The sequence below is a fragment of the Artemia franciscana genome, chromosome 18, assembly GCF_032884065.1.
Source record: "Artemia franciscana chromosome 18, ASM3288406v1, whole genome shotgun sequence".
NCBI classification, from domain to species: domain Eukaryota; kingdom Metazoa; phylum Arthropoda; class Branchiopoda; order Anostraca; family Artemiidae; genus Artemia; species Artemia franciscana.
The window spans coordinates 476,003-597,898 of NC_088880.1; the positions used below are offsets into that span (position 1 = coordinate 476,003).

The 121,896-nt window shown below is 34.7% G+C and overlaps 1 long non-coding RNA gene across 2 annotated transcripts; it reads right to left on the reverse strand.

Moving 5' to 3' along the window:
- Positions 1 to 50,437: 50,437 nt before the first annotated feature.
- Positions 50,438 to 116,414, reverse strand: LOC136038472 (uncharacterized). Of its 2 annotated transcripts, none has more exons than XR_010620221.1 (3): positions 116,285 to 116,414; positions 107,686 to 107,768; positions 50,438 to 50,586 (listed from the first exon to the last, which is right to left on the reverse strand). It is a non-coding gene; the product is annotated as an uncharacterized LOC136038472 (long non-coding RNA). The 2 variants fall into 2 exon arrangements; XR_010620220.1 differs by lacking the exon at positions 50,438 to 50,586 and adding an exon at positions 57,032 to 57,461.
- Positions 116,415 to 121,896: the final 5,482 nt, after the last annotated feature.

Sequence of the window (121,896 nt, forward strand, 5' to 3'; positions counted from 1 at the left end):
TGAGAATCCAAGAGAAACTTTCCAGGAACGTTTGACTCCTAAACTAGAGAGTTTAATCTAACAATGTGGAAGATGGATGGAATAATTTTGGGGAAAATAGTTTGTGAAGTCAGTGATAGTGTCTTGGGGATGAAAGTTAGAAACTTAGCTAGGAATACTAGTGAAAGTATTTTATGTCTAATAGGTAAAAGGATGAGCTTTTTGAAAAATTATTCGGAGGAGCGTGAAGAGAGTGGCGAAAGCATTAAAATATGAATTAAAGAGATTAAATGGACGCCAAGGATAAAATTGCTGAGAATCTAGAAGATGGGGCTAGAAGGCATAATAGTAAAATATTGAACTGGTATGTTAATAAATTGAGAGGAAATTATTAATCTGGACTTGTCCTAGTTAAAGATAAAAATGAGGCTACATTTAGTAATAAGGGAAGATTTAAAGAGAGATGGGTAGAACATTTTCTAAGAAAAGATAGAGAAAAGAATTAAATAGCTTGTGACATTTTGGATGTTAAGGAAAATTTATTGTGCGAGAAAGAATTAGTGACGGTACTAAAAAGATTAAAACATATTCAGTCCCAGGTGCTTATTGTCTGGTAATTGAATTTTTTTAAATATGGTGGTTATGAAGTTAGAGATTAGTTACTGAAGACTATGAATATGAATTTTGGAAATGGAGGAAAATGCGGAGGGGGGGGGGTCCTTAGTGAATTTAGAAAAGCTGTAATTCATCCTTTCTCTAAGAAATGTGACAAGAACTAGTGTGGTAATTATAGATGTATCAACTTGGCTTCTAGAGGAAGCAAATTACTTGGTATGATGATACTTTTTAGACTTGGAGATGCTGTAAAAAATATTTTAAGAGAAAAAAACAGTAAGGTTTTAGGAAGGGTAGAGGATGTATCGACCAAATTTTCACTCTTAGTTTAATAATTGAGAAGTGTCTGAGTCATCAAACACCTTTAGTCCTTAGTTTTATGATTATGATTAACGTTCGATACAGCTGATAAAAGAGCTTTAGCGAAGGTTTTATCCTTGTATGGTATACCAGACGTTTTTACAGATCGGACAAACATTTCGTGGGGTTCAGACCCCCTAACCCCCTGGATACGGCCTCTTTAGTGGCTACTAAATACAGCAGTCTTAGTATAATCATCCGTTGTATTAGCTGGCTAAACCGCTGTAATTACTGAATCTGATCTAGAGGTTGGTAGATATCCTTCTATGGTTATCATTGGTTTTTCAAGAACCCTGCCGTTTTATTTATCAAATTCGTCTTTTTGCTGGAACAGATTTCTTATCAGCATTTTCATTTTCTTCAATTAAAAAAATTATTGAATTAATTTTATTCTTCTTACAAAATTTACAACTTCACGTAAATTGATAATTTACAACTTCATTTGATATCAGCTTCATTTGTAAATGATATGAATGATATTGATATGAAAGAATTACTAAAAATTATAGTGAAATGAATTAGTGAGAATGAAAATGATACGAATGATATGATTCATTTATAAATTATATGAAATGAAAATTCATTTCACTTCATATTATTTACAATTTCACAACTTCATTTCATACCAGAACAGATTTCATATCAGTATTTTCATTTTCTTCAATTAAACAAATTATTTAACTCATTTTATTCTTCGTATTTATAAAATTTACAACTTCACGTAAATTGATAATTAACAACTTCATTTGACATCAGCTTCATTTGTAAAGGATATGAATGATATTGATATGAATAAATTGGCGAAAACGATAGTGAAATGAATTAGTAAAAATGAAAATGATATGAATGATATGATTCATTTACAAGTGATATGAAATGAAACTTCATTTCATTTCATACCATTTATAATCTTACAACATCATATCATATCAGAACAGATTTCATATCAGCATTTTCATTTTTTTCAATTAAACAAGTTATTGAATTTATTTTATTCTTCTTATTTATATAATTTACAACTTCATGTAAGTTTATAAAGTTTACAGCTGCCCACATCTTAGTTTCACCATTTTGTCAAAAATGTTGCGCAGGGTGGGTATCCCCCTCGTACATAATTCATATTTACCTGTGGTTCAGATTAAGATCGATTAGATTATGGTTTAATTGAATATGGCTTGATCAGAAATCGGAAATTTAAATCTCGATCAGAAATAAAATATGTTACTCCGTCTATTCTTCTTGACCTGGTTAAGCTATCAAGTCATGTAAATCACTAAAAGAGATGGTGTAAGCAATAGTTTTGCTCAGGGAGGGGGCTATATTAAAAAATTACAAAACGCAATAGAAATTTGTTTATGTATATATTTTTGTTACTCTTTTACGAGTCGGAAAAATTTAATTTACTTTTTTGGGCAGGGTGGGGTTAATATCGGGCAAGCATCCCCTAGATACGATATTGGGTAGACTAGCAAGAAAATAGGCATGGTAAACATTGAAGGAAAAGGTCAAGTGAACGGAAAGAAGAATATTAGGCCTACACATTTTTACGACAATATCGACGCTCCTGCTTTTAAACAGTTTCTGCTTTTAGACATAATGCCAACACCAATTGTATTCTCAATCAAGAATTTGTGTGCTTTTTCCCCTTTGCCTTATTGTTGTACTTCTTAAAAAAATTAATTATAAAAACAAAAAATTATTTAATTTTTTTTTAAATCACTAGCCAAAATAATATCACAAGACAAGAAAAATAAATAACTAGAAACGTTGATAAATCACTAGGGTAGCAAAAGCAATCCACAACAGAAGAAGAAAGACGAACACAATGCACTTATAACGTAATATAAATATGTTATACATACATATAGTATATGCTATATTATGTTATTTTAATATGTTATATCTTATAATACGTTATATATACATAAAAAATAAATTACACATATAAGTATGAACGAAAATACGGCAGTGATTGTTGATGGAGATGTATGCTGTTTTATATCTTGACTATTTAAATCTTTACAACTGAGGGAAAAACGAAAAAAAAAGCAACAAGAAATTATTGCCAACAGCATTGGGTAATATATAGATTATCTGGCTTTTTTATGGTTAGAAAACTGCACCTGACGCGTCAACATGCCAAGGTCACAAATTGTCAACAACTTTGTCAAATAAAAGCCTACTGAAAAGATCAAAAGTTCATATTTAAAAAGTTGTTCTAAACAAAGGCTTCTTCACACCAGGGGTTAGTGACCTTTGGCATTAACGTACTTTTCAGTCTTGTGTTGATTTTGTTACCCGCTTTATAATAAAATTATACATCCTTATTTACATATTCATTAGCAACATGGTTAATGAAGAACCTGAAAATTGCATTGTCCAGTCATGCTATTACACAATAAATAAGAAATCTAATTACCTGGCAAGCGAGATTTTGAATACCTAAAATAGAAGTGGACAATCAAGGGTTAGACACCTACTCAAAATAACATACGGCCCAAGCAGCAACAAAGCTACAATTACAGCTACAGCTACAAAATTAGACACGAGCACACAGTGGGGTTTGACTCAGTCCTTAGTCCCACTAAATCATATTTTCTTCTGAATTTTTAGACATTTCTATTGAAATTTTCCAATTATATTTTATTTAGGTTTCCCTGAAAAAAAAAAATATCAGTGCATGTAGCTACCGGCGTATATATCCCAGAAAAAAGAATAAAATTCTTCAAAATCCAGAAATATCAAACGTTGTTCGACAAATAAGAGGGCCTGATTAATTCTTTACATTTCAGGACCGTGAGACCAAAACACTTCCCCTGCAGATTGGCCTAGATTAGTTGAGGCAAGGATTTTTTTTTATAATGATAATAAAAGTATGATAAAAGAATAATAATCGCAATAAGTGTCTTTTAATATTAGGAGAAAAGTCTAATAGATATTATGAATAAGGCTAATAGGGCAGGTTTAGTTGTTCCCCATGAATCTCGGCCTCATTAATTCTTTAAATTTAAGGACCGTGAGACCAAATCACTTCCCCTGCAGATTGGCCTAGATTAGTTGAGGCAAGGAATTTTTTTTTTATCAATAATGATAATAAAAGTATGATAAAAGAAAAATAATCGCAATAAGTGTCTTTTAATATTAGGATAAAAGTCTAATAAATATTATGGATACAGGTTGACACTAACTCGAAACTCTCGGGGCCATTGCTACTACCACTCCTGCTGTGGGTGCAAATGCCACTGGTTGCAACTGCGACAGTGACTAATTCCGACTGAAACAACTTACAACTGCGGCTGCGACTGTTTGTAACTGCAATTACATCTACTAGCGACTAATTTCAGGGAATAAATAAGGGGAATGTTGAACAAAAAATCAGAACATACTATATGCATGCTGATTGTCAAACGGCTTATAAGCACTATATTCGGAACTGCTGAGGGCATTAAGTTGAAACTTTCAGGGTGTTTTGAACAGTGCCAAAAGGACAAAGAGCCACTTTGTTCAAATTATTCAATATTTGTTTAAAACAATGCCTCTGAGAATGGTATGCCTCCCAGAGCCCCTGGAGAACAGGTCGTAAATTAGGGAGTGCAACCAGTGTTCACATAGAAGATCTATTATTAGGAAAGAGGGGGAATGTTTGATCCTGAGTATGTCAGAAACCGCCAAGAGCATTAAAGCAAAACTTCAGGGAATTCTGAGAGGGATACTACATTAAATAAAAAGACACTATAAGAATCCAAGTTATCAAAAGTTATCAAGTTATCAAGTTACTATTATATGCAATACATTAGAAGTGGCAAAGGGTAATAGTTTTTCACTTTCAGGTTCACAGTTGTCTGTACTACTGTGACTGCAACTGCGACTGCTTGCGACTGGGACTATTTTATTTTATTATTTGCCTCCTCATACAAAAAAAGAGAAAAGCGAAATAATACAAAAGAAGAAAAGGAAAAAACAAGAGTACTTAGCATCAAAGAACAAGATTAGGTAATAGATTCTTCAATCACACTCGTAGATTAGGTGTAGAGGCAAAAACTCGAACAATTTTTCCAACTCCTTTTTTTCTGCATTTGTTTCAGTAGACGGTACAATGATAATTGGTTCCACCATATTTTGAGATCTTAGAACAGAAGTGTTTCTCTCGTAGAGCAGGTATCGAAGCAAAAACTTGAGTTATTTGCAGTATACAGATCGTAGTTTTAGTCTGTCAGTTTGTGTGAACCAGTCCCAAGGAAAACGAGGAAGAGCAGCCGCTGCGTAAAGTTTTGCAATAATTTTCCTGTTTAAGCTAAATTTCAGTAAGACAAGCTTCCCATAACTTGAACGAATACTCTTGGTAATTTTCTCGATTATTGGTAAACAAGTACCTCTGACATCATGACCGTATGTTATTCCCAGGTATTTCATTTGTTCAACCGTCGCATATGTAGCACTGCTTTGAGTTGCTGCTTGCTGTTGTTTGCTGAGGGACAAAATTCAACAAATTTCGTCTTTAGTGCGTTGACACTTAGACCGATAATTTTGTAACCAGTGATCACGTGGTCAATATTTTCTTGTAGAGAAGTTAGGTTGCAGCTTAACATCAGTAGGTCGCCAGCATACGAAATCAGGCTGAGGTCGCATAGATTAATGCTGAATGCTCCAGCAATGTTTTTTTGTTATTCTGGATGTCAAGGTATTAAGCAGGATTGCAGGTGCGACTACTTATGGCTGTGGCTGTGACTATTTATATATGCTAATGCGACGACTTATAATTTTGACTATTTTTGACTGTAACTACTTGTGACTACAAATGATAGCACTTGTAACTTTATGTGATTACTTGTAACTTTGACTAAGGTTATTTGCGATTACAACTATGATTAAGGCTACTTGTGACTGTAACTATTTGCAATACCACAACTTACAACTATGATTACTTCCAACTATGACTACTCGCGACTGCGAGCACCATAGCCTACGAATACTTTCAAGTGACACTGTTTGCGATCGCACCAACTTATGGCTGCAACTTCGGCTGCTTATGGCTGCAAACGAGAATGCAGCTTGTGTAACTACTTCCACTGTAACTACTTGCAACTGCAATTGCTACAACTTGTGATTACGAGTGTAGCAACTGCAGCTGCTACTGCTTGCAGTTACGACCACTACTATTAGTGGTGTTACTGCTGCTGCGATTGTGACTGCACATACTACTTTAACTTTTACAGTTACAACTAAAACTATTTGACTAAATCAAAAGAATTTATCGGCATCCCGCGTGTCAAAATAGCAGACTGCATCTAGGTTGTAAAAAGTTCTTATTTCTAACATAAAACGAATGGCTATGGTTATTAGATTGTAATTTTTATTCAATATTGAGGGACGTTTCACTAAATCAAAAGACTCTAGGTCCATCCATGCTGTCAAAAGGGCGTATCAATATTTATATCAGGAACGCCTATGGCTTTAAAATTGAAACTTTTCCAGAATGGTAAAGGGGATTTCAAACAAAATCAAAAGGGATTTCAAACGACATCCATCCATATTGTCGAACCGGCACATATTCAATATTTCAAGACAGTGCTGCAACGAGTACTATAAATTTTTACTTAAGTATCAAGTACTTGTTACTGATATTAATATTTACTTAAGTACCAAGTACTTACCAAAATTGTACTTATGTAGTACTTCAAGTGCAACTTGAAGTATTATTACATGTATGTATATTCTATATATATATATATATATATATATATATATATATATATATATATATATATATATATATATATATATATCAAGCCCTTGCTACTTTTTGTTCAAGCCATTCTGAAGGTTTCTTAGCCCTTTCCCTTGCCTACGAAATGCCCCCTGTCATTCCTCTCTTGGAAATCTTAATCAAGAAGCAGAATCTCCGTTTTATCGTTTTTAACCATTTCCCTTGTTTGGCTGGTACACACCCAATGAAGTCCAAAAAAATAATCTTAACCAATTTTCAACACACCGACTTGAAAGGAAAAGACTATCAAAACAATTGAGTGCAGTCAAAAAACTCCCGATTGGATCAGACAGATCACGTGACAGGATTAACGCAGTGCACGTAGAGTTGAAATTCTGGTGCTTAGTGTACAATCAAATCGGGCAAGTTTGAAAAAATACAGGGTTATTCTGAAACATGTGGAGATGATGAAAAAATATTAAGAATATTGTTTTCCCTTGTTTGGCTGGTACACACCCAACGAAGTCCAAAAAATAATCTTAACCAGTTTTTAACACAACGACTTGAAAGGAAAAGACTATCAAAACAATAAAGTGCAGTCAAAAAGTCCTGATTGGATCAGACAGATCACATGACAGGATTAACATAGTGCACATAGAGTTGAACTTCCGGCGATTAGTGTTCAGTCAAATCTGGCACGTTTGAAAAAATACAGGGTTATTCTGAAACATGTCGGAATGGTGGAAAAAAAAATATTGAAAATAGAAAAATAAACTTTGGATTGGCTTTAAAACAGATAAAAGGTAATAAAGTAGTTCATTCTCTGATTCAATAAGTAAAAACCTTAGCAACAAAAAACTCAAATTTAAAAGTAAGGAGTCAAGTGAGTCAGTTGCAGACTGTTTTAATAAGAGAAATCAAAGCTCAATAAAAGGTCGCTGGTTGTCAGCGTGCTGAAAGAAAAGAAGAGCATGAAAATGAAGTCTTGATTCACACTTTGATGACATATATCGCCCTCGGCACCTTTACAAGGAAACTGCCTTAAGTTTTCAAGGTATATTTAATACGCGCTATGAAAATATATGGCATCTATATCCTTTGGCTGGTTTTCACTCAAGCAAGCCGCATGCTGTGTAATCAATTCAAATTGTCGGTAAAACTCCTTACAAACATATACTATAAAATCACGGGCGTGCAGCAAGCCCGCTGATTCAGACGCATTCCATACGGCTGGTCAAACTGCAGAATATTGCAGAAGTTGCAACCTACCTATTTCTAGCAGAAGTTCTCACACCATGAAGTGGCAAAAACCATGAGACTAAGTCAGAAATCTCCCGAGAAAAAAGGAATAAAACAAGAGCGAAGAGCTCATATGGGACTTGTGAAGAACACAAGTCACACAATATCATTCCAAACATCAAATTTCATTAAGATCCAATCACCCGCTCATAAGTAAAAAATACTTCATTTTTTCTAATTTTTCGAATTAACCGTCCCCCCTCACTCCCCCCAGATGGTCAAATCGGGGAAACAATTATTTCTAATTTAATCTGGTCTGGTCCCTGATACGCCTGCCAAATTTCATCGTCCTAGCTTATCTGGAAGTGCCTAAACTAGCAAAACCGGGACCGACAGACCGACAGAATTTGCCATCACTTTATGTCACTTGGTACATACTAAGTGCCATACAAAGTAATTTTTCTCTGTGGATGGAATATTTGGTTGAAGGTTGGCTTCAGTATGGCTTATTTTGGAAAAGGTTTATTTCCAGTCTTTGGGCAAGCCATGGGTGGAAGTAGTTATAGGCCCTACTAAATTGAAAGAAAACTCGACTTTTTTAAAACTTGAAACCCCCTCCCCCTCACCTTATTTGAGATAGCGTTTGTTATATCAGAGCTCATTATGAGCCCTGATCCTATTCATCTTTTGTCTAGCTTTCATTTGGATCCGTTGCTCCATCCGCAAGTTATACTAAATTAAACAAAAAGCTTGACTTTTTTCAGCATTTAAAACCCACTCCCCCTCGTTCTACTTGAGCTAGGGTTTTCATATAAAAACTTGATGCCTGACATGGGCTTAGGCATCATTGGGTCAATTTTCATTAAGATCCGTCACTCCACTCACAAGTTACACTGAATTAAATGCCCCCTCCCCTAATTAAGCTAGGGTCTTCATCTCCAAACATTATGTGTCTTATGGTTTTGGCATCTTTGGCTTGACTTTCATTGAGATCCATTACTTCATTCGCAACTTAAACTGAGTAAAACAAAAAAGTCAACTTTTTTAGCACTTAGAGCCCCCTCACCCTAATTAAGGTTGGGTCTCCATCCCAGAACTCAATGCATATTATACTCTTAGGCATCTTTATTCCATTTTCATCGAAATTCATCTCTCCATTTGCAAGTTATACTGAATTAAATGAAAAACTCAAATTTTTTTAACACTTAAAGCCCCCTCGCCCTAATTAAGCTCAATTTTAATCCAAATAGTTCAATATTTTAACACAAACCTGACTGGCGGTTCTCCCGCTATACTCGATTGCACAGACGGGCAGACAGACAGACAGATCTCAAAAACTTATCTTGATGGATATTTTCCACTATCCAAATAGGTGATGATGCCTGGATGATGATATGATATTGTTTTCCTTTTCTTGGATCCAATGAGCCAACATGGCTACCTAAGACGTTGCAAAATCTGTCTGTCCGTCTGTCTGTCTGTCCGTCCGTCTGTGTAATCAAGTATAGGAGGAGAACCACTGGTCGGATGTGAATGAAAATTTGGATGGCCGGATTTGGTGCCAAGGATCATGAGAAACATCAAGTTTAAAGATGAAGACCCTAGCTCAAATAGAACAGGGGGAGAGGGCTTTACCTGCTAAAAACAGTTTTTCGTTTAATTCAGAGTAACTTGCAAATGGAGTGATGGATCTGAATGAAAATTGAACCAAAGAGGCCTAAGGCCATGAAACTTATCAAGCTTTGAGATAAGGACCCTAGCTCAAATATAACAAGAGGGAATAGGTTTTAGTTCCTGAAAAAATTTAAGTTTTCTGTTCAATTTAGCATAACTTGCAAATGGAGTAACGGATTCGAATGAAAACTATACCAAAGACGCCTAAGATCAGGGCTCATATCAAGTTCTGGTATCACAAACCCTATCTCAACTAGGGCGAGGGAGATAGGGTTTCAAGTTTTAAGAAACTTGAGTTTTCCTTTAATTTAGTAGGGCCTATAACTTCTGAATGGAGTGACAAATCTAAAGTCAGATTCGTCTGAATACCTGAATTTACTGGAATGAATTTGACAAAGTACCGCTGCATTTGATCCAGCTAGAATTCCCTAGACTTGTTTATTGCAGACAACATTTAGATGGGCAAAGATTCATAGCTTCAGTAGTTTTACCAATAATATGGTCCTGAAGACGATGACATGGTAGAAATCTGGTTCAATTGGCAAGATGACGAAACTTAAACACTAATGTCAGAAATATAAGCCCAAATGGACTACAGTATGCAACATTTAGCACAAAACAAGGGATTTTAGCTCACTGTCGACCAGTGAACTGTGAAATAATTTCAATCTTTTATTATATAACTTTTAAGCAAAATTAAACCAAGTGTTAATCATACTATAATTTTTTTTCGACAAAAACAAATACGTTATTTCACATCCAAAAATTGGGCATGGAGCTACGTCTGAGTTTACTCTAAATCTAAAGGTGATGTTTTCTTGTACACTGCGAAAGCACACACACACACAAAATTTTCTTGTCAAAGGTAAAGTATTTGAAAAAGAAGTACATTAACAGCATCTTAAGTAATAATTATTTCGTAGTCTTACTTAAGTATCAAGTAATAAGTACACCCTAGAGTTTTTACTTAAGTACAAGCACAAGTAATGGAAAATTTTACTTAAGTAGTACTTCAAGAAAAAGTACTTGAAGTAAGTGACAGCACTGTTTCAAGAGTAGTTGGAGAAGGTCATGAAGTTGGAAAATTGAGAGATCTTTCAGGGGAAGGACGAACTTAAAGAAACTATGTGCATCCCAGTTGTTACTGGGTGTAGCTACAATGTACGTATTCTGGTTGTCAAAATGTCATGTTCGCAATATCTCAGGAATAGATATATATCTTTAATAGATATATATTATATTTATATTATCTTTAATAGATGTATATATATTTGGGCAAATGATGTTATGTGGGTGGGGGTTGATTGCTCTCGAATCACTTTTGACTCTTAAAAGGGGTACCATAGCTTCTAATTTCAAATCAATTGAGCCCCATCCAAAGTTTATGCGACCACCCATTCCATAAAAACCTCATATACCCCCAGGGTGTGACTTGAAACCTTTTCCCAAGGGCTCTAGGAAGTTGTGTCAACCCTAGAGACATTGTTATATGTTCTTTGGAATATTTTTTGCCAGTTTCGGAGTTTTTTTCTAAGTCCACGCTTTTGCAAGAGTGATACAACCGACAGTTTACTTTCAGAGTATCCTTTTGACCCAAATCCGTTTACTACTTTTATTAAGAATTCTCCAGTTTCATTCCATGTTAACCTATGAAATCGTAGCTTAGCCTGTCTATTCTTGTCAATACTCCATTTTTTACTCAAATATCCCTTTCTCTACTTCATATGATGTAATTTTTTCCCACATTTGTGCATTTTCTTTTTCTTTTGCCTGGTATCCGGTATACTGGAGGTTTTTTACATCCTATAAAGGAAGCGGCTTCGTTAAATATCCAAGTTTGATCCGAAGTTGGTCTATCGTATTCGGTTTTTACTTTCCTGATTCGGTTTTTGTCTCTCTTTGCTTGCGCTTTAATTATTTCTGACAACGTTACCAGTCTTTTACCAATCCATTATGGAATGGTAAAACCACTTACCAGTCATTTAAACTCTGTTATGGGTTAATTTATCAGGGGTACCAACAGCTATTCTCGCCCTGAGTGTTTTGTTTTTGTACTCATTGAAAATATCCTTTGGCTTTTTTTGAAAAAAACAAAACAAAACAAAAACAAGTCAAAACCGACTAAAATGCTCGAAAAACGAAAAAGAACTAAATTGCACCCTTTTGACGAAGACCACACTGCCTTTCCATAATACAACAACAAAAGAGAGAATAATGAGGACTTTTTTTCCAAGACAGTGAACCAACAAAACCTATTTGAATATTTTGGCCCTATATCTAAGGGCCGTCTTCAGCAAGGAAAATAATAAACAATAAAACACTTACAATAAAAGTTGTCGGTTAAAAATCCGTTTTTCTAAAATAGCCTTGGCATCAATACTTCTTAACGAAAAGTTCAGCCAAGACTGTGTGGTAAAAGCTAACATTTCACAAGCTAAAAAGGTTCATTCATTTCACTAACCGTATTTATTAAAAATTGGAATAATCTCTTATTGCGATATTTGCCTTCTCTGCAGATAATCTGATAGTTCTTTTGGGATTGGGCTCAATTTTTCTACAAGATCAACTGAATTTCTTATATAAGATTTTTGGGAGTAAAGAAATGGTTTAAATGCAGTGCATAACCATTTTCCGATTTTTGAGGCAGGTTATTTTTTTACTAGCTACAATGGGTTTTAGAGGAATGCCTTGTTTGTGCAATTTTGGTAATCCATAAAACTTTGAGCAAAAAACACCACGAGGGAGAAATTTATTGTACAACTGTGGAGTGATTCTGCCATTTTCTTTCTGAGTTTTTAATTCTTTTATAACTTTTTGAGCAAATTGATCAGTCTGGTCATGGGTTGATTTAATATAAGTGTTTGTATCATTTAAATGCGACTGAATTTTACCATCATAATCTGTTTTATTCCTAATTATTAAGAAGTTGCTTGTATCGGCTTTAGTGATTATTCTTGAGGAATCATACGGATTTTTTTGAAAACTTTTGTGTCAAATGATTTTTTCCATTGCGTTATTTGGAGAATTAGGAAGCTTTAATGAAGTGTTGTAAAGAGTGTTATTCGAACAAGATCTAACCGTATCCGGGTTTGAAACAAGAGCACTACATTTGTGGAGAGAGGATTCTAAAGATGCAACTGGAACTAGTTTCGGTAAAAACGAAAATTTTGGCCCCTGTTCTAGGACTTTTTCTTCAACATTTTATCGACATTTCAACATTTCTCTTTACTACAGTTTGTTACCACGAACTTTTTGATAAAGCGCAACTATTGGGACTGACTTTGAAAATATGCTGAACACAAGAAAAACTTGGGAGGAAAGAGTGAATAAAATAGTCAGGATATTGAGGCAACCGAGAAAAAGCATTTTCAAAACGATGTTCGAGAGAGTTCTGTATGTCAATACATATTGCTTCACGCTATTATTTTACACTGCTCAAGCGTTTGCGTTACATAAAAACCTTGCCTAACACATTGATAGAGCCATCTCGAGCTTTGTTTGAAACGGAAAACTTGAAAAGATGCAGATGGAAATGCTTTACCTTCCTTTGGAATCGGATGGAACGGGGGTGGCAGATTTCAGGGTAAAATGCAAGTCCCTCTTCTTCAGAAACATTTGTGATCTTTCGGTTAAGGAGGAGCCATCAGCTACAATTATGAGGCAGTAGTTTCTCCCTAATGTGAATGACAGTGCAGAAGAGCAGGTAAGAGAACTAAGCAAAATAGTTCCGGCTGATCTACGGTGGATTGTCAGCCCACTAAAGCAAACAAAGGCATTGGGAGCTCTGAGATGTGACTTGGGAGAAGAGGAACTAAAGAAAAAAATCATGGGAAATTCTTAGAAGTGAGGAAGAACCAACTTAAAGAGCTGAAGAAATGGATCCGTTCATTGATTTTCGGTTATTGTTTAAAGTCTAAGTGATTTACCGTTTAATTATGAACAGAAAAAGTTTGTGTACTGCAGGATTCATGGAATCTCACCCTTTAGCAACAGAGTTAGTCGCATATTGAAGACCCTAGACGCCTATTTGTTCAATATGTGGAGACAAGGTGCTATACGGACTGATGCACGAATTGATTAAATGCCCCTCGAACGGTGGATTGCCCCGAAGATTGGAAATATTAGAAAATGAAAGAATAAAGACAACGTATGTAGGAGAAAAGAAGAACGCTCTAAAGCAGATATTTTGTGTTGAAAATAAGCCAAGGAACCAAGCAATGTGTTTATTAGGGACAATTGTCAGGTTGCATGTGTGGAAAATCCGGAAACATCAAAAGCTTATGCTGCACTGATACCCCAACCCCCCTCTTCACCTTCTTTTGCATTCAAAAAGTGACTGAGAACAAATATCTGATCTCCCTCCATTACTTCTGTCACCTCTTCTCAGTTTTCGTTCACCGGAAGTGGTATAAGTGTGACGAAACAGAATATACTCAATTTTCGTTCGGTTTCAAATTTTAGCTTGCACTGATACTCCGATGATGCCCCAAGCAAGTTAAAACTCCCTTGGTGAATGCTTGGCTTGAAACTTATGCGGATGATTTAAGGAAGAGTCAAGTTTGGAGGGAGAGTGTAGATGTGGAATGGATGAGTAAAATTTAGTTTCACAAAGAGTTGTTTTTTTCATTTGCTGGTGATAAACTAAAATAGCTTTAAATTGTAAATATTACTTAATAGTGAGGAAAAAAAAAAAAATAGATAACATTATTGTCATTTTACTTCTCTAAGCAATATATAGCCTACATTAAATTTATATTAATTCAATTATTTTACTCTACCATTGCCAATATATCTTTTAAGGAAAATCCTATTCTGTACAGTAAGTTCAAAGAAAAACTTCCAGTTTCTAAGTAAACAAAATTTATTGGTAACACAGTAGGCTACACATACAATTTAAATTTAATAAGTTTAATTAATATTAAACTTATTAATTCAAACTTAATAAATTCCCACTAATTTTTGTGCAGAGCAGTAGACTTTGTACATCTACGAGCCATAAGTTGAACAACAGAAAAATCTCTCACATGTTGCTTTAAGGCCCTTGATAGGGTGTAATGCTGATTGTCCAATTCCCTTTGGCAGCCCACATTGTGAGAGACAACTCAAGTTTTGTTTCACTTCCTTTCTGAAGCTTTATAATGTAAACACTGTTTGATGTACTGGCAGAATCCTCGACCAATAACTGGTGCTTTAAAGCTTGAGCAGCTTTAAAATGTTTGTTTTCGGCTCAAACTCCTCTTTTGGAATGTCTCATCCATAGCGGTCTAGCTTCCTAGAAGGGTTTCGCAGCAATATTTGCAGCAGGCTTTGTTAGGGTCCGTTGGGTCTGTCATTATCCAGTCTTTGATTCTTGGATCTAAAAGCCTTTTTTTTTGAAATTATACACATAGTGGTTCTTGCTAGACATTTGATTCCCATCTTTCTCTGTTCTTAGATTTTCAGAACTCCATTTTTTGTCTCCTTCTTTCAGTTTAGACAAGAGAGCTAACAGTAGACAACAACCGGTGTTCACTGATGTCACTATCACTAGATTCAAAATCACTATTGCTAACTTGAAAATTAGAGTTATTAACATTTTTATCACTGGGTGTGTTTATCATATTAACATTATCAGCCCCACTTTCCCTCTCCTCTTTGTTCTCTAGGGTCTTTTTTTTTGTTTTTTTGAAAAAAAATTGATCAGGGTTGCTTTAGCTGGTGTTTTGGGCATTGCAAATAGTTGCAAACTTATTCTGGAAATAGGGACTCGGCTGTTCCCAGTATAGGCCACACAAAGAACAGGCAGAGTATAAAACAACAAGAAAAGGAAGCAACACATAACATCTTGTTGTGCCATAGTCTTGCAGATTCTTTATCATGAAGTTTGCACGTCACTCACTATTAACTGGACATACTGGTAATTAGCAGACTTGTAATCTGATTATGTATTGTTTCTTCTGGCCAGGAGTAAGATAAGATGTCCAAAAATACTTTAAAAGATGTAAGCCGTGTCAGATCACCGCTAGGCTGAAAGTGGAGGAGAGGATACTACTGATTTCTTACCCATATTGGAAGAACCCTTCTACCACGTGGCTATGGACATTGTTGGGCCGTTAAAAGCATCACAGAACGGTTACCGGTTTCTGCTGGTAATTTCAGACTATACCACCAGATATCCAGAAGCCTTACCTGTACGTACAACTAATGCAAGAACGATTGGGGAGGTCCTCGTACAATTCTTTTTCCAAGTTGGAGTCCCTTTTGAGATTTTGGCCAACCAAGGATCAAACATTCTGTCCAAAAGTTTGAGGGAAGTTTATAGAATGCTTGGTATAAGGGAAATGGAGACTTCTCCGTATCATCCTCAGACCCATGGGTTGGTGGAAAGACTCAATTGAAACTTAATCCGCTTGCTTAAGAAATATTTTATGGACAATCCAAAAGAATGGAACCGCTACGTTCCCTAAATTTTGTTCGCGCATCACGAAAGAGTTTAGTTTTCATTAGCTCCTGAATGTTTAGGCTTAGGTTTCCTTCTAGCTCCTGCATGGTAGGTGACCAAGAGGACCTGTGGATATCCTCAAAGAACAGTGGGAGGCAGCACCAACGGCTCTAAGACAGAACTGACAAAATGCTGAATTGTTGCAAGTACGCTCACGCATTGACAAACTGATGAAGGAAGCTCAATTAAACTGGACAGAAATTTTGATTCAACAAAAGAAGCTATATGACCAGTACAAAGTAGAGACAATAGGGAAATTTTTTTTTCAAGACAGCAGAATACAAGAATAAGAGAGAAACTATATATATATATATATATTTATATATATATATATATATATATATATATATATATATATATATATATATATATATATATATATATATATATATATATATATATATATATATATATAAATGAACTTACATCAAATTGTGAGGATTAAAACTGAATAATTAAAAATACTTTTTAAAACTTTTTTTAAAATAGCCCTAGCATCCTTACTTCAACGAAGTTCAACCAGGACTGGCGAAAAGAATGAAATTAGAATATAAACTCATTCAAACTAAAGAGAATAAAATGATTAAATACAATTTCTTAAAGCTAATCTTGCTTGTTTAGCAGCCTGTCTCAAAGGCCTTTTCGTAGTTGGTTCAGTACTATTATAAATCGGTTTAGTAAAATATTTTGTTATAAACCGATTTATAATAGTACTGAACCAACTACGAAAAGATTCGTAGTTTGAACCAAACCTGACTTAAACACCGAGGGCCCCTTGTAACCATTTCAATTGGGGGTCCTAGGGAGCCCTAGCAGTGAAATTCAACGGGCATCCTAGTATCCAATTTAACAGGCAAGACATTTTTTCAAGACGTTTCAAGACATCCAAAGACACTTTCTTACACATTTTTTCTTCAATATGTTTTAAGACATTTCAAGACATCCCATGACGTTTTTCAACACATTTTTTCATCAAGGCGTATTTCTTCATTATTTCTTTAGTTCTTAAGTAATAAGGAAGTGTTTATTTATTTTAAGGATGATATATTCTAACGTGACTTGTTTTTCAAGCCCCTGTGGGGGACCCTTGCTTGTAACTGAGGAGGGTCTACACGTTTGTGTTACGTAATGACAGTACATACATTGGTGTTACATAAAACTTTAAGTGACTTCATTTTCTTCAAATGTGTTTTTTCACGGAACGTTTATGTTCTACAAATCGTGTCCCCATTATTATTCCAAAGGGCCTGTCCGTCCAATGGAGCAAGGATCTGGACTATGAAAACCTTTCCAATACTATGATTTGAGACAAAGATTCTATGCAATAACCTATTGCAGGCAAGGAGAATCCCCTATTCACGCATACCAGTAAGATTAAATGTACTATGGGTTTTCTGTGATTGTAATAACTGACTATCGTTGCCAGAGATGAAATAAAAGCAAGAGTACCATTATGGTTAGAATATGCTTTGCCTTCATACATGATCAAAAGTTTGTCCTTTTCCTCTTTACTACGCAGAATTTTAGTTATATCAAGGGCATTTTGGATGGTTATACCTATGTGCATTGGCTGCATGATACTTAAATTGTATTAGTGAAATGTATTGAAGTTTTTCCTAAAAAATTAAATCTAAAAGATACAAACTATTGTAAATACAAATTTTATTAATGAAAAGCAAAATTGCTAAGCATTATTAAAAACACAGAAAAAGCAGCTAAAACTCAACAACGGAGAAAACAAAACCTAAAAAACCTGTTATAGGATAAAATGCAAGCAAAAACAAGTGTGTATTAGAAAAAAGACCTGGAAGTCCTAAGAGCTGATTCTAGAGGTAGAGGGGCAGCTACTAAAGGTAAATTTAAGCCCTATTAAGAGTTATTTCCAAGATCTTGTAATGAAAACACCACGTTAGATTGGAACAAGACTATGCATTTTCAAGCCAACGTGACAGTGTGTTGCTAGCCCATCCTAGCAAGCAATTTTAGATGGGGTGCCCTTTTATTAGAGGTATATTTAAGCATTATTAAGAGGCATTTCTGAAGGGTCTTGAGGGAGCCAGTCATGGGTGGGACATACACCGTTCAGTAGGCTAATTTAGAGCTTTAATTACAAAAAGAAACATTTTCCATGTGAATGACGTGATATTCTTATGCATTTGAAGACGTAAAAAGATATATGATAGTATTGCAATAACATGGTAAATTTAAAATGCGTCTACAAAACAACACTTTTATTCTTATTAATTATAATATTACAATAAGCCTTCTTCCGATGTTTTAGGCCTATTGGGTTGATATGATAACCCCTGGCAAAAATATAAAAATAAAAACAGGCATCTGTGATCTTTCTTTTGGCAAAATACAAAATTCCTCATTTTTGTAGATATGAGCTTGAAACCTCTATAGTACAATTTTCGACATGCTGAATCTGATGGTGTGATTTAAGATTCTATGACTTTTAGGAGGTGTGTCTCCCTTTTCTAGTAAATCAGGAAAACTGTTTCAGGATTGTAACACTTTTATTTATTGTTATCTCTTCTGCGTTTTCTTAACAGCGAAGCTTGAGACTTTTTTCTGGAGTATTTTTGGATGTTTTTTCTTGTGTCGCTTAAAATAGAAGAAAAAGCATCTGAAAATTCAACAAATTCTGTGTAAGTTTGGCTCATCGGTGAATTTTGGGCTATTTTTCAATAAGTTAGATTGGGAATTTTCTGATAAGAAGTTAAACCTGTTTCATTTGTCCACTAATTCCTTCTACTGAAGGGAAATCTGTAGAGACAAGTTTCAAGAAAAACAGAAAAAAGGTACTTAGAGATGTTCAATATTATCACTATAAAGAGATTCACTTTAAGTTTTTTATGTGATCAGTTTTTTCTATGTGATCAGTGTCCTGCTTCACCAAAAAACTAGAATTGTAAAATAGTAGACTCGAAACGAAATTGTGACTAAAGTTATGCACTTGCATTAATAAATATTTAGAACTACCAGAACTTTTGAAATAGGCCTCACGAATTTCACAAACTTTTTTGTACAAATTGTAAAGAGCAAACATTTATATATGATAATCTATAACAACAGGGAAAGTTGAATCTGAATATTTTCCAAAATCTCACCTTGAAGGTCGAATCGAACCAGGATATAAAATCAAACCCAATGTTTATTTTGCCCGATAACAAAGCAGGTGCCCTGCTTTGTTAAAATAACTGCAACTACAATTATACTAACCTTGAAACAGAAGTATAATTTAAGCTCAGTACGTGCCATGTTGTATAATTAGACGTGCACAACTTTATCCCTAAATTATTCAGAATATAGCCGATTGGATATTCAGTCCCAGCCGAGAGGATTGGTGCTCTGGATATAAAATGCTTCGTCCGAGAGGGTAATCCTAGCGCATCTAATTGTTCAGCTTAGGACGTGGATCAGTGGCGTGACTTTAAGCTCAGCAAGAGTTAACCCAGCTCTAAATAATCACCTGGAGATATCTGGGGAGGCTAAACACGAAGAGTCTGCTAAAGCATAACATGGTTGCAGTTTCAAGATTGCACTTCCTGACTGATGGACCAAGAAACGGAGTTCAGCACCGCCCATAGGGACTGTACAGTCCAATGTCATATTCTACCTTTTCGGCTTAGGTGGCTTTCCAAGGTGGCATTTTTTTTTCTTTTTTTTTACAAAAAAAAAAAATGAAGGAAAGAAGGAACTAAGAAGGAAATGCATTAAAAAGTAAAGAAGACAATCCCACCTAAGAAGCCAACTAGGCCCAGTTTACTGATGAAAAAGCTTGTAGAGGAGATGAATTACCGATGAATATACAAAATAAAAACAAAGCAAGACCAATGAGTTTACTTTGGAAGGTCTCTTCACTGTAAAACAAGGCTCAAGGTTCAATCGGGTTTAATTAAAAAAAAGGAAATAACTAAACTTAAAGTACACTGCTCTGTGACAAAACTCACGTTCAGACCCATCTTGGAGATCGAAGCTCTTGAAAATCTCTTGGTGCGATCGTCCAGAATTACGTCATCAAAGGATCTTCAAGAATCTACAGTGAACGAACTTTCGGTGCTATTTCCTCTGAAAGCAATAGATCGTCCGTATTCTTACAGTGAGCAGAATAGAGATGTGATATACATACTAGTATCACCGCCAATTGCATCACCTTGACGAGTTGCCTGAAGGTTAAAGAAACGGAACAACTCAGGATCACTTCATCGTAATGACTAAAGAGGTTTTTTGCAGCCACAGGTGAATTACTGATTCAAACAGACCAGAACAAGCTGCGCTGCCACAACCGTTCATACGCTCACATACGGTCAGATTGCTCTCAACGGCTGTCATCGAAATTTCTGGTAGTCTTCTCTCGAATTGCCACAGAAGGTTGATGTGAAGCACTCTGTATTACTTCCTTGCTTCTGGCATCTCAATTTCGTGATTGACTTTACGTAATCACAGGGGCTTTGCTGCCGTATTTCCAGCTTGTGGTTACCTGCTGGCAGATACACTAGAGCTCCATCTCCCACCCAAAGATCACAAGGCTTTGTACACTGGTCATATACGAAAATAGCGACGAAGACCACATGCCTTTCCATAACAAACAAATACAAAGTAGAGACAATAGGGAAACTTTTTTTTTAAAAAGGCCTTTGAGACAGGCTGCTAAATAAGCAAGATTAGCTTTAAGAAATTGCATCTAATCATTTTATTCTCTTTAGTTTGAATGAGCTTATGTTCTCATTTCATTCTTTTCGCCAGTCCTGGTTGAACTTCGTTGAAGTAAGGATGCTAGGGCTATTTTTAAAAAAAGTTTTAAAAAGTGTTTTTAATTATTCAGTTTTAATCCTCACAATTTGATGTAAGTTCATTTATATATATATATATATATATAAATATATATATATATATAGTTTCCCTCTTATTCTTGTATTGTGCTGAAGACGGCCCTTGGACATAGGGCCGAAATATCTACAAAAATAATTTCCACTGTCTTGAAAAAAAAATTTCCCTATTGTCTCTACTTTGTATTTGTTTGTTATGGAAAGGCAGTGTGGTCTTCGTCGCTATTTTCGTATATGACCAGTGTACAAAGCCTTGTGATCTTTGGGTGGGAGATGGAGCTCTAGTGTATCTGCCAGCAGGTAACCACAAGCTGGAAATACGGCAGCAAAGCCCCTGTGATTACGTAAAGTCAATCACGAAATTGAGATGCCAGAAGTAATACAGAGTGCTTCACATCAACCTTCTGTGGCAATTCGAGAGAAGACTACCAGAAATTTCGATGACAGCCGTTGAGAGCAATCTGACCGTATGTGAGCGTATGAACGGTTGTGGCAGCGCAGCTTGTTCTGGTCTGTTTGAATCAGTAATTCACCTGTGGCTGCAAAAAACCTCTTTAGTCGTTACGATGAAGTGATCCTGAGTTGTTCCGTTTCTTTAACCTTCAGGCAACTCGTCAAGGTGATGCAATTGGCGGTGATACTAGTATGTATATCACATCTCTATTCTGCTCACTGTAAGAATACGGACGATCTATTGCTTTCAGAGGAAATAGCACCGAAAGTTCGTTCACTGTAGATTCTTGAAGATCCTTTGATGACGTAATTCTGGACGATCGCACCAAGAGATTTTCAAGAGCTTCGATCTCCAAGATGGGTCTGAACGTGAGTTTTGTCACAGAGCAGTGTACTTTAAGTTTAGTTATTTCCTTTTTTTTAATTAAACCCGATTGAACCTTGAGCCTTGTTTTACAGTGAAGAGACCTTCCAAAGTAAACTCATTGGTCTTGCTTTGTTTTTATTTTGTATATTCATCGGTAATTCATCTCCTCTACAAGCTTTTTCATCAGTAAACTGGGCCTAGTTGGCTTCTTAGGTGGGATTGTCTTCTTTCCTTTTTAATATATTTCCTTCTTAGTTCCTTCTTTCCTTCATTTTTTTTTCTTTGTAAAAAAAAGAAGAAAAAAAATGCCGCCTTGGAAAGCCACCTAAGCCGAAAAGGTAGAATATGACATTGGACTGTACAGTCCCTATGGGCGGTGCTGAACTCCGTTTCTTGGTCCATCAGTCAGGAAGTGCAATCTTGAAACTGCAACCATGTTGTGCTTTCGCAGACTCTTCGTGTTTACCCTCCCCAGATATCTCCAGGTGATTATTTAGAGCTGGGTTAACTCTTGCTGAGCTTAAAGTCACGCCACTGATCCACGTCCTAAGCTGAACAATTAGATGCGCTAGGATTACCCTCTCGGACGAAGCATTTTATATCCAGAGCACCAATCCTCTCGGCTGGGACTGAATATCCAATCGGCTATATTCTGAATAATTTAGGGATAAAGTTGTGCACGTCTAATTATACAACATGGCACGTACTGAGCTTAAATTATACTTCTGTTTCAAGGTTAGTATAATTGTAGTTGCAGTTATTTTAACAAAGCAGGGCACCTGCTTTGTTATCGGGCAAAATAAACATTGGGTTTGATTTTATATCCTGGTTCGATTCGACCTTCAAGGTGAGATTTTGGAAAATATTCAGATTCAACTTTCCCTGTTGTTATAGATTATCATATATAAATGTTTGCTCTTTACAATTTGTACAAAAAAGTTTGTGAAATTCGTGAGGCCTATTGCAAAAGTTCTGGTAGTTCTAAATATTTATTAATGCAAGTGCATAACTTTAGTCACAATTTCGTTTCGAGTCTACTATTTTACAATTCTAGTTTTTTGGTGAAGCAGGACACTGATCACATAGAAAAAACTGATCACATAAAAAACTTAAAGTGAATCTCTTTATAGTGATAATATTGAACATCTTTAAGTACCTTTTTTCTGTTTTTCTTTAAACTTGTCTCTACAGATTTCCCTTCAGTAGAAGGAATTAGTGGACAAATGAAACAGGTCTAACTTCTTATCAGAAAATTCCCAATCTAACTTATTGAAAAATATCCCAAAATTCACCGATGAGCCAACTTACACAGAATTTGTTGAATTTTCAGATACTTTTTCTTCTATTTTAAGCGACACAAGAAAAAACATCCAAAAATACTCCAGAAAAAAGTCTCAAGCTTCCCTGTTAAGAAAACGCAGAAGAGATAACAATAAATAAAAGTGTTACAATCCTGAAACAGTTTTCCTGATTTACTAGAAAAGGGAGACACACCTTCTAAAAGTCATAGAATCTTAAATTACACCATCAGATTCAGCATGTCGAAAATTGTACTATAGTGGTTTCAAGCTCCTATCTACAGAAATGAGGAATTTTGTATTTTGCCAAAAGAAAGATCACAGATGCCTGTTTTTATTTTTATATTTTTGCCAGGGGTTATCATATCAACCCAATAGGCCTAAAACATCGAAAGAAGGCTTATTGTAATGGAAAATAAAAATTTTAGTGCCCTTTTTAAGCGTTTAAAGAAATTGCTGGATAACTAGGCCCCTCCCACGCCATTTTTTTCGAAATCCTCCGATTCCGAGAAAGTTATTTCGTTCCTTATAGTTGAATGGGAGATAAAATGACCCCCACAACCCCTGGGGAAAGGTCCTGAAATTATTCAATTTTTCCGTTGTTTATGTACAAAATTTTTTATTGGGAGGCATGCGTACATTTTTCACTTGAGGAGGGGAGGACAAGTTTTCTGCAGGGGGAGACCTTTCCATGGAAAGGGAAGTTTCCAGGGGGTAAACTTTTCAGGAAAAATTTTATACTGGGGGCCTTTGTCAAAATCTCTATACAAAATATCTTTATATGTCTTGCTTTTTCTTTGCCGACTCAATTTTACAAGTGGAGGTGTTTAGGGTAATTGTCTTGGGTAATTTCTCACCAGAATTGAATTGATCAGAGGCTATATCCGTGGGGAGGAGTATTTTTCCTTGAAGGTAGTGCCAGATATCCTGGCGTTATTTAAAAACCGATCAGAAATTATATAAGAAATCAACTATTTTTTAACTGAAAGTGAGGAGCTACAGTAATTCTTAAAAAGAACAGAAATTATTACATACTAGCTGTTGGGGTGGCGCTTCGCGCCACCCCAACACCTAGTTGGTGGGGCGCTTCGCGCCCCCCCAAGCCCCCCCGCGCGAGTAAGTCGTTACGCGCCATATTAGTTACGCGCCATAGTAGTTGTGTCCCTGTGTCCCACCTGTGAATAGAGATAGATATAAATATATGTTTTTAACTACGTAAAACATGCGAATATACAACATTCTTCGCTGTCCCATTGTCTGTGCATATAAATAGATTGTCAGGTTTACTGACTCTTGAACATGCAACATATAATTGTCCATGGGAAAAACAATCCGTATTCAGATCTATACCTCATTATTCTAATGATGTGTCCCTGTGTCCCGGTCGTCATTTATATTCCCTGTGTCCCGGTCGTCATTTGTGTCCCGGTGTCCCAGTTTGTTATTTCTCTTTGAGTGTCCCGGTCGTCATTTATATTCCCTGTGTCCCGGTGTCCCGGTCGTAATTTGTGTCCCGGTGTCCCGGTCTGTAATTTCTATTCGAACAATCCCTGTGTCCCGGTCGTCATTTATGTATCCCGCTTGTGCCCCGGTGTCCCCGTTGTAGTTGTGTCCCTGTGTCCCGGTCGTCATTTATATTCCCTGTGTCCCGGTCGTGATTTGTGTCCGGGTGTCCCAGTCTGTAATTTCTCTTTGAGGTTCCCGGTCGTCACTTATATTCCCTCTGTCTCGGTCGTCATTTGTGTCCCGGTCTGTAATTTCTCTTTGAGTGTTTTTTCTTTTTAGTTTTTTTTTAGTTTTTTACCTTTTTTCTTTTTTCAGTTTTCTTCTTTATTTTTCAGCGTCACTATGAAGTACATATCGACGAACCTTTGTTTTTTAACTTAAATCTGGTAGGCATTGATGACCTTATCCAAGTCAAAATCCCAAACCCAATCATCATCGCTATCATTTTCAGTTTTGATATGTTTTGACTCTCGCTGTCCAGGTGGATTTTCATCTAACTGCGCGGTTTTGCGTTCTTTAGCCGCAAGCCTGTTTTCTTGCTGTTCTTGTGATTCCTCGGAACGCTTTCTTTTCTTACTTTCTCTATCAGCAGCAAGTTTTTTGGCATAAACTCTTTGAGCAGCTTCCTCGGCTGTTGCCATTGTAGGTTCTTCAGTCATTTTACAATTAAACATTTTTCCGTGAACAAATGTCTTAAATACCGTTAATGACGTCACCGTCAAAGCAAAAATGACGACAACTAATTTCATGACGTCAGTCAACACAGAAACATGACGTCACCTGATCCACAGACAGACAGACAACTTATTTTTATATATATAGATAGATAGGAGAGAGATTTACCCCTCCTCAACACCTAGCTCTTTACATTAAACTTAAATAGTGTCCCAATTTTTTAAAAAGGAACCCTGAAATACAAGGGTTGTTTAATTAGAAAAATAAGTAACCTTTTTTTAAATGCTGAAAAACTTTGGTGTACAGACTGAGTGTTGAGGGAGGGGGGCAAACCACCTTATATACGTAATTATTTCTGTTTGTTTAAAGTTTTATTGTTACTCCTTACTTTCAGCAGAAAAAAATTGTTCTTCTATTTAGTTTACACTTGAATCAAAGTCCTGAGAGGGGCCCTCAGTTATTTTTGTGAAAAACATTACTCTGGGATATTATTTGTCCTTGTAATTCTCAAACAAGAGTAACAGAAACAGCATTTACACAAAGTAGATAGTGACTCTAAAATTCAAAGTTTATTCCCATGGAATTCTGACGTTTTAGTCTAACTAACAAACACATTCTTCCCTATCTTAACATTTAAATTTGTGCCTAGATTATACACAGAATAAAAGTGTTGTTTTGTGCACGCATTTTAAATTTACCATGTTATTGCTATACTATCATATATCTTTTTACGTCTTCAAATGCATAAGAATATCACGTCATTCACATTAAAAAGGTTTCTTTTTGTAATTAAAGCTCTAAATTAGCCTACTGAATGGTGTATGTCCCACCCACGACTGGCTCCCTCAAGACCCTTCAGAAATGCCTCTTAATAATGCTTAAATATACCTCTAATAAAAGGTCACCCCATCTAAATTTGCTTACTAGGGTGGGCTTGAAAATGCATAGTCTTGTTCCAATCTAACGTGGTGTTTTCATTAAAAGATCTTGGAAATAACTCTTAATAGGGCTTAAATTTACCTTTAGGAGCTGCCCCTCTACCTCTAGAATGAGCTCTTAGGACTTTCAGGTCTTTTTTCTAATACACACCTGTTTTTGCTTGCATTTTATCCTATAACAGGTTTTTAGGTTTTGTTTTCTCCGTTGTTGAGTTTTAGCTGCTTTTTCTGTGTTTTTAATAATGCTTAGCAATTTTGCTTTTCATTAATAAAATTTGTATTTACAATAGTTTGTATCTTTTAGATTTAATTTCTTAGGAAAAAACCAATAAATTTCACTAATACAATTTAAGTATCATGCAGCCAATGCACATAGGTATAACCATCCAAAAATACCCTTGATATAACTAAAATTCTGCATAGTAAAGAGGAAAAAGACAAACTTTTGATCATGTATGAAGGCAAAGCATATTCTAACCATAATGGTACTCTTGCTTTTATTTCATCTCTGACAACGATAGTCAGTTATTACAATCACAGAAAACCCATAATACATTTAATCTTACTGGTATGCGCGAATAGGGGATTCTCCTTGCCTGCAATAGGTTATTCCATAGAATCTTTGTCTCAAATCATAGTATTGGAAAGGTTTTCATAGTCCAGATCCCTGTTCCATTGGACGGACAGGCCCTTTGGAATAATAATGGGGACACAATTTGTAGAACATAAACGTTCCTTGAAAAAACACATTTGAAGAAAATGAAGTCACTTAAAGTTTTATGTAACACCAATGTATGTACTGTCATTACGTAACACAAACGTGTAGACCCTCCTCAGTTACAAGCAAGGGTCCCCCACAGGGGCTTGAAAAACAAGTCACGTTAGAATATATCATCCTTAAAATAAATAAACACTTCCTTATTACTTAAGAACTAGAGAAATAATGAAGAAATACGCCTTGATGAAAAAATGTGTTGAAAAACGTCATGGGATGTCTTGAAATGTCTTAAAACATATTGAAGAAAAAATGTGTAAGAAAGCGTCTTTGGATGTCTTGAAAAAATGTCTTGACTGTTAAATTGGATGCTAGGATGCCCGTTGGATTTCACTGCTAGGGCTCCCTAGGGCCCCCAATTGAAATGGTTACAAGGGGCCATCGGTGTTTAAGTCAGGGGCCCAATGAAATTGGATACTAGGGCCCCATTGGAATTTGATGTGAGGGCATTATTGGAATCGGATGTTAAGGACTCAGATGGTTGGGTTAGGGTTCCATTGGAAATGAATGCTAGGGCCCCGAGAGCCCCGGTTGAAATTGTTGCTATAGCCCTCCATTGGCTAGGTCAGGTTAGGGCCTCCGATGAAATTGGAAGCTAGGATCCCATTGGTTAGGTTAGGTTAGTGGCTACTTCGGAATTTGGATGACAGGGTCCCCTGATGGAATTGACTGCTAGGGTTCGGCGTCTTGAACTTCCCCCACTAGCAGGCCCTAATTTGATTTTAAAGGAAACTATGACATAGTAATTTTATAAATCCTGATTTGGCGGGAATCTCGTAGGCTTTTTAAAAGACTTTCTATTAGGTATAACCCAAAGAAATCCTGATTTAGACTAGGTTTTTTAAAAAGAAATTATTTGATAAAGCCAAGGAAATACTAAGGTAAAGAAGCCCTTAAAGGTTTCTCTTGTACCCTTAGGCTATTTAAGAAACAAATTCCTGCATCTCTTGGAAAATTCTCCCTATGACGTAACAAACACCTTCGTTCCTTAGAAAACACTAGGTATCGGTGTGGCCCTTCGCGCCAAACCAACACCTAGCTGGTTGGGGCGCTTCGCGACCCCCCCCCCCCAAGCCCCCCCACGCGCGTAAGTCGTTACGCGCCATATTAGTTACGCGCCATTGTAGTTGTGTCCCTGTGTCCCACCTGTGAATATAAATAGATATATCTATGTTTTTAACTACGTAAAACTTGCGAATATACAATATTCTTCGCTGTCCCATTGTCTGTGCATATAAATAGATTGTCAGGTTTACCAACTCTTGAACATGCAACATATAATTGTCCAAGGGAAAACAATCCGTATTTGGATCTATACCACATTTTTCTAATGATTGTCCTTGGGCTTTGTTGATGGTAATTGCTAATCGAATATTCCCTGTGTCCCCGTCGACATTTATATATCCCCCATGTGCCCTTCCGGCGTCCCCGTTGTAGTTGTGTCCCTTTTTCCCGGTCGTCATTTATATTCCCTGTGTCCCGGTCGTCATTTGTGTCCCGGTGTCTCGGTCTGTAATTTCTCTTTGAGTGTCCCGGTCGTCATTTATATTCCCTGTGTCTCGCTTGTCATTTGTGTCCCGGTCTGTAATTTCTCTTCGAGTGTCCTGGTCGTCATTTATATTCTTTGTGTCCCGGTGTCCCGGTCTGTAACATACGACAATAGATCAATTGTGTTGTAACTTTGTTCACGATCCCATTCTACACATGTAGAAATAGAAGCAGTACGATTAGGTGAAGGCATTCCCAAATACTTGAGAAGTTTGTTTGCAATAGATAAGCACAAATCTTCAATCATAACTAAAGTGCAGTTATAAATTTCTGTTGTAAAGTCCAAGGTCATATTTGACCTTTCTAGCCGAATTCGGTGGAGCATATTCTCGGCCATTTGCGATTTGTATTTCTCCCACAACACTGTAGGAGATGAAGGAGAGCAACTTTTGCCGGAAGACACGGGCCGTAATGTCATGTCTATGAACCGGCGATTGTCCAGGATGTAAAAGCTGTTGTATCTAATCCCAAGATGGAATATATATAAATGTAATAAATGACGAATCATTAATCTATAGGTATAATATTTCATTGCGCTGCATTTCTTATCCATTTCTTTGTTAGTGGCCGGATTTATCAATTTAATATTATATTTATAATATTTAATATTATAATGACGTCATATGCAAACGGTCTTTTTACAAACAAACAAACATGCATACACACAACTCGTTTTTATATAGATAGATAGATAGATAGATACAATACAAATTAACTGCGTAAAACTTGCGAATATACAACATTCTTCGCTGTCCAATTGTCGCTGCATATAAATAGATTGTCAGGTTTACCGACCCTCGAACATGCAACGTACAATTGTCCATGAGAAAAACAATCAGTATTAAGATCTATACCACATTTTTCTAATGATTGACCTTGAGCTTTGTTAATGGTAATTGCAAATGCTAATCGAATTGGGTATTGCAATCTTTTAAATTGAAAAGGCAGATCCGTTGGAATCATGGGAATGCAAGGAATAAGAACAGCCTCACCCTCAAAAGGCCCTGTCAAAATTGTGGCCTCTATTAGGTTTTCCATTGTTTTTTTTTTACGGCAAGTCGCGTGCCATTGCAAAGCTTTGGTGGGTTGATATTTCTTAAAAGTATTATTGGTACGCCTATTTTTAGTTGTAGCACGTGTGATGGAAACCCTGAAAGATCTATGGAATTTAAAAATTCAGATGGATAATTAACCGCTTCATTTGGTTCCAAAACTGTGTCGACTGACTTTTAAAGGACTGCCTGGTCTCGAATCTTGGTCAAAATAATATTGTTGATTTCGTGAACGTCTATATTTTTGGGTGCGAGAATCGCTCTTTCACTTAGCCATTTATTATTTTTATAATTTCTTAGAATATTCGGAAATACTTTTTCAATAATTCATTTTTGGACGTCACTAAATTAAAGAAATCAGCAGGTAGTTGTATACGTCCTGAAATTGAGTCTACTGGGAGCTTTCCGTTTCCAATTGCCAGCAATTGATCTGAAAATGTTTGACCAGAGTCATCGTTTTGCAATCGGACACGCATATTTTTAGTTAATTTTAATATTTTTACGTGTGCCCATAAATTAGAATTTTTCAGGCAAGCATTCATTTCGTCTGCAGGAGTTGATCTAGGTATTATAGGTAATGTTTGCCTGAAATCTCCCGCAAGCAATATTAATGTGCTGCCAAAGGGTTTCGACTTCCCTCGCAAATCTTTCAAGCATTGATCCAGAGCCTCGAGCGATTTTTTGTGTACCATTGTGCACTCATCCCAAATAATAAGTTTGCATTGCTGCAATACTTTACCCATCCCAGATGATTTGGAAATATTGCACGTGGGAGTTTCTGTAGAATGCAAATTCAGAGGCAATTTCAAAGCGGAATGAGCAGTTCTTCCACCAGGCAGCAATGTTGCGGCTATTCCGGACGACACAATTGCCAATGCTATATCGTTTTTTGATCGAATTGATGCCAGAATCAGTTTTATCACAAACGTTTTACCAGTACCTCCTGGCGCATCCAAAAAGAAAATTTCTCCAACGTTGTTATCGACACAATGCATTGTCGTATCATAAATGTCTTTTTGTTCCGACGTTAACTTGGAAATGTTATTTTGTAAATACGACAATAGATCACTCGTACTGTAACTTTGTTCACGATCCAATTCTACACATGTCGAAACAGCAGCAATACGGTTAGGTGAAGGCATTACCAAATCCTGAAGAGGTTTGTTTGCCATACGTACGCACAAATCTTCTATAATAACTAAAGTGTAGTTATAAATTTCTGATGTAAAATCAAAAGTCATATCTGACGTCTCTAACTGTTTTCGATGGAGTATATCTTCGGACATTTTTGACTTATATTTTTCCCATAACTCTGTAGGAGCTGATGGAGAGCAATTTGTTAAAATGATGCCAAACAATACACGAATTTGACTTGGGGTTTACGTTTCGCACGCGTCATTTATGCAGTTATCCCAGTGTTGGTCATTCTCCGATAAATTCAGAGCTTGGCATGCACTACGGTAAGTGTCATGTATAGTACCGTTTACAGTTCTCAAATACTCAAAGGATGTCGGACCGGGTACATTCACCAAAAGCAGGCGTAGAAAGAAGCATTCATGTTGATTGGGGTGAACGGTGTAGAGTCTTCCTATCGTGGTATCTTTGAAGATGGTAGGTTGGCCGTCGACTGACTTACCCTGTTTTCGACGTTCAAATACTTTATTTTTAGTATTCCACGTGTAATACGAAGGCACTTCAGTATACAGCAGTTTTTTTGCAAAAGAATCATTTTTGCAAAGTGAAAAAAAAGCTGTTAATGTTGTATCCGGTGGATTCAGGGCTCTTTGTTGCACGTTGGTTTCCGTGAAATAAACACGTTGACCATTCTGTAAATTTACCGCTAAGTGAACAACAGCTGGACTACGTTCATGTATCGGAAATGAAAGAATTCGCCAAACAGCTTCATTACTGCTTATGTATCTTCCAGCCTGATATTGTACGATTTCGTCGAAATCTTTGATTTCGGGCTGCAAGCCAAAAACTGCCATGTCACTGCCTTTGTTGACGTATTTACATATGTATTTGATTGCCTTTACGGAGTTACAGTATTCAACGTGTATGTGTGCATTAAATGTTTTTGATAATAATGGGGAATATGGAACAACCCACTGGTTATCTACTTCGATGGTGGTACCGTTACGCTTCTTTATTATTGCTGTTTTACCGCCATCTTCAGTAGATCTACTTCTATATTGTGGGTAACCATCATTGCCAGTAATTGTGTTTGATACTAAAAGTCGAGGATATTGCTTTGTGCACCTTCCTTTGGCCATGCATGGTGAATTTTCGTTCAGTGCACCGCAAGGTCCATGTATCATATTTTTTACAATAATATCATGTAACCCCTTATCGACATTTTTATACGGTATTTAAGCGGAAATCACATCATCAATTTCGTTCGAAGTAATTTTTTTATGTAGCCAGATTAGTATATGTGCGTGTGGCAAACCTCGTTTTTGCCATTCCACTGAGTACATCCAGCATCGCACTGACCCAAACACTTCAAGTTTTACTATGTAGTTTATCAGTGATTTCAACTTTTGCCGGAAGACAAGGGCCGTAATGTCATGCCTATTAACCGCCGATTGTCCTTGAAGTAAAAGCTGCAGTATCTCGTCCCAAGATTGATTACATGTAAATGTAATAAATAAATCTGGACGACCATAGAGACGAACATACGCAATAGCATCTTGAGCATATTCATGCATATGACGGGGACTGCCAGCATATGACGAAGGTAAAATTGTTAATCTTCCAACGTTAGTGGTATTACCGTCATTTACAATTGCATCTCGCAAATGAATGTATGGTTCAGAGCGGAGCTTGGTCTGATTCAGGCGGATATATAGCAAACGTTCTGATTCAATTTTAGTATACATATCAATGACAAATTGGTGAAACAATTCACGGCATTTTAAAATATAATTTTCTTCATCCTGCCGAATCATTAGTCTATAGGAATAATAATGCATTGCACTGCATTTCTTATACATTTCTTTGTTAGTGGCTGGATTCATCAATTTAATATTAAAGTGATAGCTGTCGGCTCCATCCCAAAAAATGATAGGATATTGTAGGGCATCGTAGCATCGATGAGTTTCAGCTATTCTTAACAACTGAGCGTTTCGCTTATGAAGAATAATATCTCGAGGTAAAACCTGATCACCGACCATAACGATTGCCACTTCGTCGATAGTTGGAGCATTGTATCTACGCACATGTTGGCCAGGAGGCGTTTTGTCAGCGGAAATAACAATTTTATGCGTATCAGTAGGCATCAAATCGATGGCTGTTTTGAACAGACGCACTAAATTATTATTTTCGTGGAAAAGATGTTGCAATTGGGAAACGATTGTCCTTTCAACGTTGGGAGAAATTTCGCAACGTGCATTCAATTCAGAATTTCTATCACTGATGAAGTACAATTGTAAAAATTTATGATTCTCGCCTGAGAATGGTAGAAGGGACCCTGCTCTATGATAAATTTGCCCTTTTACTTTGAAAGTAGACATAAATTGATCTGGATTTTCGATTTGGGCTCCAAACGACGTCATTTGGAAACATGAGTTGTATTTTCTGATTTTTGACAAAAAACGCTTAGATTCTGACGTAGTTCCAGTAAGGAAAGTCTTCAATGGCTCTGGTGGTGCAGCCAATAGAGGAAGTTTAACTTTTCCTGAGGCGCAACACCTTCCCATTGTTTCACCATTGAATTTCAAGGCCTTGCAATAGGGACAAATTTTAGACATTGTCCCGATTTGAACACATCTACTCAAGCTATAATCATCGACTGGTCTATACCTGAATGCCAGGCGATAACTTTCAGGTTGCTCTGATTCCTCGGCACGCTTTCTTTTCTTACTTTCTCTATCAGCAGCAAGCCTGATTTCTTGCTGTTCTTGTGATTCCTCGGCACGCTTTCTTTTCTTACTTTCTCTATCAGCAGCAAGCCTGATTTCTTGCTGTTCTTGTGATTCCTCGGCACGCCTTCTTTTTTCACTTTCTCTTTTAGCAGCAAGTCTGCTTTCGCGTTGCTCTGGTAGTTCCTCGGCACGCTTTCTGTTCTTTCTTTCTCTATCAGCCTCAAGCCTGTTTCCTTGCTGTTCTTTTGATTCCTCGGCACGCTTTCTGTTCTTTCTTTCTCTATCAGCCTCAAGCCTGTTTCCTTGCTGTTCTTTTGATTCCTCGGCACGCTTTCTTTTCTGACTTTCTCTATCAGCAGCAAGTTTTTTGGCATAGACTTTTTGAGCATCTTCATCGGCTTTTGCCATTGTAAGTTCATCAGTCATTTTAAACTTAAACATTAATAGATTCCTACGTGAACATATATGTCTTAAATATCTTTACTGACGTCACCGTCATAGCAAAAATGACGACAACTAACTTCATGATTAAATATCTTTAATGACGTCACTGTCATAGCAAAAATGACGACAACTAACTTCATGACGTCAGTCGACACAGAAACATGACTTCACCTGACAGACAGACACACAGACAGACAACTTATTTTTATATATATAGATATATATATATATATATATATATAGATTTCCTGTGCTGTAGCAGATAGGTGTATTATTCAAACGCGCTATAGATCGTCTCAATCGTTTCTACGAGCTAAGACTACTGAAATCATATCATTAGACATTAAATCTTTGTTTTTCTAAGTAAATCTTCAATAGCTTTTCACGTAGTTGCCTTTAATGATTATCTCAACTTTCCATCACTAGAGCTACGTCATCTGCAAAAAATCGTCATCTGCAAATCTTCTAAATCAATCCAGGTACCCAAGGAGCGCCAATATTGTTCATGAGAATATCAAAATCATTGAAGAACAGGGAGAGGAGCTTAGAAGATAAAGTATATCCATGTACACTCTCACACGAGACACAACCAGCCTTGGAAATTGTCCTATAACCTTCAAAACAATTTTATCCCTTGCACATCTACTATTATCGCTACAAAAAAATCCCAGGACGATTTCTAGCTGAAGTTCAATTAACAACTTCCTTTTCCGAACCGAAAGTATTCTTCAGGTAAGCTACGGATAGCCGACTGTTCTTCCCTATAGCATATTGGACGATTTCTAGCAGAAGTTGTTATCTGAATCTTGCTTGCACTAACTATATTAATTTTTTTTTTTAGCTAACCTTTTAACTCATATTTCAAAAACCTTAGAAGATAATTCACTCAACACATTCCCACTGAATAGATAACTAAAGCCTAAGCCACAGATTTGTCAATAAAACACAAGCGGCGCAATAGGCTTTTGACCCTTACGGTTTAGGAAGGGAAAAATATTTATTTGTAAAAATAGGGGACTTGTAAATTTGTAAATGTCCTCTATGGAGAAATTAGCCAAACCTCTCTATTTGTAAAAAATGTCGCTCATTATTTTTGAATTTATTTTTGAATCAATTCATCTTTTAGTTTTCTGGATGCAAAAAATTTTGTATGATTTTCAGTTTGGATTCCAAGCGAGTCACTCTACAGAGCAGGCTTGCGCAGGTTTCTCGATTTTCATTCATTCGGCAATAGATTCTGGTCATATCCCAGCAGCTTTATGTTGGGATTTTCGTAAAGCTTTTGATTCCTTGACTCATCGGATTCTTCTTTGTAAACTATCGTATATTGGTATAAGGTCAAACACCTTTTCTTGGTTTGATTCATATCTTTCTGGTAGGCTTATTTAAATTGATCCGCTTTTCCAGAGCCATTCTAAAGTATATTATGGAGTCCCTCAGGGATCTGTTCTTGGTTCCATTTTATTTCTGATTTATGTTTATGATCTGATTTTGGCGGTAAAAACACCAGGCTTCTGGCATGCTGCAAGCTGTGTCATCCTGATGCTCGGTCCTAATACTACTTACAACGAAGATTTTCTTGTTGCTTTTGCTAATGATACCACCCTTGGGACCCTTGATAAGACGGAATATGATATTAGGTCTAATCTTGTGGCATTGTTCGAAAGAGTTATTTCATGGTTTAATGCGAATTACTTGGTCTTGAATGTTGGTAAGTCACATTTTCTTATTTTTTCTTGAATTGGTATAGCTTTCCCTCAGCTTACACACCTTCAGGTGTCACAAGGCTCCTTGTGTAGACCAGAAAATCGGGTGGTCCGTTTTCTTGGTATCCTACTCGATGAGAATCATTCATTCAGAAGCCATATAGCCATGATTAGGGTTAAGGTCTCACGGAGTTTGGGTATCATTCGGAAACATAGACACACATTTCCTGGATCTATTCTTTGACTTCTTTTTTCTGTCTTGTCCAGTCATATTTTTCTTATTGGGCCATTGTATGGATGTCTACTTTTCTGTCTACTCCGTGGTCACGTTCTTTCATGTATAACAAAGCACGGCGTCTGGTTATGGGCACTAACAGTTCCTCACCAACATTGCTCTTAAGTCTACGGTCTATTTACAGTATTTCTTGTGCTCACAACAATCTTCCAAAATCTCGTCGGGAAACTCCCATGTTTATTTCTGATTTAGCTCTATAGAGCCTTCGATCTTCAAATGATATCTACATTCCGCCTACCCCTACTATTCGATCAGATTTCAGTCTTCTCATTGCTTGGCAACATGTCTGGAAGTCACTACCTTCTTCAGTACAGAGATGCCACTCGTTTGGTACTTTTAAAAGGTCTCTTAAGGATCATTTAATAAAGAATACAACAGAAATTTCATGTTCCAGTAAAGATGAATTGACACCAATGCTAAAATGGGTAGTGTGTTTGAGGCCCATACCTGTGAAGATCGCCTTAAAAAAGATGCAGAAATTGTGCATCTTTTGTCAATCTCAAGGAACGGATTATTAATCTCGAATTTAATTGTAATGGCTTGTCTGATCTTTACGAGCGCCACAATAGTGATCTCTTCAAGGACAAAGAAATCAAAATGTCAATAGTAGGTTTTCAGTTCGCAATTGTTGAAGCTATACTTACTTTAAATTCCCTACACCGCCCAGAGTTCCTCTTTTAGCTGATACTTCTGCTCCAAATATTCATTATCAAAATTCTTCAAGTTGTGTAAAAACTATTGTCAAGCCTTTTGAACCAGTAAACTTCACCAAATATAATCTGGCAAGTGCTAGTTAACTTCCTTCGTCAGAATTTGCTCGAGGGGTTAAAAAGGTTACACAAACTAATCCCACTGAAATTTTGCCCTCAAATGTTGAGGCAAAAATTAAAAACATTAAAAAGTGTAGTCTGTCCATTAGATATCCCAATTGTACTAATTAAAGCCTGTGCAGACCCAAATGTGGACCAATGGCTATTCGGAAATTTCCGCTCTACCTCTACAACACACTAGCTTGTTCACCTTTTGGACACTATATGCAGCAAAATTGATAAACCCAATCGCAGTTGACTCACAAAGAGCTTTTGATTTAATTAACAAATATACGTTAGTAAAAAAAAAATAACCAAAGACTTCCTAGTTGACCCCTATATAATAAGAATAGTTCCGTCTTTCCTTTCTTTCCGTCTTTTCTTCCTTTCACAAGTCGTCAAATATCTGAATGTATACTCTGATCCCCTCCCAAATTATAATGGTGTGCCCCAGGGGACCCTCTTAGGCCTAATTTTATTTCTTACCATGATAAACAGTCTTGGTATCGATTTCCCGGACAGATGAAATTTGTTGACGATTTAACTGTCTTAGAAACATGTTTCAAAAATCTAAAAAGTAACCCAATGGACATCTTGGAATCAATATTGGACGAAGTTGCTGCTAGTGATATGAGAGTCAACCCTTTAAAGTCAACAGTTTTAAAAATTAGATTCCTAAAACTCCCCCCTCTTTCTCCTGTCCTATCCCCTTTGAAACATTTGTTAATACAATAAAATTACTGGGTTTTACCATCTCAAGTGACTGAAAATGCAATTGCCACGTTAATAATTTCTTAAAACACACAAATACTGTATTTGCAACTCCTTAATAAATTTGAATATCCTAAACCACATTGTTTGAGGTTTTTTTTATCGTTTGCAAGTCCCATCCTCGAATGCGCTTGTCTTGTTTGACATCGTGGCATCTCCAATGAATTGTCGAACAGAATAGTTCAGTTCAGAATAGGCAGTTCAGAATAGGTGCCTAAGAATTATCTTCAATGAGGGCAAAGTGCCTTACATTTCCCTTTTTCGGAGAGCAAATCTAATCATCCTGAAGGAAAGGGGAGCACAAATTTCCTTGCGTTTTGCACAAAATGCCGTGCATAACCCTCGTACTACTTCTCTTTTTCCTAGTGAATATTTACCCCCCCCCCCCTCCCCCACGTTCTTTTTCAAGAAAAATACCCCTTCTTGCTCCAATAAGAGTTTTCACTGAAAGATTCAGAAGAAGGGTTCATCCTCACGTAGTTGAAATTTTAAATCAATAGCCCCCCTCCTCTCACCCCACTTTTATCTTATAGTTTTAGTGTTTATTTTCCTATTGCAAACTTTGTAATTCTTGCTAGCTAGACTTTTGTTTCAGATTTGTTTTCCCTGTTTTGACTTTACGAGTTTTATTGTTTGACTTTTTATTGATTGCAATTTTATAATTTTGTAATGACATCTAAGTACGAATTTGGCCTTTTTGGGCTTGTGATAGCCGCTTTGTTGAAATAAATCTTATTTTATCTCAAGTTGTACAAAACGCAAAAAACTAAGAAACATTTTTGAATATTTTGATTGTCATTGACCGATATACTTTTGTAAATGAAAATCTTTTGTCTAACTTCCACATTCTGTTGAACGTGGATCTTAAAGCTCGAAACTTCAACTATTTGTGAATTTTAGAAAAGAACGCGAGGGCTCCTGAAAGAAAATAACTACAAAATAATTTGAAACCCATATTACATTATTGAAAAAAGATAAAAAAGTTTAATTTACTAAATTCCTTTAAAAGAAAAGTAATACAGTAATAGCCAATTCTGTCTCATCTATCTCATCAATTCAATTTACATCGTTTTCAGTTCATTTCAAATCACTTTAACATCAAATATAACACATTTTGAAAACTTTCCCTCCCTACATTCAATGTGAAAACAGGTCCTTGGAAATCAAAGTTGGCCTCATTTTTATATTTTTTCACAATGTGAACACAGTTTCTGTGCCCCACTGAGATCATCCAATCAATTTATCCCATTTTATTTGAATTCACACCATTTTGAATGAAAATACTAACTTTTTACAATTTCCCATCCAGAGCTTTAAGATCAAAACGTATCTTGTGAAATGAGGATTTGATGAATTTGGGAAAAACTACCTACTTAAGTCCTGTCCATCCTCATGGGATGTATTTGGGCCACTCCTGTTGACATGACATGAACTAGGGCTCGGTACGTTGCTCTATCGTGTGCAGTTCGAGTCAACCGTGCGATACGCTTTCGGTCGAAGTTTTCAATCCAACTCTTGTGAAATTTTTCTTGCGTGAATTTTTTCTATCAATGATTCCTTCGAGGGAGAGTTTTGGTAGATGGTCGTGATCAATTCTCTTGACAAGATCGAACCATTGCAGTTGTTGTCGTTTGATTTTATTTAGGATTTTTTCTGAGGAATTCAGCCGCCTTCACACCTCCTCATTCGTCACGTGTCCAGTGTAGGAGATTCTTGCCCTGCAGCAGAGACATCTCAGCTTGAATTCAAGCAGGTTGTGCTCATTTTTGATCTTCAAGGTCCAGGTCTGACACCAATATATAGCAATTGGCAAAATCAGGCTGTTGAAAAGTTGAACTTTCAGTTGTTCGACAGGTTTCGGCATTTCCGGATATTTATGAGTCTCTTAAAACTGTAGCTAGGAAGAGCTAGGTGGCGTTTGATTTCAAAGGTATGACAATTATTTGCTGTGAGGAGACTGCCCAGGTAGACAAATTGGTCAACCGTTTCAACTGGCTGGCCTTCAATCATTATGGAAGGGGTAGCTGCTTGTTTTTGGCGTGACGTGACCAAAACTTTCATTTTTTGGCGTTAATTTGCATGCTGAAAGGTTTTGTGTCTTCGTTGAGACAGTCTGGAGTTGAATTATATTCCATTTTTCCTATATTACTTATAATATGTAATAATTTAAAATAATTTAATATAGTTTCATATCAATATCTAAATAATCGTTACCTTTTATCCATCAAAAACCTTATATGCCCCAAGAGTGTAGCTTACAACCCTTACCCCAAGGGCTGTGGGGGGGGGGGGTTGTTGTTGTTGCCATTTTGAAGACATAATGTCCGGGTATTTCAACTATTTTGAACAAAATGGCTATCTCTAAATATTGATTGAATATGTTTGGGGAAATGGTGGGCTTGAAAGGTGTGTTAATTGCCCTCCAATCCCGTTCGACTATTAAAAAGGGCACTAGCCCTTTCAATTTCAAATCAAATGAGTCTTTTTTGAGTTTCTATGACAGCACCTTCAATGTGGAGTGCCCTGCTCACAACAAAAACCAAAAAAACAGAATAATAATAAATAAATAATACATTGGGCCGAGATCGTTCTTTACTTAGAACTTGGGAAAAATTTAAGAGCTCGAGCTTAAGTGCGAAACCAATAGAACAATTAATTTTCAACATTTTGGCTAGATGCTTAGCGAAAATCAACGAAAAAAAGTTTAATATTTTGATTAAGCGTTAAGAGAACATATTATCAGATCTTAAAAACTTCGATAAATACAAAAACTCGAAAAAAAAAAAGACCAACTATTATAGAGTATAACTTCATTGACACATAGAGTAGTTTAACAGTAGAATGATTTGTTGATAGGTGGTTAGTTTTAAAAGGATGGCTGAAACAGATATAATGATTTTATGCATGTATTCAGCGCTACCAAAATACGTTATTAAAACATATTACACATAAATAGAAATACCGAAACTAGCTATTGCAAAACCTTACATCATTTTTTACTTATTTATTTTATTAATAAATACAAAATAAACTAAATATACACACAACCGTCTGAGGAAGGATCAAAAAGCCTGATGATGGAAGGCTGCAATCTTCTAATTCTCAACTAAAACTCTAATTCTAACTCTCAACAAAAATTATCAATGGTTCGACTAGACACAGCTAAAGTAGTATCATCCACAAAAGTTGTAATAAAACACTCAGGTATGTAGAAACATGTTGAATCAACATGCACAAGGTACAGAAGTGGTCCTAAAACAGACCCTTGGGGCACACCACACTTCATTTGCAAAGGAGCGGAAAAAAACATTTAAAACAACTTAAAGAGATCTAGAACTCAAAAAACTATCAAACCACTCTAGATAGTTACCATGGACTCCAAGAGGTTGTGTTTGTTTAAGTAAAATTTTCAAGTCTGCTGTATCAAACGCTTTTCAAAATTCATAAAAATAGTAAAAGGAATTTCACCAGGCTCAAAGCATCTATTTACAGTATCACAGAGGGAATGCACGGCGTTTGACTTCGAGTAACCTTTCTTAAAGATGAACTGGGTTTCACTTAAGATTCCCATTTTCGTAAGGTAAGCATTAAGCCTTTTATGCACAAACAGAAAAAAAAAATTAAATCAGGGTACGATTGATACGGGCCCATAATTTCAATATCTAGCATAGAACAACCTTTGTAAAGGGATATGAAATATGCCAGTTTGGAGGGAAAGATTGATTATGTGAACAAGGCATGGTAGTAATACATCACTGATTTAAAGGTCCTAAGATTAAGGCCATCTGTTCTTACTGAATTAGATTTAATTGTTTTGACTGCCTTCATAATTTCCTCTCCAGGAATTTAAAATGAGGGAAGACAAACTCCATGAAGAGGGTTCCGGATTTTCTAGTTTTCCGGATTTTCTATCCGGATTTTCTATTTTCAACCAAAAGTAAGGAGTAGCATTGAAACTTAAAACGAACTGCAATTATTACACACACGAGGGGTTTATCTTTTCCTAAATATGTTGTTCTTTCCGCTAAAGTACTTTTAATAATTTCAACGATTTATTCTACGGATTTAGCGATTCAAGGATCATTCTTAAGGATTTAGGACAACATTCAAGCTTTAGAGAAAAGTGAGGTATTGACGAGGAGGCAAACCCCTTCATACACGTGATAAAAATACTCAAATATAGAAGTCTGTTGCGCAAGTTAATTCGTAAGGTGCGTATGTTTATTACTAACGAAAACGTTCGGAATAAAAAATAAAAAACCTAGTTGATTTTTAAGTAGCCAAAAATTAGAGGGCAACCTGGCCTCTTCCCACTCTCCCTTTTGATCAAAATTGCCAAATCAAAAATTTGAGAAAGCCATTTAGCAAAAAAAATTAATATTCAAATTTCGTTTTATTTATTCATGTTCGGTGAGCCAAAATCAAAACATGTATTAATTCAAAGACGTTCGAAAATTAAATAAAAAAAATAAGGTTTTCTTTAAGCTCAAATAAGAAGGGACATTAAAACTTAAAACGAACAGAAATTATTCCGTATATGAAAGGGCTTGTCCATATCTCAACGCCTCGCTCTTTACGCTAAAGTTTTTTATTGTTTGAAAAAGCAGAGCTATGAGAAAGAGCCAAATCTTAGTGTAAAGAGCCTGGCGTTGAGGAGAAAACAACCCTTTTCATATACAGAATAATTTCTATTTGTTTTAAGTTTTAATTTCGCTCCTTACTTGCAGTTAAAAAACTTTTTTTTTTTTTATTTAATCCTTATTGAAACTCAACTGATCCGCAGAGTATTTTTGCTCAGTGAGTTCACCATATTGCGTATTATTTTGAATTCTTCCAGCTTTTCGGCACACTCACTATCTAAATAATTCACATGCAATTGATTTCTTCAATTTGACACTTCAAAAATTTCGGTAGTTGCCCAAAGCTGCCTTGGGTTATCCTCATTTGGTTTAAAAAATTTCACTCGGAAAGTCTTATCATATATTGGCACATTATTTAAATAATGAAAAATATATTCAAATTAAATAACTTTCATTATATTACATCAAATAACTTAAGATTAAATAATTTAATATTAAATGGAATGACTTTTAATTAAATTATGTAACATTATATTAAATATCTCACTATTTAAATTATTCATATACAGTTGTTTTCATACATTTGATGCTTCAGGAATTTATTTAGGTATCCAGGGCTTCCTGGGCTCATCCACATGTGGTTTATAACATATCACTGGGAAAGTCATATCATATATTGGCTCTACAATTCCCATTATGCAATCGAATGCACCAAAAGTGACATCTTTCATACCAGAAATTTCACTAAAATGCTGCTTAACTCTTCACCAAACCCCTGTAAATTCTCTTTTCTTAAGGTAATTAATTCCTCTTGCACAAGACTAATAATTTCCGCTAGGAAGTGCTGATTAAGCTTTTTAAAAATTTCACCCTATTTTCCTTATTGGTCAAAATTAAAATGTAAGGCGGGTCTAAATCAACCAATGAAATTCATTCTTAGCTAAAGCTTAGCTAAAGACATAACAAGAGAATTTTATATTTTTACCGACAGGAAAACAACCCGACGGGTTAATCTGATCAGAATTTATGATAAAAAGAATCTGTATAGAAAACTTAAGTTACTTTTTTCATTGTTGTCAGTGGTATTTAGATAGATAACGGCAAGAGAATTTTTTCTCTTAAACTTACAATTTCCTCTCGGAAATTTACATACGTTCCAATACCCCCCCCCCCTTCCAGTACTCAGAGGCATATTTTTCTTGCCTACTAAATTGCCAATGGTAAGTAACAAAAACAGATTCTACTTCTGTTTCTCAAATTTTAGAATAATATTAAATATATTTTCAAGTAAAAAACTACAAATATCATCAACACAACATAATTCACTAATCCATAAAGGCTCTACGTCCTGAAAAGGGGGAAGAATACGAATACTCGTAAAACACTTATAAGAATTAAGTAAAAAATTATAATAATTCAATAAGAGAAAGAGAGGGAAGGATAGGTATTGTTGAAAATGGGAGACAGGCTTTTGGAAACTATTGGGAGACAAATTAAAAAGATACAAACTTTCTTCTGAAGTTTATATAAATTGTATAATATTCCTGCTCCCTCTCATGGAATATTTTTCTGTCTATTAAATAGTAGTGGGAGCAGTGAATATGTCAAAAGTAGAATAGCTAAGGCTCAGAGTGTTTTTTCACAGTAAAAATTTTTTTGGAAGAATAGAAAGGTAAGTCTGCAAATTAAGATTAGAATATTGGAAGCTACAGTGATGACAGTGGTCAAATATGGCTCTGAAGCATGGGCACGCCGAAAAGCATATGAAAATTTACTAGATGTTTTCCAGAGAAATTGCCTACGGATTGTTCCGGGTACCCGGCTGACTGACCGTATTTCAAACAGTAGGTTGTGCGAAAAATGTGGTTCAATCCCGCTTTCTAGGGCTATAATGAAAGAAAGGTTGAGATGGCTAGGCCACGTTATACGGATGAAGGATGACAGATTACCAAAGATTGTCCTTTTGGCAAACCATCTGGGGCTACACGGAAAGCAGGTCGTCCTTGTCTGGGTAGGGAGGATGTCATAAATAAAGATTTAAAGGAAATAGGAACTTTCTGGGAGGGTGTAAAGACGGAGGCTTTAAATAGATTAGTTTGGAGGAGGAACGTGCGTAGGTGTTGGCCTCAGGCGGCTTGGTGCTGCAGTGAGTTCTTAGTAGTAGTAGTAGTAGTATTAAATACCAAATTGGAAGCAAAAAGTGTATATTGTACTTCCTGTGTCGAATCATAGAATAAGGAGGAAATATTAAAAAAAAAACAAGCAAATATAATTCACTGATACCCATAGAAACTCTATCACCTTATGCCACAAATAATAATCAACACCAGCTCATAAACATTCAATGGTTGTAATAAATAAATAAAAGAGAATCAATAGAGAATTTTAGATCCATGGCGAGTTTATAATTCAATCAAATAGCCAAAAGATTGTCTGATCGTTTTTTCAATCGATGACCATTAAAACACTAGGTAGAAATGTGCGCTGCTGGAAAACGGTTAGAGTTCGTGATAACGAACTGTAAGTAAGGAGGGACTTGGCTAAATAGTAATCGAAACTAAAATGACATTTTGATATAAAAAGATACATTAAAAAGTCGACTTATGCTGATTTCAAATAAATACGATTTATTGATACCCATCAAAAGTTATTAGCCTGAGAAAATTCAACTGATTCCTGAAAAAGGGGAAACACTTCTGAAAAATCAAGAAGTCTTATTGAAATTCGCAACATCAGATTCAGCGTATCAGGAAACCAGAATCTGATCCTGCATAGATTTCAAGCTTCCATCTGCAAAAATATGAATTTTTTTGCCACAAGAAAGATCACGGATGCGTGTTTTTTTTTTTTTTTTCCCAGGGTTGATCGCATAGAACCAAATGTCCAAAAAGATCAAAGAGGGTTCATTTGAACAAAAAATAAAAACCCTAGTACTCCTTTTAATTGACCAAAAAATTGGAGGGTGCTTAATAATAATTTATTTTTAACCCATTATAAATAGCAAGACAAAAATGGAGCAATGAATTACAAAAAGAAAGAGAAAAAATAAATAAATAAAAACAATCACCTAGAAAAAAAACACGGGGTCTTACTAATCCCATTTAAATCTATAGGCTTCGATTTCAGTTACAAAATTGTATTCCACACGGCGTCAACAGAAATAGGTATATTTTGGTGCTTAGATAGACTCTTCGGAATGACATTTGATTACAACTTTGATAATGATCAAAATGATGCGTAAAATTATCATTTCCGAAGCGTAAAAATAAAAGTAAAATGGACAACCTACATAGACTCAATAATAAAACTAACCAAATTATTGCTAGCATCTTATCTAAATTCTACTAATTTATAACATTTATCAATCAACTTTACTGCGAGAAAAATTTAAACCCTTATAGCACAAACGTAAAATTACCACACGTAATTTTTTTTTAAATGAATACACAAACTTAAATTGGGAAGTGATCAATATCATTCTTATGTAACCAGGTTAAACAGAGTCTGGAGAATTAACTAGAGTTAGAGTAGCGTGCAGACATAAAACTCTGCTGGTTATAATTATATATATACTAAAATAAATAAATAAGAAGTAACCCAGAAATAACCTGTACCTAATACTCGAGATACAATTAACACAACAGCAGGGTTAAAAAAACAGCATATGTTTTATTTCTATAAGAATTATTGTTTTTTGGTTTTTATTTACTTCTAAAAGAATTTCATAGAAATTTATATCTTGTGATATAAGTACAATTTAAACGGTCACAAATTAAATACAAAGAGTTTTTTTTTTACTAAAAGTAAGGAGCATCATTAAAACTTAAAAATAATAGAAACTATTACGTATATGAGGGGGGTTGCTACCTCCTTCATAATTTGCTCTTTAAGCTAAAGTAAGACTCCTTGTCCCGACTGATCCTTCACTTTTTAAAAATCATTTATTTTTATTCGGCCACAAAGGTATCGCTGCAAAAACTGGGGAATGGTCCAAACAAGAAATATAGAGTAATTGATATGTACAGTGATTACACAGCAAACTTAACTGTCCTATATTTTAGAAGTATAGCTAACACAGAAAAAAACGTTACATTTTGGTGCCCTTTTAAAATTTAAACTGTGTACGCACAAATATAAGAAGTAGGGCTAGGGAGGAGGCAAACTATAAAAAAGCGTTGAAAGTGGTGGGTTGTGATGATGGTAATGACTTTAAATTGAGTGTAAGATAGAACTTTTATAAAAATCTGAAAAAAGATTTTTACTTGATGCTTGTTTTTACTGTCCAAACAAATTGTTTTTTCAATCTATAAATAAGGCGGAAGGTTGAGACTGGAAGTGTCTTTAACTCTCATTTAATGAAAAATATCTATTTGGGTGAAAATAAAATAAAAAGACTAGAAATAAGTCCATTTACAAGACCACTAAAATCAAATCAAAAGTGTCTACAGGAAAGGCTTTTCACCGTTCCCGCTTAATGGGCAATCAGTTTTACTCCAAGCAGCCATCCTGGCTATTTGGAAAAGATACTCTTGATAAGAAGGGGTTAGCAGTTAATTGGAATTCCCCTCTTTACACCAAAGTTATCGGCATAGCCAGTTCTTTTCATTGTCAAAATATTAAAGCTAATATACTGTAAAATTGTCATTCCCTAAATATCTTAGCCAAGGTGAAATCCTAAGAACCAAGGAAAATATTTTTTCAAGTAATTTAATTTAAAAAGTTTTGAAATACACTGAAAATAGGTTAATTTAGGTTAAGTTAGAGTAGGTACCAACTTTAACTCATGTCTAATTAATCAAACAGTTCATGGTAACGAACTGTAGTAAGGAGCGACCCGGCTCAATAGTAAACAAAACTCTAAAAAACAGAATTTTGACACTAAAAGATACATCATAAGAATTGGATTTTCATGCTGATTTTAAATAAAAAAGTTTAATCAAATTTAGTCTTTGTCATCAAAAGTTACGAGCCAGTGAAAATTTGTCTTATTTTGGAAAATAGAAGGAATACCCCCTAAAAGTCAAAGAATCTTAACAAAAATCACTCCATCGCATTCAGCGTATTAGAGAACCCCGTTGAAAAAATTTCAACCTTCTATCTACAAAAATGTGGAATTTCGTATTTATTTGCCAGAAGACAGATCACGGGTGCGCGTGTTTATTTATTGAATTTTTTTTTTTAGGGGTCATCATATCGACCAAGCGATCCTAGAATGTCGCAAAAGCGCTCATTCTAACGGAATTGAAAAGTTCTGGTGCCCTTTTTAAGTTACCAAAAACTGGAGGGCACCTAGGCCCCCTCCGACGCTCATTTTTTACCCAAAGTCAACAAATCAAAATTTTGAGATAGCCATTTTGTTCACCATAGTCAAAAACCATAATAACTAGGTCTTTGGGGATGACTTACTCCCCTACAGCCCCCGGGGGAGGGGCTGCAAGTTATAAACTTTGACCATTGTTTACATACAGTAATGGTTATTGCGAAGTGTAAAGACATTTTCAGGAGGGACTTTTTTGGTTTGGGGGGTTGAGGGGAGGGGGCTATGTGAGAGGATCTATTCTTGGAGGAATATTTCACGGGGGAAGAGAAATTCAATGAAAAGGACGTAGGATTTTCTAGCATTACTATAAAAGAAAAACAATGAAAAAATAAACAGGAAAAGTTTTTTCAATTGAAAGTGGGTAGGTAGGTAGGTATGCGTTTATATTAAAAATTACTAAAATTGCACTTACAATCAATAATGTGCTGCTCAATTTAGGGACCTAAAATGTCCCTGTTCAGCAGCAAAACTACAACAAATAAATGATAACTATTCATTCAAAATCAAAGAAATACGCAAAAAAAAACAACAGACGAAACACTATACAATCTCTAAACAACCATTTCTGATCATAAAAAATAGAAAAAAAAAGGAATAAAATTTTAACCAATATAATTTATAATTTATTCAAAAAATAATTTTTTATTCTTACTTTAAATAACATAAGGTTTTCAGAACACCTAACACTCTCTGGAACTGAGTTCCAAATAACAACACCTAAATGTTTAATCATAAACCCAGATCGCCTTGTATGCCTGATTTCACTAGTCAGCTGATCAGAGCTCCTAGTAGAATAATCGTGATAATTTGAATTATATCGATAAAAACTTCTAAAATATTGAGGAGACAATCCATTTAAAACCTGGTATACAAAAATTAAAATCTGCTGAGATTTAATAAAATCAATATTCAAAATATCTAAATCTCTAAAACAATCTCTAGTACTACCACACGCAAGATACTCACCCAAACTTCTAATTGCCTTATTCTGCATAATCTGGACCCTTTTTACAGGACTAGAAAAATTGCTTGCATACAATGAACAACCATACACTAAATAAGGATGGACAATGGAAAAATAAATTGCTTTCAGGACAGGTAGAGGAAAAAAATATAAAATCTTCTTAAAATACCAACTCCGCGTTCCAATTTTGAAGATAAAACTTTGCAATGATGAATCCAACTAAAATTTACATCAAAATAAAATCCTAGATATCTACATTGAAAAACCTGACTAATGGAAACACCTTGTAAAAGAATACTATGACAATTATTTACAACTTTACCAATACGACTAAATATCATATAATTAGTCTTCTCAATATTCACTGCAAGAAAACTATGCTTTATGAACTGAGATAAATTCTCCAAAGCTACATTAGTTATCTCTATAAGATCTTCGACAGATTCCCCAATCACTGTAAGCGCTGTGTCATCTGCAAATGATGTAACTACGGCACCAGGAAGGTAAAAACGCATTGGATCCACGTATATAAGAAACAGTAAAGGTCCTAATACCGAACCTTGGGGTACTCCACAATTCACATTGAAGGGTTTCCCTACCAAATCATCTATCATAACTTTGATGGACCTACCATGTAAGTAAGACCTAAACCAATCCAAACACTTCTCACGGACTCCCAAACAAGCTAGCCTAATTAATAAAAGATTAAAATCAACGGTATCAAATGCTTTTTTAAAATCTATGAACACAGTAAGAGTGATAAGATTCCTTTCTAGGGCACTATTAACGCACTCAATTAGATGGTATGCCGCATGAACAGTTGAATGTTTAGTTCTGAAACCGAACTGTGACTCACTTAATATTCCGAGCTTGTCTAATTATTCATAGAGCTGTCGATGTACTATTTTCTCGTATATCTTTGAGAATAGTGGTAACAAGCTTATAGGTCGATAGTTCGTCATATCTTGCTTATTGCCTGATTTGAACAGTGGCTGGACCTTTACTTGCTTAAGCGCTTCAGGGAATTGGCCGACTTCAAGTGACAGGTTAACGAGATAGAGAAGACATGGTAGTAGATACACTGAAAGTACTTTGAATGCTTTCAGATTCAAACCGTCAATACCAGCAGTATTTTTTAAATTCTTCGCAATTTTTGTTAATTCTTCAATTGACGCCTTTTCAAATTGAAATTTATGATGTTCACCTCGATTATCTTCAAAGAGCGTGTCACTTTTCGCTGGGTCTCCGTGAGAAGTGTCTTCCCTGATTCTACTTCCAATATCAGAGAAGAATTTACCAAACTCGTCAGCAATCTGCTGCTTATCAGTGACTGTAACACCCTCGACAGTGATAGCATTTATGAGGCCATAATGTTTACCTGTGCCTTTAATCACGCCGTTAATGGTCTGCCAAGTGCCCCACATATCACCTTTTTGTTCATTAAATTTTTCGATGTAATATTTTTTTTTTAGAACGTCTTAACTTATTCACTAAATTTCGTTGACGAATATATTCATTTTTACTTTCTTCAGATGAGTCATTTAAACTTTTAAAGAAGCAAGCGTTACGAGCATTTATAGCTTCAACAACTTCATCATCAATCCAGGGTTTTCGGGGGATATCTCGTTCTTTTTTCCTAGTAAGTTTCAAGGGACAAGCACTCAAATATCGGAGTAATTATCCCAAGAAAGTTGTCGAGGGCAGGCGAGGGATCCGGTTCTTCATACACTTTCTCCCACGATATCACACTTATTTGTTCACGGAACTCATGTAAATTTGCCGGCTGAAGATCTCTTATAAGTTTACACCTAGACTTTTCGTAAGTCGGGCTCCGTTGCTTTATCGTACATGAAACAGGAAGATGATCAGATCCCGGATGGATCATGATATTACAATAAGAATCAGGAACTAAATTTGAAGGGAGAAACACATTATCAATAAGAGTAGCAGAATGTTCAGTTATTCTAGAAGGAAGGCGATTCATTGGAAAATAACCATGCGATAACATCAAGTTAAAAAACTCAAAATTATAGCTATTCAAACATAACAAATCAAAATTGTATGCATTCATTTTTTACAGACAGAAGTTTACATAAATAATCATCAAATGAATCAAGGAACTCAACCGAGGGAGTGCTAGGTGGCTTATAAACCAAACAAATTACTATCTTTTTATTCTCAACAAATAAAATTTCCACAGAAAAAATTTCCACCTTCCCTTCAATCCAAAGGCATAAATCATCCCTTTCTTCAAATTTTATTCCATTTTTCAACAAAAAAGACAAACCTCCTTGTCTCATCCGATTTCTAACCTTCGAAATCATTTGGTAACCTGGAAAAATGTAAGACGAGAGACAGCTGTGCATAGATAAAAACGTTTCACAAATACCTTATACATCAATACTACTATTCATAGCAGACAAAAAATTTTCAATATCCTCAGACGATGACGTAACATGGCAATTCCATTGAGACACACGAAAACTCTTATTTTCTTTCTGTATTGGAAATTCAAATGATACATACTGACTTTTTCTTACAGGCTCAAGGCATTTTACAGCACTATCTTGAGCAATTTTACACTCTAAAATTTCATTAACATCTAAAGCATTATTTTCTAATTCATCCAACCAATCCTTCCGGTGTAACGGCAAAACTAATTATCAAGAAATAAGAACAATATAAACTGTGCTGATTCCTTTTGGAAAAAAAAAAAAAAATCTAAGCGACATATTGCAACGACCATAGGCGACGGGGGAAAGCATCACTCGCAAGGCGTATATAAACGCGACCTTGATCAAACCACACTTGTTTATTACCGTATTTTTCACGTGCTAGGTTTAGAATGTCCCGTCTCTGCTTTGTTAAATTTTCTGATACAAATATACCAGTGCGCACTAGTTTCGACTTAAGCTTAAAAACTTTTTGGGCAATTTCTTTCGACCTGAATTTGACTAGGACCGGAGCTATGGCATCTTGACGAGTTGTATAACTGTTTATTTTAAATCTTCTCACTTCCACAATATCGCCATCAGACACTTCAGATATTTCCATTTTATTGCGAATCACACCCCCGATTACAGACTTTAAGTCACTACTTGGAGGCTGTTTGATAACGTTGTAAAGAAGACTATCTAGCCTTAAGTCCTGATCATACATATCTAGTTTCTGCTCTGCATTCTTAACTCTCTCCTCAAGAAATATTATTTGATTTCTTAGAAATTTTAGCTCGTTACTGAGGGCTTGGAATTTCGGTTCAAACTCAACAATCAATGCTGAATAAACCTCACTAACGATAGCTGAACTCTGAGCTTTTATGGCATGCAAAGTGTCACTGGATAGAGACTACCTACCAGCAGCAGTGGCCACTAGTTTTTCATCCAGCTTCTCGTCTATTTTTTTAGCAAGATTTTCCATCACACTTTGGATTTCCTGTTCTGTCGCGGAAATACGAGTAATAATAGCCGACGTTCCCGCTATAGTTTGTTGCCCAGGAATTGGAATTTGAGTTTTTAGCTTCTCTTTGCAAAGTTCTATATAAATGTTCGGTTGATGAACAAAATCATCAAATGCTCCCTTTACACCCTTGCTAGTAGATTTCATAGCTCCAGCCTTATTTGCTTCAAACTGCATAAGCTGTGACTCGAGAACAAACTGGTTGTCATGTGATCCGTAGCAAAAAAACAGATACTTAAAGACTTTCGACTTTGAGTTCGCAGTCTTTGGATCCAAAACCTCAATAATACGAACTGGTCAATCGGGGAATCCTCGAAACTTTGCTAGAGCCAGATCATGAATACTAAATTTAGCCATTATCTGTAGCTCAAATTTATCAATTGTAGTTTACAGACCTGCTAATTGATTTCTTCACCGTACTGTTAAAAAATATCCAAATATCCGAGCATCCAAAATACTCGTGCCAATAATCACACGTCACTAATACCTCACTCTTTACGCTAAAGTATCTTTAGTAATTTCAACTATTTATTCTACGGCCTTTCTGATTCAGGGGTCATTCTTAAGGAATTGGGACAAAACTTAAGCTTTAGTGTAAAGAGCGAGGTATTAACGAGAGGACAAACCCCCATATACATAATAAAAATATAATAATATAAAAGTTTGTTACGTAAGTTAATTCTTAAGTTACTTATATTTTTTACTAATAAAAACGTTCGCTAAACATTAAAAGTTCTAGTTGCCTTTTTAAGTAAACGAAAAATTGGAGGGCAACTAGGCCTCCTTCGCCACCCCTTATTTCTCAAAATCATCTGATCAAAACTACGAGAAAGCCATTTAGCCAAAAAAGAATTAATATGCAAATTTTATTTTAATAATTTATGTGCGGAGAGCCAAAATCAAACATGCATTAATTCAAAAACATTCAGAAATCAAATAAAAAAAACTGTTTTTTTAACTGAAAGTAAGGAGCGACATTAAAACTTAAAACGAACAGAAGTTACTCCGTGCATGAAAGGGGCTGTTCCCTTCTCAACACCCTGCTCGTTACGCTGAAGTTTTTTACTGTTTAATAAAATAGAATTGAGAGAAAGAGTCAACTTTAAGCGTATAGAGCGGGATGTTGAAAAGGGAACAGCCCCTTTCATACACGGAGTAATTTCTGTTCGTTTTAAGTTTTAATGTCGCTCCTTGCTTTCAGTTAAAAAAGCTAGTTTTTTTATTTATTTTATTTTAAAGCTACTTATAGAATTTTGGAGATCTTTACCACAAAACAATCGAAAAGCTGTTTAAATGTTTTTGGAAAAATTGAAAGTACATTCCAACCTTTTCAATATAAGACTTATTTGAAATCTGCTCTATTGCTTAGAAACAAAACTAACTTTTGAATTATAATGGGAAGACCCTTTCTATTGCGAAAAATTAAATTTTTCTTCAAAATTTCTTGATTCTAAGGCTCTAAATTTATTATTTATTCAAGTAAAACCTTTGTGAAACAAAACAATTTATTAGTCTCACAATTTAATTGTTGTTCTTAGATTTTGAGTTTTAATACCCAATCTTCACTATTACAATATTTATTATAATATTAAAATACAACAATTACAAAAGCCACGTTTTTCATATGTTTTTCAAAGAGTAATAGTTCTAAGTCTAAGTTTTCATATTTCTAGCATTCAATCCTTAATAATGTACTAAAATTTTATTTTGTTATTCAATATTACATTTTATTTATTTGAAAAAAGCTAAAATAATGGCTGAAGAAACAAAAATGTACTAAAATAGGAATTTAAGAAGAGCAGGAAGGAAGGAGATAGGCGGATTCATTCAAAATAATTTGAAAAAAAATACTGTGCGCTTGAACTTTCTTCACAGCACACAAGTTGATGTTTGTGCAGGCTGTGACTGCAAAAATCAAATATATATCTTAATTATCCGTATCTAAAGTAATTAGCGTGCATAAGAAAAGTAGCGTGCATACCATATCGTCGCTGATTCTTTTTGCCGTAATAGACACATAATGGTAGCCTTCAGTTACATTTTTATAAGTCTTAATACCGTAAATCCATCGTCTCGGACAAAAATGTCAAAATTGGCATTAGTTCAAACAATAATACCAACTTTGACATTATTGTCAAATTATCAAATTTGATTTGACAATCGTCTGTCTCTGGTTTTAGTCTCAATACCTCTATAGGACCTATAGAAGGTATTGAGACTAAAACCAGAGACGAGACGGACCAGAGACGGAACAACCACCTGGTGGTTGTGTAAAGGTAAGGATGTGCTGTTTGTCTTATCGATAAGTATATACGGTAAGTCAGTTTACAATGAGAAGCTAAATATGTTTCAGATAAAAAGAGCATGGAACATATTCAGCTTCTCACTGTAAACCGACTTCCCATCTTCTTGGGAAGAAGAATACTTCCCATCTTCTTGGTCGTCCAAATCTTCGGCACTAAATAAATAAAATTTATTTAAAATAAATAAAAACTCCGTCCCTATGAAATATCCCTGGCTCTAAGAACAACAAGCAGTTTGCAAGAATACAAAGAAACAATATTTTATTGATTAAATTTATATTAAAATATAAAATAAAAAAATGTTCTTGTATGTTGAGTCAGGAAGAGGTTCTTTGGCAGGAGCAGAGGCCACATAATTGCACAGCTTCAATGAGCAGTAAATTCGTTAGGTGAAGGATGAGCAAAAAAGAAAATTGATTAAAAAAATTTTTAAGGGTTCTATTTTTTTAGTAAAACATAAAAAGGGGAGCAAAAAAAATATACGCGAATTTTACTGAGATTCTATTTAACTTGAGGTTTAGAACCCTTGTTTTTTTTTTATTTAAACTTTAAAATTATAAGTAACCAGTTCTGCTGCACTGTCTTTTTATGTAAAAATAAGCGTCTATACACAAAAAGACGAATGCAGCAGAGAACAGGCTTATACAGTTCCGAAATTTACTGCCCAGCTACTTCATTATCTAGAGAAGAAAAGGAAAGTCAATCATTTGCAGACAATAGACAATATGTTTTTCCGAACTAAAAAATTTATAAAAGAATAAATTTTGAAGACTGGCTAAATACATTACAAGAGCGAAAACCTCAAGATGGTTGCGATGTCTGGTCAAGATCTTTTTTCTTCACATGTAATTATGCTTGCTATTAACAAATCCTTTTAGACTTTCCTGGAACATTTTGTTATATAGGAAAAGCACAGATACAAATGTGTTCCTTAAAACTGAATTAGTCAATACAAGAGAAATGCTAAATGTGAAAATGAGCACTACCTAAGGAGGGGCGGGGGTAGCATGGATTAGTTTTTGGCAGAAAAGAAATTTTCAGGGCATGGATTAGTTTTTGGCGCAAAAGAAATTTTCTGACCGGGACATAGAAACACAACTACAATGGTGCGTAACTAATATGGTGCGTAACGACTTACGAGCGCGGTGGGGGCTTGTATATATATCTTCTACATATATAAAAATAAGTTGTTTGTGTGTCTGTCGACTGACTTCATGTTTGTGTGTCGAATGACGTCATGTTTGTCAACTGACGTCATTATAAGGATTGAGCTGTATGTCGTCATGAAGTTGTTTGTTGTCTGACGTCATGTTTGTCGACTGATGAAATTACAGACCGGGACACCGGGACACAAATGACGACCGGGACACAGGGAATATAAATGACGACCGGGACACTCAAAGAGAAATTACTGACTGGGACAGCGGGACACAAACGACGACCGGACATATAAATGACGACCGGGACGCTCAAAGATAGTGAACGTGGTGTTGGTAACGTAATAAAGGCAACAATCTTGACAGGGCCTTTTGAGGGTGAGGCTTTTCTTATTCCTCGCCTTCTCATGATTCCAGTGGATTTGCCTTTTCAACTTAAAAGATTGCAATTCCCAATTTGATTAGCATATTTAGTTTTCAGTCCAGAACCACTAAAGCTATTATGTAAACATCAAAAATATTTATGTTGTCTGAGCAATAATTTTTAGTTTTTATTTCAAAATAGAAAATTACCTGAAAATTTTATAATTAGTTTTGTTTTTTGTTAGGTTCCTGCTATTCAACGCGTGACTTCAACTCGTCACGAATTAGTAAAAATTAGAAGATGTCTACTTGGAATAATTATGTTGAAAGTGCTCAAAGAGCTGCTCAAAGAGTCTATGCCAAAAAACTTGCGGCGGATAGAGAAAGTAAGAAAAGAAAGCGTGCCGAGGAATCACAAGAACAGCAAGAAAACAGGCTTGCGGCTGATAGAGAAAGTAAGAAAAGAAAGCGTGCCGAGGAATCACCAGAGCAACGCGAAACCAGACTTGCTGCTAAAAGAGATAGTGAAAAAATAAGGCGTGCCGAGGAATCACAAGAGCAACTTGAAAACAGGCTTGCGGCTTCAAGAGATAATGCCAAAAGAAAGCGTGCCGAGGAATCACAAGAGCAACGTGAAAATTATCGCATGGCATTCAGGTACAGCCCAGTCGATGATTATAGTAGATGTGTTCCAGTCGGGACTATGTCTAAAATTTGTCCCTATTGCAAGGCCTTGAAATTCAATGGTGAACCAATGGGAATGTGTTGCGCCTCATGAAAAGTTAAACTTCCTCTATTGGCTGCACCACCAGAGCCATTGAAGACTTTGCTTACTGGAACTACGTCAGAATCTAAGCGTTTTTTTTTTTATCACAGATCAGAAAATATAACTCATGTTTCCAAATGACGTCGTTTGGTGCCCAAATCAAAAATCCAGATCAATATATGCCTACTTTCAAAGTAAAAGTGCAAATTTATCATAAAGCAGGGTCCCTTCTACCATTCTCAGGCGAGAATCATAAATTTTTACAATTGTGTACTTCATCAGTGATAGAAATTCTGAATTGAATGTACGTTGCGAAATTTCTCCCGACGTTGAAAGGACAATCGTTTCCCAATTGCAACATCTTTTCCACGAAAATAATAATTTAGTGCGTCTGTTCAAAACAGCCATCGATTTGATGCCTACTGATACGCATAAAATTGTTATTTCCGCTGACAAAACGCCTCCTGGCCAACATGTGCTTAGATACAATGCTCCAACTATCGACGAAGTGGGAATCGTTATGCTCGGTGATCAGTTTTTACCTCGAGATATTATTCTTCATAAGCGAAACACTCAGTTGGTAAGAATTGCTGAAACTCATCGATGCTACGATGCCCTACAATATCCTATCATTTTTTGGGATGGAGCCGACGGTTATCACTTTAATATTAAATTGATAAATCCAGCCACTAACAACGAAATGAATAAGAAATGCAGTGCAATGCATTATTATTCCTATAGACTAATGATTCGGCAGGATGAAGACAATTATATTTTAAAATGCCGTCAATTGTTTCACCAATACGTCGTTGATATGTATGCAAAAATTGAATCAGAACGTTTGCTATTTATCCGTTTGAATCAGACCAAGCTCCGCTCTGAACAATACATTCATTTGCGAGATGCAGTTGTAAATGACGGTAATACCACAAACGTTGGAAGATTAACGATTTTACCTTCGTCATATGCTGGTAGTCCCCGTCATATGCATGAATATGCTCAAGATGCTATTGGGTATGTTCGTCTCTATGGTCGTCCAGATTTATTTATGTAATCAATCTTGGGACGAGATACAGCAGCTTTTACTTCAAGGACAATCGGCGGTTCATAGAAATGACATTACGGCCCGTGTCTTCCGGCAAAAGTTGAAATCACTGATAAACTAAAAAAGGTAAAAACTACAAAAAAAAACTAAAAAGAAAATGGAAAAATGAAAAAACTAAAAAAGCTAAAAAAAAGAGGTAAAAACCAAAAAAAAACTAAAAAGAAAAAAATGAAAAAAACAAAAAATTTTTTCATTATATACCAATTCAAAAACGAATGTATATACAGACCGGGACACAGGGAATAAAAAAACTAAAAAGACTAGACCTACGTTGCCTGAGCAACGTGAAGTGTTGCAGCAACCTTTGTCCGGCTTCGCCGAATAAAGTGCGAGAGCAACACTTTGGTTTTGTTTGTTTGCCATCGGTTAAACGCTGAAGTTGTCAGCCTATCGAAGCTTTTAAAACGTTATATTCAAAGAAGAACACGATTATTAACCATATGATCAAAGGCTATTCCTCAGCGTGAAAAAACAACAATAACAAAAGAATATCGAAAGAAGGGACTCAATTGACTTTGCAGCCAGTTGAACTTTATCCTTTTCAATCGTAAACATCGTGACGGATCAAAACTTAGAACAATATCTTATATAATCTAGTTGGTATTATAAAGCTATCTGTGAATTTTCAGAATCAAAATACCATAAATGACACTCTATTAAATTATTACGAAGCTGCCTCGTCGTTTTACGTTATCGTTTGTACCCGTTGCGTAAACACTTAATTCTAGGTTACAGTGAGTTTGGGTAGGCTACACCAACTAGCAAAAGTTACAAACCTCTCTTCACTAAAGATGATTGTAGTCTAACAGACGATTATTACTTACAAGTCCCCTACATGTCTTACTACTGGAACCAACTCGGTCTTATCATCAAATATACTAGAAACAAATAATAGGTACATCAAATATCAAAATTTGCAAACCCCTCACTGCCGAAGATGATTATGAGCTAACAGCAGACCTTTCCTTACAGCTCCCCTACATGTCTCACAATTGGTATCGGCTTATTTTTGGTTTCAGTGTGTACCCTATTACTGAAGTTATCAACCCCTTGAAACTTTCAAACTAGTATATCTCATAAAGGAATTTTTGTATCAAAATATGAATGACATGCACTTTGATCAGCTCATCAAGAGCTATCGATTGCCGTTAAAAAAAAATTCTATCTATCTTAGTTCAAAAGTTGACTTTTTTTGCCGGAGGCCAACTTTCTAACACCACCACTTAAAAAGGAGCAAAGGATAAGCTCTAATTTCATTAGCAATGAGAAAACTTTTAAAGTTTAAGAGGCATATCTGATACCATTTCTCTATTGCAATCCCAAGTAGAAAAAATAGAATGGTAAAGTCAGCTGAAATCACGAACAGAAATGGGTAGAAACAATAGATGACAGCACTTTCGGACCCTTAGGAAAATCGCACTTTTTTGTTTCTGTAAATTTTTCTATTTATCACTCAAAGAAGATATATTGGCTGTGGGGCCGGGGAACTGCCGCATATATTTAACACTTATAGATTTTAGTCCATCTTCAATTTGAAATTGGTGCCTGTCTGCTTGCCTCCTAGAAGCAGAAACATGATTTGATGAAACAAAAGCTTGGCTGCACAACTTCAGATACTCCTTTTTGACACAGGCTATACAACTCCACTTCACTTCGCACACCATAGGCTCTGGCTCGAGAACAAGCAAAAACCATCCTTTTTGACCCCAGGCAAGAGTTCTACGGAGCTTTCCAAAATGTAATGTCATATTCATCAATCCAGCCTGAGGTCCACACTTTCCGTAAAAACCGCACAGGTTAGACTCTTACCAGTTTCCAGGAATAAGCTAAGATAGACGGCATAGCAAAAAAAAAAAAAAACGGGACAAAACCAAAGTATTGCTCTTGCAACACAAAAATACTAAAGAAACTAAAAAAGCTAAAAAAAACTAAAAAAAAATTAAAAAAAACTAAAAAAAGGTAAAAAACTAAAAACTTTAAAAGAAAAAAAACTAAAAAAAAGGTAAAAACTACAAAAAAAAAATAAAAAGAAAAAAACTAATAAAAAAAACTAAAAAAACTAAAAACTGAAAAAGAAAAAAACTAAAAGAAGGAAAAAAACTGAAAAATAAAAGAGAAAAAGAATACTAAAAAAAAATAAAATACTAAATAAGGTAAATGTATTCAAGCCGAAGTAGCTGAGTTGGTAAAGCGTTATGTTCCAGGTTCTAGGTCCGAGAGGTTCCAGGCTCGAACCTTGGCTTTAGCATCAATACAAAAGAAGAAAAAAACTAAAAAAGGCAAAAACTACAAAAAAAAAGAAAAAAAAATAAAAAAAATAAAAACTACAAAAAAAACTAAAAAGAAAAAAAAGCTAAAAACTAATAAAAAACTAAAAAAACTAAAAACTGAAAAAGAAAAAAAAATAAAAAAACGAAAGAAACTGAAAAATAAAGGAGAAAACTAAAAAATTAAAAATAAAAATAAAAAAAACTAAAAAAAGGTAAAAACTACAAAAAAAAACTAAAGAGAAAAAAAAGTTAAAAAAAGGTAAAAACCAACAAAAAAACTAAAAAGAAAAAAAGGAAAAAAATTAAAAAAAGGTAAAAACCAACAAATAAACTAAAAAGAAAAAAAATTATTTCATCATATACTAATTCAAAACGAATGTATATACAGACCGGGACACAGGGAACATAAATGACGACCGGGACACTCAGAGAGAAATTACAGACTGGGAAACCGGGACACAAATGGCGACTGGGACGTGTGTGTTGACTGAAGTCATGTTTGTGTGTCGACTGACGTCATGTTTGTCGACTATAAATGATGACTGGGACACAGGGACACAACTACAACGGGGACGCCGGGGGGCACAAGGGGATATATAAATGACGATGGGGACACAGGGAATGTTTGATTAGCAATAACCATCAACAAAGCTCAATGTTTTTCCTATGGAAAATTATATGTTGCATGTCCAAGAGTCGGTAACCTGACAATCTATTTATATGTACAGCAGCGAAGAATGTTGTATATTCGCAAGTTTTACGTAGTTAAAATCATATATATATATATATATATATATATATATATATATATATATATATATATATATATATATATATATATATATATATATATATATATATATATATATATCTATATATATAAAAATAAGTTGTCTGTGTGTGGATCTGTGGATGGATCAGGTGACGTCATGTTTGTCCGCATATGACGTCTGAATTATTTCACACTAATGCAAAAGAAGAAAAAAACTAAAAAAGGTAAAAACTACAAAAAAAACTAAAAAGAAAAAAAAAATAAAAAAGCTAAAAAACTAAAAAAAACTAAAAAAAGGTAAAAATCTAATAACTAAAAAAAAACTGAAAAAAATAAAAAAAGGCAAAAACTACAAAAAAAATAAAAACTAATAAAAAAACTAAAAAACTAAAAAAACTAAAAAAAACTAAAAAAAGGTAAAAAACTAAAAAAAACTAAAAACTAAAAAAGAAAAAAACTAAAAAAAAGAAAAAACTGAAAAATAAAAGAGAAAAAGAAAACTAAAAAAATATGAATAAATATATATAAAAATAAGTTGTTTGTGGGTTATGTCTGTCTGTCTGTCTGTCGAGTGACGTCGTGTTTGTCCGCATATGACGTCTGAATTATTTCACACTAATACAAAAGAAGAAAAAAAACTAAAAAAGGTAAAAACTACAAAAAAAAACTAAAAAGAAAAAAAACTAAAAAAGAAAAAAAACTAAAAAAGCTAAAAAAAAGGTAAAAAACTAAAAACTAAAAAAAAACTGAAAAAAGGCAAAAACTAAAAAAAAACTAAAAACTAATAAAAAAACTAAAAAAGCTAAAAAACTAAAAAAACTAAAAAAACTAAAAAAAGGTAAAAAACAAAAAAAAACTAAAAACTAAAAAAGAAAAAACTAAAAAAAAGGAAAAAACTGAAAAACAAGAGAAAAAGAAAACTAAAAAAATATTAATAAATATAAAAAACTACAAAAAAACTAAAAACTAATAAAAAAACTAAAAAATCTAAAAATCTAAATAAACTAAAAAAGAAAAAAAAGAAAAAAGGAAAAAAATAAAGGAGAAAAACAAAACTAAAAAACGAATGTATATACAGACCGGGACACCGGGATACAAATGACGACCGGGACAATGGGAATATAAATGACGACCGGGACACAGGGACACAACTACAATGGGGACACCGGGGGGCACAGGGGGATATAAATGACGACCGGGACACCGGGACACAAGGAATATAAATGACGCCCGGGACACTCAAAGAGAAATCACAGACTGGAACACCGGGACACAAATGACGACCGGGACACAGGGAATATAAATGACGACCGGGACACAGGGACATAACTACAAAGGGGACGCCGGGGTGCACAGGGGGATATATAAATGACGATGGCGACTCAGGGAATGGTCGATTAGCAATCACCATCAACAAAGCTCAAGGGCAATCATTAGAATCATGAGGTATAGATCTGAATACGGATTGTTTTCCCATGGACCATTATATGTTGCATGTTCAAGAGTCGGTAAACCTGACAATCTATTTATATGCACAGACAATGGGACAGCAAAGAATGTTGTATATTCGCAAGTTTTACGTAGTTAAAAACATATATATATATATATATATATATATATATATATATATATATATATATATATATATATATATATATATATATATATATATATATATATCTATCTATCTATATTCACAGGTGGGACATAGGGACACAACTACAATGGCACGTAACTAATATGGCGCGTAACGACTTACGCGCGCGGGGGGGCTTGGGGGGGGGCGCGAAGCGCCCCCACCAACTAGGTGTTGGGGTGGCGCGAAGCGCCACCCCAACAGCTAGTATATATATATATATATATATATATATATATATATATATATATATATATATATATATATATATATCAAAACTAGCTGTTGGGTTATATATATATATATATATATATACTAGCTGTTGGGGTGGCGCTTCGCGCCACCCCAACACCTAGTTGGTGGGGGCGCTTCGCGCCCCCCCCAAGCCCCCCCGCGCGCGTAAGTCGTTACGCGCCATAATAGTTACGCGCCATTGTAGTTGTGTCCCTATGTCCCACCTGTGAATATAGATAGATATATATATATATGGTTTTAACTACGTAAAACTTGCGAATATACAACATTCTTTGCTGTCCCATTGTCTTTGCATATAAATAGATTGTCAGGTTTACCGACTCTTGAACATGCAACATATAATGGTCCATGGGAAAACAATCTGTATTCAGATCTATACCTCATGATTCTAATGATTGCCCTTGAGCTTTGTTGATGGTGATTGCTAATCGACCATTCCCTGTCCCGGTGTCCCGGTCGTCATTTACATCCCCCTGTTTCCTCCGGTGTCCCCGTTGTAGTTGTGTCCCTGTGTCCCGGTCGTCATTTATATTCCCTGTGTCCCGGTCGTCATTTGTATCCCGGTGTCCCGGTCTGTATATACATTCGTTTTTTAGTTTTGTTTTTCTCCTTTATTTTTTTCCTTTTTTTTTCTTTTTTAGCTTATTTAGATTTTTAGATTTTTTAGTTTTTTTATTAGTTTTTAGTTTTTTTTTCCTTTTTAGTTTTTTTGTCCCGGTCGTCATTTATATCCCCCTGTTTCCCCCGGTGTCCCCGTTGTAGTTGTGTCCCTGTGTCCCGGTCGTCATTTATATTCCCTGTGTCCCGGTCGTCATTTGTATCCCGGTGTACCGGTCTGTATATACATTCGTTTTTTAGTTTTGTTTTTCTCCTTTATTTTTTTCCTTTTTTTTTTTTTTTAGTTTATTTAGATTTTTAGATTTTTTAGTTTTTTTATTAGTTTTTAGTTTTTTTTCTTTTTAGTTTTTTTGTAGTTTTTACCTTCTTTTTAGTTTTGTTAATTTTTTTTTTACTTATGTCCTGGTCGTCATTTATACTCCCTATGTCCCGGTGCTTTGTTGATTGCTAATCGAACATTCCTTTTGTCCTGGTCGCTTTCTCTTTGAGTGTCGTCATTTATTTTTTTCTTTTTTAGTTCTTTTAGTTTTTACCTTTTTTAGTTTTTTTTAGTTTTTTAGATGAAATTTTTTTTTAGTTTTTTCCTTTTTTTCTTTTTAGTTTTTATTGGTTTTTACCTTTATGTTAGCTTATTTTTCAGTTTTTTCCTTTTTTTTTAGTTTTTTTTTATTTTTTATTTTTTTTAGTTTTTTACCTTTTTTTAGTTTTTTTAGTTTTTTTAGTTTTTTAGCTTTTTTACTTTTTTTATTAGTTTTTAGTTTTTTTGTAGTTTTTGCCTTTTTTTAGTTTTTTCAGTTTTTTTTTTAGTTTTTTATATGTTTTTACCTTTATTTTAGCTTATTTTTCAGTTTTTTCCTTTTTTTTAGTTTTTTTTAGTTTTTAGTTTTTTTAGTTTTTTACCTTTTTTTAGTTTTTTTAGTTTTTTTAGTTTTTTAGCTTTTTTATTTTTTTATTAGTTTTTAGTTTTTTTTGTAGTTTTTGCCTTTTTTTTAGTTTTTTTAGTTTTTTAGCTTTTTTATTAGTTTTTAGTTTTTTTTGTAGTTTTTGCCTTTTTTTAGTTTGACAACTTATTTTTATATATATAGATAGTTTTTTTTTTTTACTTATGTCCTGGTCGTCATTTATACTCCCTGTGTCCCGGTGCTTTGTTGATTGCTAATCGAACATTCCTTTTGTCCTGGTCGCTTTCTCTTTGAGTGTCGTCATTTATTAGTTTTTTCCTTTTTTTCTTTTTAGTTTTTTATTGGTTTTTACCTTTATTTTAGCTTATTTTTCAGTTTTTTCCTTTTTTTTAGTTTTTTTTTATTTTTTATTTTTTTTAGTTTTTTACCTTTTTTTAGTTTTTTTAGTTTTTTTAGTTTTTTAGCTTTTTTACTTTTTTTATTAGTTTTTAGTTTTTTTTTGTAGTTTTTGCCTTTTTTTAGTTTTTTCAGTTTTTTTTTTAGTTTTTTATTGGTTTTTACCTTTATAGTTTTTTTAGTTTTTTAGCTTTTTTATTTTTTTTATTAGTTTTTAGTTTTTTTTGTAGTTTTTGCCTTTTTTTAGTTTTTTCAGTTTTGACGTCACCTGATCCAGTTTTTTCAGGTGACGTCACCTGACACATCCATCCACACATCCACAGACAGACAACTTATTTTTATATATATAGATATATATATATATATATATATATATATATATATATATATATATATATATATATATATATATATATATATATATATATATATATATATATATAACCCAACAGCTAGTTTTGATATATATAGAAGATAGTGTAACAGACATACAACTTATTTTTACATAGATAGATAGATTACATTTGATTCTTTTGCCATTCTTTGAGGGAATCACCATCAATTGATTCCTTTTTTATTATTATTCTTAAAAGAAGTGCTCACTTTTAAGTTGCAGTTACCCCAATAGTTCAAAGTTTCTTAATGTAATTTAGGACTTCCTTAAACAAAGAACTTAAGCAGCCGAGTTTTGGAAAGTTTAAAAAAATATTGGGGCTTTTCAAGCCTTTTTATGAAGAATCATTTGTTTCTGTTTTTTGCTGTTGTTGTTCGGGATATTTTTGTCTTGAAGAACAAAAGGAGTAAATTACTTAGCTAAAATGGAAAAGACTTAATTTCTGCAAGGTTGGGAATTTATATTAGTCCAACAGCTATCTTACGTGAGCAAACATATATTAGTGACATTGCAACAGTAGCAATCGGAAAACTCATAAAACATACAATAGTGGAAATCAATTTATACCAAAGTAAAGGAGGAGATGAGAAACAAGGATGGCTGAGGGGGCATGGGGAGCCCCCTCATATTTTATATTATTATATATATATATTTTTTTTCATTTTTTGTAGACATTTCGTTTTGCAACACGCAATCTTCCGATTCACTTTAACAGATATGGTCCGATATGGTACTTTAACAGATTAAATAAAAAAAACAATTTTTTTAGCTGAAAGTAAGGAGCAACATTAAAACTGAAAACGAAGAAAAATTACTTTGTATATGAAAGGGGCTGCTTCACATCAACGCCCCGCTCTTTACGATAAAGTTTGACTCTTTCTCTCAGTTCTGATTTTTAAAACAGTAAAAAACTTTAGCGTAAAGAGCGGGGCGTTGATGAGGAAGCAGCCCCTTTCATATACGAAGTAATTTCTGTTCAATCTAAGTTTTAATGTCAATCCTTACTTTCAGCTAAAAAAACTTGTTTATACTTTTTTTATATTTAATTTCTGAACGTTTTTGAATCAATGCATGTTTTGATTTTGGCTCTCTGCAGAGGAATAATTAACACGAAATTTGCAAGTTTATTTTATTTATTTTTTGGCTAAATGATCGATATAATGATCATATTTTTGATCGAATGAGCAACTAGGCAACTAGAACTTTTAATTTTTTACGAATGTTTTTATTAGTAAAAGATAAACGTAACTTATAAATTAGCTCACGTAACGAAATGTTTTTATTACATATATGAGGGGTTCACCCCCTTGTCAGTACCTCACTCTTTACACTAAAGATTAAATTTTGTCCCAATTCATAAAGAATGACCCCTGAATCACAAAAGCCGTAGAATAAATAGTTGAAATCACCAAAAATACTTTAGCGTAAAGAGCGGGGTATTAGGAGGAGGTGAGCCCCTCATATGCGTAATAATTTCTGTTAGTTTTAAGTTTTAATGCTGCTCCATACTTCCAGTTGAAAAAAACTTTTCGTATTTATTTTTTCATTATTTTTTTTTGAATAATGCTAGAAAATCGAGCACTCCCTTCATGGAAATTTTCTTCCCCCATGACAAAATCCTCGATGAAAAGTTCCCCCAGCATATTCCCCTCTTATCAACCCCTCCTCCAACCAAAAAATCCCCCTGAAAACGTCCGTACACTTCCCAATAACCATTACTATATGTAAGCACTGGTCAAAGTTTGTAACTTGTAGCCCCTCCCTTGGGGACTGTGGGGGAGTAAGTCGTCCCCAAAGACATAGTTATAAGGTTTTTCGACTACGATGAATAAAATGAATATCTCAGAATTTTGATCCGTTGACTTTGGGAAAATAATTAGCGTGGGAGGGGGCCTAGGTGCCCTCCAGTTTTTTTGGTCACTTAAAAAGGGCACTAGAACTTATTGTTTTCGTTAGAATGAGCCCTCTCGCAAGATTCTAAGACCATTGGGTCGATACGATCATCCCTGGAAAAAAAAACAAACGAATAAACAAACAAACAAACAAATAAACACGCATCCGTGATCTGCCTTCTTGCAAAAAATACAAAATTCCACATTTTTGTAGAAAAGAGCTTGAAACTTCACCAAGAGGGTTCTCTGATACGTTGAATCGGATGGTGTGATTTTCGTTAAGATTCTATGACTTTTAGAGGTTATTTACACCTATTTTCTAAAATAAGGCAAATTTTCTCAGGCTCGTAACTTTTGATAAGTAAGACCAAACTTGATGAAACTTATCAAACAGTTCGTGGTAACGAACTGTAGTAAGGAGCAACCCGGCTCAATAGTAACCAAAACTCAAAAAATGGAATTTTGATACCAATAGCTACATCAAAAGAATCGAATTTTAATGCTGGTTTTAAATATATAAGTTTCATCAAGTTTAGTTTTACCCATCAAAAGTAACGAGCCTGAGAAAATTTGCGTTATTTTAGAAAATAGGGGGAAACGCCCCCTAAAAGTCATAGAATCTTAACGAAAATCACACCATCAGATTCAGCGTATCAGAGAACCCTACTGTAGAAGTTTCGAGCTCCTATCTACAAAAATGTGGAATTTTGCATTTTTTTTTGCCAGAAGGCAGATCACGGATGCGTGTTTAGGCTATTTGTTTTTTTGTTTTTTTGTTGTTGTTTTTTTTCCCCCAGGGGTGATCGTATCGACCCAGTTGTCCTAGAATGTTGCAAGAGGGCTCATTCTAACGGAAATAAAAAGTTTTAGTGCCCTTTTTAAGTGACCAAAAAAATTGGAGGGCACCTAGGCCCCCTCCCACGCTAATTATTTTCCCAAAGTCAACGGATCAAAATTCTGAGATAGCCATTTTATTCAGCGTAGTCAAAAAACCTTATAATTATGTCTTTGGGGACGACTTACTCCCCCACAGTCCCCGTGGGAGGGGCAACAAGTTACAAACTTTGACCTGTGCTTACATATAGTAATGGTTATTGGGAAGTATACAGGCGTTTTCAGGAGGATTTTTTTGGTTGGGGGGAGGGGTTGAGAAGAGGGGGATATGCTGGGGGAACTTTTCTTAGAGAATTTGTAATGGGAGAAGAAAATTTCCATGAAGGGAGAGCAGGATATAGGCTACTAGCATTATTTAAAAAAAAAAAACAATTGTGAAAAAGCTTTTTCAGCTGGAAGTAAGGAACAGCAATAAAACTTAAAACAAACAGAAATTATTACCCATATGAGGGGCTCACCTCCTTCTAATACCTCGCTCTTTACGCTAAAGTATTTTCAGTAATTTCAACTACTTATTCTACGGCTTTTGTGATTCAGGGGGTAATTCTTAATGAATTGGGATAAAATTTAAGCTTTAGTGTAAACAGCGAGGTACTGACGATGGGACAAATCCCCTCATATATGTAATAAAAACATGAGAATACAAAAGTTCTTTACGTAAGCTAATTTATAAGTTACGTAAATCTTTTACCAATAAAAAGATTCGTAAAAAATTAAAAGTTCTAGTTGCCTTTTTAATTAACCAAAAAATCGGGGGGCAACTAAGTTTCGTCCCCCGCTCTTTTTTTCTCAAAATCATCCGATCAAAATTATGAGAAAGCCATTAAGCCAAAAAAAAAAATATGCAAATTTCGTTTTGATTATTCCTCTGTGGAGAGCCAAAATCAAAACATGCATTGATTCAAAAACGTTCAGAAATTAAATAAAAAAAACAAGTTTTTTTAACTGAAAGTAAGGAGCGACATTAAAACTTAAAACGCACAGAAATTACTTCGTATATGAAAGAGGCTGCTTCCTCATCAACGCCCCGCTCTTTATGCTAAAGTTTTTTACTGTTTTAAAAAGAAGAATTGAGAGAAAGAGTCAAACTTTAGCGTAAAGAACGGGGCGCTGATGAGGAAGCAGCCTCTTTCATATACGAAGTAATTTCTGTGCGTTTTAAGTTTTAATGTCGCTCCTTACTTTCAGTTAAAAAAACTTGTTTTTAATATTTAATATATTTAAAATCAGCATTAAAATGCAATTCTTTTGATGTAGCTATTGGTATCAAACTTCTATTTTTTAGAGTTTTGGTTACTATTGATTCAGGTCCCTCCTTACTACAGTTCGTTACCACGAACTGTTTGATATGGTACCAAGGCGTTTTAAAACCAATGCGAACAGCTCATGAATAACCAAGGCGTGTTGAATAAATTTTGCAGTGTCACATGTTTATGCCGTACACTATAATTCAAATACTATAATACAACACATATATAATACATATATAACACACTATAATACAACACAGGTACGCAGGATTAAAAGATCCTGACATCATTATGGCAAACCAAGATCTGAACTTCTGAACCATGTTCAGCCGACAACCAGTGAAAATCGCTGTCGGCCAGTGAAACAGCTAGTGAAACTACTGACAGCCAGTGAAAACCATGGGTCTTTTTTATCTGTTTCAGTGCGCAATCCTATTCCGAGTGTAGTGTTGTCGATATTATATACTAAGAACATTTTTAATTTATAATTTTTTTATTATGTAAAAAAAAACCTTTGAGTATTGTAGTTAGTTCATCTGAGGGCAGGCACATCTTAATAAGCTTTACAATAGTGCTTGATCATTAAAAAAAGCGCGCCAAAAAAACAAAAAAAAAACTGTCAAAAAAAAGAAACAAAACAGGGAAAATATATACATACTGTCATATAGGATCCTTCTCAACTCCCGATGTTCAATTTTTCTTTTCTTCATTTTCTTAAATAGGTATATCCAGGCAGAAGCGGAAATAACATTTATCAATACAGATATACAGGCTATATTGTACCATGTGTTATCTTCACCCTTAGCAGTTGGAAATCCTGGTTGTGAGTCCTAAAAAATATCCCAATACGATTTTTTACTTAAGAAAACAAAATAAAAAGTTCAAGCGTTGAAGCCAGTGCATTTAAAAGAACAACCATTTATTAATAAGCTGTAACCACCATACTATAAATAAATTCATTACGCTACAACGGTTGATTAGATAGTTTGTGGTAACGAACTGTAAGTAAAGAGCGACCCAGCTCAATTTTAGCTGAAACTAAAAAGACAATTTTGATACCAATAAATACATACAAAGAATTGGATTTTTATGCTGATTTTAAGTTTTATTAAGTCTAGTCTTATCCATCAAGTGTTACAATCCTGAAACAGTTTGCCTGATTTACGAGAAAAGAAAGACACACCTCCTAAAAGTCATAGAATCTTAAATCACACCATCAGATTCAGCATGTCGAAAATCGCACTGTAGAGGGTTCAATATCTACAAAAATGAGGAATTTGTTTTTTCCCAAAAGAAAGATCACAGATTCCTGTTTTTACTTTATTTTTTTCCCAGGGGTTATCGTATCAACCCAAAAGGCCTGAAAAATCAGAAGAAGGCTCATTGTAATGGAAATTAAAAGTCCTAGTGCCCTTTTAAGTGTTTAAAGAAATTGCCGAACAACTAGGTCCCTCCCACGCCATTTTTTTCAAAATCCTCCGATCAAAATGCTGAGAAAGTCATTTCGTTCATCATAGTTGAATGGGAGATACAATGACCCCCACAATCTCTGGGGAAAGGTCCTGAAGCTATAAAATTTGTCCATTGTTTATGTATAAAATTTTTCATTGGGAGGCATGCATATATTTTTCAGTTGAGGAGGGGAGGACAAGTTTTGTACAGGGGGAGAACTTTCCATGGAAAGAGAAGTTTCCAGGGGATAAACTTTTCAGGAATAATTTTATACTGGGGGCCTTTGTCAAAATCTCTATACAAAATATCTTTATATGTCTTACTTTCTCTTTACCGACTCAATTTTACAAGCGAAGGTGTTAAGGGTAATTATCTGGGGTAATTTCTCACCAGGATTGAATTGAGCGGAGGATGTATCCGTGGGGAGGGGTATTTTTCCTTGGAGGTGGTGCCAGATATCCTGGCGTTATTTAAAAACCGATTAGAAATTATATAAGAAAAAAATTTTTTTTCAACTGAAGGTGAGGAGTAACTCTTAAAAAGAACCGAAATTATTGCGTATATGAGTGAGATTTAGCACTCCTCAACATCTAGCTCTCTACATTAAATTTAAATTGTGTCCCACTTTTTTTTTTAAAGGAACCCTAAAATACAAGGGTTGTTTAAGGCTAATGGTCTTAATTTGTGTCCAATGCTATTTCTCCTATGATAGAAAATCATGAATAACTTCTGCGATTTTGGAGATTTTGAACTGATTTTTTTTTTGATGACTCTCGAGTTAAAAAGGAAAAAAATGTTGGTTTCACTTTTTCTGTATATGCTTTACCTATTGTGCAAAAAAAAGAAATCAAGTTATTTTAGTTTGGTGAATAAAAATTTAGTGGATGGGAAATGACAGTAGATTTTTTTTTTAAGTTCATCCTGCCAGTATTTAAACAAAAATGTTGGTTGCAGAATTGTTATATTTTTATTTTTAACGGTGCAAAAAATTATTTTTAATTTTCAACATTTTTCTTGCTAGAAGGTATGAAGTTGGCTCCAGAGGGTAGAATTTTGGATCATATGTAGATTTTATAATCTACAACCATTACAGAAAATTTCTGATGTCTATCATAAATAGTTTGAAAGCAAAATCAGAAAAATACAATTTCAAAATGTGCTTACTTTTTACTTATTTTACCCCTGTTTCCGGCTTAATAGCGTTGTTCATCAGCCAATAGAAAAAAAGGCGGGATTCTTATCCAATTTTAGGCATTACGCCTCCAAGGCATTGTGTCTCTGATTAGTTGACTTGTCAACTGAAGTCAATAAGACATTTGAGATATGAGGAAGAAAATTATCAACAAAAGGTGGCTGAATTTAAAATACCGGTAAGTAAAAATTACATATACAAGTTTCATTCCCTCTTGTCCATTAAATAAAAAAAAAACAAGTTTTTTTTAACTGCATGTAAGGAGCGACATTAAAACGAACAAAAATTATTCCGTTTATGAAAGGGGGTAGTCCCTCAATGTCCCGCTCTCTACGCTAAAGTTTGACTCTTTCTCACAACTATACTTTTTAAAACAATAAGAAACTTTAGCGTAAAGAGCGAGGCGTTGAGGAGGGGACTACCCCTTTCATATACGGAATAATTTCTGTTCGTTTTAAGTTTTAATGACGCTCCTTACTTGAAGTTAAAAAAAACTGTTTTTTTTATGTAATTTCTGAACGTTTTTAAATTAATGCATGTTTTGATTTGGCTAACCGCACAACGAAATTTGCATATCTTTTTTTGTCTAAATGGCTTTCTCATATTTTCGTTCTGACGATTTTGAAGAAAATGGGGTGGGGGAGGAGGTCTAGTTGCCCTCCAATTTTTGGTAACTTATAAAAGCACCTAGAACTTTGTATATTTGTATTACATATATGAGGGGGTTTGCCCTTTCGTCAATACCTCGCTCTTTACACTAAAGCTTAAATTTTCTCCCGGTTCTTTAAGAATGACCCTAGAATCACCAAGTCCGTAGAATATATAGTTGAAATTACTTTAACGGAAAGAGCGAGGTATTTAGGAGGAGATGAACCCCTCATATGCGTAATAATTTCTGTTCGTTTTATGTTTTAATGCTGCTCCTTACTTTCAGTTGAAAAACTTCTTCATTATTATTTTTTCAGTGTTTTTTTTTAATAATGCTAGAAAATCCTATGCCCCTTCATTGAATTTCTTTTCCCCCGTGACAAATTCCTCTAAGTAAAGATCCTTCAACGTAGCTCCCTCCCCTCTACCCCCCCCCTCAGCCAAAACCCCTCAACCGTTGACTTTTAATTAAAAGGAATAGTTGTGGGAAAAGTCAAGTCATGGCCAATTGTAGAAAAAGCCAAGACAGATTGTCCAATTAAGTGGGCATCAGGTCAAGGTAAACACTGATCAAAGTTTATAACTTGTAGCCCCTCCCCCGGGAACTATGGGGGAGTAAGTCGTCCCCAAAGACATCTTATTATGTTTTTTGACTATGCTTAAGAAAATGGCTATCTCAAAATTTTGATCTGTTGACTTTGAGAAAAAAAATGAAAGTGGGAGGGGGCCTAGGTGCCCTCCAATTTTTGGTCGCTTAAAAAGGGCACTGGAACTTTTCATTTTCATTAAAATGAGCCCTCTTGCGACACCCTAGGACCAATGGGTCGATACAATCACCCCTGGGAAAAAGAAAACAAAAAACAAATAAACACGCACCCTTGATCAGTCTTCTGGCAAAACAATTCTATGACTTTTAGGGCGTGTTTCCCCCTTTTTTCCAAAATAAGACAAATTTTCTCAGGCTCTTATCTTTTGATGGGTAGGACTAAATTTAATTAAAATCCGATTCTTTTGACGTATTTATTAGTATCAAAATTTCGTTTTTTAGACTTTCGTTTACTATTGAGCCGGGTCGCTGTTTTGTTTTTCTATGATTCTTTTCATTTTTTTTAGAAAGGTGCTGCTTGGAGAACAAGATAAAGATAATTTGTCAAATGGATCGAAAATTTCAGAAGAATTTTCAGCAAATCCTCTCATAGACGATTCAAATAAATTGGGAAACGGTAGTGGTTCTTACGGTGTTGATTGCCCCGATACGAATACTGAGATAGACTTATCTGGAATTCCAGATGGAAACTGCATTGTGAATCTAAGGTATTTCCTTGCTGAAGTAATTTCAGCATTCAGACACAAAATCAGTTGCGATCACGGAAAATTGATTATAAAGCAATTAGAAAAGAAAGGCCTGAAAACTGAACTGAAAGTTAAGTGTAATAAGTGTAACTGGGAAAAGAGGATTAAAGGTGAACCAGAATGTCCAGCAACAAGCGTAAAAGAATATCTTTCAAGTTTTACGGACCAGACACAGGTTGCTTTTTCCGAAAAAAAATCAAGTCTTAAAGGCTGCTTGAATTCGAAGGCTGTTTGGGGAGCCATGGGTAGTGGAGGAGGGTATTCTACACTGTGTGAATTCTTCGGGGTGCTTGGAGTGAAACCAATGTCACGAATAGTTTATTCCCGTATTGAAAGGCAGCTTGGTAATGCTTGGATGAATAGTTTATCGGAAATTTTGCTAGAAAATGGACGAGAGGCCTTAAAATCAGCCATTCATGATGATAGGTATAAGGAGGACTCATACTGGACAAAAGTGATATGTGATGGAGGCTGGAATAAGCGTAGCAAAGGACACGATTATTCGGCCAAAGGATGTGTTGCAGTTATCATAGATGCATTTACGAAAAAACTGTTATATGTTGGCATAAAAAATAAATACTGTTATATATGTTTTTCTTCTGCAAACGCCAAAGTAATTCCCAAAGATCATTTCTGCTTTCTGAATTATAACGGAAATTCAAGGAGCATGGAAACAGATATTCTAGTTGAAGGCTTTCGTTCCAGTGAGGAGATGCACGGATTACAGTTTTTAGAGTTTATCGGTGACGGTGATTCCAGTGTTTTTTATAAGCTAAAACAAAGTGTTTCCTACGGTTCCAACATACGGAAACATGAATGTGCAAATCACGTCACAAAAAACTATACAGCCCATCTATATAATTTGTGCAAAAATAAAAAAGGTTTGTACACAAAATGTCTTCCCCGAGGAATTATCCAGCAACTGACAAAAAATTTAAGGGGTGCGATAAAAATAAATTCTGAAAATAATGGAACAGCAGAAGAATTGAAAATCTTGTTAAAAAGAGGTCCGTACCATGTTCCGTACAAACTTAGCTGAAAGCTACATGTCAGTTGTTGCTAAATTCATCGGAGGAAAGCAAATAAGCCGGTCTAAACGAGGTTCATATCATGCAAGAGTTCATGGAGCAAGTCTTGCTTATAATTCAGGTCCAAAATGGCATCAATTAGCTTGGAAAAATATTTTTGGGCTTAGTCCTTCTAGCGTAACAAAAAAATATTGTAATAAAACGGCTAAACTCCGTGTAATATCTAAACGTAATTTGACCAGTTATTATAGTGCTCTTGGAGGAAAACACGTTGCTAAGTTAAAAAATAGAAACTATAACTTTGGTAATCGTGACTATGGACCAAATTGCAATAAGCCAGACATGACTTCTGATGAAATGAATTTGGCCATACAAAAATATACTGACGAGAATTTAAAATTGGATTTTGCCAGTATAAGCTGTTTGTTCAACAGTACCAAGGGCCAATCCAAAAATGACACTTGGGTTGAAGAAAGATCTAAGAGAATAACTAGTAGTTACTTCCACAGAATTGCAACCAGAAAAAAACAGCACCAGAGTTGCCCCAATTGTTAAGCAAATTCGAAACTTGGGACCTAGATTCTGCTCTGCCCTAATGAAAAAGGGCTTAGATTTAGAAGTAGTGGCACTAGAAGCATATGAAAACAAATTCAACTTAAAAGTCGTAAAGGGAGATCAAATAGGACTCAGTGTGCATCCACAGTATCAGTATCTTGCTGCATCTGTAGATGGGCTGCTCCCTAATGGCACACCTATAGAGATAAAAACGGTGCATAATATACCAGAGTTCAAAACCATTTATGATGTGGCCCAGTCAAAAAATTTAGTTAAAGCATTTTTTCTTGAATTATCCAGTGAAGGTCTTCAGCTAAAAAAAAATCACAGGTATTTCGCCCAGATACAAGGCCAACTCGAGATACTGGATAAAATGGTATGCCACTTAATAGTTTATAACTCTATTGAGGATTGGGAAATAATTACAGTTCACCGATCGAAAGACTACTGGGAAAAAATATTTCCGAAGCTTGAAGCCTTCTGGAATGAATCCTTACTTCCTGAAATTTTAGACTCAAGGGTTGCAAGGAATATGGAAATCAGAGAACCTGTGTCTGTAAAATGTACAACAGCCCACCAACCGAAGGACTCAAGCTTGTCTCAAGAAATAAAAAGAGGAAAAAAAAGAAGGTTGAGTCGAGTTGAAGTGAACAGCAAGAAAAAAAACGCACAGAAGGGATCGGGGGAGAACAGTGAATTTACCAGGAACTCAATGCATGAAAACAGTGATTTTGAAGAAATAATTTGGTCTGATTTGGAATAGATAAATCTTCGTGTTTGATAAAAAAAAAATGTGTTAAAAAATATTGGCAAGGAAAATTATTTTTTCCTCCATAAATTTCTGTCTCATTCTTCGTCAATGTCCAAAAATAATGAAGTTTCTTATCTGGTCTGAAGTATATTAAATACATTTAATACAAACAATTTTAATTTTTTTCTTATAAATTTCTTGTATGTTACTTGGGCTTAGTATTTGTGATTTTTATAGTTTTTCCTACAATTATTACGTTTTCTGTACAATTCGTTCATTTTTGGTATTTAATTAAAGCGTCTTTAAGTTTCTTTCCGAAATCTTGGGCATCTCGCCCTAACACAAAATAACGTTAATGCCCTAATCTTATTACAAGGAAAATAGCTTTCATCTTATTAATTCCAAAATACTGACAAAAAAAAACCACTATAAAAATCAAGGTGACTGGAAAGATATTGAAAATGAACTGAATGTGTAATGTATAATTATTTAGTGTTTAATATACTAATTACAGGAAACATCAACAATTAAGGTTTACAGATTCTATTTAGCGACAATTTTTTATTTTGGTTTACGGTTAGAACGGAACTCTAGTCGAACTCCTATGGGCAGTAATTTGTGTCCTTTTTGGTTTAACTTTAGCACTCATTTTAATTTTTAATCGTTTAGGATTTACTTATTTGTATATAGCAGTACCCATTTCTTTTATGTTTGGTATAATTATTTATTTTTATTTCTCTTCATTTTCAGTCAATTATGCATAGACAGTAATGTTTGACCGTTTCACATTTAGATCATTGAAGGATTTTATTTTCTGTCCGTCTGTTTCAAATGGCTCTTTAATTTTCAATTACTTAACTCACTAGCCTAATTGTATAATGTACATTCCCAGATTGCTATGAAATCACGATCTTGTACCAGACTTAGCAGACATCTGCCATGCTTGGGATACTTATGCCATGCTTGGCACAGATCATTCACTCTTAGTACTGTTCTCACAGTTCCGCTATGCTTGGCACACTTCTGCCATGCTTGGTACTAGCCACCTGAGGTATACGATTTCTGAGAGTGAAAAACCTCTCAAACATTCATCCTTTTTCTTTGGGTAGTTTACTTTTGCATGTGCGGACTGTTTGTTTTCGTTGTTGTATTTTAATGGGGGCAGATACGATGGACGAGGGTTTTTAAATTCCTTTTGGGAAATCCCAAACTTTTTACTGTTATCGCTTTTCTTCTATTTCAATAAAAATTCTTTTTTATGTGCTTTAACCCGTATGCGCCTGAGAGGCTATATTTCTTCCAAAATAAATTCATTAGTACGGGTATGCATTGAGTTTTTCGTTTTACACAAACTTTTCCTCTTGTTATCTTCCCAATAAATTAGTTTTATTTCCATCAATTCTGTTTATGTGCTACTTTTTCATAGTAAATTTATGATGGAATGGCGGATTAGTCTTCTTAGTTATTTAGCAGGATGAGATTGAGGAGCACAAAAACACAAACGTACGCAAACACAGGAACAAGTCTACACACACACATCAAATTACCAATTACGCACTTATTGTTTGATGCAAGCTGTGCTAGAGTTTTGTTCGCAGGAATTCTTCAATTTAATTCAATCATATATATTTAAATAAAAACACATAATTACATGTACATAATCTGCCAGGAAAGCACAAAAGTGCTTGACTAGGGCAGAAACTTAACTAAAGAATAATTAAACAATCAACTAACAGAAACAACGAATCAACTGGATTTATCAAAAAAGAAAAAAAAGAGAAAAATGGGGAGTGACGAAGAGAAAGAAAAGAAAAAAAAGAAAATAAAAGAAAAGATCGAAAAGAGGAGGACCGCATGATATTCAAATCTAAACAGTATTTCTGGAACGACCCTTCACTGCTCGCTTGAAGGTAGTAAGGTTATTTGAGTTCCGGATTTCCAAGGGGATTGAATTCCAGATAGTTGGTGCATATCCGTAGAAAGTCCTTTGCGAAAGCCAAGTTGGGTATCGTACAGAAGATTCTACTCCTGGAGGTAATCATACATTCTTTCATGGACTACTTTCTCATAAATCTTCGAAAAAAAGGTAAAATAGAAATGGATCGGTAATTACTCGGTTCATTTTTTGACTTTCCTTTGTGAAGGGGTAGCACTCAGGCTAATTTAAGTCTTTCTGGAAAAGTTCCCTCTTCAAGCGATAAATTAATCAGATGAGTCAAAATAGAAATAACAATTGTTTTTGTTGCTTTAACGATACTTCATCTACTCCACAGGATTGTTATTTCATACACATAATTATTTCATTTATTTCATTTTCATCACAATTTGTAAAAAGGAATTCAGAAGTAACATGACGAGGTTTAAGTTTGGGGACTGGTGGACTTCGAGAACTGAAGATTAAAAGAAAATAGCCAGGTGGGTGTTTCACCCACCTGGCTAACTGCTTGCAATTCTCAATACCCAAGGGTTCTCCCAATAGCCAAACAATTTTCATTTCCAAACGGACTCGGTCTCGGTTGAGGTTTGGGAGAGTTCACGCTTTACATTTCAAAACTGACACCCATCTCGAAAATTAAAGATTTGTCTACTTTTCGTTCAAGTTCTACCATTTGCATTCAATGCACATCGAATCAAAATCTCTGAGCGAAAAAATATAGGATTACCCTTTAAATTGATGTGCAAAAGAAAACACTATTTTTAGCTCAGCAGTGGGTATATTTTCTTTTACATAACCTGTTCATTTAAATTAATCTCCGTAGAATCTAACGTGCTTTTGCTAAACAAACATCTTTTGTTTTTTTCTCCCACTTGTTTATGTTTTTGTCAAGTCTCATAAACGAGTTTGCTATCGAATAGATACTAGCAGTGGCGTTATTAAGATTCTTAGAATCTGTTTCAGAAATTGGGCGGGAACAAAAAAGACCATTAGCCTTAATTAAAAAAAAATAAGTAACCTTTTTTTAAATGCTGAAAAACTTTGGTGTAACGACTGAGTGTTGAAGAGGGGGTAAACCACCTTATATACGTAATTATTTCTGTTTCTTTAAAGTTTTGTTGTTACTCCTTACTTTCAGTTGGAAATTTTTTTTTCTTTTACTTAGTTTACACTTGAACCAAAGCGCTGAGAGGGGGCCTCAATTATTTTTGTGAAAAACGTTACTCTTGGGTATTATTTTTCCTTGTAATTCTCAAGAGCAACAGAATAAGCATTTACACAAAGTAGATGGTGACTCTAAAATTTAAAGTTTATTCCCATGGAATTCCGACGTTTTAGTCTAACTAACAAACACATTCTTCCCTATCTTAAAATTTTAATTTGTACCTAGATTATACACAGAATAAAAGTGTTGTTTTGTAGATGCATTTTAGAATATTATCAAATATCTTTTAACACCTTCAAATGCATAAGAATATCACCTGGCCATTCACCTGGAAAATGTTTCTTTTTGTAATTAAAGCTCTAAATTAACCTACTGAATGGTGTATGTCCTACTCACGACTGGCCCCCTGAAGACCTTTCAGAAAAACTTCTTAATAATACTTAAGTTTACCTGTAATAAAAAAGCACCATCTAAAATTGCTTACTAGGGTGGGCTAGCGACACACTGGCACGGTGGCTTGAAAATACATAGTCTTGTTCCAATCTAACCCGGTATTTTCATTTAAGATCTTGGAAAAATCTCTTAATAGGGCTTAAATTTAACTTTAATAACAACCTCCTCCCCTCTGGAATTAGTTCTTTGGACCTCCCAGTCTTTCTTCTATTACACACTTGTTTTTGCTTACATTTTATCCTATAACAAGCTTTTTTGAGGTTTTATTTTTTCGTTTGTTGAGTTTTAAGTGCTTTTTCTGTGTTTTAATAATGCTTTAATTTTTTTATCATTAGAGTGGTTATGAACAAATAGTCCCTTCACCCTGGAATTGCTTGCTAAGGTGATTTAGACACACATTGTCATACTGGTGTGAATGTGCGTAGCCTTGTCTCAATGACGCGTGGAATTTTCATTAAAAGCTCTCGGAAACGGCTTTTAATATGGATTAAATTTATTTATAATAACAACCCCCTACCCCTCTGGAAGTGATTTCTAGAGCCCCCCCTCTTTTTTGGTCTTCAATTCATGGTTATGTTTCGTATATTTTAGCCTTTATCACTTTTTTGTAGGTTCTGCTTTTTCTGTTGTTGAATTTTAAGTGTTTTTTCTGTGTTTTACATAATGCTTTGCAATTTTGTTTTACATTAATGAAATTTGTATCTAGAAAAATTTCTATCCTTTAGATTTAATTGTCAAGGATAAAACTTCAATATATTTCACTAATACAATGTAAGCATCATGCAGCCAGTGCACATAGGTATGCCCATTCAAGAATGCCCTTAATAGAACTAAAATTCTGTATAATAAAGAGGAAAAGGAGGAACTTTTGGTCATGTTTGAAGACTTAGCATATTCTAACCATAATGATACTCTTGCTTTTATTTCATCTCTGACAAACATATTATCAGATAAAACACTCTAAAGTATTTCTCAACAAGCAGGTGTACTTCAAATGTAGGCAAATTCCATTAATCAATTTTCCACCCCGCTTGTTAGTTATTACAATAAAAGATAACATGTGATACATTTAATCATTCTAGTATGCGTGAATGGGGGATTCTTCTTGCGTGCAATAGGTTATCTCGTAGAATCTATTTTCCAAATCATAGCATTAGAAAGGTTTTCATAGTCCAGCCGTCCAGGCCACCTTTTCATTGGACGGAAAAGCCCTTTAGAATAATACTGGGGACAGAATTTGTAGAATATAAACGTTCCCTGAAAAAACACATTTGAAGAAAATTAAATCTCTTAGAATATTATGTAACACCGATGCGTGTACTGTCAGTACGTAACACCAACGTATGTACCCTCCTCAGTTACAATCAGGGGTCCCCCACGGGACTCGAAGAAACAGGTCACGTTAGAATGCACCATCTTCAACATAATTAAACATTCTCTTATTACATAAGAATTAAAAAAATCACCAAGAACTGCACCATGACTAAAAAATGAGTTGGCACCGTCTTGCGATGTCCTGAAACGTCTTGGAAAAAATATCTTGAAGAAATAGTGTTAGAAAACGTCTTCGTATGTCTTGAAACGTCTTTAAAAAAACGTCTTGACTATAAAATTGGAGCCTAGGACCCCCCGTTGGATTTGACTGCTAGGGCCCCTCTAGGGCCCCCTGTTGAAAAGGATGCCATGGGCCTTTGGCTTTTAAGTTAAGGATCTGATGAAATTTGATACTAGGGCTCCATTGAATTCGATGCTAGGGCCCTGTTGGCTAAACTAGGTTAGTGGCTACTGTGGAAATTGGATGACAGGCACCCCTCATGAAATTGACTGCTAGGGTTCTTTGTCCTGAATTTCCCCCACTAGCAGGTCCTAAATATTTTTAAAAAGAAACTATGACATAGTAATCTTGAAAATCCTGATTTTGCGGGAATCTCGTAGGATTTTTTTTAAAGACTTTCAATTAGGTATAACCCAAAGAAATACTGATTTAGACTAGGTATTTTTTAAAGAAATTAGTAGGTAATGCCAAGGAAATCCTGAGATAAAGAAGCCCTTAAGGTTTCTCCTATACCCTTAGGTTAATTAAGAAACCTACTTGTCTCAGAAAATAGTCCCTATGACGTAACGAATACCTGCGTCTCTTAGAAAACTTGTCGTATGTTGTCCGTTGATTAAAAATATGAAGAATATTATAAAGAATATTATTTTATTTATAAAGAATATTATGCATTTTGATTCAATGGGCCTGCGTTAGAAAACCAAAGGTCTGTAAATGGACTAATAAACTCAAATCAATGTTTCCTGGAGTTACATCATGAACTGTCGCCATTGACGAGTGATGGGAGTTGAGAAGATGATTTATTTGCAAAGGGTAAATGATTGGCATATTATCTATGCTACATTTATAATGAACTCATTAATTCGAATTGTCTTAATTTTTGTTCACCAAATCATACTTCAAAACCTAATAGGATTTCTGATAATAGTAAAAGTTTGTTTTTATTTTGCATAGCCTATCATGTATATCAAGTATATCATGTAGATTGTCAAAAGGGTGGCAAAGCAATATTACAATAACAGATTACATTACAAAGTTAGACCTTTCTGGGCAAGTTGTGGCGAACTTTTGAAATAGCCAGAAGACACTATTTGTATACTTTTAATAATGCCTCTATGTTTACTGTAACTGATGCAATTAAGAACATTCAGATGAAACTTTTAGGGAATGTTTAATGAAAAAAAAAATATGTGCATGTAGGTATTAAAAGGACAAATAAGCAATATGTTGGCAGTATTGCTCTATTATAGCTAGTAATATCATTGATATTTTATAGGAGCTAATTGGATCAGGAATTAAAAGTTCTAGCGCACATTTTAAGTCAAAAGTTATTGGAGGACAAATCAGCTCTCCAGTTTAGCCCATAATTTTCCAAACACTTTCAATCAAAATTTTAAGACAGGCATTTTGTTCAGTTTAGTTGAAGTCTATTATACATATATCTCTAGGGTTATTGGGTAGGTAAACCCCCTAAAGTTATACAATTTACCCATTATGTTTAAAAACTAAATATTGTTTTAATGCCTCTATGTTTACTGTAACTAATTAATTAAGAACATTAAGATGAATAAAATTAAATCAAAACACATTATTTTTATGCTAGTTGCCAATAAGACATCTCAGCAATATCCTCGGAACAACTGAGGGCATTAGGTTCAATTTTTTGGGGCTACTTCTATTACTACATTTGCTCATTAAATTTGATTAAATCAAAAGAGTGCATGTGTATCCAGGTTGTCAAAGAGCATGGATAAAATTTTTCTAGAATGTTATTAAGTTTTACTTTCAGATCAACTAGAGGAGGTATAAAACTAACTTAATGAATGCTGTTAAAAAAATTTGAAAAAGTTTTGTGGTAGATGAAAGCTAAAAATGTGACACATTTTTTTGTGCAATGCTTTGTTCTTAGAATTTGGTGATTCAAACAGTTTGTAGTAATAAACTTTAGGTTAACAGTGGCATGGGCTAGCAGCAACCAAAACTCTAAAGAAATAAGATCAAATTGTAAACTTTAATCAAGTTTAATGTTAATGAACAAAAGCTCCAAGCCTCAGAAAAGTTGCTGGGTATTTTAATAAGCAAATTAATACCCCTCAAGGGATAGTGGCATGAAAATTACACTGTCAAATTTGGCATATCATAGAGCACTTTTGTAGAGGTTTCAGTCTCACATCTACAAAAATGTGGAATTTTACCTTTTTTTTCAAGGAGGAAGGTCACGGATATGTGTTTTTTAGAAATTATAGCATCAAACATAACCCCCTCCTCCTCCTCCCCCCATTCAAGGTGAAAAGTCCCCCTGAAAACGTCTTTACAATTCTCAATAACCATTACTATATGTAAACAATGGTCAAAGTTTGTAGCTTGCAGCCCCTCCCCTAAAGACTGTAGGGGATTAAGTTGTTTAAAAAGAGATAATTATGTTTTTTGACTATGCTGAACAAAATGATGATTTAAAAAAAAAATTTATAACAAAAAAAAATCATTTACATAAATCAATAAATTACATAGAGAAAAATTTCTGTATTATGATTGCTCAAACTTTGTTCTCTTTATTACAAACAATTGTAATTATTTTTAACCCACTATCAACAAAAAGTAAAATCGGAGTAATTACAGTAAAGACAAATTAGAGTAATGAGATTAAAATTTCTTTGTGACAATTTTAAAATGTTATTGTGCTGCCATCTGTTTTATTTCTCTTGGATATTAGATAGCAAAATATTATCAGATACCTGGATGAATTCAGCCAAGTAAGAGCTCTTGGTGCCAGGACCTACAACAAGTATTACAATTATTGTGAGAACCTCACTGTCATTGGACCTCTTATATTCTTGTTATTTTTAATGCACTGAATACAGCATGGGATGAGATTGAATGAAATTTTTAAGCACCTGAATCTATTTTCAGTGTTATTACTACAATAGAAGACCTACTAAGGTCATACCCAAGCCCTCAGACAATTGTTATGTGGAGTGATAAATGTTCAGGTCTGAAAAATATTGGAATCTTTTCTATTACTCTAGACCATTTCACAGCAACACCATGAGTGACATTAATGAAGCAGTATCAGAGAAAATAGCACACTTGAATTGAGCATGACAGTAAGTGAAGAAAGTATAACAGCACTAGACCCTTAAGGTGCAAACCAGCAGTGCAGATCTCCATTTCATGGCTCATCAGCCAGGAAGTGCAATGGAGGGTGGGGGACCATGCATCCTGTGCTTGCACACACATTTCCTGCTTGCCTTCTCCAGGTACCCATTTAGAGCTGGGTGTACTCTAGCTAAGCTTAAAGTGTTCACATATACTTAAACTATGCACATTATCTACTTCTTCTAAATAAATTACTCTGTAGCAATTGTTTTTGAGCCTTTAATGTATTTGGTTAGTTTTTAAGACAATTTCATTTTATAAAGTAATAAATCATTCTTCTTTTATATCCTTGTCACATTAAAAGTTTCTTCATAGCTTCAAGTATTTTGAATGCATTGATGAATAATTGGTATTAGCCTCATCTTCCTGTAGGAGCTGTCATAGTGGGAAACAAAATCCTAATAATTAATCAAGGCAGACAAAATCTAAACGAGGGGCTACAAAAAATTTCCCTCCCCCCCTCTATATCTGAAAAAACCTAGATCTTATTCCGTAGACCAAGTACCAAGACCTTTGGGATTATAGCAGTTCATACAGCTGACTTACAAATAAAGTAAAGATACAACTTGATGCCTTTTTAATACTCTTTAAAAATATAATAATTGCTTTTACTGTAAATTCAAATTTAAGCACTTTTTGAGCTCTTAAAAACAACAAATTGAAAAAAAATTATGATAGTTCATATAACTGACTTACCAATCAAGTGAACATACCACTCAATGCCCTTTTTCATGTTCTTTATGAATATAATAATTTCTTCTACTGCAAATTCAAATTTAAGCACTTTTTGAGCTCTAAAAAAATGACAAATTTTTTATTAAAGTATGACATATTGCTCATTTTCCACAAATTAATACTACATTTACTTGGTGCAAATTCAAATTTAAGAACTTTTTGAGCTCTCAAAAATGACAAATTTTTAATTAAAGTATGACATATTGCTCATTTTCCACAAAATAATACTATGTTTACTTGGTGCCATCTTTTCTATTGCTTTTGAAAAAATAATGCAACATTTTAATGTAGCCATTTAAACTTTAAAATGTTGTTTTTTTTATTGGAAACTCCTCCCAAAGCCCTTGTTTCCCCATATGCATCATGTTGTTTGAAATAGTTCAACAAAAATGTAAAATTCAAAAGGACAAAAAAAAAAAACAAATTATTATTTTCAAGGGTCCATAAAGGGCTTCAAACAAAATGTTCAGTTAAAGTGCTATATTTGGAAATAACACAAAAAAAATATATTTAGTGGTATAGGCCTCCTTTCTTTATTTTATGGTAAGAAATATAGAGTGTCCCATATTTACCAAAAAGCCTTCATTTTACCTGAGTTTGACTTCCTGCTATCTTGGAAAGGGTTAGGAAAATGACACTTTCAGGCATGGGTCTACAGGCTAAAGTATGTCCTGGGAAGGTATTTTAAAGTACCCATCTCCACTCCTCCCTCTAGAGGCCCTGAAATTTAGCTACATGACAAGGCTATACCTATTGAAATTTTGACAAAACAACATTTTACCTTGATTTACAGTTACTAGTTGCTTTTTCTCTGCCTTTAGTTCTAAAATGCAACTGCTGTTAGGCTATTAGAGTAGGCTAGATTTTTGAACCATATCAATCTAGGCTATTTTCTTTTCAAAATTTAGGAAATGTATTTGCATATCTTTAAAACCTTATAAAATGGAATTGGGCAAAGGTATGAAGCTGAAAATAATTTTGTTGTACTTCAATTAAGCAGAAGATCTATTTTGCAAGGTTTCACTTTTATGACAAACCTATTTATAAAGGTCAGGATCCTCTAGAGGGAGAAGGAGTGGAGTTAGCTGCTTCAAAATACCTCCCTGAGACATAATTAAGTCTGTAGATTCAGCCCTGAGAGTTCCATTTTCCTAACATAAACCCTTTCTGAGATAGCAATAAGTGAATTAACTAGAATTTTACCATTTTCGATTTAGGACACAATTCAAGGCATATATTTGCACATTAATGGGGTGGAGTATGTGCTCTATTAAATGTAGGCCTATAGGTTAACCAGAGACACACCAAAGACCTGCAGCTTTTGTTAGACTAGTTTTCCATTAGAAAAGGTCGACGACTATACATTTAAAGAAGTTAAAAAGAGCTATGTATTTACCATTTTTATATTTGACATTTTCTTTGGCCAGCCAAAGGGCTGGCTAAAATGACAGCCAAATGGCTATGTCCGCTCTGCCACACCCAATTTGAAGAAATATTCCAGGATGATGATGGTGAAAAAAAGACAATTGAACAGATTTGCCGCGTTTTCGGTCTATGGATATGCCCCAAGTATCCATAGATGTCCCACTTAAGGGAATTAAGTATTAAGAAGCCACCCAATCTTCTTTGTAAATAAAGAGCAAGATCTTTGGTTTACCATTGACAGTGAACTAAACTTCAGTATCAATGTTAAAAAATCTGCGGCTAGTTAAATATAACCTGTCCACTCCCTCCCCAAAAGCCATAAACCTTTATAAAAACATACAACAGTTTTGAAAGACGTGCCACCAAACTCATATCCAGCAGGTGAAAACTTTTCTACCCTTCCAGACTAGCTAAGCTAGTACTCAAAACACTTGTTTAAATAAGAATTAGAGATGAGCCCCCTTTGGAGTTTAAAAGACCACCCTTTCCGTACAAACCCAATATGCCCTCACCCAAGAATGGAGGACAACAAAATCGTCAAAATGATTTTTATACTCTGAAAATTTACTATGAAACTTTACACTTCAAAAACTATGCACTATAAAAAAATAAACTTCTATAAAAAAAAATTTCATATCTTTTTCAGTGAATGATTGTTGAGAGAGCCTTGTAAACTACTGTGTAATTTTCTGCCTTTCTGTCTTGTGCAATCAGCATCAATGGGGCTTAAAAGCATTAATGTTAGTCCCTTTGTTATAGGATATGGTGAATGAAGGATGATTTGTTGATCTTTTTATTGCTTTTGTACATTGTTCTATGGTTTCATTTACAAGTATCTATCTATTCATTGGGCATCAATGAGGAAGGGAGCAGGAAGAGCCTGTGCCCCTCTCAAGATTTTGAAAAAAAAAACTTTTACACGAGTTTCTATTGAAAAAGCCTTTTTTTGTAGTTTGATTGAAATAATTAGAAAAACAAATATGTAACTTTTGATATTGAAATGCAAATTTCTACCCCCCTCCCGAATTTTCATTAATTTACGCAACTCTATCCGTGATGCATTATACTCAAATTCATTGGATTTCTGTTTGTTTTAACTTTTAATGTTGCTACTTACTTTCCATTTAAAAAACTTGTTTTTTTAATTTAATATCTGTAATAGATCTATGTAACAAACTTCTGCAACTGAAAAATTAAACAAAATAAAACACTACGTCCTAGCTCACTGCTTTACTACCTTGGTTACACTGGTAAAGAGTGTCCATGAGATCCACTGGCGAATCCAACGCGGCGAAGGGGGTTGTAACCCCCCTTACACCTTGATTTAATTGTTTTGTATCTTGCCTAGAATTTTGTCAGCGCGCAGACGGGCCGAATCTTCACCACATTCGTTTAAAAATTCGAATATTAAAAAAGATTACGATTTCTATTTACTTTAGAAACATGTTGAAGCGAAAAACAGTGCCTCCACTTGTTTCTCTTTAAAAATATTACCGGGAATCTAAGAAATCCTGCTCAAGAAACCCCAAAATCCTGTCGAAACTCCACTTTCATAGAACTTTGATAACTCTGTTGTGCGGCTAAGGCATTTGAAAAAATACATTTCTTTCTTTTTTACCAGGAAATTACCCACGAAAATAGGAAAATTTCATGAATCCAAACATCAGTTTATGATACTGTCCACTTTATGAAATCCAATATATAGACTAATATTTGGTACTACATAGAAAATAGCTTCTACCTTCTAGGCCTCATATGATTTGTAAGCCATACTTATGATAAGCACTAAGCAGATGAAAGCAAAATTAGTACAACCTTTCTCTCCAATACAACCTTGACACAAAGCATAGCTCAAAATAGCTCCAATAGCTCCGAGAGTATGTTTTAGAATATTCTTAGATTTCCAGAAATATTCCAATTAGAAGTGACCGGTTTTCCAGCTTTGAACTCACTTCCGGAGCATAAACCTACTCCTCTAAGTTATCAAACTTAAAATTGAAAGAATCGCTTCAACAATTATATTTAAAGTACTGTTCTATTTTATCATTTTGTAATTACCATTCTATTAATTTAGCGCAAAGATGCGATACTACTTTTTCTTCTTTTAGTAATAATAATAATAATAAAAACATTCCACGACTATGATTTTGAGCAAGGTCACCTTTCCAATTGACTCAATGATTTTATCAGGGTTCCTTAAATAATTCCTTTCTTTAGGATCAGCAAGTAGCAAGTATACGATAATCTGTAAGTATACAAAATAAGAAAGTTTCACTTAAACAAGTTTAACAATTTTTATTAAGATGAATAGAATAAAATGTCTGTGACTCTTTTGTTTCTTTGTTTCTTGACTCAGGAAGCGGCTCCTTGGCTGAGGCGGAGAGGTTACACAAGGAGTAGATGAGCTTAGATGAGCAGTAAATCCGTTTAGCAAGGGATGAGCAAAAAAATATAATAGATTTAAAAATGTTAAGGGTTCCATTTCTTTTAAAATACGAGAAAGGGAGATAAAGAAAACAATATTATTATTGAAATTAACTTTACTTAAGGTTGAGAACCCTTGGTTTTTATTTAAACTTTATAATTATTAGGGGCCACGTCTGCTGCAACGCCTTTTTCTGTGAAAATAAAGGCTATCACACAAAAAGACGGCAACAGTATACAGACCTCACAGATTTAATTTCATAATTTGGAATTTACAGCTCAGCTCTTAATTTCAACCTAGAAAAGAAAAAGGACGTTAATGGATTGGAGATAAAAGATAGTCTTACATTCAAAAGGTTCTTGGACTATTTTTGATGTAACACCTTAAATTAGGTATTTTCTTCTTGCACCACACTGCCTCTCTATGACGAACTAATAAATTTTCAAGTGGGGATAAATCCATTTATTTAAACAGTGAAAAAAAAAAAAAAAAAAAACAGGCACAAAAGTTCAGATATTTCTATCACATATATACAGCGATCGTCATCAGTAGAATTACTACTGACGAGTCAGTAATCGATAATCAGTAGAATAAATCTACTGATGACGATCGCTGTATATGTTAATATCTAGCTTAAATCACTCAGTTTTTTCCGTTTTGTGCTTTATCAACAGGTTTCATTGAATCTACCTCCTAGGAATTCTCTCCCTCTCCTGTGAGCAGGTAAGCTAAATTAGAAAATTAGACTATAGCATTAGTTAGCATTACCAAATAATAACAAAGATGTGAAAGATCATTTTTGGGAATATGAAGTAAATCGTTAACTTGGTTTTAAGCCATCAGCCAGCAATGACGCATGTTCAAAGTTGACTGACGAAGCTGAAAACTTGGACTATGAGAGAGGCGTGTAAATATTATAGTATTAATTTTAGCACTATCAATGGCTGCAAATTTTTTATTTTTAATTTATATTAGTTTTTAGTAATTAGTTTAAGCCTCTTTATATTTTTTTATTATTATTAATATTTGTAAAACTTAGTTTCGGAATGGGTGATAGTAATACAGAACAGGCCGAAAAGATAGTCCGTTTAATTAAGGCTTCTTACGTGGGAACGAGGGCATTTATAAGAGCTGACGGAGAAAGCTCAATTGACGAAGGAGTGCGAAAGGGTTGTGCCTTATCGCCTATTTTATTTAACTTTGTCATTGACCAGATCATGAAGACTCTTGACACATATAAAGGTGTGACAATCAGTCCAGCACTATCAATAAAAGACCTTGATTACGCCGATGATATGGATATCTTCGCTGAGTCGATAATAGAAGCACAGCTCATGATAGACGGCATTGCTGCTAGATCACTTGCTACTGGACTAAAGATCAGCCAATCGAAAACAAAATAGATGCGCACCTCTGGGCTAGATGAAACTCCAATCACATTGAATGGCATCCCAATCGAGGACGTCCAGAATTTCAAATATCTAGGCTCCCTAATAAATCCCAAGGGCGAAGCTCTAAGTGAAATACAAAGCCGCATCTCCGCAGACTGGGCAGCATTGATCCAGCTTCGGAAGTGCCTCTGGTTACGAAATGAAATCTCCCTTCGAACAAAGCTCTGGATATATAACGCTTTGGTCCTCTCTGTGCTTCTCTATGGTTGCGATACGTGGCTCCTCAGAGCTAGGGAAGCTAATGACCTGAATGTCTTCCATCACAAGTGTCTTCGCTGTATTCTTGGCCGGCGTCTCTCTGACCGCGTCTCTAACGATGTCATCAGAAGAAGATGTGGTGATATACCACTTGTCTCTGATGTTGTCAAAGCGAGACGTCTACGATGGTTCGGGCATACACTGCGCCGACCGGATGACTCGTTCAGCAAACAGTGCTTGAAATGCCAACCCCTTGCGCACTGGAAGAAGAAGCCTAGAGGACAAAAAAAGACATGGTTATCAACAGTTAGAGCAACACAGATGGTTATCAACACAGATGGAATAGATAATGGATCCAGTTGATCGAGCCAGTCGCACTTGAAAAAGAGCAATGGAGAGACGCATGTCGACAAATTCTGGATGCCACGATGGGCCTGGACAAGGCTCGAACGTGACCCAAGTACAAGTACAAGTACAAGTTATAATACCAACTAGATTATATAAAATATTGTTCCGAGTTTTCATCCGTCACGATGTCAACGATTGAAAAGAATAAAGTTGAACTGGCTGCAAAGCAATTTAGTCCCTTCTTTCGATATTATTTTGTTTTGTTTTTTCAACACTGAGGAATAGCCTTTGATCATGTGATTACTGATCGATAGCGAAGAAACAAAACCAAAATGTTGCTCTCACAACACTTTAGTTGGCGGAGCCGGACAAAGGTTGCCGCAACACTTCACGTTGCCCGGGCAACGTAGGTCTAGTTTATCCTACGTTTGGTTTGGTAATCTGTAATTGTGAACCAGCTATAGTAGGGATGGGTGTGTCATTGTTTAGGTGGGGATAGGGTAGATTGAAAAAAAGTACATTTTAATGGACAAACCGCTTACTCTTCACGAGGCTTCAGATAAATGTTAAAAGACGTAGGGGGGGAGAGTAGAAATTAATTAAAATATTCCTCTATACAGTTTGAATATTATATTTCCATATCTATCAACACAAAGGTGGAAAAGGCAAGGCAGGTCATCATCAGCCCCGCCAGAAATTTTTTTGGGGTGGCAAATGTTGCTTTGAGGTTAGTTTTCAGGAGTTTAAATGATAATATTTTTCTTAGTACTTCAATTTATTTACACGAATGTATGTAATGTATTTATCGATAAGAAAATCCTATTTCAGAGGTTGCGATGGCTTCAATTATGTAGAAAATCAAAAGATGCACAGAATTTCTATCCATACTAACAATCATACTCCTTTTCATCCAACCAAAATTCTTTAGTAGTAATAATAACAAGACCTTTGCACCAAAATTAGTATTCATCCCCAATATTTTAGGCTCATTCAAATTTATCCAGAATTGAAATAACAAATTTAAACGTAGGACGGTACTAGTCAACATACAATTACAGTTTTACACATATTAAAAGCAATTAACCAGGGATTTAAGGGACCGATACCTCAGATTATATTTTGGTTAGTCCTGGGTGTGATTTGGAAAACAATCAAAAATTGAACAATAAAAGAACTTTCCATTGAAAGTAAGGAACAGATTTGAAACCAATTTGAACAGATTATTTATTATATGAAGGGGGCTGTCTCCTCTTTAGCATATTACTATTTATTTTGAAGTCTGGCTTTTTTCCACCGTTTTAACAAAAATTTGCAACTGGAAAAAAAAGATTTTTCAAAGCACTAGAAAACATTTGTTTCATGAGCAAAGTGTAGAGAAGGGGGCAGTCCCCCTTATATACAGAGTAATTTCAGTTAGTTTTAAGGATAGTGGCTATAGACAATTTAAAACTCATCTTTTTGGATACTAGTCATAACAAGAGCCAAGAGCTCATATGGCACTTGTGACGAGGCGGGAAGAGCTAAGAGCCAAGAGATCATATGGTATGAGCTTTAACAAAATTTTATGAATCAAAAGATTGATTTAAAAAAGAAAATAAGAGGCTTAACATCGGTCAGGATTTAAAATAAGAGCTCTGAGTCACGATGTCCAACTAAATATCAAAATTCATTAAGATCCGATCACCCACTCGTAAGTTATAAATGCCTAATTTTTTAGGTGTTTTCAATTTTTTTTTCATTTTTTCTAATTTTTCCTCTCCCTTTAGCCCCCCAGATTGTCGAATCTGAGAAAACGACTTTATCAAGTCAAATTGTGCACCTCCCTGACACGCCTACCAATTTTCATCGTCCTAGCACGTCCAGAAGCACCGAACTCGCCAAATCACTGAATCCCCCCAACTCCTCCAAAGAGAGCAAATCCAGTACGATTCTGTCAATTACGTATCAAGGACATTTGTTTATTCTATCCACCAAGCTTCAACCCGATTCCTCCACTCCAAGTGTTTTTCCAAGATTTCTCCCTCCAACTCCCCCCAATGTCAAAAGATCTGGTCGGGATTTGAAATAAGAGCTCTGAGACATGAATTCCTTCTAAAATCAAATTTCATTAAGATCCGATCATCTATTCGTAAGATAAAAATACCCCAATTTTCACATTTTCCAAGAATTCCAGTTTCCCCCTCCAACTCCCCCCAATGTCACAGGATCTGGTCGGAATTTAAAAATAGAACTTTAAAGCACAAAATCCTTCTAAATATCAAATTTCATTAAGATCTGGTCACCCTTTCGTAAGTTACAAATACCTCAATTTTCAAAATTACCCCCCTCCCAATTCCACCAAAGAGAGCAGATCCGGTCTGGTTATGTCAGTCACGTATCTTGGACAGGTTTCTATTCTTCCCATCCAGCTTCATCCAGATATCACCGCTTTAAGTATTTTCTAAGATTTCCGGTCCCCCCAACTGCCCCCCCCCAATTACGCTTGATCCGGTTGAGATTTAAAATAAGAGATCTGAGTTACGAGGTCCTTCTAAATATGAAGTTTCATGAAGATTTGATCACTCCTTCGTAAGTTAAAAATACGTAATTTTTTCTTATTTTTCAGAATTAACCCCCCCCCCCAAATAGAACGGATCCGTTCCAATTATGTAAATCACGTATATAAGACTTCTGCTTATTTTTCCCACCAAATTTAATCCCGATCCCTCCAATCTAAGCGTTTTCCATGATTTAAGGTTCCCCCACCCTGAACTTCCTCCAATGTCACCAGATCCTGTCAGGGTTTAAAATAAGAGCTTTGAGACACGATATTCTTCTAAAAATCTAATTTCATTGAGATCCGATCACCCGTTCGTAAGTTAAAAATACTTAATTTTTTCTAATTTTTCAAAATTAACCCCTCCCCCAACTACCCCAAAGAGAACGGATCCGTTCCGGTTATGTCAATCATGTGTCTAGGACTTGTGCTTATTTTTCCCAAAAACATTGTGACAAAAAAATTGGAGGGTACCTAGGCCCCCTCCCAAGCTCATTTTTCCCCAAAGTCGTCGGATCAAAATTCTGAGATAGCCGTTTTATTTAGTATGTTCTAAAAACCAAATAACTATGTCTTTGGGGACGGCTTACTCCCCCACAGTCCCCGTAAGAGGGGCTGCAAGTTACAAACCTTGACCAGTGTTTAAATATAGTAATTGTTATTGGTAAGTGTACAGACGCTTTCAGGGGGATTTTTTTAGCTGGGGGAGGATGTGAGGGGAGGTATTTATGCGGGGGGGGGGAACTTTCCATGGAGGAATTTGTCATGGGGAAAGAAAATTTCCATGAAGGGGAGGCAGGACTTCTCAGCTTTTTTTTAAAGAACAATGAAAAAATAGATATGAAAAAGTTTTTTCAACTGAAAGTAGGCAACAGCATTAGAACTTAAACGAACAGAAATTATGACGCATATGAGGGGTTCACTTCCTAATACCTTGCTCTTTACGCTGAAGTGATTTTATTAATTTCAACTATTTTTGCTATGGCCTTTGTGATTCAGGGGTCATTCTTAAGGAATTGGGAAAAAATATAAGCTTTACTGTAAAGAGCGAGGTATTGACGAGAGGGGAACCCCTCATATACGTGATAAAAACATACGATTATAGAAGTTCCTTACATAAGTTAATTCGTAAGTTACTTATATTTTTACTATTAAAAACCTTCATAAAAAATTAAAAGCTTTAGTTGCACTTTTAAATAACCAAAATATTGGAGGGTAACTGGGCGTTCTCCCTCGCTCCTTTTTTCTCAAAATCGAGGCGTTGAGGAGGGAACAGTCCCTTTCGTATACGGAGTAATTTCTGTTCGTTTTAAGTTTTAATATCGCTCCTTACTTTCAGCTTAAAAAACTTTTTTAATATATCAAAAGAATTGGCTTTTTATGCTGATTTCAAACATATAGTTCAATAAAATGTAGCTTTATCCACCAAAGGTTATGAGCCTAAGAAAAGTTTCCTGATTTTTGAAAAAAGAGGGAACCACCCCCTAAAATTCAAGTGATCTTCCACCATCAGATTCAGCTTATCAGAGAATCCTACTGTATAGGTTTTCAGCTCCTATCTGCAAAAATGTGGAACTTTGTATTTTTTGCCAGAAGAAAGAATGAACACGGGTGTGTGTTTATTTTTTTTTTCAGGGGGGATCGTATAAACACAGTGGTCCTAGAATGCCGGAAGAGTGCTCATTCGAACGGACAGTAAAAGTTATGGTACCTTTCTTAAGTGACCAAAAAATGGGAGGGCAACTAGGCCCCCTTTTTTCCAAAATAGTCTGATCAAATTTTCAAGATAGCCATTTTGTTCATCGTAGCTGAAAGGCCCAATAACTATGCCTTTGGATATAACACGAACCCGTCAAAGCCCCAGGCGAAAGGACGTTAAGCTATAAAATTTGTCCATTGTTTAGGCATAATATTTGTTATTGGGATGCATGCATATATTTTCGGGTGGGAGCAATGACAATTTTCAACTGTTTTTTTTTCCAAGGGGGAATTTTCCATGGGGAGAGAAGTTTCCAGGGAGTGAACTTGTTAGTGGAAATTATACACTGCAGGACATTGCCTTAATTCTTATATGTCTTGCTTTCTCTTTTCCGTTTCAATTTTACGCGCGGAGTGGTTCAGAGTAATTGTCTGGCGTAAATTTTCACGGATTGAATTGTCAAGAGGATATTTTCATGAGAAGGGTTTTTTTTTTCTTACACGTTGGGCCAGATTTCCTGGAATTATTTAAAAAACAGTCATAAATTAAGAGCAACATTTAAACTAAAAGTAAGAAATAACATTAAAACTTAAAACGAACAAAAATTATTATGTATATGCAGAGGGTCCTCAACACCTCATTCTTTAGGTTATGTTTGAATTTTTTCAAACATATTATTTCTATGACAAATATCTGTTAATTTTACTTCCTCGTTCGGATTGTCGGAGGTCTAGGATGTACCAAATTCCCTTGTAAGTTCTGAAAGGTCAAGGTTTTCGATTAGGTACCAAATACCCTTAATTGCTAACAATTATAAGCTGAATGATAGAATTCTGTTTGATCCATCCCAAAAATCTAAGCTAAATTTAAAAAAGCAAATATTAAAGATTGCTTGTTAAAATTTTCATTATTCACCATTGATGATGAAAAATTAAATTATTTGATCTTCTTATTTGTGTGCTTTGTTTTTGTGTCCCTGTGTCTGGGATGGCCTCCCACGCCCTCCTGCCCGATATTTATTGATTTAGTTATCCTTGTTACTTCTCTTTTATAATTTTTTTTCTATTTTGTTTGCCTTTTGCCGTGTTAAATTTTGGAGTCATTATTATGATGTGATGTTGATGCTTTTTCTATGCTTTTGTACTGTCCCAGCCTTACGAGCTCTGCCCTCTGTTGGAATATAATAATATCGTTTTTGTATTTTTTATGTTGAACAAAGAAAAAGATTAAAACTTAAAACGAACAAAAATTATTATATATATGCAGGGGGTTACCCCCTCCTCAGCACCTCGTTCCTTACACTAATGTTTGAATTTTTCCCAACTCTTTAAGAGTTACTTCTGAAACACAAGGGTCATTTTATTAGAACAACAAGGCGCTTTTTTGAAAGTATTTCAGAGATATTGAAACAACATGCACGATTCGTAAGGTGTTCAACTTATGGCGTGCTGACACCTTCCCTCCCCCCACGGCAAAATAAAGTTTAACATTCTATTTTTCACTGATTTTATTTTCTTTGGCCAAATTGAATGGAAATTTGGCCAAAAAGAATGGAACTACAATTAGTGTTACAAGGATTGTAGACAGGCAGATACACAGAAGAAATGTCTCAGCCGAAAGCACAGAACAATTTTAAAGAATTAACTTATTCATCTTCTGGATTGAAAGTATAAAACTTTATAGAAGAACGTCTCTTAAAGCACAAGAATATTTTAAAAGGGTTTCACTGTTTGCTTCACACTTATCCACAGAATAGTGAAGAAAGTAAAGAGATGAAAGAGCCATTTTTGAAGTTGATCGAAATTTATGAAGAAGATTTGGAAAACAACACCTTAAACGTTTGATGGCGGAAAGAAAAATTTGGCAAAAATTTCTCTAACGGAACAAGGCAGACCATGTCAATGCTATTGATTTTTTAAATATTTGTGGCAAAGCAAACTCTCCGAACATACATATCTTACTTAATATTTTCATCACTATACCTGTATCGACCAGTACAAAAGAGCGCTCCTTTTACACTTCGGAGAATCAAGACATACCTAAGAAACGTGACGTCTGAAAGTAGGATAAATGGCTTTGCCAATCTCAATGTCCACAGGGAAATTCTAGTTGACACAGACAGCGTATATATCCATACTGACGAAGACTCAATTTTGTTTTGTAAGACAGCTAATATAGGAAGATTGTGTCAGAATAAAACGTAAAATCGTATTTAATCTGCTGGGTTTTATCAATCATTCTTATAGTCCCTACTCGAAACTTGCATCCAAAGAGCTAAAATAAACTTTAAGTAATGCCTTAAATTACCGGTTTTTCTGAGGATTTTTGAAGTTTTTTGTTGATTAGCCCGCACTAGACATCACCACCCTTACTTACGGCAACTTACGTTCATTCTAAGCTTGCTTTCATTCACTCTTTTCATTTTTCTTCATTTTATGTTTCCTTCTCTTATGGATTTCTGCTTGATTTATCAAAATTATTTTGCTCAAACTAAGAGTTTATGCAAAATCTTTTGGATTTTATTTTTTGGTTCTCGTTTGGTTTGAACTTTTTGCTTTTTATGCAAAACTTCCTGTTTTCAATAATATAATTCAAAAGAGGCCATTAACCATTTTTATTTGAAGGGCAGGTAATAATCTTGTCAACAGAAAAAAAAATCGGCTTATGTAATTTAAAATGCATTATGGTGCAAATATTAAATATTAGTGGAGAACACTTTCTTTTTGATTTTTTCAATTTTTATCATGACCACATTTATGGACAAGCAGGGCTTTACCGTATGCAAGGTGCAATACATTAAAACAGATTGGACTAATTGACAGTGTTTTCAGATCGACGCTGTTTTGAGGTAAAGAATTCTCTACACTTTTTTACTGTTACTGACAAATGTCCTTAGAAATGGAGACACAACCTAGGTTTCCCGGTACCCACAGGTATATCTTGTAGAGGCAGAAAAGTGATCTATTGCCAAGAGGGTCAGTTTCCCAAAATCAAAGACAGAGAGAACACACAAAAAAATCAGTTAGTCAGTCAAAGATCGTGTAACACCCTTGTTTCATCTTTGGAGGTAAAGCTATAAAGAAAATTGATTAATCCCATCTCCTCAAAAATATATTTTCACCATCCATTCACGCGGTAGATATTCTCGAATGGGTTTGTTCCTTCTGGACAAGAAAGCATGGTGAAATTATACCTTCTATGGACACAATGCCATCCATCTCAATTATACTTCTCTGCAAATTTTACACAAAGCTTGTTCCCAAAAATGAATGCCCGTGTTCTGCAGAGCTCATAGAAAGCTGTTTATACTCCTCCAAAAGATTAATAATACGGCTTCTAGAGATATAACAGGGTGTCAATGGATATTCTTCTGAGTACCCACCATTCTTACTAGCTATATACTAGTATCACCGTTACGGTAGGTAAAGATACACCTCACAAGGGATAGTCAATTCCTATGTTTAGAAAGCCTGATTGCACTAAAGTCATTACTAAAAAAATACTACTGTTGCCAACAATCTATGAAAAGGGGTTGAGCCTTATATCTTATAGCGTTAAGTACAGGTCTCCCCCACAGTCAAAAGTATAGCGTCTTTTCAACAATCGACGGTTTAAAAGGCGTTTTATATATTTTTTGCTAATCTTCAACATTTTGTAAAATGTCATAAAATATATGCCATATTTCCACGACCTTACTGCATAGTTCTTTTGAAGGACGATAAAAATTCTTCTTCAATAATTTTATTAGGTTCTTAAAAGTTTCCTCTAGGCTTCTCATACAAGCCTAGATACTCATGAAAACGCCCAAAGGTTTTTTGAGGTTAGGATGCACATCCATAGACCAGAAGCTATCGTCAACGCAAAAGAACTGTATACACTGTTATTTGATTTAAAAATTCAATGCATGAAAACGATGCATTTTCGCGAAAGAAAAGACACAATTTTAGAGATCAGAGCGGGCATAAGTCGAATCCTCTAAGTTAACAATCTTAAACCAAACAGACTAAATTGAATGAAGAAATCCAGCACAAAAAGAAACGGAAAAGGCCATTAATATGAGTTGTGGAACCCTCATTTAACTCCCCAAAACAATTAGTAGCATTGTCTCTTCAATGAATACGCAATATATTTTCAATTGAAATTATTCTTTACCCGATGGTCAATATATTTGAAAGAATGAATTATTTTAGTCATTTTATGATTATTATTACTTCGCCATTAGTAAGCATATAGATACAGTAAACCCTGGCATTGGGGTTTTTGGACAAGCAAGATCCCCTTTCCTACTTTTATCAGGTTCACTCTATATATAAAAAAGTCCTAGCTACATTTTTTAAGTTTAGCATTAATCCGCAAATATAAAATGGCGGGCCCAAAATAGGTCTGTCGAAATTGTTTTTGAAACATAACCACAATATCACTTTTCCTTCATGGCATCCCCTTCTTAAAAGGGGATGCTTAAAGTTGAAAGTATACAATAGTTGTTCGTGTATAGTAAGTGCTCTTCATAAATTGTTTTGATAAACATAGTTATGTATTTATTTTAATTTTCTCTATCTTGTGCTCCGTCCCTATGATCTATCCCTAGCTCTAAGAACAACAAGCAGTTTGCAAGAATACAAAGAAACAATATTTTATTGATTAAATTTATATTAAAATATAAAATAAAAAAATGTTGTTGTATATTGAGTCAGGAAGAGGTTCTTTGCCAGGAACAGAGGCCACATAATTGCACAGCTTCAATGAGCAGTAAATTCGTTAGGTGAAGGATGAGCAAAAAATTGAAGCAAAATTGATTAAAAATTTTTTGAGGGTTCTATTTTTTTAGTAAAATATAAAAAGGGGAGCAAAAAAAAATATACGCAAATTTTACTGAGATTCTATTTAACTTGAGGTTTAGAACCCTTGTTTTTTTTATTTAAACTTTAAAATTATAAGAAACCAGTTCTGCTGCACTGTCTTTTTATGTAAATATAAGCGTCTATACACAAAAAGACGAATGCAACAGAGAACAGGCTTATACAGAGAAATTTACTTTCCGAAATTTACTGCCCAGCTACTTCATTATCTAGAAAAGAAAAGAAAAGTCAATCATTTGCAGACAATAGACAATATGTTTTTCCGAACTAAAAAATGTATAAAAGGATAAATTTTGAAGACTGGCTAAATACATTACAAGAGCGAAAACCTCGAGATGGTTGCAATGTCTGGTCAAGACCTTTTTTCTTCATATATAATTATGCTTGCTATTAACAAATCCTTTTAGACTTTCCTGGAACATTTTGTGCTTTTCACAAAAGCACAAAATTTGCTTTGGGGTCGCGAGAGATTCTAAACTTAAATATTTAAATATGGAATTTTACAGTATCGACGCTCATCTCAGTGTTACTATATTGGTTTATTTTCCACCAGTCTGTCTTGTTTTGATGGACACTGACCAGAAAATTCTTGAATTTACTCGCCGGCTTAATTCTTGGCTAATTTTATTGGAATCTGGCTTATTTTTTTTATTGCAAAAAATACAGTTTTGATGAAAAGTAGGACATATAATGATTGTAACTATATTAAATGCAATGAAATTTTTAATTTTGTATTTTTGTATGTTTCTAAACAAATTCTAAAGCTATATGTCTTCATATGTATATGTATATTGCTATCTAATAAATAAATCATCAAAAGATATTTATTTATCTTTATTTTATATTTCTCTCCTTTCGTTCATCATTCATCGCTAGAAAATGTTAAAAGAAGTCTTACGTCCAGCAGTGTCAAACATTTCACCAAAATTTAATTTGTTATGCAATAAAAAACAAGCAAGCCCATGTCACTAAAGTTTTTCCTTTTACTTTAATTTAATCTGAACCACTCACAGACTGCGTTCGAATATATTCGATCAAGCTAAAACGGCGAGAATTTTCTTTTGTTAATATGTTAAGCCCAATTTACTTTGTCAATCCTATTATCTAAATCAGGACTTCTTCAACTTTTTTCATTCACGACCCCGTTAATGATTGGGAGTTTCCTATTGACCCCATAAAAATATAAAAGAAGGACCAATAAATGTTTTTTGATGACTTAGTTATTAGGTAAAAATATGCATTTACATATGGAAGTACAAAGGTTTAGAATTCGTTTAGAAGCATACAAAAATCTAAAACAAAAATTCCGCAAAAAGTTGAAAAATTGTCTTTATTATATTTACAAAAATTATGAGCTCTATCGGAACATATTTATCAAAGAAGAGAATAATAACTCGGTCAAAGTAGGAATATTCTCTTCCCCCACGAAAAATTCCTTATGGATCTTTTAAAACCATTTCTTCGTTTTTGTGCTAGTAATCGTAATGTATTTTATAAATGTTGGAGTGAGACTCGCCCTTAGTCCTAACTATGGACACTTTTAGGAACTTATACCCTTTGAGACGTGCATCAAAAGTGCTATTTTCTATGAGTTATATTCTTTAGTGACAGGAAACCAATTTAACACATGTGATGCCAAAAAAAAACAGAATTTTATAATCATTGGTTTGGAGCAACTTCGCATCGACTATTTTGACTTAAATTTTTATACAAATTTTCTGTTTCTTAAATAAATTATTAATATTTTAATATTATGATTAGGTATTTGCAGAAGACATGAACATTTATAATTAACTTTAGAGGTATTTCCAGAAATTCTTTGCCACAATTGGTAATTATCTAACCTAAGCGATAAATCGAAAAAGCGAAGGATCTTTAAAAGACCAAAAACAGTCCTTTTTTTTGTTTTCTCCCTCCCAACAAATTTATTCGTTTATGTTTGAAACGCAGAGGTTTATTCTGATAACCATGTCCATAAGACAACGCGTCGTAAATTCTACAAACCTGTGTACCACTTAGGCTTTTATAACCCAAACTAAATTACGTGGCATGTTTCCCGCTCTATGACTTTCATTCAAAATTAACCTCATAGCATGGAGGATGAAACGGACGTTCAATGTGATTACGTGATTAATACAAAGGGACGGGTACGAAGAAAAATCACGTTCAAGTCGGTGATTAATCCCATAAGATCGGTGATTTTTCACCCATAAGAAAATCAAAACCTTTTTGATATTTCTTTTATTTTTATTTTTTTTTTTTAACAAAAAAAAAATCAGAAGCGCGAAGTCTTTTCATGAAAAAGCCTCATTGAAATCATGGTTCAAATAAGATTTTTTTTTGCAAAATTATTATTTAAAATTTTTAATTTTAAAAATTAAAATTGTCAAATAGAGACGGTTCAGAAACTTACATATCTGTACGATATTTTTACATATTATTTCTCCTTATTTGAGTTCCAGCAATTTCAATTTAAGAAACTCATTTATCAACAGAATGAGAAAATATAAGAAAACGTGGTAGTTTGCAGCCAGTTGAAAAGCAGAATAAATTTCAAAAGCAAAGAGAATTTTCACATTCAGCCGTGTCTTTAATAAAGTTTTTCAGGCAAAGCTTGTGTACTTTTTTAATTTTTCAGGGCAGCTACAATGAAAAGGCCTTAACTAATTATGGTGTTTGAAATGGAAAAAGGAAAAATTATGAACTTGTATAAAGCTAATAGAATGGTATTATGTGAATTTTTTTTAGGTAATTGGGGGACCACTGTTAGTTGATGGGTTAAAAATTGGAATTTGGATTGAATCAAATTTTGAATGAGGGTATATTTGTTTCACGTCTACTGGACTGCCCTTCTAAAGAGCCTTTTGTCAGGCACTTGACAAGATCAGAAGAGTATTATATTGTAATGTATACTGTAGAGACTTAGTTCAGTAAAAAAAAAAAAAAAAAAAAAAAAAAAAAAAAAAAAAAAAAAAAAAAAAAAAAAAAGCAAGCAAGTTCTATGGACCTATCAAGATAGAGCGGTAGTAGGCCTTAAAAAATTTGTCAAAGATTGAGCAAAGCACTAGGTATCAGTCAAGGGCCCTGTTGCTATATCAAGCATTGTTAACATTAAAGAGCTACAAAAAGGAAGTGGAACAAAACTTGAATTGGCTCTCACTACGTTTGTTACTAACAATTAGCGAACTCTTAAAGGTGACTAGTTGCTATCAAGGATTTGTGGTTTGATTAGTAAGAAGGGAATAACAATTAGACCTACGTTGCCTGAGCAACGTGTTTAAAATTAAGAGGTACATCTGATAACATTTCTCTACCTCAATCCCAAGTCCGAAAAAACAAATGATAAACCCAGTGAAAATCACGGCAGCACTTTAGGACCCGTGGGAAAATGCCGCTTTTTTGCTTCTGTAAATTTTTCTATTTATCACTCAAAGAAGATATATTGGCTGTGGGGCCGGGTAACTGCCACATATATTTAACACTTATACATTTCAGTCAATCTTCTATTTGAAAGTGGTGCCTGCCTGCTTGCCTGCTAGAACAGAGCTTTCCACTCCAAAACAATAACATGGTTTGATGAAACAAAAGCTTGGCTGCACAACTTCAGATACTCCTCTCTGACATAGGCTACATAACTCCGCTTCATCTCGCACACCATAGAATCTGGCTCGTGGACCAACAAAAACCATCCTTTGTGGCCCCAGGCAAGAGTTCTACGGAGCTTTCCAAAATGTAATGTCATATTCATCAATCCGGCCTGAGGTCCACACTTTCCGTAAAAACCGCACAGGTTAGACCCTTACCAGTTTCCAGGAATAAGCTGAGATCGGCGGCATAGGAAAAAAAAAAAAAAAAACCAGGACAAAACCAAAGTGTTGCTCTCGCAACACAATTATTCCGTATATGAAAAGGGTTTTCCCCTCCACAACGCCTCGCTCTTTACGCTAGATTTTTTTATTGTTTTAAAAAGTTGAACTGTGACAAAGAGTCAAACTTTAGTGGTAAGTGCGGGGCGTTGTGGAGGGGAGAGCCCCTTTCATATACATAATAATTTCTGTTCGTAGTAAGTATTAATGTCACTCTTCACTTGCAGTTAAAAAAAAAACTTTTTTTTTATTTATTACATTAAAAAGTAGATGAATAGGATTAAGAAATGGACAAAATCTTGTTTCTAGTTTGTAATTAAACAAAAAAAAAAACAATTTTTTTAAAATGAAAGTAAGGAGCGACATTAAAACTTTAATTGAACAGAAATTACTCCGTATATGAAAGGGGCTTTTCCTCCTCAACGCTCCGCTCTTTACGCTAAAGTTTTTACCTGTTTTAAAATGTAGATTTAAGAGAAAGAGTCAAACTTTGTTTGACTCTTTACCCATGTCCTAAGCTGAACAATTAGAATCACCAAGCTTACCCTCTCGGACTTACCGGATTCTATATCCAGAGCACCAATCCTCTTGTATAGGACTAAATATCCAACCGGCTACATTCTGAATAATTTAGGGAATTACTTGTGCAGGTCTAATTATACAACAAGGCACGTACAGGGCTTAAATTATACCTTAAATTATTACCTTAAATTACCTTAAATTATTTTTAGGTGATCTCCTGTGATGGGAGTACATCTTCCTCCTCCGGGAACGTTTCAACTCCTTCTATACAACCAAACAGATAAATATTTTTTACAATCTTCTGGATAGTGTAATAAGAATGATTCGTAATTTCAAGACAATGAAAGTGCCCAGCCCTAGTCATGCCTACGTTTAGAGGTATAGTTGCAATAGTTGAAATTATTATGAAAGGAAGTGAGTTCATAACCTGAGTGGCCAAACTAGAGCAGAACATTACCGATGCCTTTTGCATGCGATTTTGAAAACTAAACATCAATAGTCAACTGCAATTTATCTATAGTTGTATGATTGATCTCAGCTTAATCATCAATTCTTTTATTATTATTATGAAGTTCTTTTAATATTAAATGATAATGTAGGCCCTATTCCTCATAGAAAAAGGATAAGGTTTATAATACAAGTTTAGCTAATATAAGATAATAAGATAATATAAAGTATGAATAATATTGAACTATTATTTAGTCCTTTTGATTTTTCTGCTGGAGAGGAGGAAACGATTGATGATATTAGGGTAAAATTCGGTAAATTTATAATCACAGTAAAATTCTGGAGCGTTCTTTGTAAAGCGGTGACGAAAACTAAAAAAAAAAAAAAAAAAAAAAACTCAGTTCAAGTTGGTACCATTTTCTTTGCAAATTGGCGCTGATTTGGTAAATTGGTGCCAAAACAGCAACGTGTGTCTGGCCCTTCAGAAAAGAACGTGTGTCTGGCCCTTCAGAAAAGAGTATTAAACACTTTAGGTAATAAAACAGCTCTTTGGTAGACACCTGTATAAATAGGAATGATTTCCAGACAAGCAACAAAAACTAACAGGAAAGATTTTTTCTTACTCTGTAAGAATCCTGTTGAACAAAATTCTAAGATTTTCATTAAGTTTCAATAAGTGTAAATAGTGGGGATTGTGGGAGGACCAGCTTTTCTTATGTAAATATGAATTTGTTTCATTTTGAGTTTTTTTTTGTCTCTTTTCACTCTTGTTTAGAAAAAGTTATCCTTTTTTTTATATTATATTGAGCGTAATAAAGTGTAGTGAATTCAGTTAGTTTAATTACCCGAGATATCAATTTCTAAGGATGGTGGAAAGTTTCATTAATCCAGATAAACTACTATCTTTAAAAGTAAAACAAAAACGGTCAAGAAAAGTACTTGCCACAGTATAAGTATAAATTCATGTATAACAGATTCATGTATACTCACTCGTGGGGTATATGCAACTACGAAAAAAGACAGCAATGATATTTAATGAATGATTATGTACATACGCTATAGAATTTTTATATCATACTCAATTGATACCATTATGAGAGATGTTGTTTTTACATTAAAAGATTGAAGATCGACAGAAAGTCCTGTCATGTGCCCAAACATTGGGTATCTCCTTTTGGATATTGAACCACTTTTGTCGCTGGTCAAATTTAATTAATTTTTTTTCGGGAAAGGAAAAAATAAAGGCTTTAAAATATTTGAAAAATTTATTCCTTGACAAACATCTTTAAGCAAAAGTCCCTTTTTCTGTTTTACCAAAATTTTGAAACTAAAATAATAATGTGACAAAGTTGCATGCCCATTTTTTCACTCTAAATGGAGTAAGGCAATTTGAAGCCTAAGAATGAGAAACATTATCAAGTACACGAAAACTAACGACTCTGCAATCCCTAGAAAGCTACTATTTACCTACTTCATAGTAACGCTAGTATATTTTTTTAGTCCAAGAAAATAGTACCAGAGAAAAAGTACCAATAGCACCAGAGAAAAGCTCCAGAAAGGTAAAACGGATTTTTATTGAAGCTTTACAGTTTATAGCTTTCAGTCAACATTCCAGAAAAACTTTGTATTGGAGAAAAACAGTAGAATTTTTTAAATAAAGAATTATTTGCAAATAATATATGTTTATAGCCTATATACTATTGTAGATAGTCCTGCAATAGTATATTTAAACATATACAGACTTCCTTTGATAAAAACAACCATATAAGAAAATAAAAATTTTTCACCACATGTCATCACGTTTGAAACACAAGGAGATTCCTTGTGTTTCTTTATTTTTTAAATATGTTGTGGAAATGTTTGACATAAGTTGTACTGCTAAACTTATATCAAAAACCTTCTTCTTTTTCTATGAAAAGTACAGTAATCTCAGGGTAGAATTTAATTCAGTAAAATCAGAAGTTGCAACTGTGATACTCATTATTGCTACACATCATAGTCAATATAGCTTGATAAAAGAAAAAAACAGTCCTCTAGAACCCCTAATTGAATATATGGTATTCGACCAAAGTAAGATAGGATATTTTATTCTGAAATAGCTACTCTAAGCTACTGCTACTACTACTAATAACTCACAAAAGCATCAAGCTGCCTGAGGCCGACACAGATACGCACGCTCATCCTCCAGCCCAATCTGTTCAAGACCTCCCTCTTTACACCCTCCCAGGAAGCTCCCATATCCTTTAAATCTTTATTTTTGACATTATCCTACCCCAGACGAGGATGATCTACTTTCCTTTTAGCCCCAGACGGATGGACAAAAAGACAACCTTCGGAACTCTGCCATCCTTTATTAACATATCATGGCCTAGCCGTCTCGACCTTTCTTTCATTATAGCCCTAGAAAGTGGGATTAAACCATATTTTTCGTATGAATTACTGTTTGAAATACGGTCAGTCAGCCGGGTACCTAGAACAATCCGTAGGAAATTTCTATGAAAAATATCTAGTAAATTTTCATCCGATTTTTGGAGTGCCCATGCTTCAGAGCCATATTTGACCGCCATCATCACTGTAGCTTTCAATATTCTAATCTCGGTTTGCAGACTTATAGGCTAGGCTATTTTTCAAATTTTTTTTTTTAACTGAATGATTAGGCTGATTACGAAGGCTCTGTTGATAGCTTTAGTTGAAGATTAAGAATAAAAAAAAAATTTGAAAAAACGAGTCAAAATAATAGCTGACCGACTTGTTGTATTCAACAAGTTGTAAGACTGACGTAATAGAATAACCATGACTTATCTGGCTTGAGCTACAAATAATAAGCAAAAAAAAAAAAGCCGCATGGATTCACTTCCCAGTTTGTGACGGGAATCAAAATTTGTCAGATATCCCTGCTGAAATATCCATAAAAAATCTTAAAGTTACTTAAGTCAGGTTAAGTCAGGTTACTTAAAGTCAGGTTAAAGTTAACCTGATAAATCTTAAAGTTACTTCATTAACGCCCTGAATGCGAGGCTAAAACTTCATTGGGATATCACAATTTGAAAATGTAAAAAAAAAAATGAATCGGATTTAATACTAAACCATGAAATCTGTTGAACCGTTCAACAATATATTCTGACATTTCATCATACCTCAGAAAAATGCAAGATTGTTTATTTTTTTTTAAAACATAGGTTACAACATTGTCATTATTTAAACTTTGGAATATTTTTTTCCATGGTCAGCTATGTCTGAAATTTACCTTTTGATGTACTAGGTTCGTCATCATTAACTAGGAAAACATCATCTTGAATAGCATCATCATTAAATTCCTTCACATCGCGCCTAAAAATAAAATAATGGGTTTTTAGTAAAAGAGTTATACTAAAAAAAAGATTAACTATTTATTCAATTGCCAATTCTAAAAGAAGTAATCAGTTCTGTAGATAAATTTGAGTCTACGGTCATGTTTGTAAATGTATAAGTGTTCAGTTCTGTGCATAAATTTATAAGTTTACGGCTATGTTTGTAAATGTACCAGTGTTCGGTTCTGTACATAAATTTATAAGTCTGCGGTCATGTTTGTAAATATACTAGTTTTCAGTTCTGAACATAAATTTGTAAATCTACGCCATATTTGTAAATGTATAAGTGTTCAGATCTGTACGTAAATTTGTAAGTCTACGACCATGTTTGTAAATGTACCATTGTTCAGTTCTGTACATAAATTTACGAGTCTACGGCCATGTTTGTAAATATACCAGTTTTTAGTTCTTTACATCAATTTGTAAGTCAACGGCCATGTTTGCAAATATGCCTGCGTTCAGTTCTCTACATAAATTTGTAAGTCTACGGCCATGTTTGTAAATGTATAAGTGTTCAGTTCTGTACATAAATTTTCAAGTCTACGGCCATATTTGTAAATATACCAGTTTTTAGTTCTTTACATCAATTTGTAAGTCAACGGCCATGTTTGCAAATATACCAGCGTTCAGTTCTCTACATAAATTTGTAAGTCTACGGCCATGTTTGTAAATGTATAAGTGTTCAGTTCTGTACATAAATTTACAAGTCTACGGCCATGTTTGTAAATATACCAGTTTTTAGTTCTTTACATCAATTTGTAAATCAACGGCCATGTTTGCAAATATACCAGCGTTCAGTTCTCTACATAAATTTGTAAGTCTACGGCCATGTTTGTAAATGTATAAGTGTTCAGTTCTGTACATAAATTTACAAGTCTACGGCCATATTTGTAAATATACCAGTGTTCAGGTCTGTACATAAATTTGTCAGTCTACGGCTATGTTTGTAAATGTACCAGTGTTCAGTTCTGACATAAATTTACGAGTTTACGGCCATGTTTGTAAATATACCAGTTTTTAGTTCTTTACATCAATTTGCAAGTCAACGGCCATGTTTGCAAATATACCAGCGTTCAGTTCTCTACATAAATTTGTAAGTCTACGGCCATGTTTGTAAATTTATAAGTGTTCAGTTCTGTACATAAATTTACAAGTCTACGGCCATATTTGTAAATATACCAGTTTTTAGTTCTTTACATCAATTTGTAAGTCAACGGCCATGTTTGCAAATATACCAGCGTTCAGTTCTCTACATAAATTTGTAAGTCTACGGCCATGTTTGTAAATGTATAAGTGTTCAGTTCTGTACATAAATTTACAAGTCTACGGCCATGTTTGTAAATATACCAGTTTTTAGTTCTTTACATCAATTTGTAAGTCAACGGCCATGTTTGCAAATATACCAGCGTTCAGTTCTCTACATAAATTTGTAAATCAATCCGACCTGAGGTCAACACTTTCCGTAAAACTGCACAGGTTAGACCCTTACCAGTTTCCAGGAATAAGCCGACATCGGCAGCATAGAAAAAAAAAAAAAAAACCAATGTGTTGCTCTCGCAACACAATTGCATGAAGTTTTCAAATGTATGTATTGGACCAAATTTTTCTATGCAAAATGCCCTGTACCTTGAAACAGGAAAAATAAAAGAATGAGTCAGAGGTGATTTTAAATAAACTGGTAATTTTACAAAACGAGGTAATTTTGATCAAGGAAAATTTTAAGCATAGGGAATATTTTTCTGAGAGGGAACTGTCAGAAAAGGGAATTAGCTGACACAATAAATACTCGAGCAGCTAAAAGAAATTTTCCTTAAAAACCTAATTCGAAACTTGATTTTCCATTGGGTTTGCCCTACTCTTTGAAAAATGAAATATGATTGAAAATGGACAGAAAAGGGGTGGCGGGAGGGAAAATACCAGTCCCAATTTTCTCCCTAGACTGTTAAAAAAAAAAACCTTAAAACTTTAGTTCCTATAGGCTATAGTTCACTCTTAACTGCGGTGTAGCTATATGATCAATATAAAATACAAAAATACTACGGGAACAATGGCTACTCCATAATTTGCCTGGCTACTGCCAGGGAGTGAAAAATTTTTTATTTTGACGTTCTTGGTACTTTAAGATTAGTACCGGAAAGTTTATACGAGTGGAGTCTATGTACATTATTTCGGCCTAGGGGCAAAAACAGTTTCTATTTTGATATTCTTGGTATTTTACTATTAGTGTAGAAAAATGTATACAAACAGAATCCCTGTAAATTATTTCCCCCAAAGGCTCTTTGGCTCGTGAAGAAAGGGCAAGATAACGAGTCACTTACTCAGAGAAGAAACAATTTTTTTTAATAATCACTTACTCACAGAGAGAAGAGCAAAAAGGAGAAGAAAGAAAATATACTTTCCTTAAAAACGTAATTTGAAACTTGATTTTTCATTGGGTTTGCTCTACTCTTTGAAAAATGAAATATGATTGAAATGGATGGAAAAAGGGTGAGGGAGGGAAAAATACCAGCCCTAATTTTTCTACCTAGGCTGTTTACTGTTGACTATTTTCTGTACTTTCTGTTTGACTATTTCTCTCAACTCTACTTTTTAAAACTTTAGCGTAAAGTGTGGGGCGTTGAGGAGGGTACAGCCTCTTTCATATACAGAGTAATTTCTGTCCGTTTTAAGTTTTAATATCGCTCCTTACTTTCAGCTTAAAAAACTTGTTTTTTTTATTTAATTTCTGAACATTTTTGAATTAATGCATGTTTTGAATTTAGCTCTCCACTCAAGAATAATTAAAACGAAATGTGCATATTAATTTATTTTTTTTAAGTAAATGGCTTTCTCATGGTTTTAATCAAACGATTTTGAGAAAAAGGAGCAGGAGAGAAGGCCTAGTTACCCCCACCCCCAATTTTTTGGTTACTTAAAAAGGCAACAAGAACTTTTAATTTTTTACGAAAGTTTTTATTAGTAAGAATAGACGTTTTTTCACTCAAAGAAGCAGATCATAACCCAGGAAAGGAAACCATTTTCTGTCAAATCCTACACAGCATAATTATTGAGTGCCGTCCCTTCATTCAAGTGCTAAGAAATTGAAATAAAAAAAGTGGAGTATCTTGGGAGCCAATGAGTACTAGCTGTTAAGTGTCTTTAAGCTATTTCAAAAGAGGTCAAGAACACTAGAACTCACGACTTCCAATCACATGTGGCCGATCTGATTCGAAATTTATGTAGCCACTCATTCCATATAAATTTATACGTCCCAGGGCATAACTTACAACCCTTGTTCCTCGACTCTGGGGGTTGTGTCAACCCTGAAGGCATTGTTGCATGCTCTTTATGGAAATTACACGATTCCAATTGGATGCGTTTGGGGAAAATAGGCTGTCGGAGAGCAGGGAGTGGGGCTAATCACCCTCCTTCACTTTTGATTAAAAAAATAGAACTTTAAATTTTCAATCAATTTAGGCTTCCTTAAAGTTTACCCAGCCATCCCATCCATAAGAATCTTGAATGCCCTGAAGCATATATTACAACCCTTGCCCCCAGACTCTAGAAGATTATGTCAACCCCAAAGGCCCTGTTATGTGATCTTTGGACTGTTTTTGAACAAACAACTATTTCAAAACTCCCATTGGATGTATTTTGTGGAAATAGAACTTAAGGGAGGAAACTACCTTCAGATCACACGAGTCTCTGAGTTCTAATCTAATGAGCCCTCTTTCCTAAGCTGATACAACCCTCCTTTTTATAAGAGCCTTATATGCCTTTGGGGCATTACTTACAGCCCTTCCCCTCATGACTGTGGGTGGAAGTTGTCATCCTCATACATATTTACTGGACCTTTCGACTACTCTTAATAAAATGACTATCTCAGAATTTTGATTGGAAATGTTTAGAAAATGATGGGCGTGGGGGGAGGGATGGTTGCTCTCCAATAACTCCCGAAATCTAAAAATGGGACTAGAACTTTCAATTTTAATTTCCAACCAAATGAGCCCATTTCAAAGTTTCTTCTAAAATTCCTTGTTGACAAAGTTCCCTGGTCTAAAAACCAAAAAATAAATAAATAAATACATTTTGCCCTCATTGCTCTTCGCTGTGGCAGCATTATTGCCCTATATATGATACTGGTGAAACTTATCTATGCTACATTTATAATGAACTCATTAATTCGAATTGTCTTAATTTTTGTTCACCAAATCATACTTCAAAACCTAATAGGATTTCTGATAATAGTAAAAGTTTGTTTTTATTTTGCATAGCCTATCATGTATATCAAGTATATCATGTAGATTGTCAAAAGGGTGGCAAAGCAATATTACAATAACAGATTACATTACAAAGTTAGACCTTTCTGGGCAAGTTGTGGCGAACTTTTGAAATAGCCAGAAGACACTATTTGTATACTTTTAATAATGCCTCTATGTTTACTGTAACTGATGCAATTAAGAACATTAAGATGAAACTTTTAGGGAATGTTTAATGAACAAAAAATATGTGCATGTAGATATTAAAAGGACATATAAGCAATATGTTGGCAGTATTGCTCTATTATAGCTAGTAATATCATTGATATTTTATAGGAGCTAATTGGATCAGGAATTAAAAGTTCTAGCGCACATTTTAAGTTGAAAGTTATTGGAGGACAAATCAGCTCTCCTGTTTAGCCCATAATTTTCCAAACACTTTCAATCAAAATTTTAAGACAGGCATTTTGTTCAGTTTAGTTGAACAGTCTATTATACATATATCTCTAGGGTTATTGGGTAGGTAAACCCCCTAAAAATATACAATTTACCCATTATGTTTAAAAACTAAATATTGTTTTAATGCCTCTATGTTTACTGTAACTAATGCAATTAAGAACATTAAGATGAATAAAATTAAATCAAAACACATTATTTTTATGCTAGTTGCCAATAAGACATCTCAGCAATATCCCCAGAACAACTGAGGGCATTAGGTTCAATTTTTTGGGGCTACTTCTATTACTACATTTGCTCATTAAATTTGATTAAATCAAAAGAGTGCATGTGTATCCAGGTTGTCAAAGAGCATGGATAAAATTTTTCTAGAATGTTATTAAGTTTTACTTTCAGATCAACTAGAGGAGGTATAAAACTAACTTAAAAAATTTGAAAAAGTTTTGTGGTAGATAAAAGCTAAAAATGTGACACATTTTTTTTGTGCAATGCTTTGTTCTTAGAATTTGGTGATTCAAACAGTTTGTAGTAATAAACTTTAGGTTAACAGTGGCATGGGCTAGCAGCAACCAAAACTCTAAAGAAAAAAGATCAAATTGTAAACTTTAATCAAATTTAATGTTAATGAACAAAAGCTCCAAGCCTCAGAAAAGTTGCTGGGTATTTTAATAAGCAAAATAATACCCCTCAAGGGGTAGTGGCATGAAAATTACACTGTCAAATTTGGCATATCATAGAGCACTTTCGTAGAGGTTTCAGTCTCACATCTACAAAAATGTGGAATTTTACTTTTTTTCAAGGAGGAAGGTCACGGGTATGTGTTTTTTAGGGTTTATAGCATCAAATGTAACCCCTTCCTCCTCCTCCTCCCCCCCCCCCATTCAAGGTGAAAAGTCCCCCTGAAAACGTCTTTACAATTCTCAATAACCATTACTATATGTAAACAATGGTCAAAGTTTGTAACTTGCAGCCCCTCCCCTACAGACTGTAGGGGATTAAGTTGTTTAAAAAGAGATAATTATGTTTTTTGACTATGCTGAACAAAATGACTATTTAAAACAAATATTTATAACATAAAAAAAATCATTTACATAAATCAATAAATTACATAGAGAAAAATTTCTGTATTATGATTGCTCAAACTTTGTTCTCTTTATTACAAACAATTGTAATTATTTTTAACCCACTATCAACAAAAAGTAAAATCAGAGTAATTACAGTAAAGACAAATTAGAGTAATGAGATTAAAATTTCTTTGTGACAATTTTAAAATGTTATTGTGCTGCCATCTGTTTTATTTCTCTTGGATATTAGATAGCACAGTATTATCAGATACCTGGATGAATTCAGCCAAGAGCTCTTGGTGCCAGGACCTATAACAAGTGTTACAATTATTGTGAGAACCTCACTGTCATTGGACCTCTTATATTCTTGTTATTTTTAATGCACTGAATACAGCATGGGATGAGATTGAATGAAATTTTTAAGCACCTGAATCTATTTTCAGTGTTATTACTACAATAGAATACCTACTAAGGTCATACCCAAGCCCTCAGACAATTGTTATGTGGAGTGATAAATGTTCAGGTCTGAAAAATATTGGAATCTTTTCTATTACTCTTGACCATTTCACAGCAACACCATGAGTGACATTAATGAAGCAGTATCAGAGAAAATAGCACACTTGAATTGAGCATGACAGTAAGTGAAGAAAGTATAACAGCACTAGACCCTTAAGGTGCAAACCAGCAGTGCAGATCTCCATTTCATGGCTCATCAGCCAGGAAGTGCAATGGAGGGTGGGGGACCATGCATCCTGTGCTTGCACACACATTTCCTGCTTGCCTTCTCCAGGTACCCATTTAGAGCTGGGTCAACTCTAGCTGAGCTTAAAGTGTTCACATATACTTAAACTACGCACATTATCTACTTCTTCTAAATAAATTACTCTGTAGCAATTGTTTTAGAGCCTTTAATGTATTTGGTTAGTTTTTAAGACAATTTCATTTTATAAAGTAATAAATCATTCTTCTTTTATATCCTTGTCACATTAGAAGTTTCTTCATAGCTTCAAGTATTTTGAATGCATTGATGAATAATTGGTATTAGCCTCATCTTCCTGTAGGAGCTGTCATAGTGGGAAACAAAATCCTAATAATTAATCAAGGCAGACAAAATCTAAATGAGGGGCTACAACAAATTTCCCTCCCCCTCTATATCTGAAAAAACCTAGATCTTATTCCATAGACCAAGTAACAAGGCCTTTGGGATTATAGCAGTTCATACAGCTGACTTACAAATAAAGTAAACATACAACTTGATGCCTTTTTAATACTCTTTAAAAAATATAATAATTGCTTCTACTGTAAATTCAAATTTAAGCACTTTTTGAGCTCTTAAAAACAACAAATTGAAAAAAAATTATGATAGTTCATATAACTGACTTACCAATAAAGTGAACATACCACTCAATGCCCTTTTTTATGTTCTTTATGAATATAATAATTTCCTCTACTGCAAATTCAAATTTAAGCACTTTTTGAGCTTTAAAAAAATGACAAATTTTTTATTAAAGTATGACATATTGCTCATTTTCCACAAAATAATACTATGTTTACTTGGTGCAAATTCAAATTTAAGCACTTTTTGAGCTCTCAAAAATGACAAATTTTTAATTAAAGTATGACATATTGCTCATTTTCCAAAATAATACTATGTTTACTTGGTGCAAATTCAAATTTAAGTACTTTTGAGCTCTCAAAAATGACGATTTTTTTTATTAAAGTATGACATTGCTCATTTTCCACAAATTAATACTATGTTTACTTGGTGCAAATTCAAATTTAAGCACTTTTTGAGCTCTCAAAAATGACAAATTTTTAATTAAAGTATGACATATTGCTCATTTTCCACAAAATAATACTATGTTTACTTGGTGCCATCTTTTCTATTGCTTTTGAAAAAATAATGCAACATTTTCCTAGTGCTAAAATTATTTATGATAAGTTTAGGTTAAAAAGTACTTGAATTTAATTTATGGTAGATGCAATTATTATATTCATAAAGAACATAAAAAAAGGCATTGAGTGGTATGTTTGCTTTATTGGTAAGCCATTTAAATAAACTGCTATAATTTTACTGTAATTTATTGCCTAAGGACTTACAAGGTTTTTATGAAAAGCGTAGCCATTTAAACTTTAAAATGTTGTTTTTTTTATTGGAAACTCCTCCCAAAGCCCTTGTTTCCCCATATGCATCATGTTGTTTGAAATAGTTCAACAAAAATGTAAAATTCAAAAGGACAAAAAAAAAAACAAATTATTATTTTCAAGGGTCCATAAAGGGCTTCAAACAAAATGTTCAGTTATGAAGCTGAAAATAATTTTGTTGTACTTCAATTAAGCAGAAGATCTATTTTGCAAGGTTTCACTTTTATGACAAACCTATTTATAAAGGTCAGGATCCTCTAGAGGGAGAAGGAGTGGAGTTAGCTGCTTCAAAATACCTCCCTGAGACATAATTAAGTCTGTAGATTCAGCCCTGAGAGTTCCATTTTCCTAACATAAACCCTTTCTGAGATAGCAAGAAGTGAATTAACTAGAATTTTACCATTTTCGATTTAGGACGCAATTCAAGGCATATATTTGCACATTAATGGGGTGGAGTATGTGCTCTATTAAATGTAGGCCTATAGGTTAACCAGAGACACACCAAAGACCTGCAGCTTTTGTTAGACTAGTTTTCCATTAGAAAAGGTCGACGACTATACATTTAAAGAAGTTAAAAAGAGCTATGTATTTACCATTTTTATATTTGACATTTTCTTTGGCCAGCCAAAGGGCTGGCTAAAATGACAGCCAAATGGCTATGTCCGCTCCGCCACACCCAATTTGAAGAAATATTCCAGGATGATGATGGTGAAAAAAAGACAATTGAACAGATTTGCCGCGTTTTCGGTCTATGGATATGCCCCGAGTATCCATAGATGTCACACTTAAGGGAATTAAGTATTAAGAAGCCACCCAATCTTCTTTGTAAATAAAGAGCAAGATCTTTGGTTTACCATTGACAGTGAACTAAACTTCAGTATCAATGTTAAAAAATCTGCGGCTAGTTAAATATAACCTGTCCACTCCCTCCCCAAAAGCCATAAACCTTTATAAAAACATACAACAGTTTTGAAAGACGTGCCACCAAACTCATATCCAGCAGGTGAAAACTTTTCTACCCTTCCAGACTAGCTAAGCTAGTACTCAAAACACTTGTTTAAATAAGAATTAAAGATGGACCCCTTTGGAGTTTCAAAGACTACCCTTTCCGACAAACTCAATATGCCCTCACCCAAGAATGGAGGACAACAAAATCGTCAAAATGATTTTTATACTCTGAAAATTTACTATGAAACTTTACACTTCAAAAACTATGCACTATAAAAAAATAAACTTCTATAAAAAAAAATTTCATATCTTTTTCAGTGAATGATTGTTGAGAGAGCCTTGTAAACTACTGTGTAATTTTCTGCCTTTCTGTCTTGTGCAATCAGCATCAATGGGGCTTAAAAGCATTAATGTTAGTCCCTTTGTTATAGGATATGGTGAATGAAGGATGATTTGTTGATCTTTTTATTGCTTTTGTACATTGTTCTATGGTTTCATTTACAAGTATCTATCTATTCATTGGGCATCAATGAGGAAGGGAGCAGGAAGAGCCTGTGCCCCTCTCAAGATTTTGAAGAAAAAAAACTTTTACATGAGTTTCTATTGAAAAAGCCTTTTTTTGTAGTTTGATTGAAATAATTAGAAAAACAAATACGTAACTTTTGATATTGAAATGCAAATTTCTACCCCCCCCCCCGAATTTTCATTAATTTACGCAACTCTATCCGTGATGCATTATACTCAAATGCATTGGATTTCTGTTTGTTTTAAGTTTTAATGTTGCTACTTACTTTCCATTTAAAAAACTTGTTTTTTTAATTTAATCTCTGTAACAGATCTATGTAACAAACTTCTGCAACTGAAAAATTAAACAAAATAAAACACTACGTCCTAGCTCACTGCTTTACTACCTTGGTTACACTGGTAAAGAGTGTCCATGAGATCCACTGGCGAATCCAACGCGGCGAAGGGGGTTGTAACCCCCCTTACACCTTGATTTAATTGTTTTGTATCTTGCCTAGAATTTTGTCAGCGCGCAGAAGGGCCGAATCTTCACCACATTCGTTTAAATATTCGAATATTAAAAAATATTACGATTTCTATTTACTTTAGAAACATGTTGAAGCGAAAAATAGTGCCTCCACTTGTTTCTCTTTAAAAATATTACCGGGAATCTAAGAAATCCTGCTCAAGAAACCCCAAAATCCTGTCGAAACTCCACTTTCATAGAACTTTGATAACTCTGTTGTGCGGCTAAGGCATTTGAAAAATACATTTCTTTCTTCTTTACCAGGAAATTACCCACGAAAATAGGAAAATTTCATGAATCCAAACATCAGTTTATGATACTGTCCACTTTATGAAATCCAATATATAGACTAATATTTGGTACTACTTGGAAAATAGCTTCTACCTTCTAGGCCTCATATGATTTGTAAGCCATACTTATGATAAGCACTAAGCAGATGAAAGCAAAATTAGTACAACCTTTCTCTCCTATACAACCTTGACACAAAGCATAGCTCAAAATAGCTCCAATAGCTCCAACAGTATGTTTTAGAATATTCTTAGATTTTCAGAAATATTCCAATTAGAAGTGACCGGTTTTCCAGCTTTGAACTCACTTCCGGAGCATAAACCTACTTGTCTAAGTTATCAAACTTAAAATTGAAAGAATCGCTTCAACAATTATATTCAAAGTACTGTTCTATTTTATCATTTTGTAATTACCATTCTATTAATTTAGCGCAAAGATGCGATACTTCTTTTTCTTCTTTTATTAATAATAATAATAATAAAAACATTGCACGACTATGATTTTGAGCAAGGTCACCTTTCCAATTGACTCAATGATTTTATCAGGGTTCCTTAAATAATTCCTTTCTTTAGGATCGGCAAGTAGCAAGTATACGATAATCTGTAAGTATACAAAATAAGAAAGTTTTACTTAAACAAGTTAAACAATTTTTATTAAGATGAGTAGAATAAAATGTCTGTGACTCTTTTGTTTCTTTGTTTCTTGACTCAGGAAGCGGCTCCTTGGCTGAGGCGGATAGGTTACACAAGGAGTAGATGAGCTTAGATGAGCAGTAAATCCGTTTAGCAAGGGATGAGCAAAAAAATATAATAGATTTAAAAATGTTAAGGGTTCCATTTCTTTTAAAATACGAGAAAGGGAGATAAAGAAAACAATATTTTTATTGAAATTAACTTTACTTAAGGTTGAGAACCCTTGGTTTTTATTTAAACTTTATAATTATTAGGGGCCACGTCTGCTGCAACGCCCTTTCCTGTGAAAATAAAGGCTATCACACAAAAAGACGGCAACAGTATACAGACCTCAAAGATTTAATTTTGGAATTCACAGCTCAGCTCTTAATTTTCAAGCTAGAAAAGAAAAAGGACGTTAATCGATTGGAGATAAGAGATAGTCTTACATTCAAAAGGTTCTTGGACTATTTTTGACGTAGCACCTTAAATTAGGTATTTTCTTCTTGCACCACACTGCCTATCTATGACGAACAAATAAATTTTCAAGTGGGGATAAATCCATTTATTTAAACAGTGAAAAAAAAAAAAAAAACCGGTACAAAAGTTCAGATATTTCTATCACATATATACAGCGATCGTCATCAGTCGAATTACTACTGACGAGTCAGTAATCGATAATCAGTAGAATAAATCTACTGATGACGATCGCTGTATATGTTAATATCTAGCTTAAATCACTCAGTTTTTTCCGTTTTGTGCTTTATCAACAGGTTTCATTGAATCTACCTCCTAGGAATTATCTCCCTCTTCTGTGAGCAGGTAAGCCAAATTAGAAAATTAGACTATTACATAAGTTAGCATTGCAAAATAATAACAAAGATAAGAAAGATCATTTTTGGGAATATGAAGTCAATCGTTAACTTGGTTTTAAGCCATCAGCCAGCAATGACGCATGTTCAACGTTGACTGATGAAGCTGAAAACTTGGACTGTGAGAGAGGGGTGTAATTATTATAGTATTAATATTAGCACAATCAATGGCTGTAAATTTTTTTTTTTTTTATTTATATTCTTTTTTTAGTAATTAGTTTAAGCCTTTTTATATTTTATTATTAATATTTGTAAAAGTTAGTTTCGGAATGGGTGATAGTAATACAGAAGAGGACCCAATAAATTATATAAGCGTTTTGGAGCAATAAATATGTCCTTGGGAGGGGGTATGTTTTCATATGTAATATGCATTTTTATATGTATATTTTTACTTGTTATAGGTAAAAAATAAGAATTTTTAACATCTTGGTACTTCGACGTTACATGGTCCCAAAGACCCTCTCCCCCTGCATGCATATATACCTGATTTAAAACACATCGCCTTGAGACAATCGTTTACACCACATAGAGTAAATTAAAGGATTAGGTACATTTTAAATTAGCAAGTTCATAAAAACAGAAATACTTCTTAGCCCGTTTAACCAATCTTAGAAATATAGCTATCTATGGTCAGACACTATGTTCTATCACTATACATTACAAACTAACCGGGATGAAAACTGGGTAATGTCTCGAGTGTTTCTCATATAATACTCAAGTACCTTAAACTTTTCTAGACTACCTTCGGATAGCCTTGCCGGCCAAGCAGAGCTTGCCAGACAAGGCAAGCTCTGCGTTCGGACGACTCCTGAGAGCAGTCTTCCACAAACCGCAAATTCACTGCAATACCAAAGCCCGAATTTACAACGCTACAGTCTCAAGCATCATGCTGTAATCATCTGGAACATGACCAATAGCCTCTACACAGCTAAGAAGGGTCGATGTTGTTCAGGCTAGACACCAGCGTCGAGTCGAAGGCTTCAAATGGTATGACCAGATCCGCAATACTGATATCCTGAAGACCTTCAAGATTGCGAGCCTCTCTACCCAGTTAAAAGGCCGCTCTCTAAGGTGGTATGACCACCTACTCCGTCTCTCACTAAGAATCCCCCTACATGTAAAGGTAAAGGATACGGCATTAGACTTTACAGTCCGTACCGGCGGTGCTGATCTCCGTTTCTTGGCCCTTCAGCCAGGAAGTGCAATCATCTCGGACTTAAATCTCTCAGAAAATGGCTAGAAAGACCCCCGAAGAAGGCCGCACACAAGATGGGATGATTTAATAAACCAACAGCTGCTCAATCGCAACATCAACCCAAATAATGCCCCATCCTTAGCCCTGGACAGGGCTACATGGAGAAGACTGACGGTGTTGTCAACCAGTTCCCTCTACGCTGGCGACCCTGCTGAGAAGGAGCGATAAGTCAAGTAAGTTGAACCTTAGGCATACTTTCAGAGGGGAAAAAAAATTATTTTAATTCAAATCGTTTTTTTAAAAATAGCAGGAAATCCAGCTCCACCTCCACGAAAAATTATTCCTCTCCCAAGAAAAATTGTCTAGACCATTCAATACTATTAAAAATTTATCCCGGACAATTACCCTTAATATCTCCACGCGTAAGATTGGGTTTACAAAGAGAAACTAAAAATGAATAAAAATAATTTTGTTTAGGAATTCTGGCCCATCACCCCAGTGTAAAATTTCCCCTTGGAATTTTATACCACGGAAATATACTTCCCAATGGAAAGTTCTTCCTGCGGAAAATCCTCCGGCAGAAAATTAAATTCTTTACCCGAAAAAAGAATGCATACTTCCAAATAGCAGATATCATACGTAAACAATGGGAAAATTTTATATTTTCAAAACCTTTCCCCAGGGGCTGTGGACGACGAAACTCCAAAGACGAAGTTATTGGGTCTCTCAACCATGCTGAACAAAATGGCTACGGTGTCTCTAAATTCTTATCAAAGGATTTCTTTGGGGGGGGGGGGGAGAGCGCGGAAGGGGGCATAGTTGCCGTCTTCAATGAAAAATACATCTTCTGGGAAAGCCCGTAATTTTGCAGCTAAGAGCTAATATGGCACTTGTGACGAGGTCGGAAGAGCCAAGAGCTCATGTGGTATGAGCTCTGGCAAAATTCTAAGAATCAATAGAATGCTTTAAAAGGAAAATCAGAAGCTTATTGCCGGTCGCGATTTAAAATAAGAGCTCTGAGTCACAAAGTCCTTCTTAACAACATTCATTCATATCCGATCACCCCCTCGAAAGTTTAAAATACCTCAATTTTTCTAATTTTTCCTCTCCCTTCAGCCCCCCCCCCCTAGTTGGTCGAATCGAGGAAAACGACTTTATCAAGTCAACTTGTGCCACTCCCTGACACGCCAACCAATTTTCT